Source organism: Salmo trutta, chromosome 32, assembly GCF_901001165.1.
Source record: "Salmo trutta chromosome 32, fSalTru1.1, whole genome shotgun sequence".
In the NCBI taxonomy this organism is placed as follows: Eukaryota; Metazoa; Chordata; class Actinopteri; order Salmoniformes; family Salmonidae; genus Salmo; species Salmo trutta.
In genome coordinates, this window is record NC_042988.1 from 19,032,025 (window position 1) to 19,173,398 (window position 141,374).

Genomic DNA, 141,374 nt, shown 5'->3' on the forward strand with positions numbered 1-141,374 from the left:
GTATAAAGGGATATGAAAAATCAAGTGTTCTTAGTTACCAAAGGTATACTGTAACTTGAGCTGATGTACAGACAGTAGTGATCACATTTGTTGTCAACAATTACTCTAAAACAGAATGAAATGACATTTTGAAAACAGGCATGGCTTTTTCATCATGACCACGCAGGGAAGTGATGGGTTGAAACATAAAGGGGTGCCATTAAAATGCACGGTGTGCCATGTGTAAAGAGACAAATGACCAGCTCCTAAACCACAGGAAACAGAGAATGGGAAGAAGGGCTGTGAACGGAGAAGAGAGACAGTAATTACCCCCATTCATCTTCATGGGACCCCAGCACCCTGTTATGGAGACGCGCCCCCAGCGGAGTCCATCCCCACGTTTGATAAATCTCTCCTTAAATTAGTAGCCACCGGTGGATAGGGCCTCCATCACTCCTTATGCTACCATTCATCATCTCATTAAGAGTTTGGGCCAGGGGTGGGTTGAGGACTCATCATTGTGGGAGACTTTGAGCTCTTCCAAAGACAAGCGGTATGGGGTAGGTTATGGTTGTTTATGGTAGGCCTACGTCCAGTCACATTGGATAATGATTTTTTTTAAATCACTAATTGGTTAAATGCGGTTGCCATCTTTTGGAGGAAAATATTTTGATCACAGGCCACTATCCCTTTACCATTTGAGAGATATGTTGCTGCGACTGTTGCTGTTAGGTCTACAATGTAACAGGATGCCAAATATTTTGTTGTTTGAAATTAAATCTATAATCTGTCTGTATTTATGTACCCATGTATGTATCTCTGTATTTGTTTACATATGCGTGAAGAGGATCCATTCGTGTGAGTTAATTTGGTTAAAATGCAACAGCGATTATGTGACGGCACACAGGAAATGCAGTGAGGCTCGGGGAGTCCCAACCTGACATTAAAACTGAACTCTTTGCTGCAAAGTGAACAGAAATAAAGGCTCCCTCTGGATTCCCCCCCCCCCCCCCCCTCCCCCCGCTCCCCTCCCCTCCCACGGCCCAGGTGGATTAATCTTTTTAAAAGCCACAAGCATCGCTCTCTTTTTCCACAGACACAGAGGAGCAGGGCACTGAGCCCACGAGTCCCGTAGCGCTCCAAACACATCACTAACCGGATCTCCATGTGGGACATCCATTACCGTAAAATACGCCGCCACTCCCCGCTGAACGCTCTACACTCACCCCCATCGCATTTTCGCCAGCCCCCCTCCCTCCATAAAACCGCTTACGCCAACAGTTCTGAATTGGGCTGTGTCCAAGTTTAACATTAGTGGGTGGGAGCTGTAAGAGTGATCACAGCCACAAGTTATGCTCCAGTGATAGAATCTGCACATGGATTATTCCATACTCTGCAGTCAGTAAACTCTCTACCATGAAGACGTTGGTTACACCATTGACTTACAATACAGTCTAAACCACAGTCAAATACCCCTCTCTTTCATTTGGATGTGATATCCCATTGTCCTTTGAACTTTACAGTGATCACTCAAGTGATTTATCAAGGTCAATTGACAAATGGAAACTCAAAGCTAAAGCAAGATCTGAATTTATATAACAAATGTGTCATAGTTCCTCCAAAAACGTTGCAGCACAGCCTTCTCATCCAATCAGTTGTTGTTGCTTTTTTTCTTTTACAGTATAAACAGTAGGACATCACTGCTGGTAAATGGTATATTTTTAGATTCACTGCGCTTATTATTTGGAATTCGTCTTCATAGCTCGTTTTAAAGAGGAGATGCTGACAAATCTGATTCTTGGTGCCAAATTCTGGATGAAGTACTTTTCATTGTTTATTTCAAACAGGGAGGCCTATATTTGGGCCCATATGATTGTTATTTCTTCTTGTCAACAAATATTAATGCCGACTGTGCAAATGTTATATCAAAGCCAAACATGGTGTGTGTGTGTGTCAGTGGAGGCTCCTCAGCGGAGGAAGGGGAGGACCCTCCTCAGTGAATTTCATAAAAATAAAATGGTATTTTTTTTTTAAATGTATCCTTTTTTGATAAAACATAGTAAATATAATCACATCACCAAATAATTTATTAAAACACACTATTTTGCAATGAAGGTCTGCAGTAGCCTCAACAGCACTCTGTAGGGTAGAACCATGATGTAGCCGGAGGACAGCTAGCTTCCGTCCTCCTCTGGGTACATTGACATAAATATAAAACCTAGGAGGCTCATAGTTCTCACCTCCTTCCATAGACTTACACAGTTATTATGACAACTTCCGGAGGATGTCCTCCAACCTATCAGAGCTCTTGCAGCATGAACTGACTGACATGTTGTCCACCCAATTAAAGTATTAGATAATTAATCTAGTACTGAAAGCATAAACTGCAGGTAGTTAGCACTGCAGTGCATAAAATGTGGTGAGTAGTTGACTCAAAGAGAGAGAATGACAATATTGGAACAGTTTTGAACAAATTAATTTATTCCAAAATGAAGGAGAAGCAAGGGAGAAGTAGAGAGAGAGATTGTCATTTTTTTCACTTTCCGTTTCACTTACTTGCAGCTAGCTAGTTTAGCCTACTCAAACACCCTGCTTACATAGAGGGATGCTATGTTAGCTAGCAGGCTGTGACTATCCAACACAACACTTGAACTCTTCCAAGTCTAGGTAAACTTTTGGTTTTACTCATTTAATGCCACCGGGGCCTGCCGGTGTAAGAACTGCGAGAAGGAATACAACGTGGCTGGTATGAAAGTGAACTGTGTTAACGCATGATCAGGGGTGTATTCATTCTGCCGATTTTGTTGAAAAACGTTTCTTAAACGGAAGCAAACGGAACAAAACAGGGATAAACATACTTGAATTTGTCCAATAAAAACTATCGTTTGCAAATAAAATCCATTATTATTTGTCACATACATGTGTTTAGCAGATGTTATTGTGGGTGTAGCGAAATGCTTGTGTTTCTAGCTCCAACAGTGCAGTAATATCTAACAAGTAATATCTAACATTTTCACAACAACAATACACACAATACACACAAATCTAAAGTAAAGGCATGGAATTAAGAATATAGAAATATTTGGGTGAGTAGTGTCAGAGTGGCATAGACTAAGATACAGTAGAATAGGATAGAATACAGCATATACATATGAGATGAGTAATACAAAATATGTAAACATTATTAAAGTCACTAGTGATTTCAAGTCTATGTATATAGGGCAACAGCCTCTAATGTGCTAGTGATGGCTATTTAACTGTCTGATGGCCTTGAGATAGAAGCAGTTTTTCAGTCTCTCTGTCCCAGCTTTGATGCACCTGTACTGACCTCGCCTTCTGGATGATAGTGAGGTGAACAGGCAGTGGCTCGGGTGGTTGTTGTCCTTGATGATCTTTTTGGCCTTCCTGTGACATTGGGTGCTGTAGGTGTCCTGGAGGGCAGGTAGTTTGCCCCCGGTGATACGTTGGGCAGACCGCACCACCCCCTGGAGAGCCCTGTGGTTGCAGGGGGTGCAGTTGCCGTACCAGGCGGTGATACAGCCCGACAGGATGCTTTCAATTGTGCATCTGTAAAAGTTTGTGAAGGTTTTAGGTGCCAAGCCAAATTTCTTCAGCCTCCTGAGGTTGAAGAGGCGCTGTTGCACCTTCTTCACCACACTCTCTATGTGAGTGGACCATTTCAGTTTGTCAGTGATGTGTACGCTAAGGAACTTGAAGATGTTCACCTTCTCCACTGCGGTCCCGTCGATGTGGATAAGGGGGTGCTCCCTCTGCTGTTTCCTGAAGTCCACGATCACCTCCTTTGTTTTGTTGACGTTGGGTGAGAGGTTATTTTCCTGGCACCACACTCCCAGGGCCCTTACCTCCTCCCTGTAGGCTGTCTTGTCATTGTTGGTAATCAGACCTACTACCGTTGTGTCATCTGCAAACTTGATGATTTAGTTGGAGGCGTGCGTGGCCACGCAGCCATGGGTGAACAGGGAGTACAGGAGGGGGCTGAGCATGCATCCTTGTGGGGCCCCAGTGTTGAAGATATGGAGGTGTTGTTTCCTACCTTCACCACCTGGGGGGGGGGGGTAATCAGGAAATCCAGGACCCAGTTGCACAGGGCGGGGTTCAGACCCAGGGCCTTGAGCTTAATGATGAGCTTGGAGGGTACTATGATGTTGAATGCTGAGCTATAGTCAATGAACAGCATTCTTACATAGGTATTCCTCTTGTCCAGATGGGATAGGGCAGTGTGCAGTGCAATTGCGATTGCATCGTCTGTGGATCTATTGGGGCGGTAAATAAATTGAAGTGGGTCTAGGATGTCAGGTAATGTAGAGGTGATATGATACTTGACTAGTCTCTCAAAGCACTTCATGAAGACAGAAGTGAGTGCTACAGGGCGATAGTCATTTACTTCAGTTACCTTTGGGAGAGGGAGAGATTGAATATGTCCGTATTCAGCCATATTCCCAGTCACCTCACCATGGTTAAATGCGATGGTTCGTGCTTTCAGTTTTGCGCAAATGCTGCCATCTATCCACTGTTTCTGGTTAGGGTAGGTTTTAATAGTCACAGTGGGTACAACATCTCCTATACACTTCCTGTCAACTCAGTCACCGTATCAGTGTATTCGTCAATGTTATTCTCGTAGGCTACTCAGGAACATATCCCAGTCTGCGTGATCAAAACAATCTTGAAACGTGGATTCTGATTGGTCAGACCAGCATTGAATAGTCCTTAGCATGGGTACTTCCTGTTTGAGTTTCTGCCTATAGGAAGGGAGGAGCAAAATGGAGTCGTAATCAGATTTACCAAAGGGAGGGCAGGGGAGGGGGCCTTGTAGGCATCCTGGCAGTTGGAGTAACAGTGGTCGAGTGTTTTAGCAGTGTGAGTACTACAGTCAATGTATTGATAGAAATTCAGGAGTGTTTTTCTCAAATTTGCTTTGTTAAAATCCCCAGATACAATAAATGCGGCCTCAGGATATGTGGTGCCCAGTTTGCATAAAGTCCAGTGAAGTTCTTTGAGGGCAGTTGTGTTATCGGCTTGAGGGGGAATATACACAGCTGTGACTATAACCGAAGAGAATTCTCTTGGAAGGTAATACGGTCGGCATTTGATTGTGAGGTATTCTAATTCGGGTGAACAAAAGGACTTGAGTTCCTGTATGTTATCACAATCACACCATAAGTAGTTAATCATAAAACATACCTCTTCTTCCCAGAGAGATATTTATTCCTGTCTGCGCGATGAACTGAGAACCCAACTGGCTGTACGGACTCAGATAGTATATCCCGAGAGAGCCATGTTTCCGTGAAACAGAGTATGTTACAATCCTTGATGTCTCTCTGGAAGGAAATCCTCGCCCTGAGCTCGTCAACTTTATTATCCAGAGACTGAACATTAGCGAGTAATATAGTCGGAAGCGGTGGGTGATGTGCGCGCCTCCTAAGTCGGACTATAAGTCCACTACCTCTCCCCCGCCAGTGGTGTTTTGGGTCAGCCTCTGGAATCAGTTCAATTGCCCTGGGGATTACGAACAAAGGATCCGATTTGGGAAAGTCATATTCCTGGTCGTAATGCTGGTAATGCTGGTGAGTTACCGCCACTCTGATATCCAAAAGTTCTTCCTGGCTGTATGTAATAACACACAAAAAAATTCTGGCCTAAAAATGTAAGAAATAACACATAAAAAAAACAAAATACTGCAAAGTTTCCTAAGAGCTAGAAGCACAGCAGCCCTATCCGTCAGCGTCATTTTGATGTTCTACTGTTGGAACTAATGATTACATCCTATATCAGCTAGATTGTGTGTGAGTGTGCAAGAGTGTGCAAGACGTCATTGAATGTGTCTCTGTCTGTCCATGTGTCACTGTCTGTCACCTAAAAAAAAAAATGTTGACCTGTGCGGACCTACGTTGTAAACTTTCATTCATAGGCTAGGTTGTAGCAACCACATGATGTTTAAAGGGAAAATTTGAGTATCATGTAGTAGCCTAAACCTATCACTCTTACATTGAACTGGGTGAATGGAATATAAATGACAATCATCCAATATGCTGTAATAGAAATAAGTTCATGCTCATGAAAAAAAAGTGTCCTCCTTCCTCTTAAATGGCACTGACTGCCACTGGACTTTGTGTGTGTGTGCGTGTGCGTGTGCGTGTGCGTGTGTGTGTGTGTGTGTGTGTGTGTGTGTGTGTGTGTGTGTGTGTGTGCGTGCGTGTGTGTTTGTGTGTGTGTGTGTGTGTGTGTGCGCACTAGTAGTGGAGGTAAACGTTTATCCTGGCATCCTGCTGAAGTGGCCAAACTTAATGTACATCTGTACACCATGTGAGAACTCACAAAACATAATTATGACATTAAATGAGTGCAATGTAGAAGGGGTCACAGGAATGAGGAAGGGTACAGTGACACTCATGCAATTTAAACATTCATTTTACATGTGTTTATGAAAGAGTGGAGACATTTTAATATTTAATCAAAAGGCAATATGGATGTCCTCTATAGCTGCACTCACTGGGGTTGGCAAACACTGAATCAATCCTCATGCATCCATCTCTACTCTCCATGGGAAGCCATGTTTGGTGCCAGGGCCTCCTGCTTCTCCCATCCTCTGCCAACACTCCCCAGTAGATACCATGTACATTATCCTCATCCACACCATCACTTACCTCGATGTCTTTACAGCCAGCAGGCAGGGGGTGCTTGTCCACTAATGTGGTTCAGTTATTTTCTCTCCTTTTCAACTCAACCCATCTTGTCCACACAGTAACTCTAGAAGTGAAGGTCCCTGCATAGAAAATGAGTTTGGGTTAATGTTAGTCAGTTCATATTTTGTTATCTATTTACAGATCCTCAGATCATTTTGATAGCTTTTTGTGATACTAGATTGGTTTATTTTATGATGTCCTACTTAATTTTGTTCAATCTTTATCTATATATCCCTCAGTCAGAAATAGACCAAGGCAATGTGCTTTCCCATGCCATCCCATATCTTCTAACTGCTAACAAGCCTATTTGCCAGTGACTGACGTTGATTTGATCCCTAAAGCCCTGAGCTTGGCACCGGATTGCTCCTAAGCCAAATTAAGCCTCTATCATACCCACCCCCACCTTCACCCCTCTCCTCCTCCTGCCATGGGAACCCTACATCTTTAATGACGATGGAGAGTTTTGCGCAGCTCCCGCAACACAAAAGCGGTGACATCTGTCTCAGTAAGTGCTGCACTCAAGATCCCCCCCATTTGTTCTATCTCCCCTTCTTGAAAATAAATCTAGAATAAAAGAGGAGTTGTGGGAGGGGCTGCTACAAGAGGAAGCGGGGAGAAGTTGAAACAAAGAACCTTTCTTTCAAAGTGTGTTTTCTGGATAATTCCCCATACAGCATTCCTAACGTTCAAAAAGGTGTTAAAGAGTCTATACTCCTCTCTGGCTCTGGTTTTGGCTCTGTTGCCCAGCTGCCCACTGCTGGTTCCAGGCCCCACTTGGATCTTGAAAGGACATTTTCCCCAGATTAATTTATACATTTGAAACTCAAACCCATTGAAAAAATTGTTTTCAAACTAAAAGTGGCTTGCAAGAGCGTATGATGGTGGACTCATGAGAGATGTTGATATGATCATCATAATTTAGGTCTGTGGCAGAATTTAACTTCATAAGACAACAAATAAGTCAGTTATTGAGCATAGCTCTATTTCATATGCTCATTTCACATGAGCTCTTAAAATAGTGTTACCTTTTCCAGCATGACTTCCACTGATAAGACTGATTGGATACAGTCCACATTATGTAGCATACGGTACTACTTTTCGAAATGAAGGCAATTTTGACCTAAACTTCATTATATGCTATGGATAATAATTTGGCAACACAGTAATATTTGTTTTAATTATAACACTGATTAGGCCTATAGCCTAAGAGAATTGGCAAGACTGTCTTTTGTCACAACCCCTTCGATACCTCTATGATCCTCTTGCTTATGACATGACAAGAATAACGGACAGGCGATGTTGTAGTCAGCTATGAGCAATCAAATGTGACGCAATGAGGGTCCTCCGAACTTTGCCACAAAAAATGGCGACCTCTATGCTATGCAGGAGGACAGCAATATTTAGCTGGGCTATTCAGAGGGTTTCACCCTTAAAATCGTATAATCTTGCCAGCTCACACTGCGGGCTTCTACATCAGATAGCAAATTATAACCCTAAACCACTGAAATTAAATTTGAAAGATCCATACATACCAGATAGGGAAAGCGAGAAAACTCCGGAATGGCAGAAGACAGCGAAGTATGACCGCAAGCTATTCGGGCGGTATGGCTCTTCGTCGGGAATCGACCCTGCAAAGCTGTGGCCCAGCCATGCCCAGCTCGAGGAGATGATAGCAGAGGAGAGGGAATGGAATCCTCCGCTCCAGGTGATGCTGAAGAACGTCGAGGCGAAAACGAAGGAAGACAATGCGAAACGTCTCGCGAGGTAAACATCCATGCTAATACTAGCTATCTTTTTAGGACCTGTCAAATTACATGTTTGTTTCTACGCAATGTGACATACTAGATAACATTGAGAATGGTAGTTACTGCATGACATTTGCCTATATGACTCAAGGCAACTAGTTACAAGGGCATGACATCTCTCAATGAGAGGCCTCGTATGTATGTATGTATGTATGTATGTATGTATGTATGTATGTATGTATGTATGTATGTATGTATGTATGTATGTATGTATGTATGTATAACATAAATAAATATGCTCAACAGTCTGATAGGCTTTGGTTCCAATTCATATTGTTCTTTGATGGTGTTGTGGAAGTACAGCATTTCCTTGACAGGTGGATAAAGCTCTGTCTAACCATACCTTTTTATAGTAGCTTTTATGATAACATGATACTTGGCTAACGCCCCCTCCAATCTTATTTTGCAGAGAGAAACTGGTTGCAGCCAATATGGCCAAGATGCCTAAGATGGTGGCTGACTGGAGGAAGGAAAAACAGGAGGCGAAACAGAAGTTGAAAGATGAGAAGGCCCGTCGTGAAAGGCTGCTAGCCGAGGCCAGAGAACGCTTTGGCTACGCTATGGACCCTCGAAGCCCCAAGTTCCTGGAGATGGTCAGTGAAATCGAGAAGGAGGAGAAGAAGAAAAGGAAGTTGATGAAACGTAGACTAAAAGAAGAACTGAGCCACGCCCCTCCTGCTGCTTCCTCGGCTGAATCCTCGTCATAAGGCACTGACTTTGTAAATATGATTATTTAGTAAATTTTGTAAATGTATTGTCGTTGTCAACTGTGTGTTTTGAGTTTGGCTGCTGTAATAAATAAAACGCACCAGAACTAGGTCTGTCTCATCATACTTTACTGACACTCAGGAGTCTTTTTTTACTAAGCTATAGACTAGTAGCTAGTATAGGAAGAATGATTTTTCACGTGATATAAACATGTTTATTATTGGAAAACAATTACACATATTAAAAACAGGCTAAATCCACATCACACCACATTTAGCCATTTGGCAAACTTTTCTTATCCAGAGACACAGCAGGAAAAACAGATTCACAAACTTGACTAAGTCTGTCCTCACACAGATTAAGGGAAGCTGTATGTCACATTTGGCATTTGATCAGCCGTCCTCTGTGGATCGTCTATAGATACAGGGGTGGCGGGCCACATTGTTCTGTGTGTACCAGTTGTAGAAGTATGCTGCATGGTTGGTCCACATCCACTAACCCTGGAGGTAGAATGCCCTGAGCCAGGAGTAAGGGGAGGGGGGGGTTGTGCCTTAACTGCTGCAAAAAGCTATACTCTGTGGTTCTGAGCAGAGGCCAGGATTCCTTGCAAGTTGTTGCAGTGAAACTGCATGGTGCCACTCCTTAGAGTTCACAACGAGGATACAGTTTCTGATGGCTGAATCAGCCATCCGGGCAGTTCACAGATGTGTTCTACGATTGTGAGACCGGTTGGACGTACTGCCAAATTCTGTAAAGCGATGTTGGAGGCAGCTTATGGTAGAGAAATTAACATTAAATTATCTGACAGCTCTGGTGGACGTTCCTGCAGTCAGCATGCCAATTGCACTCTCCCTCAAAACTTGAGACATAGTGGCATTGCATTGTGCACATTTTAGAGTGGCCTTTTATTGTCCCCCAGCACAAGGTGCACCTGTGTAATGATCATGCTGTTTAATCAGCTTCTTGATATGCCACACCTGTCAGATGGATGGATTATCTTGGCAAAGGAGAAAGGCTCGCTAACAGGTATGGAAAAGGTGTATCTTTGATTTTGGCTCATGAAACATGGGACCAACACTTTACATGATGCATTTATATTTTTTGTTCAGTGTATGAGATAGGATTAACATACAACAGTCAGATCCAAAGACACAGGGATTTAAATTGGTTCAAGTTAGGTTATGGTTACAGAGGGATGAGGCTAGGCATGGGGTTAGCAAACCACCATCCAGAACCATATGAAATCGGCAGGCTGTATATAGTATACACCAGAAATTGAGTCTTGATCTTGAGGGTTGGTCTGAGACTACTTGAGACCAAGTAAATACAGGCTTGGCCTGGTCATGGTCTCAAGACCCTCGGTCTGACTCAATATGTTAAAAATACCTGAATATCATTGCAACCCTAAGGTGTCGGTTTCCCGGACACAGATGAAGCCTAGTCCTGGACTAAGCATGTTCAATAGAGAATCTCCATTAGAAAATATATTTTTAGTCCAGGACTAGGCTTCATCTGTATCTGGGATACCGGCCCCAGAGTTTAGGTGAACACCCTACAATTAGATCATGTATGTATTATAGGTTTTGTGTATTTGTATGCTGACTTCACACAATAAATTTCCATGTAAATGGACAAAGTATGTAAAACATTTATCCCCTGGCCTTACATAGTGCACACTGTTGTGCAGACTGTGTATGTAACCTTTAACTAGGCAAGTCAGTTAAGAACAAATTCTTATTCACAATGAAGGCCTACCGGGGAACAGTGCCTTGTTCAGGGGCAGAACGACAGATTTTCACCTTGTCAGCTTGGGGTTTCAATCCAGCAACCTTTCAGTTACTGGCCCAATGCTCTAACCACTAGGCTACCTGCTGCCCCATGATTGACACTGGATGTGATGTCATGATCCACTGATTAAGTTCATCAAGGAAGTAGCAGGTAAGTTTATACACAGTATACAAAACATTAAGAACACCCTAATATTTGAGTTACACCTCCTCCTTTAGCCCTCAGAACAGCCTCAATTTGTCAGGGCATGGACTCTACAAGGTGTCGAACGCGTTCCATAGGGATGATGGCCCATGTTAACTCCAATGGTTCCCACAGTTGTCAATTTGGCTGGATGTCTTTTGTGTGGTGGACCATTCTTGATAAATGCAGGAAACTGTTAAATAGGAAAAATACAGCAGCGTTGCAGTTCTTGACAAACCAGTGTGCTTGGCCCCCAAAGACACTTAAATATTTTGTCTTGTCCATTCACCCTCTGAATGGTACACAAACCATGTCTCAATTGTCTCAAGGCTTAAAAATCCTTCAACCCGTCTCCTTCCCTTCATAAATAAGGGATCATAGCGCAGTCAGTCATCCAAAGAGTATGTGTTCATAATGTTTTGTACACTCCGTGTAGGTACCAGTCACACATCTTTATCTGTAAAGTCACAAAACGTCACCTCTTAATCAGTTTGTTATTTATAGGGCAATCTGGACAAGGATGGGTTACACTCTACTTTGAGATACGCTCCAGTAAAATATAACAATGAGTGCTTCTAGCAAATGGACACATTTAATCATGTTTTTCAAATTGTTTAACCACACCTTTCTTTGTACAAGGTCTTGATTGACATTCATTACTTCAAATAAAGTTTAGACTATCAGAGGTTAGTGAGGTTAAACTTATTTCAACTGACTACTTTCCTCTGTACATTGCAGCAGGGACAACATACATAAAACAAATGTAGCATGACCTATTGATTATTAAGGTCCTTCTACATAAATGTTAATACATTTGTTAAAATAACTCTGGGATCAAAGCAATATCATACGTTATGTAGTCGTATGTCTGTCTTATTCAGTTATCACCAAAGGGTGCTTTTGTCAAAATGCTTACAGTAATACTCAATCACTTTTGGAGAAGTTAAAAGCAAAACTATACCTCACATATCCAAACATTACTTACATTGTTAAGTTCATTTCAACATGTTTTTTTCCACAAAAAAGTGGATATACTGTATTCAAATTGTTTTGAGCAACTGCCTCACATCTACTGTTATGGGTAACCAGCACATACAAACACTGAAGATAGAATCTGAACCTAACCACATATGTAGGATCAGGGTGTTCACCACCCAGTAGGTGGATAAAATGCCTCTGATCTAGAACCAGCAGGTAGAGGCAACTTCTACCTACTCCCATTCAAAACTCAAGTGTTTTAATCAGGGAGAGACCACCATCCATGAAGGAAGGAGACTTTCACCACAAAGCAAGTAACATGTGGAGGCAGTGATCAAAGTGGCTGAGGATGTAAAATAGAGCAAGTCTTTCTGGAACACCTACACATGGCAGGGGAAGCAAGTCCAGTGCTTGCTCAGCACAATGACACCTGTTATACTACAGTGGTGTGATTTCATCTTGGTCACTAGTGTCAGCCTTGAGTTTGGAGAGAGCAGCATGGATCCTGAACTGGGTGCGTGACTCCATGGAGTACTCCTTGTAGTTAGTTCTGAGGGAACAGGACAAAGTAGATAGAAATCATGAGTAAAACATAGTAACATTTGTGTGTGTGTGTGTACACTAAAAGCTCCAAAAGCATTGGGACAGTGACATGTTGTTTTGGCTCAGTACTCCAGCACTTTGTACTTTAACCTGTATCATTTCAAATAGTCATTGTATAAATGTAAAATTCAAAGTGCTGGAGTACAGAGCCAAAACAAAAAGTCACTGTCCCAATATTTTTGGAGCTAACTATCCTGCAGCAGTCACCAATCCTGGTCCTGTAGAACAAAATAGTGTGCAGGATTTTGTTCCAGTCTAGCCTCAATACAACCAATTCAAAAACAATTTCATTTGTCACATGCGCCGAATACAACAGGTGTAGACCTTACCATGAAATGCTTACTTACAAGCCCTTAACCAACAATGAAGTTAACAAAAATAAGAGTTAAGTTTATTAAAAAAAATATTTAGTAAGTAAAAAAAGAGCAACAATAAAATAAGGAGGCTATATACATTTACATTTAAGTCATTTAGCAGACGCTCTTATCCTTATAAAGGGGGTACCGGTACCAAGTCAATGTGCGGGGGTACAAGTTAGTTGAGGTAATATGTACAGTTGAAATTGGAAGTTTACATAAACTGGTTTTAATGACTCCAACCTAAGTGTTTCAACCACTCCACAAATGTCTAGTTAACAAACTATAGTTTTGGCAAGTCGGTTAGGACATCTACTTTGTGCATGACAAGTAATTTTTCCAACAATTGTTTACAGACAGATTATTTCACTTATAATTCACTGTATCACAACTCCAGGGGGTCAGAAGTTTACATACACCAAGTTGACTGTGCCTTTAAACAGCTTGGAAAATTCCAGAAATTAGGTTATGGTTTTAGAAGCTTCTGATAGGCTAATTGACATCATTTGAGTCAATTGGAGGTGTACCTGTGGATGTATTTCAAGACCTACCTTCAAACTCAGTGCCTCTTTGCTTAACATCAAGGGAAAATCAAAAGATATCAGCCAAGACCTCAGAAAAACAATGGTAGACCTCCACAAGTCTGGTTCATCCTTGGGAGCAATTTCCAAAACGCCTGAAGGTACCAAGTTCATCTGTACAAACAATAGTACGCAAGTATAAACACCATGGGACCACGCAGCCATCATACCGCTCAGGAAGGAGACGCGTTCTGTCTCCTAGAGATGAACGTACTTTGGTGCGAAAAGTGCAAATCAATCCCAGAACAACAGCAAAAGGACTTTGTGGATGCTGGAGGAAACAGGTACAAAAGTATCTATATCCACAGTAAAACGAGTCCTATATCGACATACCTGAAAGGCCACTCAGCAAGGAAGAAGCCACTGCTCCAAAACCACCATAAAAAAAGCCAGATTACGGTTTGCAACTGCACATGGGGACCAAGATCGTACTTTTTGGAGAAATGTCCTCTGGTCTGACAAAACAAAAATAGAACTGTTTGGCCATAATGACCATCGTTATGTTAGGAGGAAAAAGGGGGATGCTTGCAAGCCGAAGAACACCATCCCAACCGTGAAGTACAGGGGTGGCAGCATTATGTTGTGGGGGTGCTTTGCTGCAGGAGGGACTGGTGCACTTCACAAAATAGATGGCATCATGAGGCAGGGAAAATTATGTAGATATATTGAAGCAACATCAAGACAGTCAGGAAGTTAAAGCTTGGTCGCAAATGGGTCTTCCAAATGGACAATGACCCCAAGCACACTTAAAGTTGTGGCAAAATGGCTTAAGGACAACAACGTCAAGGTATTGGAGTGACCATCACAAAGCCCTGATCTCAATCCTATAGAAATTGTGTAGGCGGAACTGAAAAAGCATCTGCAAGCAAGGAGGCCTACAAACCTGACTCATTTACACCAGCTCTGTTGGGAGGAATGGGCCAAAATCCACCCAAAGTTGTGGGAAGCTTGTGGAAGACTACCCGAAACGTTTGACCCAAGTTTAAATTGTTTAAGGCAATGTTACCAAATACTAATTGAGTGTATAAACTTCTGACCCACTGGGAATGTGACGAAAGAAATAAAAGCTTAAATAAATCACTGTACTATTATTCTGACATTTCACATTAAAATAAAGTGGTGATCCTAACTGACCTAAAACAGGGAATAGTCTAGAGGTCCTGAATGGCAGGAAGTTTGCCCCAGTGATGTATTGGGCCATACGCACTACCCTCTAGTCTAGTGCCTTGCGGTCGGAAGCAGAGCAGTTGCCATACCAGGCGGTGATGTAACCAGTCAGGATGCTCTCGATGGTGCAGCTGTAGAACTTTGACGATCTGAGGACACATGACAAATCTTTTCAGTCTCCTGAGGGGGAATAGGCGTGGTCGTGCCCTTGTCACAACTGTCTTGGTGTGTTTGGACCATGATAGTTTGTTGGGGATGTGGACACCAAGGCACTTGAAGCTCAACCTGCTCCACTACAGCCCCGTCAATGAGAATGGGGGTGTGCTCGGCCCTTTTCCTGTAGTCCACAATCATCTCCTTTGTCTTGATCACGTTGAGGTTTTCCTGGCACCACACTTCCAGGTCTCTGACCTCCTTCCTATAGGCTGTCACATCATTGTCGGTAATCAGGTCTACCACTGTTGTGTCATCAGCAAACTTAATGGTGTTGGAGTCGTGCTTGGCCACGCAGTCGTGGGTGAACAGGGAGTACAGGAGGGGACTGAGCACGCACCCCTGAGGGGCCCCTGTGTTGAGGATCAGCATGGCAGATGTTGTTGGCTACCCTTAAGACCTGAGGGAGGCCCACCAGGAAGTCCAGGATCCAGTTGCAGAGGGAGGCGTTTAGTCCCAGGGTCCTTAGCTTAGTGATGAGCTTTGAGGGCACTATGGTGTTGAACACTGAGCTGTAGTCAATGAACAGCATTCTCAAGTAGGTGTTCCTTTTGTCCAGGTGGGAAAGGGCAGTGTTTATTGCAATAAAGATTGCGTCATCTGTGGAGTCAGTCTAGGGTTTCTGGGATGAAAGTGTTGATGCAAGCCATGACCAGCCTTTCAAAGCTAGCGGGATTTATTTTAAGCGTCTGGGTTAGAGTCACGCTCCTTGAAAGCAGCAGCTCTACCCTTTAGCTCAGTGTGGATGTTGCCTGTAATCCATGGCTTCTGGTTGCGGTATGTACGTACGGTCACTGTGGAGACTAGAGGTCGACCAATTATGATTTTAACGCCGATACCGATTATTGGGGGGACCAAAAAAGGCGATACCGATTAAAATCGGCCAATTTGACAATTACAACAATACTGAATGAACACTTATTTTAACTTAATATAATACATTAATAAAATCTATTTAGCCTCAAATAAATAATGAAACATGTTCAATTTGGTTTAAATAATGCAAAAACAAAGTGTTGGAGAAAAGTAAAAGTGCAATATGTGCCATGTAGGAAAGCTAACGTTTAAGTTCCTTGCTCAGAACATGAGAACATATGAAAGCTGGTGGTTCCTTTTAACATGAGTCTTCAATATTCCCAGGTAAGAAGTTTTAGGTTGTAGGAATTATAGGACTATTTCTCTCTATACGATTTGTATTTCATATACCTTTGACTATTGGATGTTCTTATAGGCACTTTAGTATTGCCAGTGTAACAGTATAGCTTCCGTCCCTCGCTCCTACCTGGGCTCGAACCAGGAATACATCGACAACAGCCACCCTCGAAGCAGCGTTACCCATGCAGAGCAAGGGGAACAACTACTCCAAGTCTCAGAGCGAGTGACATTTGAAAGCGCGCACCCGCTAACTAGCTAGCCATTTCACATCGGTTACACCAGCCTAATCTTGGGAGTTGATAGGCTTGAAGTCATAAACAGCGCAATGCATTGCAAAGAGCTGCTGGCAAAACGCACGAAAGTGCTGTTTGAATGAATGCTTACGAGCCTGCTGCTGCCTACCACCGCTCAGTCAGACTACTCTATCAAATCATACTTAATTATAACATAAACACACAGAAATACGAGCCTTTGGTCATTAATATGGTCGAATCCGGAAACTATCATCACGAAAACAAAACATTTTTCCTTTCAGTGAAATACGGAACCGTTCCGTATTTTATTTAAACGGGTGGCATCCCTAAGACTAAATATTCCTGTTACATTGCACAACCTTCAATGTCATAATTACGTAAAAGTCTGGCAAATTAGTTCGCAACGAGCCAGGCGGCCCAAACTGTTGCATATACCCTGACTCTGCGTGCAATGAACGCAAAATGACAATTTCACCTGGTTAATATTGCCTGCTAACCTGGATTTCCTTTAGCTAAATATGCAGGTTTAAAAATATATACTTGTGTATTAATTTTAAGAAAGGCATTGATGTTTATGGTTAGGTACAGTCGTGCAACGATTGTGCTTTTTTCGTAAATGCGCTTTTGTTAAATCATCCCCCGTTTAGCGAAGTCGGCTGTCTTTGTTAGGAAGAAATAGTCTTCACAGTTTGCAACGAGCCAGGCTGCCCAAACTGCTGCATATACCCTGACTCTGTTTGCAAGAGAAGATACACATTTCCCTAGTTAAAAGAAATTCATGTTAGCAGGCAATATTAACTAAATATGTAGGTTTAAAAATATACACTTGTGTATTGATTTTAAGAAAGGCATTGATGTTTATGGTTGGAGCAACGTGTACCTAAGTGATTACCGTAATTTCCGGACTATTAAGCGCACCTGAATATAAGCCGCACCCACTGAATGTAATTTTTATTTTGAACATAAATAAACCGCACATGTCTATAAGCCGCGGGTGCCTACCGGTACATTGAAACAAATCAACTTTACACAGGCTTTAACGAAACACGGCTTGTAACAAAAAATAAAAAATTACCAGTAAGATTTAGTTGTCTTTTTGCACTGAGTCAATTCCTCACGCTGCTGTTTCCATCGTCTTATAATCGACTCATTAAGAACAAGCTCCCGTGCAGCAGCTCTATTTCCTTTTCCAACAGCCAGATCAATCGCCTTCAACTTGAAAGCTGCATCATATGCATTTCTCCGTGTCTTTGCCATGAGGGTGACAAAATGACTACCGTAATCAGAATGATGGGAAGTTTGAGAGCGCTCGATTTAATCTAAACAGTAAACAAAAAAGTTGTTTGACCTTAACCCGTTCGGCAATTTCATTGGTCTAATGAAAGCTTCATGCCGCCAAAAAACTGAGCACGTCACAGAATGTGTTTTTTGGAAGAAAACAAATTGAAAGCGGGAAAAATCCATATATTAGCTGCGTCATTGTTTAAGCCGCGAGGTTCAAAGCCTGGGAAAAAAGTTGCGGCTTATAGTCCGGAATTTACGGTATATGCAACGCAGGACAGGCTAGATAAACTAGTAATATCATCAACCATGTGTAGTTAACTAGTGATGATTGATTGATTGTTTTTTATAAGATACATTTAATGCTAGCTAGCAACTTACCTTGGCCTCTTACTGCATTCGCGTAACAGGAAGGCTCCTCGTGGAGTGCAATGTAAAGCAGGTGGTTAGAGTGTTGGACTAGTTAACCGTAAGGTTGCAAGATTGAATCCCCGAGCTGACAAGGTAAAAATCTGTCGTTCTGCCCCTGAACAAGGCAGTTAACTCACCGTTCCTAGGCCGTCATTGAAAATAAGAATGTGTTCTTAATTGACTTGCCTAGTTAAATAAAGGTCTAAAAAAAAAAAAATTTTTTAAAATTAAACGGCCAAATCGGCGTCCAAAAATACAGATTTCCGATTGTTATGAAAACTTGAAATCGGCCCTAATTAAATCGGCCATTCCAATTAATCGGTCAACCTCTAGTGGAGACGACTTCATCGATGCACTTATTGATGAAGCCAATGACTGATGTGGTGTACTCCATGCCATCGAAAGAATCCCAGAACATATTCCAGTCTGTGCTAGCGAAACAGTCCTGTAGTATAGCATCTGCGTCATCTGACCACTTCCGTATTGAGCGAGTCACTGGTACTTCCTGCTTTAGTTTTTGCTTGTAATCAGGAATCAGGATAGATTTATGGTCAGATTTTCCAAATTGAGGGCAAGGGAGAGCTTTGTACACATCTGTGTGTTGAGTACAGATGGCCTAGAGTATTTTTTTTTCTCGTGGCACATGTAACATGCTTGTAGAAATATTAGGTAAAGCGGATTTAAGTTTCCCTACATTAAAGTCCCCGGCCACTTGGAGCACCGCCTCTGGATGAGCATTTTCTTGTTTGCTTATGGCTTTATACAGCTCGTTGAGTGAGATTGTAGTACCAGCATCAGTTTGTGGTGGTAAATAGACAGCTACGAAAAATACAGAACTTTTGGTAAATGGTGTGGTCTACAGCTTATCATGATACTCTATCTCAGGCGAGCATTTTTATAGAGACTTCCTTTATTTGATTTTGTGCACCAGTGGTTATTGACAAATAGACACAGACTGGCACCCCTTGTCTTACCGGAGGCAGCTGTTCCGTCTTGCCGGTGCACAGAAAAACCAGCCAACTGTATATTATCCATGTCGCCGTTCAGCCACGACTCAGTGAAACACAAGATATTACAGCTTTTTTATGGCCCTTTGGTAGGATAGTCTTGAATGGAGCTCATCCAGTTTATTCTCCAATGATTGCACGTTGGCCAATAGGACGGATGGTAGAGGCGTCCCCTGTATCTGCATCTTCTCTTCACGCGAATGACAGGGATTTGGGCCTGGTTGGGTATCTGGAATACTCGTTAAAGAAAAAAATCTTTGTCCAGTTTGAGGTGAGTAATCGCTGTTCTGATATCCAGAAGCTCTTTTCGGGTCATAAGCGACGTGGGAGAAACATTATGTACAAAATAAGTTACAAATAATTGGTTAGGAGCCCGTAAAACGGCAGCCATCTCCTCAACTAACCAATCAAAAGAATTAGTTTAATAAGGTGTTTTCATGTCAAGCTGGAATGTAAGCCTGCTACAGCTTGCAGGCTGTACTGGAACAACCAGTAAGAGATGACTCACTTGGCTTTCACCAGTAGTTTGATGGCCTCTTCCTTGCGGCCCGTGTCCATGTAGACCACACTGAGCTCCAGCAGAGCGTTGGGCACCAGGTAATGGTCAAACCTGATCTTCTTCTCACTGGAGGTTAGAAAACAGACGGCCATATTATTAACCTCTTAGTCGTTTACAAAGAGCATGTTCAAATATCACTGACTTTTCTAAAAAAAAACATCTAGACATTATTCAGAGTGTATTTCACTGCTACGAGGTCCTACCCTCCTTCATAACACAGCATCGCTAAACTTGCTATGATAAAACATTGGTGTGGTTAATCAAAACAAAGAACACATTGTTTGATTAAATACCATGAAAATATTTCCTTTTGGCATGGATGAGCTTGTTAAAAAAGTGACACTGGACCTAAGGAAGAATAGCTGCTGTTTCAGCAATGGCTAATGGGGATCCGAATAGACCAATAAACTAATTTTATAACCTCTCAGCAAACATGATACGTATGCGTCGGCATGCATTTACCATTTTGTTATACAACACACAGATTCCAGGTGTGTATAAAAGATTCCCTACGTCACCTGTTGTACACCTTGTTGAAGCATTCCTCTGCAGCCTGAATGTGTCCCTGGTTCTTCAGACACAGCCCCTTCAGTAGGTGGATCACACAGCGGTCATCCATTGAATACCCATTCACTTCCAAAACAAAACACAGATTAGAAAACCATGCATTCAAAATTACTCAACACAGGCTCAAGCAGAATGTGTGTAGAATCAGTCTTTATCCATTCACTTTTGGTGATATTACAAGAGTATTTATTGCTTCATGACCCACTGAGGCAAGTAGGCTGGTTTGGCCCAGTTCAGTCTGACAGCCTGAAACTGGTTAGCCCTGACATGTTGCAGTACCGGGAGATTCCAGCAGGGTGCGCTCTGCCTCCACCAGTGTCTGCAGCATTCCCTCGGTGAGCTCTGGCCTCTTGCTGATCATGGAAAAGCCGTTCCACATGTACATCATCTCCTACAGCAGTGTAGCATGAGATAATACTGTCAGAACCACACAAATACAAGTGACCCCCACCATTTTAGCAACAGATTTGTACATGTCTTTATGCAGCTTTGCATATGTGTATTTGTGGGGTCTCACCAGCACAGGTACTGGTAGCCTCACTGGGCAGCTAGCTTTGTAACGTCTAGCCTTGCGAATGGCAAACTTCTCTGTGGGTGGAGACTTCCCTGCTATCTTTTGCTTGAAGGTGGACACCTGCCTAAGACAGCAGGCAAAGACAGAAAAAGAGAAGGGGCCAGGAAAGAGGGGTGGTCACAATGAAATGGGACTGGAGAATTTCAAGTTATGTTTTTGTTGTGATGAACATGTGTTTACCTGAAGAGCTCCACCTCATCTTCCCCAAAAGGCCTAGCCTCCCCCGGAGCAAGCATGCTCAGGTAAGCAGCCTTCATGTACACATACATGGCCTGAAGGAAAGATGAGCCTTATTCAGTCAGGACCCAGCCATACAGTAAGTAGAGTTTAATAATGTCAAGTCTGTTGTGGGGATAAAAATACTGCATTGGCTTTAAAAGCCATACAGTTAGTGGGCAGGTCAAAACCATTGACTGGGTTCAATTAAGAGTGTCTGCTCAAGTGGTTTTGTGCCATCTTAAATTGGGTCCTAGGCTATACTCAACACTACAGCACACTCTCTTGCCTTGGACCAGCGGCTCTCATTGCTCAGTAGGTCAGCGTAGAAGTAGGCCATCCTCCACACGCACTTGTAGGTGAAGCACCACATCAGCTCCCAGTAGCACATGTGGTGGAACTGCTTCCACTGTTGCTGAGCTTTGCAGCCATCCTCAAACAGCACCACCGCCTGGTGACATATCGTCATTACAGTACACCCCACCAGCAAACCACAGGCACACACTGATCTCATTCTAGGCCTATCAATACAAACGCCACTGCTAAATATGACTGGAAAAACAGACATAACAAAAATAGCATGACATAGACATGTAGTTTGAGGCTCACCTCATCAATGTTCCCCTTGATTGCCTCAGCTCTGCCTGCAAAGAAGAGAAATATGGCCCCCTGAAGGGAAGTGGAGAGAAATGTAAACATTCTCTGAAAACACCATATAATAATACTTTGGCGGTGGCTAGCACTTGTAAAATGACATACTTAAACAATGGTAGCTCAAGCATAAGCACCTCCTCTGACTAAATGGCCTATCGCATGGTCAGTGCATTACTTACCCACATTGTAAACCTATTACTTTAGATTGTATTTGCCCAGAAGTCTGCTGGTATCGGTACACATTGTGTTCCATACAGAGTTGAGTTTGCTTTGGGCTGGGTGAGAGCCTGGGGAGGAGTGTCACTCACCTGTGGGTAGCGGAGCCGGAAAGGCTTCAGCAGCTTCTCAGCATCAGCCACGTCCCCCTCACCGGTCCCTGTAGAGTGATAAACAACTGAATAAGATGCCGTGTATGGACAAAACCAGAAACTCACAGTCTACCCTGTCGTTCTTTATCTCTCGCTCTTTCACACACGTGTGTATGTTATATGTAATTGTGTCATTTCCAAACAGCCAAGTAATTTGTGATCTCCATTCACTTCCTGATTATGAAGAGTAGAGTACCGAGTATGAAGGTGAGGAAGGTGTAGTAACAGAGCAACAGCAAGGCACACAGCATGGAGCGCAGGTTGTTTGTAGTGGCACCATCATTCAGCTGGGACAGACCATACTCCTGCACACAATAACATACAATATATAGTGAGAGGGGGGAGACTGACAACCTGTAAAGCAGGGTTGCCCAACGCTGTTCCTTTAGAGCTACTGTCATGTAGAGCATCTAGCAAACCGCACTATAATAATGACCTGCTTGTTAAGGTGAATCATGTTAATTACTGTAATTTCCGGACTATAAGCCGCTACTTTTTTCCCACGCTTTGAATCTCGCGGCTTAAACAATGACGCGGCTAATATGGATTTTTTCCGCTTTCAAATAAATAAAAAAATAAAAAACACATTCTGTGACGTGCTCAGTTTTTTGGCAGCATGAAGCTTTCATTAGACCAATGAAATTGCGGAACGGGTTAAGGTCAAACAACTTTTTTGTTTACTGTTTAGATTAAATCGAGCGCGCTCAAACTTCCCATCATTCTGATTACAGTAGTCATTTTGTCACCCTCATCATGGCAAAGACACAGAAATGCATATGATGCATCTTTCAAGTTGAAGGCGATTGATCTGGCTGTTGGAAAAGGAAATATGGTCTGGAGCAATGACTTTCTTGGTAGACTACTGTTTACTGCTAATTTTTTATTTTTTGTTACAAGCCGTGTTTCGTTAAAGCCTATTTATTTTTGTTACAAGCCGTGTTTCGGTAAAGCCTGTGTAAAGTTAATTTGTTTCAATGTACCGGTAGGCACCTGTGGCTTATAGACATGTGCGGCTTATTTATGTTCAAAATAATATATTTTTTAAAATTCCGTGGGTGCGGCTTATATTCAGGTGCGCTCAATAGTCCGGAAATTACGGTAACTACAGCAAGCTAGCTCTCCAGAAACAGGGTTGGGCAGCCCTACTGTAAACCAATCACTTTCTAGACAAGTTAGAATGAGCAACTATACCTTGTCTCCAGAGAAGCCAGCAAACTCTAAAACTTTGAGTAACCGAGGTGGAAACATGGAAAGAGTCTGTGGAAGACAGTACAGAATCCTGTGATACAGCATAAGGTCTGACTGACATGTGTGCTAAAACACGCAATGATCTAGCAAATGGACCATTAATGGAATACGGGGATGCTTGTGGGACAAACCAAGTTGAATGCTCCGATCCCAAAAGACACCCCTCCCTCTAAGTGAATGTGGTTGGGTCCTTGGAGAGAGCTGTTTGACTGTATGAAGGTGTGCAGCTCCCTGTGTCATAAAAAGGCAATTATGTCATTCATAGTCTAACATGATTATACATAATGATATAGGCTGTAATAATGTCTGATTATTACACAATAAAAACACATCTAAATGACTGATAACGACACACTTACCAGAGAATTGCCATTATTGTTTTAACAACTGAGCACAGTCTTATTGTAATAGCAGTGCATAATTTGGGAAACAGAATTGACGCCACCTGTTGATTCACAATCACACTGTGAGCCTGTTTAATGTGAGAACCATTTCTGCCCTTTCTCCTGCAAACTTACTTGTAAATCAGATAACTGTTGCGTACTTTGATTCCTCCTTTGATAAAACTCACCATGTTCTCATCCTTAAGGAAGAGGGAAAACAAAACATTTTAACAAAAGGTGTCAACTGGTGCGACAGTAATGTACTGTATTCACAAATGAATGAAAGGACAGGGGAAACCTGTTCGATCACTCTTTAAAAACTATGCACACAGACTCAAAACACCAAGAAGCAGGAAGGCAAACAACTACAATGCGTTCCATCAACCGATATCTAATCAGTTGGATACAGTTATCATATATATAGGTAACGGTCAAAATAAAGGAAACACCAGCATAAAGTGTCTTAATTGGGCCACCAGAACAGCTTCATTGCATCTTGGCATAGATTCTACAAGTGTCTGGAGCTCTATTGGAGGGATGCGACACCATTCTTCCACAAGAAATCACGCAATTTGGTGTTTTGTTGATGGTGGTGGAAAACACTGTCTCAAGCGCCGCTCCAGAATCTCCAATAAGTGTTACATTGGGTTGAGATCTGATGACCGAGAGACAGACGCACACATGCACCCACTTTAAATCTGTTATGCTCCCGAAACCCCTCTTTCAAAGTAACTGATCTCTTCTTCTAATGGGCAACTAGGCCTTTTTATACATTATCCTAAGCATGATGGGATGTTAAATGCTTAATTGACTCAGAAAACCACACCTGTGTGGAAGCACCTGCTTTCAATATACTTTGTATCCCCCATTTACTCAAGTGTTTCCTTTATTTTAGCAGTTGCCTGTGCATTAATGCTAAACGAAACATCAGCAGTGTCATTAACCAGGATCAGTAAGATTTAGAGTTGAGGACAAGAGGACACGTCTTACCTGTAGGAAGGTGAGAGCAGCCCTTTGGAGCAAGCATTCAGCATAACACGCATCAGCATGGAGAGCTTGGAGCTGCTCTGCAGACCCCCCCACACACAGTCAGTGGCTATTTGAAATCTGCCATAATAATAGGCTGAGATGCCCAATTATAAAAGCGCTCTTACCTTCAGTTAGATGCTCTCCAGGTGATTTACTAATATTACTAGGGGACTTTCGTCGAAACCTAAGAAGAAATGAGACCAACTATGAGCGCAAGACTAAAAAAAGATGACATCTCATTGAGCAATGCATGTTTCTCATGTTAATCACATGGGCATTAATGTGGAACATTATAATAACACGACAGCCTTTCGACCACCTCCAGCAATCTCAAGTGTCCTTGCTTGCTGTAGGCCAGGGGTGTCATTCATTCCATGGAGGGCCTAGTGTCTGTAGGTTTTTGCTTTCAATTAAGCCCTAGACAACCAGGTGTGGGGAGTTCCTTACTAATTAGTGACCTTAATTCATCAATCAAGTACAAGTGAGGAGGAAAAGCCAGCAGCCACTCGGCTCTTAGTGGAATGAGTTTGACACCTGTGCTGTAGGCCCCTCAAACTCACCTCTGGACTTCGAAGCCAATTCCAGTGCTTGTTTTCATTGTTCCCATCTAAAATCAGGGACTGATTTATACCTGGCAATTAATTATCAGGTAGAACAGAAAACCAGCAGGCTTCTGACCTCGTAGGGTAAGAGTTGAATACCACTGCTGTAGGCCATCAATAGAGCTGCTCTGGCCATGCAAACACAGGCAAATTCCAGCCGGGGCGCAAAGAGACCTGGTTGCCATGTAAATGCTCTCATTTGCCTGCAGGTTATGGCTGATGGACAGGAGACTAATAGCACTAGTGGTATATTAGGCCTCACTGTTAGAGGCCAGACCAACTGTCAGAATATTCCAGGATTTCCCTCTATTTACCTTTTCTGGACATTGCTTGTGTCTAATATGAACTAATGTGTTAAAGAGGACATGAAACAGATGAGTGTCCATGTATAGTAGCATCCTCACCTCTGGCAGACCTCCTGGGCACTCTTCATGGTGTTGCCTGCATTGACGATGTCATCCTGCTGGAAGGTCATCATAGCCTGCATCTCCAGCACAGTGGCGTAGATCAGAGCATGGTACATGCTCTCCTTCGCCCTTCAACACAACACACAACATTATCATCCACACCTCACTGACAACAATCAGAAAACAGCAAGTATTTATCGTCCAGCGAACATTTTAATTTCCTTTCGAAAACAAATGTGGCTTTCTTCCAATATAGACTGGCTTTACCTATTGGTAATGAGGAAAGACAGAGTAGCCAACAACAGACACCTAATTATTTTCCTATTTCACTCCAGCAGTATGGTGTTTATTTTCCAGGGCCTCCGTTCTGCCCGTTGAGCCCTGGGCGTCAGCTTCAGTAAACACTCCATATCCTGGAGAAGTGACGAGGCCTGATGCCAAGGGTAGCAGGAAGTGTGACACTTCACTGTACTACACCACAATACCACTGTACAACATCACACCTCAACAGCGCTGATGCTGCACTAAGTTACACACCACTCAACGACAAATGGCTAAAGGCTGCACAAATATACCTCAAGACACCCTCTACACACTAATTGGCCAATGGAGAGTTTGAAGCCCACTTTAGTCCAGAGAGAGTGGCACTGTTACCGTGGCCGCAGTTTGTCCAGGCTCTCACTGAAGTGGTTGTTGAGGAAGAGGTCCAGGGCCTCCATACACTCCTCAAGGCACACCTGCAGGGTCATCTGTGAGGAGCTGCGCACACACACTACAATGGTTACATGACAGCAAGTATCAGCTTTAGTATTGTCTCTCTTCCTGAGAGAAAGAAAATAGGTAATGGAAGGGCTCTAAGGCCCATAGGTAAGGTAAGTTGCCTGCAACCGTGTCAATACACATGCACAAGCACCCACCTGTTCACAATAGTCTGCACACACTGCTCATAGTCTCTTACCTTCATTACAGCATTGTTGGGTTCAGAGCACACAAGAAAGGCATTTCCTTGTACTTGTGCACATAACATTAAAACCTGGCACGGATGGATCTGAAGCTCTCTGACTCACAGTAAAATCAAGAAAATGTAAGAAAATCCTTTCGGCCAAACTAGTCCTGTGAAGAATTCTCAAATGTACGCATTTATTTAGAGTCAGACCTCTTAGAAATCAGCTGCAAGATGATCTAAGAAAACCTGCCTTCTTGTATGACTTCAAGATAACAACACTACAGTGGATTTCCCCCTTCACAAAGAGCTCATCAACATAAAACATATATTCAACATAAAACATGTGATATTTGTGGAAACATGAAATAAACAAGCACTAAACTAAAACTACACTTCACTTGACAGGAATAAGTTAGAAAGGAAGAGAGTCATTCTAAAATAAATAACATATCTTCAACTATTCATGCATTGACTGGTCTTTTGTTGAATTATTTGATTAGTCATGAATCAGATGTACTCAATCCAAAATACATTTCTCAAATAAACCCTCACAAAATATTAATTGTTAAACTACCATCCTGACCCTGTCCATCTCACTGTCAACACAACACCAACGTAAAGAGAAAATAACTTTCGAATAAAGTAATGAAAATGAGTTACTTTGTCAGTAAGTACTTGTATTGACAATATATAAAACAAAGCTGCGTATTTACATTAATTAAATTGATGTTGAATTACTATATAAACCGAACAACCAAGATATATGAAAAAAGTTCAGTGCTGTCACGACGTTGAAACTTACTTCGCCGCCGCAGGTGCATCTTTCCCATTGGACATTTTTTCTTCCGGGCACTCTGCCCAAAACACCTGTCGAAAAGTAGCCTACTCAGAAGGGTTTGAGAAAAAACATTAACTAGCAAATTGTCTTAATAACAAGCTGGGTGGAGGGTTGAATGATTCCACTTTAAGAACAGAAGTTGCATTGAGCTGTGGAATCGTGTTGGGATTGTAATTTCAGAAGAAGAGAAGCGTCAAGTGCTCGAAAGCGGTGTGGGAAAAGAAACGAGAACTAAATCGACTCCTCCTTCAACATCCGCAGGCTCAATGAGTCATGTCTAGAAGGGATATTGCTTTTGTCAAATTGACGTCAAAAGTATATAAAAGTGTGTATAGATATTTTTTTCTTTGCATTTTAGCTAACCCTAAAGATTTTCGTAACCTTAACCTAATTATCCTAACCTGCTGCGAAAATGTTTTGACAAAAACCGGCTGAATTTATTTTACCAGGCAAGACAGTTAAGAACAAATTCTTATTTTCAATGATGGCCTGAACTGCCTTGTTCAGGGGCAGAACGACAGCTTTGTACTGTCAGCTCGGGGATTCGAACTTGCAACCTTTCGGTTACTAGTCTAACGCTGTAACCACCAGGCTACCCTGCCGCCCTCAATACCACGAACGCTTTGCAAACCTGCCATAACCTTTAATTAAAGAACATACATAATGGCTCAACGTCAGCATGGCTATTTCTTCGTTTATTAGTCATTGGTCTATAATATGGCCATGGCCCATTTTATGCATATCTTGGCAAAATAATAGGATAAGAAACTGCAGTTTTCTAACAGCCTACATTTTATATTAAGTAATTAATTCGGGAATATATTATTTGTGTGTTGTTTGACTCAGAAAATAAAGGAAAATGTCACATGCCAAGCCTCTCATATGTGACCCTTTACATATTAACACGGTTCTGTAAACTGTATAACTCACTGGAGATGGAAAACCCTAAAAATAAACACCAGTTCAAATTAATTCCATTCTCACTGAAGTTATATAGAGCCCCACAGTGGAGATGTCATAATACCATAAAACCACAAGGTGAATTTTATCAATATATTCGGCTCTATTTAAACTCAGATTCGAAAATACTAGTTAGCATCAAAGTAGACATCTTGCAAAACTACAAATGCCTGCACGCTCCTGCACGTCATCTGTAGCTGACACCTTTACTAACAGTTATTGTGTCAATTTAAAACTTGCACAACAGTTCACAGAATTGTCTATTCAAATAAATGTAGCCAATTTATGAATTACTACATTTAACTAACATTAGATAGTTAATCCAGAGATTCTTACCTTCTCGTCCAGATCATCATGGCATTTGTAGTTCTTTATGACAGCCACATTAGCAGCTTATTAGCATTTCATTTTTGGGAGGTAAATACATGCAAGGTTATTGATAAAAGTTACCTTGTCCTAGAGAGATTTACAGTTATCAAAAAGTCACGCCTGGGTAAGCCTTCACAAAATACAGCCCTTATTTGAAGTGTTTCTAAAATCCCCTATGGGAAAAATGAAATGTGGAAAAACAATTGTAACCATTTCCCCATTTTATGGGTATTATGACTCACACTGTGGTACTCTATAACCAGCTGAAGTAAACACCCCCATTTCTTTCCATTTGATCACTGAAAAATTATTGTACAATATGTGGACTGATCACCCTTTTAATTCAGTTAGGAATTAATCTAAAGCTCAACCGGCAAGGTTACAGTATTATTCAACTTTATGGTGAACACTAACTGTAATGTCTAACTCTGATGTTTGCCTGTTTAGTACATGTTGTTGGTCTCCTTCCAATAAAGATTGGTCAAGCATGAGGAAGCCAAAGTCATACACAAAATCCCCTGTGATGTGGACAGACAGTCCTGTAAACACAGGGATTTTAGATGTGGCCTTCAAGTGTCACTTTTTGAATAAGACATATTCTACACCTTATGAACAATAGTGGCAATAGATGTATTGATGGAAAAATAAATAAAACATAATCAAAGCAAAAAATAGATGTACATGAATCAGCTATTTTGTTTAAATAGAAGCAGCTATTACATATCAAGTCACCTTAAAAATGTCTTCTCTCTACACTTCACTAATTAATCATTTCACATGAGGGCGCTATTGTCAAAATTGTGAGCACTAAAATTAAACTGAGACGATTGCAGATTACACATTCTGTTAGAATTGAACATAACATCGGGCCAGCAGGTAGCCTAGCAGTTAAGAGCATTGGGCCAGTAACTGAAAGGTCACTGGTTTGAATCCCTGAGATGGCAAAGTGTAAAGATCTTCATTTTTTCCCCCTTGAGCAAGGCAGTTAACCCCCAACACTCTGCTTCCTGGGTGCCTATGACATCAATTAAGGCAGCCCCCCGCACCTCTCTGATTCAGAGGGGTTGAGTTAAATGAGGAAGACACATTTCGGTTGAATGAATTCAGTTGTACAACTGACTAGCTTTTCCCTTCCCAGTGAAAAAAAGTACATAGCTTTAAAAATAATATATTCAACTTTTAATATAACCAAAATAACAGATACGATTTCAACTAAGGAAAACACTAACTTTTATCATTTAGCAGAACTTTATTGTTGCCTGTGGGGATTGTTGATGTCTTCCAGGTGTGGACGGACCCTTTGGCTTCACCATGGATGCCTCATGAGCCCCAACTTCACAAACAAAACCATGGCAAGGATCATGGAGGATAACTGCAAAGAGGAGAGGACAGGAAAACAATGACTTGAAGCCAAGCAACATTATCTATTCAGCAACCAATTGCTATAGAATAGATAGTTATCAAACTAAGAATACTCTTTAGGTCCTAATGGTGAGTTACTGTAGAAAAAGCATTACTATGCTTTAAAAAGTGCAGTTCTTTTCAGCAATAGTCCTTGGGTCTGAGAGAGGTTAAAGTTCTCCAGAAGAACTTGAGGGAGCAGTGTAACTCATAGGGAGATTCTCAATTGGGCAAAAGTCCACTCCTCAACTCCTCTTCCTCCTTTCCTCCGTGACCCGGAAACCAATAAGTGGTTAATTAAGGACAGTTGAAATTCGTTAGTAAGCGAACAGAGTTTGCTCCCTTCCTCAATTACTTTGTTCGGCAAAGGATACTGAAGTGCATCCTCTGCAAAGTGTTTTGAAATCTGCCACTCCCCCTTTGAATCAGCTGTTTACTCAGAGGAGAAAAGCATGCACAGATTTTAAAATTATACAATACGTTACTAATCTTTATACACATGTATTTTGCGATTCCTTCTCTGTAAACGTCATCTGCCTGATGACGAGCTAGTGGAGAAAGAGTCACTTCATACAAGCACTTTTTTTTTACACGTTTCCTCTCCTCGACTTCTATCCTCGATTACTTTTGATTTTTTTTTAAAAGAGGTCAAATCAAAATCAAATCAATCTTTATTTGTCACATGCGCCGAATACAACAAGTGTAGACTTTACCGTGAAATGCTTACTTACAAGCCCTTAACCAACAGTGCAGTTCAAGAAGAGTTAAGAAAATATTTACCAAGTAGACTAAAATAAAAAGTCATAATAAAAAGTAACACAATAAGAATAACAATAACGAGGCTATATACAGGGGGCACCTGTATATAGGTCAATGTAAATTGTTCGGTGGCTATTTTATTAATTGTTCAGCAGTCTTATGGCTTGGGTGTAGAAGCTGTTGAGAAGCCTTTTGGTCCTAGACTTGGCGCTCCAGTACCGCTTGCCGTGCGGTAGCAGAGTAACTGGAGTCTCTGACAATTTTATGGGCTTTCCTCTGACACCGCCTATTATATAGGTCCTGGATGGCAGGAAGCTTGGCCCCAGTGATGTACTGGGCCATTTGCACTACCCTCTGTAGTGCCTTAAGGTCAGATGCCGAGCAGTTGCCATACCAGGCGGTGATGCAACCGGTCAGGATGCTCTCGATGGTGCAGCTGTAGAACCTTTTGAGGATCTGGGGACCCATGCCAAATCTTTTCAGTTTCGTGAGGGGGAAAAGGTTTAGCGTTAGGGTCATCTGTGGATCTGTTGGGGCGGTATGGGGTGGTATGTGAATTGGAGTGGGTCTAGGGTGTCCGGGAGGATGCTGTGACCAGCCAGCCTTTCAAAGCATTTCATGGCTACCGACATGAGTGCCACGGGGCCGTAATCATTTAGGCAGGTTACCTTTGCTTCCTTGGGCACAGGGACTATGGTGGTCTGCTCAAAACATGTAGGTATTACAGACTCAGTCAGGGAGAGGTTGAAAATGTCAGTGAAGACACTTGACAGTTGGTCTGCGCATGCTTTGAGTACATGTCCTGGTAATCCGTCTGGCCCAGCGGCTTTGTGAATGTTGACCTGTTCAAAGGTTTTGTTCCCATCGGCTACCGAGAGCGTTATCACAGTCATCCAGAACAGCTGGTGCTCTCGTGCATGCTTCAGTGTTGCTTGCCTCGAAGCGAACATAAAAGGCATTTAGCTCGTCTGCTAGGCTCGCGTCACAGGGCAACTCGCGTCTGGGTTTCCCTTTGTAGTCCGTAATAGTTTTCAAGCCCTGCCACAACCGACGAGCGTCAGAGCCGGTGTAGTAGGACTCAATCTTAATCCTATATTGACGCTTTGCTTGTTTGATGGTTCGTCTGAGGGCATAGCGTGATCTCTTATAAGTGTCTGGATTAGTCTCCTGCTCCTTGAAAGCGACAGCTCTAGCCTTTAGCTCAATGCAGATGTTGCCTGTAATCCATGGCTTCTGGTTGGGATATGTACGTACAGTCACTGTGGGGACAACGTCGTCAATGCACTTATTGATGAAGCCATTGACTGAGGTGGTGTCATGACTGGCCTGCTCGGGTCAAGTTACCGTGGACCACAATCCTACAGAGAGATCTCTCACACCCACCAGAGGGGAAGAGATCGAGAGGTATGGAGATGGGGGGGGGTTTATGACACCTCACGCCCATTGTAAATCTTAAGGCAGTAGACAAAATTCCTTTATCCTGTCACTATGAAGAACCAGCCTCAGAACATGCAATAAATGGACTTTGGGACAATTAGGTTTCGTCAGCCACAATGGTGGTAATGACGATAGATGGAATATGAAAATAATCTTGTTTTTGTTATGTTATTAAAAGTTAAAGGACGATGGTATAACGAAAACATTGTAACTTTAAGAGTTTTCCTAATACTGTTTGCATATTGTACGTTGTGTGGAAAATGTCCAGATCAAAGAGAATGTTTTTGTAAAGATGAAATGTGAAGTTGGTTGTCTAAATTGGATCTTAGTAAAATTCAGACCTTGCCTCATAACTTGGTACGCCCAGAGAATTGCCCTAAAGACGGAAACGCCCATTTCTGACCCCAGGGTATAAAACATGAGTTAAGAATTAACATAGCTGCAGCCAAGGTCTGAGTGGTCAGCAAACCCAAAACAAGGTTGAAGAAGACAAAGGAACCTTTTAATAACCTATGTTACGGACGAGTAGCTGTATCTAAACGGGGTAAATTCAAGCAGGACCACCCGGTCACCCTGTCTACACTGTTTTCCTTCCCATGCTGGAACCATCCACACGGCTGATTAGCCCTCCTCCGAAAACCCCTTTTCAGAGCAAGGGTGAGGAAACAGATCACTAAGAGAAAGGACACTGACATCGTGAGAAGAAACAGAGAGTTACACCCGGTAACCGAAGACGGACCGTCATCAGAGAAGTCGGAATCCGGTCCACGCAGACACCCATCTGAGACCTTCAACACGTAATTACATCATTATATTCTGACCCATAAGAGCGGCAGTTCGAGGCAAGGTTAGGGTTAAAATAAGCATAGCTGACAAATGCACCCAAGTGTGTTTTTCTCTCGTGCACTCTCTCTCTCTTTTGAAATCCCCATTTTGTGTAACACGTGTCATATTGTGTTGGCCCGCTAGGGACCTGTTTTATCGTACTAAGTTCTAATCAATAGCCTAGACTGTGTGTTTGTGTATGTGTATCTTATATTATCATTTTAGCTTGTTAGCAAATAAATAATCAACTCAATTGGTGTGGTACGGACTTATTTGGTGAGACTCGGATTGTGCAGATTCCCGGATTATGCGACGTTCAGAATGAGACTGTAGAGGAAATTGATTGATTAGTGACTGTTGTAAAATCGATATTCTGATATTTTTTGAGTTAATTTAAAAAATATAACCAAACTTTAACATGGTGCGCCAGGTTAACGAGCTAATAACTGCCCGATTCATTTAATCACGTAATTATAAACTTTTAATCATTCGACGAGCAGCAGTTGTCACATTAATCAATACAACATCATGACAGTGGTGTACTCCTCAATGCCATTGGATGAATCCCGGAACATATTCCAGTCTGCGCTAGCAAAACAGTCCTGTAGTGTCGCATCCGTGTCATCTGACCACTTCCGTATTGAGCGAGTCACTGGTACTTCCTGCTTTAGTTTTTGCTTGTAAGCAGGAATCAGGAGGACAGAATTATGGTCAGATTTGTCAATTGAAGGGCGAGGGAGAGCTTTGTATGCATCTCTGTGTGTGGAATAAAGGTGGTCTTGGATATTTTTTTTCTGGTTGCACATGTGACATGCTGGTAAAAATTTGGTAAAACTGATTTAAGTTTGCCTGCATTAAAGTCCCCAGCCACTAGGAGCGCTGCTTCTGGGCAAGCATTTTCTTCTTTGCTTATGGCCTTATAGAGTTGGTTGAGAGTGGTCTTAGTGCCAGCTTCGTTCTGTGGTGGTAAATAGACAGCTACGAATAATATAGATGAGAACTTTCTTGGTAGATAGTGTAGTCTACAGCTTATCATAAATAAGGTAAGGTGCTCTTCCTCAGGCGAGCAATACCTCGAGACTTCTTTAATATTAGACATTGCGCACCAGCTGTTATTGACAGACACACACCCCCACCCCTTCTCTTACCAGAGGTAGCGTCTCTGTTCTGCTGGTGCATGGAAAATCCCGCTAGCTCTATATTGTCCGTATCGTCATTCAGCCACGTCTTGATAAGATGTTACAGTTTTTAATGTCCCGATGGTGGGATAATCTTAATTGTAGGTCATCAATTTTATTTTCCAATGATTGCACGTTAGCAAGAACGGATGGCAGTGGGAGTTTACTCGCTCGCCTACGGATTCTCAGAAGGATGCCCGATCTGCGGCCCCTTTTCCTTCGTCTTTTCTTCACACAAAAGGCAGGGATCTGGGCCTGTTCCAGTGAAAGCAGGATATCCTTCTTGTTGGACTCGTTAAAGGAAAAAGTTACTTCCAGTCCGCGATGAGTAATCGCTGTTCTGATGTCCAGAAGTTATTTTCGGTCATAAGAGACGGTAGCAGCAACATTATGTACACAATAAGTAAAAAATAAGTTACACAAAACAACTAACAAAATAGCACAATTGGTTGGGAGAATGTAAAACGTCAGTCATGTTCTTCGGCGCCATCTTTTCATCAGGTGAGGAGAGGACGGAGGAGACGACGCGAGGAGTCAAGCAAAACCGATTGAGATTCTCCCATACCATACCTCCATCATACATATGCAGCCAGCTGCTGATCCCAGGATGACACTCTGCTCTCTGATCACTGTGATGACCTTACCAAAGCAGCTCTGGGGGAAACACACAGGGGGCATTTGGCTTAAGGCTTTACAGCATTAGAGCACAGACTGATACAACATAGTGTAGTGAGGCACTGGGTTAGGTTACCTGTGGTTGGATCAGACTTGGAGTGATGGTGATACCGTCACAATCTGCAAGGGTCTTGTTCACGCAGCAAGTCTTAGGGTAGTTCAAACCCGTGGTTGTACTGAACACAGAGCCCTTGAAATCTATAGTCGAGTTCTCAAAACCACAGCATTTGAACTAAGAGATGAAAAACCAATAAAGACATCAAAGACATTAGCTGTAATAACTACTGTCTGGGATGCTCTGGTGGTCAAAGGAACCAAATACTAAAGCCAAGCCTATTTGGACCTTTCCCCATTAGAGCTTCTCACCTTAACCATGACTGTGTTCCATGCTGTTGAGATTGGGTCTGTTGCCGCTGGGCCCATATAGGCAGTCATCAGGGAATTCTTGCTTGCATCACGTACCACTAAGCTAACCTGTCACATACAGACATCACAGCTTATTGAAAGGCATAGCCTGGCTAGGCTATATCATACAAATAATTCAAAAATTTACAGGGCTCTAAATTATGATATAGGTTCACCTACTTGATGATACAGATGCCAGCATGTTCATTTATTCTTACCAGATTCCGGTACGTCAAGACAAAAATAGTCCCAATGATTTCAGCAACAAATAGCATTGTCACGATGAAGAAAAACTGTTCAGGGTACAAAAAATGCAGAGATAGTGAAAATGCTGCCTCTTATTGAAGCTTGCAGGGGGAAAAGAGTGGGACATTTACAACTCTGCAGTAGTATAACACAGTAAGACAATTATTGCATGGTGCCTTGAAATTGACTGCACGACTGTTGTCTCTCACCAGTATGATAAAGAAGCGGTTCTCTTTCCAAGCCCCACAGCAGCCGATAAGACCAGTGAAAGACAGCACTGAGCCCATACCAATACAGATGTAGCTGATGTAGATGAGCTGAGACGAGTAGGGGCCCAGGACATCAACAAACGTAGCTGCTCCATATCTAATCCATGCGCCAAGCCCCAGCAGCACAACGCCACTTATCTGGAGGGAAGGGGAGAGAAGGATGGTGGTGTTCTTTCATTTTTTTTAATCATCTGCTAATAAATTGCATTTGAGTTGTTATGGACCTGTTTTCTTTTCTTCTATGTTTTGCCAGATGGATTTCTCAGGCTAGGTAATATTACAATGACAACAACAGCAGTTGCTGTCTTCTTCTGTGTGTTCAACTTTTGCAATGCATTCACAAACCTCGGATTTATGAGAGGGCGACTATATTTCTATAGCTAGCCAAGAACAGTTTACATTATCGATTATAGAAGAATGTTCATTATTTGCATTTCAAACACAGACACAGTTCAACTGGGCTTTGTTTGCTAGCTAGGCAACATTTAGCTACTTACAACAAGTATCACACAAAGCAGCAACATCAAATACCGCATCCATGTGTACAGTTTGTCATGTCTTGCCATTTTGCAAGTTCGACCTTCTATAATGAAAGGAGAAAATATATGACAAAATTATACAGAACAGGACAGGCTTATAATAATACTAGCTAATGAGACACATGTTTGGTAAACAGCTGAGCGATGGGACTGAAGAAATGTAACTACTCTCAAATTCAAAGATGGAGCTATGGATGCCAAGACTGACCAGCTATTAGATCCAAATGTTAACCATGTTTTGAAGCTATACAGAGTTTGTTTAAATGTACATTGTTTACAAACAATAGAATATAAATGCTTATACAATTTTGGGTTTCAATGTGGTAAAGAAGTTTAACTAATGTTAAGCTCATGATAAATGTATGAGTTATATTATTCAAGAGTAAATAGCTATCTAATAGTATCACTAATTAAAAATATGGATACAAAAATGGATGTACCAATCCCAAATTCTCCCTTTAATAACTAACATTAACGATCAGTTCGAACTGGCTAGTGTTAGCTAACTAACGTGGCTAGCTAACTATTAGCCTAGCTAGAGTGACCTGACCATGGATCGCTTGCTACTGGTAGTTAGCTAACTTAGCTAGTCAACCCTCTATGTTTAGACGTTATAGTTAAATTAGCTATCTAGCTAGCGCCATTTTAGCTAGCGAGCTAACGTTAGCGTCTGTCCTTACTTTTAATAGGTCCAGACGATTTAGGCCTACTGCTATTAAGGCCTACTTGCTGCCAACTGTCTGTGTCTGCCTGGCCAACAGGTGTCATATTCTCGGTCCAGTCACTACACACTGCGGTCAAAACCAGTACAGTATGAAGAAAGGCTAAAACTGCTTCTCCAATAGAAATCCCCGATCACACTCGTAGGCGATGTCATGGCGACTTTGCTAGCTAAACTCATGCGTAGAAAACGCCATCGAGTCTAACGGTCGTCTCGCACCGAAATGCGCATGTGCAGGCAATCAAAATCAAATGCACTCCTTAAAACTAGTTTTTTGACGAAAATGAAAACGTGTCAGTTTGTCACTTTCACGAGGTTGGAGTAATAACATGTTCAACTACTTAAGACATTGCTTCGAATCTACATTGTGTCTTTAGATTTCACTTCTCTCATTGACTTTTTAAACCACAAACCCCTGCCTGGTCGATTGTCTGTTTCGCAAGCGTTCCCGGAAGTCTCGCGATGTTGCGCCTCTTGGTTTAGCAACTCTATGCTGTGTTTTTTTTCTTCATTTTTCATTAATTAGGGGAGTTGCATTCTCGCTGTCACACACACACACTTACAAGAACCAATCATGTTCAGAGTTTTATGAGATATTGTAATAGCCCTGGGTATATTGTACATTCAATACACTTTTTTGTTTCCAAAAATAATAATAATAATAAATGTATGTTAGCTACATTTCAAGGAAGTTGGTATAGAAGGGCATGCAAACACTTCAGAGTGAGTTAAGTTTTAAATAGGAAAACTATTAAACAGTCTGTAGATCTTCAACACAGACTTTTGGCAGACCTCTAGAGCTTCTGCATTTCTCATAGAGAGCACAGCCCTTTCCTTAAGCTCTCCACTGCGGGTCATTTGACCACTTTTCTTTTCTTCGTAGTCTTCTCTACACCTGTAACTATGGCTTCCTCTTCTTCTGTTGCTCTCTTCTTAGCCTGGTCTTTTATCATCTCCATAGTGTCCCACGCCTCATCCACTTCACCTCCCTCTTCTTTCACTTCCTCCACATCTCCGGTTACTGCTGAACTGCTCAGCTCTACATCTTTGCTGGACAGAAACACATAGTTGAATCGTGACTTCAGATACACCTTCTGCTGTAGGGAGCGGTCCTCCAGGCTGTGTACTCTCAGAAAGCGATCCAAACCACAGAAAGCCACCAGAGGGAGAGGGGTGGCACTGCAGCTCCCGCACTCCTCCTGCCAGCCCCTTCAAACACCCACGCACCAGACCTTTCCGCAAATCTAAGATGGCGAGCTCTCCATGTGTGTTGCCCACTACAACACTGTCTTGGTTGGCAGGGAGGGAGAGGGCTGTGAGGGGGTACTCCCCAAAATGAGCCTCTAGAACCAGACGCCTCTGGGGAGAGGCTGGATCATGCACTCGCACCTGGTGGTGACTTGTTCAGGTGACGATCTTGTCGAAGTCTGGGATGAAGGCCATGTCTCTAACCCACTCTGGCATTCGCAAGTCCAGCCAGTTATTATGTACATTCTTGGAGGTGAAAATGGGTGTTTCAGGACTCTCCAGATCCCAGACCTTTAGGCCATTCTCCTTCCCTCCTGTGGCCACTTGGTTGCGCTGCGAGGGATTCTGTCGCATCTGACAAACATTCGTCCCAGCATTTATCTCAACTGTGTCTGTGCTGCCCTCCTTCCAGATCCTCAGCAGTCCTGTCTCCACACGTGATCAGAGCACTGTCTGTGACGGCAAGTCCTGTGAACCTGCCCTGGGTGCTCTCCCTACACTGTCTGGTCTCAGCGAAGATGCCCTTCTCTGTGCTAAATGTCTTCACTGTGCCATTCACAGACCCCACCAGTACCTCAGTCTCATGTTGATCTCCCCAGCCTAGGAAACACACTTCCTGGTCCAGGCTCAGGCAGCTCATCTCACAGAAGTTGAAAGCCTGTTTTTTGGATAGGCTCACTCCTTTTAATATCCCTGTTTCCGATCCCACCCACACTGAGCACACTTGACTTTTTTCTGCCATGAAAAAGAACGAAAAGATTGCCAAGAAAACAAAAATTCTAACACGTTATTCTCTGTGCTGTGGTGAATCTCTGTTTTGCATCGTTTCTGAACAGACAAGACACTAAAGAAAGAAATTCAAACAGCAGATGGACACCACACAGATTTAACTATTTTAGAAAGAACTTGGACTAGGAAAGATGTGTGCCTTTGATACCAAAACGTGAGTTAAACAAACTTACTTTAAAAACATTGCCGTTACACAATAGTTACAATGCAATAAATCAGTTAAACTTATTTTCAGAGCGATGCAAGTTGCAACCTTTTTATTCATTCTCCAGAGCATGTAGCATCTGAAGAAAATCAATTACTAAAATTATAAAAAGTGGCACATATGTCCTGAGAGTGAATTGATAATGTTATTATAATAAATCTTGATAGTGTGCAGAGTGGAATGGAGTTAGGACGCAATGTATTGCTTCAATCTAAATGTAAGACAGCATCATTTTCAGGTGAAATATGTATACAATACAATAAAAGATTTCAATACAAATAGACATTTTCCCATATCCAATAATCTTGTACAGGATTTAATTTAAACTGGCTCAGTGGTGGGGCGCCTCTCCTTATCACAAAGCTTCCTTAGATTTCTCTTCAGCCTTGGTGATTTCAGAGATTGTTATGCATCTATCCTGGTAGTTGTCCTAAGGAGTGTCCAGAGATGCCATCCAGGCAGATGACTATGGCCCTCCCTCCTCCACTGGTTTTCAGTCACTCTTTGAGCCTATTATGCAGTACAAAGTCATAGAGACAACCATCGCCAATATCTAGAGAAACAGGAACAGTAAATAAATGCTTTGGTTATGCTAAACTTTTAAACAAAGCCCGCTGTATGAAATTGAACACATCACATTATTTTTGTTGAATTTGCATCTACATTTACATTTGTGGTATTTCAAAACAATGAGATTGTGACCTTGAACTAGACAGAGGGAAGGAGTCAACAGTACCTCAAGGGCAGCGATTCCCAATGCCACTGCCACAATGACAATAGTGTTTTCATCAATCAGTTGCTTAAACTTTGGGAAGCAGCCAGTGATTGTCTGTGGGGACACACAAATGTAATACAGTTATTTAGACAGGTTAGGCAACTGGGTGTTCAACTGTAAAGTGTGTTACATTCTCAAATGGGCCTTCCATTGATGAGTTTGAGTATGGATGTAGTGTGATTAACTTGAGGTGATGAGTTCAGAACTCGTACCAAGTTTGGACCCGCACTGACTAGTGTTAACTCAAAATGACACAACGACTACAGTGAGGGAAAAAAGTATTTGATCCCCTGCTGATTTTGTACGTTTGCCCACTGACAAAGAAATGATCAGTCTATCATTTTAATGGTAGGTTTATTTGAACAGTGAGAGACAGAATAACAACAAAAAAAATCCAGAAAAACGTATGTCAAAAATGTTAATTATTTGCATTTTAATGAGGGAAATAAGTATTTGACCCCTCTGCAAAACATGACTTAGTACTTGGTGGCAAAACCCTTGTTGGCAATCAGAGGTCAGACGTTTCTTGTAGTTGGCCACCAGGTTTGCACACATCTCAGGAGGGATTTTGTCCCACTCCTCTTTGCAGATCTTCTCCAAGTCATTAAGGTTTCGAGGCAGACATTTGGCAACGCAAACCTTCAGCTCCCTCCACAGATTTTCTATGGGATTAAGGTCTGGAGACTGGCTAGGCCACTCCAGGACCTTAATGTGCTTCTTCTTGAGCCACTCCTTTGTTGCCTTGGCCGTGTGTTTTGGGTCATTGTCATGCTGGAATACCCATCCACGACCATTTTCAATGCCCTGGCTGAGGGAAGGAAGGAGGTTCTCACCCAAGATTTGACGGTACATGGCTCCGTCCATCGTCCCTTTGATGCGGTGAAGTTGTCCTGTCCCCTTAGCAGAAAAACACCCCCAAAGCATAATGTTTACACCTCCATGTTTGACAGTGGGGATGGTGTTCTTGGGGTCATAGGCAGCATTCCTCCTCCTCCAAACACGGCGAGTTGAGTTGATGCCAAAGAGCTCCATTTTGGTCTCATCTGACCACAACACTTTCACCCAGTTGTCCTCTGAATCATTCAGATGTTCATTGGCAAACTTCAGATGGGCATGTATATGTGTCTTCATGAGCAGGGTGACCTTGCGGGCACTGCAGGATTTCAGTCCTTCATGGCGTAGTGTGTTACCAATTGTTTTCTTGGTGACTATTGTCCCAGCTGCCTTGAGATCATTGACAAGATCCTCCCGTGTAGTTCTGGGCTGATTCCTCACCATTCTCGTGATCATTGCAACTCCACGAGATGAGATCTTGCATGGAGCCCCAGGCAGAGGGAGATTGACAGTTCTTTTGTGTTTCTTCCATTTGCGAATAATCACACCAACTGTTGTCACCTTCTCACCAAGCTGCTTGGCGATGGTCTTGTAGCCCATTCCAGCCTTGTGTAGGTCTACAATCTTGTCCCTGACATCCTTGGAGAGCTCTTTGGTCTTGGCCATGGTGGAGAGTTTGGAATCTGATTGATTGATTGCTTCAGTGGACAGGTGTCCTTTATACAGGTAACAAGCTGAGATTAGGAGCACTCCCTTTAAGAGTGTGTTCCTAATCTCAGCTCGTTACCTGAATAAAAGACACCTGGGAGCCAGAAATCTTTCTGATTGAGAGGGGGGTCAAATACTTATTTCCCTCATTAAAATGCAAATCAATTTATAACTTTGACATGCGTTTTTCTGGATTTTTGTTGTTATTCTGTCTCTCACTGTTCAAATAAACCTACCATTAAAATGATAGACTGATCATTTCTTTGTCAGTGGGCAAACGTACAAAATCAGCAGGGGATCAAATACTTTTCCCCCCTCACTGTAGGTTCCAGTTTAACAACATTTACTTCACCGTACATCGTCACCCTTATACTCAGGCCAGTTCCATCAACAGTGAGACCACTGTGCAGGCGTACTAATAACAGAGTGATATCACCGTAATAACAGAAATATAGGGATACTTAAAACATGAACTTAACATACAGCACTTGTATCATTACAAGAGCTGAAAACAGCACCGTGGCAGCACTGTTGAGGATAGAGATTGGTGCGCATTTGAAATGGAGAGCCAGTGAAGTCTGTATAGTTGTAGAATCCACAGCACTTTAGCTAGAGTGGACACGGAGAAAGTTCATATTAGAACAATTCTGTTGACAAAACTGAATAAGATTTCTAATACACAAGCACATAAAAATGACATAATATAACTTGAGACATTTTGTAGGCCTAATATGTTATTTCCAAGGTATTAAAACAGGCCGGCAGGGTATTGTAAAGTACCGTATCCATAGTAGCATTCCAGAGAGCGGTGACGTCTGAATTTTGTCCATAGTCCTTCTTAATGTTCTGAACCACTTTGGTGCCCAGTTTCTCAATCAACTCACCTGCCTGAAAGACAACACAAATCACACACTCTTAGAAAAAAGGGTTCCAAAAGGGTTCTTCGGCTGTCCCCATAGGAGAACTCTTTTTGGTTCCAGGTAGCATTTCAGGTAGAACCCTTTTGGGTTCTATGTCGCACCCTCTGTGGAAAGGGTTCTTATGGAACCCAAAAGAGTTCTACCTGGAACCATTACATTTAACATTTAAGTCATTTAGCAGACGCTCTTATCCAGAGCGACTTACAAATTGGTAACCAAAAGGGGTTCTTCAAAGGGTTCTCCTATGGGGACAGCCGAAGAATCCTTTGATTCTAGATAGCACCTTTTCTTCTAAGAGTGTAGTCTTTTCATCAAATTCTCCACAGACAGTCTTTAACCCCCTTTAGCAATATGAGGAGAGTGAATGGGCTCTATGTACGCTTACCAAGGGTTTAAACACCAGGATAACCACTGCTCCAGCCACCTCTGCAATGAACACCACCAACACAATCACAAAGAACTAGAAAAAGGAGACCATAAGAGAGATTGAGTGGTTGGACTGAGAAAACTGTTTACAGTGCATTTACACACATTTCATATATACTGAACAAAAATATAAACACAACATGTAAAGTGTTGGTCCTATGTTTCATGAGCTGAAATAAAAATATCCCAGAAATGTTCCATGTGCACAAAGCTTATTGCTCTCACATTTTGTGCAAAAATTCATTTACATCCCTGTTAGTAAGCATTTCTCCTTTGCCAAGATAATCCTTCCACCTGACAGATGTGGCATATCAAGAAGTTGATTAAACAGCATGATCATTACACAGGTGCACCTTGTGCTGTGGACAATAAAAAGCCACTGTAAAATTTGCAGCTGTCACACAACACAATGCCACAGATGTCTCAAGTTGAGGGAACGTGCAATTGGCATGCTAACTGCAGGAATGTCCACCAGAGCTGTTGCCAGAGAATGTAATGTTAATTTCTCTACCATAAGCCGCCTCCAACGTTTTAGAGGATTTGGCAGTACGTCCAAACGGCCTCACAACCGCAGACCACGTGTAACCACGCCAGCCCAGGACCTCCACATCTGGCTTCTTCACCTGCGGGATTGTCTAAGACCAGCCACCCGGACAGCTGATGAAGCTGTGGGTTTGCACAACCAAAGAATTTCTGCACAAACTGTCTCAGGGAATCACATCTGCATGCTCGTTGTCCTCACCAGGGTCTTGACATGACTGCAGCTTGGCGTCATAACCAACTTCAGTGGGCAAATGCTCCTCTTTAATGGCCACTGGCATGCTGGAGAAGTATGCTCTTCACAGGTGAATCCCAGTTTCAACTGTACCGGGCAGACGGCGTCATGTGGACGAGCAGTGGCGGTGGGGTTATGGTATGGGCGGGCATAAGCTACAGACAACAAACACAATTGCATTTTATCGCTGGAAATTTGAATGCATAAAGATACCATGATGAGATTCTGAGGCCCATTGTTGTGCCATTCATCTGCCGCCATCACCTAATGTTTAGCGTGATAATGCACGGCCCCATGTTGCAAGGATCTGTACAAAATTCCTGGAAGCTGAAAATGTCCCAGTTCTTCCATGGCCTGCATACTCACCAGACATGTCACCCATTAAGCATGTTTGGGATGCTCTGGATTGACATGTACGACAGCTTGTTCCAGTTCCCGCCAATATACAGCAACTTCGCACAGCCATTTAAAAGGAGTGGGACATCATTCCACAGGCCACATTCAACAGCCTGATTAACTCTATGCGAAGGAAGGGCCTCTCGAGTGGTGCAGCAGTCTAAGGCACTGCATCGCAGTGCTAGAGGCATCACTACAGATCCGGGTTCGATCCCTGGCTGTGTTGCAGCCGGCCACGACTGGAAGACCCATGAAGTGGCGCACAATTGGCCCAGTGTCGTCCGGATGAGGGGAGGGTTTGGCCGGCTAGGATGTCCTTGTCCCATCTCGCTCTAGCAACTCCTTGTGGCGGCCGGGTGCATGCATGCTGACTTCAGTCGCCAGCTGTACGGTGTTTCCTCCGACACATTGGTTCGGCTGGCCTCCGGGTTAAGTGAGCAGTGTGTCGAGACGGGTCGTGTTTCGGAGGACTCATGACTCTCGACCTTTGCCTCTCCCCGAGTCCGTACGGGAGTTGCAGCGATGGGACAAGACTAACTTCAAATTGGGGAGAAAAATGGGGTAAAAAAAAAATAGCATAATAATAAATAAAAATAAAATAATAATATGCAAAGTAGTTGTTGCCCTGCATGAGGAAAATGGTGGTCACACCAGATACTAACTGATTTTCTGAAACACACCTTTTTTTAAGGTATCTGTGACCAACAGATGCATATCTGTATTTCCAGTCATGTGAAATCCATAGATTAGGGCCTAATGAATTTATTTCAATTGACTGATTTCCTTACATGAACTGTAAATCAGTCATATCTTTGAAATTGCTGCATTTATCCGTGTAGCTACCTACTCTGCTTTAGAAAATTCTGAAAGGAGAGATGAGGAGCTTGACAATCAAGCTTGTTGACTGAGTCAGTGTCAATCACATTGGTGACAACATAGCACATATACTGAATAGCTCATGTTTGAGGTGACCTACCAGGAGCAGCATACACCTGCTCTCCTTCATGGCGCCACAGCAGCCCAGGAAACCTATTATCAGCAGCACTGCCCCCACAGCAATCAACAGGTAGCCCACGTTTAGGATCTGGTTCATCTCCGCCGGAGCGTCTTTTATCCCCTTGAGGAACCCCAGGATCGAGCCGCTGTCCACCTTCACCCAGATCCCCACGCCCAGGATGGCAGCGCCCGACAACTGGGGGAAGAGAGCATAGGATTGTTGGGTGGTTTCCATCAATTCAATGAAGACCACGTCAACTGCTGCCCTTTGTGTCTTACCTAACATGTACATACAGTGCTTTCTGAAAGTATTCCTCCCCCTTGACTTATTCCGCATTTGGTTTTGTTACAGCCTGAATTCAAAATTGATTAAGGGGTGGCAGGTAGCCTAGTGGTTAGAGCGTTGGACTAGTAACCGAAAGGTTGCAAGATTGAATCCCCGAGCTGACAAGGTACAAATCTGTCATTCTGCCACTGCATTCAGGCCAAATAATTATATTTTTGTCTCATCAGACCACATAATCTTTTGCCTTATGATCTGTCTTTCACTCCAGGCATGCTGTCATGTGTCTTTTTCTCAGGAGCGCCTTCTGTTTTGCCACTCTCCCATAAAGCCCAGATTGGTGAAGTGCTGTGGAGACTTGTCCTTCTGGCAGGTTCTCAGCCAAGGAACCCTGTAGTTCTGTCAGAGTGGTCATTGGGTTCATGGTCACCTCCCTGACCAAGGTCCTTTCCCGGTTGTTCATTTTGGTTGGACGGCCAGCTCTAGGCAGAGTCTGAGTAGTTCCATATTTATGGAGACCACTGTGCTCTTGAAAAATTTCAAGACTCATGAAATTGTTTTATACCCTTCCCCAAATATATGCCTCATCCCAAGTCTATCTCGGAGAGTAACTTGGACTTCATGGTAAGGTTTCTGCTTTGACATACGCTGTTAACTGTGGGACCTTATATAGACAGGTGTGTTTCTTCCTACATTGTGTCCAAACAATTGAATTGGCCACAGGTGGACTCCAATCAAATTGTAGCGACCTCTCAAGGGTGATCAAGGGAAATTGGATGCACCTTGGCTCAATTTGGAGTCTCATAGCAAAGGGGTGTGAATACCTACACTACCGTTCAAAAGTTTGGGGTCACTTAGAAATGTCCTTGTTTTGAAAGAACAGCACATTTTGTCCATTAAAATAACATCAAATTGATCAGAAATACAGTGTAGACATTGTTAATGTTGTAAATGACTATTGTAGCTGGAAACGGCTGACTTTAAATGGCATATCTACATAGGCGTACAGAGGTCCATTATCAGCAACCATCCCTCCTGTGTTCCAATGGCACGTTGTGTTAGCTAAGTCAAGTTTATCATTTTTAAAGGCTAACACGGAACCCAAATCTGTCATGACTTCCGCCGAAGTCGGTCCCTCTCCTTGTTCGGGCGGCGTTCGGCGTCACCGGCCTTCTAGCCATCGCCGATCCACATTTCATTTTCCATTTGTTTTGTCTTACACACCTGGTTTCACTTCCCCAATTACTTGTTCATTATTTAACCCTCTGTTCCCCCATGGATTTTTGTGAGTGATTATGTTAATCGGTCCGTTATGTGGGCTTGCTTTATTGTATTTGCCCATTTTGAGTAAATTACGTTTATTTACTCATATCTGCTGTCCTGCGCCTGACTCCTCTACACAAGCTACACACAGACTTCATTACAGAATCACTCACCAAAAAGAATGGAGTCAGTAGGAGCAGACGCCTTCCCTGTGGCGGTAGAAGAGCACGTCCAGCAGCACGCGACCATATTGCACCGTCTGGGCACCACTATGGATCGCGTGCTGCAGATGATGGATCGTTGGGAGAGAGGAGGAGGATTTCCAGCACCTCCACCAGCCCCACTACCGTCGACCCCACTATCCATTCCTCCTTCACCCAGTCCCTGCGGGATTGGTCGAGCGGCGGGTGAACGACTGTTCCACCTGAGGCAGGAGACGAGGAGCGCGCAGGATTTTGTATTGGACTTCCGGACCCTGGCCACCAGCGCGGGATGGAACGACAGGGCCCTGATCGAGCACTACCGGTGCGGTCTGCGCGAGGACGTCCGTCGGGAGTTGGCCTGCCGAGACACCACCCTGACGTTGGACCAGCTGGTTGACCTGGACAACCTGCTGACTGCCCGCGGACGTCCAGATCGGGGCCTGTCAGTTCCATCCCCCAGAACCTCCGATCCGATGCCCATGGAGCTGGGAGGTGCTGCACCTAGGGCGACCGGAGGAGGGGCCATTCCCTGCACCGTCTGTGGCCGCAGAGGGCACACTGCTGGTTGGTGCTGGGGGGGTTCCTCTGGAAGTCGAGGCAGCAGGCAGGGCACTATCGTGTCACCCCAGGTGAGTCGGCACCAGGCTCACCCAGAGCCCCCTGTTGCTCACATGTATGTGTTTATCACATTTCCTAAGTTTTCCCCGCATGCCCAGCATAAGGCGCTTGTAGATTTAGGCACAGCTGGGAATTTTATTGACCGTTCTTTTGCCCATAGTTTAGGGATTCCCCTTGTTCCTGTGGATATGCCCTTCCCTGTGCACGCCCTAGATAGTCGACCATTAGGGTCAGGGCTGATTAGGGTGACCACCGCTCCACTAGACATGGTTACGCAGGAGGGTCACAAGGAGAGAATCAGTCTCTTCCTTATTGATTCTCCTCTGTTTCCCGTGGTGCTGGGCCTACCCTGGTTGGCCTGTCACAACCCCACTATTTCATGGCAACAGAGGGCTCTCAAGGGGTGGTCTCCTCCCTTTGCCTGGTCTCCCTACAGACTGCGGAGGCCCTGTTCACGCATGTCTTCTGGCACTACGGGATGCAGTGAAGAGGCGACTCCGGGATGCTGGCCTTCTAGGCAGAGTTGCAAAGAAAAAGCCATCTCAGACTGGCCAATAAAAAGAAAAAATTAAGATGGGCAAAAGAACACAGACACTGGACAGAGGAACTCTGCCTAGAAGGCCAGCATCCCGGAGTCGCCTCTTCACTGTTGACGTTGAGACTGGTGTTTTGCAGGTACTATTTAATGAAGGTGCCAGTTGAGGACTTGTGAGGCATCTGTTTCTCAAACTAGACACTCTAATTTACTTGTCCTCTTGCTCAGTTGTGCACCGGGGCCTCCTACTCCTCTTTCTATTCTGGTTAGAGCCAGTTTGACCTGTTCTGTGAAGGGAGTAGTACACAGCGTTGTACGAGATCTTTACTTTCTTGGCAATTTCTCGCATGGAATAGCCTTTATTTCTCAGAACAAGAATAAACTGAAAAGCTTAAGAAGAAAGTGCTTTGTTTCTGGCCATTTTGAGCCTGTAATCGGACCCACAAATGCTGCTGCTCCAGATACTCAACTAGTCTAATGAAGGCCAGTTGTATTGCTTCTTTAATCAGAACAACAGTTTTCAGCTGTGCTAACAATTGAATCCTACAGACGAAGAACCATATATGTGACAATTTTTCCATTTTAAGATCAGTTATTTTTCTATTATTCATTGTGTGTACCACATTAGGTGTTTTATGGTTGACAAATAATTCACCATACTCATATCTTCCAACAACAATTGAGATTTTTTTGTTATTTCATTGCCGTTTTAATTTTTAGAATGTGGAAGAACAGTATATCTCCAGTGATGATTTCAGTTTGTGGAAGAACAGTATATGTGACATTTTGCATGACACTTGTAAGATGTCCTTTTTTAATACCTGATATGTTTTAAGTACTTTCAAGTACAGATGCCCTTCATGTAAATAACTTAAATGCAATATGTAGTTAATTCATTTAATGGAGGTTCATTTAAAGGTGGTCTATCAACTTTAGCACCGATGACTTTTCTTAAAAGTTGAGTCATGAAATCTTAGTCTCATTTAAAATGAAGCCTTCAATGTGAACATACCATAGAATAACTACAAAAATAGAATACAATTAAATTAATTCAATCAAAAGAAGTACAACTTGTACATATCAAATATGGATCAATGAGATGTGCCAATATGCATGTCCATTATGCAGGTCCCTAAGGTCAATATTACAAAACGTTCAGAAAACCATTCTCTTTGCGTTTAACACTATGATCAGCAATTAAGTTTTGAATTGCGTTAAACCCATGCTAACGGCAAGAAATGTCCTTCTGTACTGAGGTGACAGCAGTAAATAAGTATTAACTGCTTAGAGTTGATGCTAAATGTGGTGACAGATGTATATTGTAATGAATAAAAAAAGGGAATCATTAGGATATTTTATTGTTAGAACAACATGTTGCATGTTGATGGGATGTTAGTAAACTATTCTCTGTGCAATACCTGTGACTTTTAACCACCTCACTGAAGTGATCTGTAGTCCAGCTTGTCGCTTGAGGACAGAATCTGGGAAGTCTTCACATTGCATCCTCATCACCTTGAATGGTTTTGCTGGTTGTGCTTGTTGTTTCTCGTATGGGACAGTGTAGAAACTGTTGAACAGATGCGCTCATCAGTCAACTTTCCACAATCCTTTCTGCACGTCGTGGAACACGCTCTTCCCTGCAGGATACAGTGTAACGTTACATATAACTAGCTAGCTACTGTAGCCATGTCGAATCATCCGGTGGATGGACAAAAAGTAGCTAGCTATGTTTCTTCTATAATCTAGCAATTACATTTGTAACGATAATGTATAAGTTAGTAGCCAACGAACTTTAAATAATATATTTTCTCTATAGTTACAAATTAGACAACCCAGAACATACATGTTAGTTACTGTACTCTATAGCTAGCTAGCTTGATTGTTTGATATACGGTTCTTCCACATACCTCTTTTGGACAGCTTTTCCCAGTTTTATCTTGACCCTTACGATTTGTATAGGGTTTTCCCGCATCCCGTAAGATCTTCCTTTGCCTGTCTTTCCATTCTTTTAGTTTTGTTTTACGTTTCTTTCCCACATTTCGGCGATTTTCATCAGCAACAGAAAAGTTGTGCGCTTGTCCGTCCATTCTGAGTGGTGCACATAAACGGTTATTCCACGAGAGCCTATCTTTAAATTTTAAATGATTGTTAATTAGCGCGTGGAAAGCTTGTGAAACCGGTTCACTATAGAAAACGTGTCCAATGATTTTTCATGTATATCTCGTTTTTTTGAAAAATGTCACATATACGGTTCTTCGTCTGTAGGATTCAATTGTAAAAGGGTTTTCTAATGATCAATTACAGGCTGACTACATGTGCGCGAGCGTTGCAAAATACATTTAGAAATATATATATTATTAAATTGCACCAACACTGCTCGCACGCGCCAACGAGCGTCTGCATTGCCAAGCGCTAAAATAAAAGTCACTTCTACTTGTGACGCAAATCGCGCTGCAAGTCCTGCCTCTCCCATCTCCTCACTGGTTTATAGAAGCAAAAATTCTAAAAACATGTTTTCAGTTTGTTATTATGGGGTATTGTATGTAGATGGGTGAGATTTTTTATTGATTTAATCCATTTTGAATTTGGGCTGTAACAACAAAATGTGGAAAAAGTCAAGAGGTATGAATACGTTCTACTTTTCTCTTTTCATCTTTATGCCTACATTAGGTATTTTCCAGTAAAATTAAATACATTTGCATTTATTTATTTAATAGCTCCTTCGCATTCATGCTGTATTTGGCTTGCAGCACACCACACTATTCTACTCTGTGCCTAATCTTATTTATCTGGTCCAAAATTACATGTCTGTGTCATAAAAAGTAGTAAAACCATAACAAATGTCTGTCCTTTTATTTCAAGTTCTCATAACGTTCTCACGTTGCAATGTAGATACTGTTTTTCTGGGACACTGAATAAGGATAAGAAGTGGTAAGTGATAAGGAGCGATAAGGAGTGTTCTGATTGCCTGCAGATTCATTATTGTGAAGCATAACTGAACTCTTCTATTATCATCAATAATTTACTAAAAAAGATGAAAACATCTCCAACTTACAAAGATGATGCCATTAAAAGCAAACATCATGACTTTGAGAAATCCAAAGCAACCCATTCTTGATGAATTCTTCTGCCTGGAAGAAAAGAAGAGGAAAAGGTAAGAAAGGAAACATTGTTATGAATAATCATCTATGGTAATGATGAAAATGGTTAGAGATTCTATGAGACTTCTGAATCATTAAGATGAGATCAGAGGTCAAACGTCTGAACCAAATCTGAGCCAAAAATGTCTGTAGCCTACTGTCTATAGGCCTGTTTAGAGGAGGAAGCATAATGACCAAAGGTTCTCTTTAATTCAATGGGGAAGTACCATCTTAACAAAACAGCTAAATTATGTACTTCTAAAGATGTTATATATCAATGACATTTTGGAAATTGTATGTTGAGGGTTTTGGTCACAATCTTAGCTTGCAAATTTACACCAGGAACCCTTCTACACCTCCTGAATAAACATTTGACTCATATTGAATGATATTGTAAGGTGATAGTTATGGTTTTGTGGACACAATCAGTCACTAAGGAAGCAAATATATATTCTGTCAAACAGAGACAAAGCGTTTCTCTACTGCTCTAGCACAGAGTTGTTCCGTGTCATTTGCAATGAGTTGTTATGTCTGGCTAATTAGGTGACAGATTAACAGTTCTACACACTCCTTGATGCTGTTTGCCGTCTCTGACTTGTTACTAGGAAACCAGCCCTTTGTCATCTACAGTAAGACGCAGGAAGGAAGGAGTGGGGAAAAACACCAGCCACTTAATTTATCCTCCCTATCACCGTATCGTCCTTGAACAGTCAAGAGCACCCTTGCTTTTTTTTGTACTAACGTCATTTACTGTACAATACAGTCCGCTTTCCCAACACCAACGAGAGTTAAGTGAGCCTTTGCTTTAGAATTAAGTCCAAAGGCAATGACAAGGCAGCATGTCCCACCGTATTTTCATTTAAAATGGGCCCCTAAACAAATAACTTGACCCCTAAACAAATAACTTGACCCCTAAACAGATTAAAATTATACAAGAGGCAGACCAGTTCCATAGCCTAATTATCAGAAAGAGTATTCACAGTAATTCACTTGATGTCTGAAAACCACTCCACCTGGGGCCACAAAATGTTCAATGTAAAAGACATCTAATTACAAGAAAGCTATCAAAATGTTCAACATGGTCTGCTATTCAGATGAGAACAGTGTCCATCACCTGTCCAGACTGTACAAGGAAATTGTAAAGAACTTTATCTTCCTCGCCCTCAGTGTCAATCAGAGGCCTATTAAAACACAGGAGCCCATTACACACACACACACTGCAGGTTTATGTCCTGTCCCGTTTTGCTAGTTAAACCATCTATGGATCATCTCATCCTGCTCTGTTCTATGACCCCTTTACCACTGTGTGTTTAGGACTGTCTGTTCTGCATATGACCCCATAGGATGGGAACAGTGATTAAGTGACTAAACGACAGCTGGTTTGTACTGTACTCTTAATAACAGCAATAACAAACCAATAGCACTCTGTGGCAGTAGCACCAGTAGTGTGACAGTGAACTCTGTCAAGGAGTTTCTGATTGACATGCGTGTCATTTTCTTTCTGATTTTATGATTAAAGTATCCATAAGTGTGTTTATCTTATACGGTCCCAGATAGAGTACTTAGAAAGTAAAATGGCATCGGCATACAGTACAAGTACTGAGAGATGGATGTTAAACTTCAGGATGTTTATCACTGTGTCAATGTTTAGCCATGAGCATCAGGTTAATCATATGAAGGGGCCAGAGGGTGCATAGCAACAAATCCTGAATTGGTTTTCCCCTTTTCATTCCCAGACTTTTTGCTGCAAGTGGCCACTCATCTTCTGCCTTCACAAAGCCATAGGGAATAGCGGTGGCCATAGTTAGTCTGGTGATGTATTAACAACCACAGTCGCATGCAAATGACTAAGAAAACATCCCAGCCAGGAGCCATCAAGACACAGTACAAAGACAAAGGTGAGTATAATATACAGTAGTTACGGCCCTTAGGACTTTACATGCTTTGAAAATTAAAATACAATAAACACAAAGCAGCTAAATAAGAACATAATTTAGACAAGAGTAATGTAAAAACAAGATCAATAGCTACAATGATCAGGTGAATTTCAGGAAAGTATTCTTTAAGCTGCTGAATAATATGACACAGTGAGTGGCATAGCTTTGTTGATATCATGGTAGGAGTAATGTGGTATTCAGTCATGAAGACTAGGATAATGAATTCATCCACAAGGAAGCCGGTGGGGACACACCTGGTGACAAACATTTCCCGGAATGATGATCAAGATAACAAATGTCTGTTGACGAACATGCCAATTAACGACTAGAGGAAAGAAAATATAGACATCATATTTATCAAAGCTTCATCTCCGTCAGCTGTCATCCCATGTAACAGTTTACCTAATCTGGTTCAATGACAATTTCTAACATTTAGTCTACTCCAAAATGGGAAAGTTTTAAATGTATGAAGGATTAGGGTAGTGCTTTGAGTTATGGGGTTTTGGCTTAATGGTAATACATGAAAATATTCCATAAGGGAAAATCTAAATAATTGTCAGAAGAGTATACACAGTAATTCACTCAGACAACCCTGTCAGACTCTGTCTGAGCTGAGCGTGCTAAAACTCTAAATACTGGACAAATCTAAAAGGATGTCATGAGCTATGTTCTGTCCAATTGGCGACAGATTTTCATTCAAATATTCTAAAATGTATATATAAACTATGCGCATTTTCCCAGCAGAGATGTGTTTCCATCAAATTGGTTTGCTGCAGATAAAAGGCTATGCGTGCAACGTAGTGCACATAAACATATATTTTGCAGTTAAATGGGTTTCCATCCCATTCTCAACTCTACTGATGGTTTTTTCACAAAAACAGTACCACAGCATGAAACAAGTGTTTCTAAAAATCCCCTACGGGGGAAAAATGAATGTGGAAAAACAATTGGAACCATCTTCCTGTTTGACCGCCAGCTTTTATGGTTATTTTATGGGTATTATGACGCCTCCATTGTGGGGCTCTATAGTAAGTGTCCACTGGTATTGGCACGTGCTAAAGCGTACGTATGAGATTATCATGGACAAAAGAGCGAATTAAAAAAAAATATATATATATTAAACGGCAGCAAAGCATCGATTATCATGTCACCATAATAAGACCCTCGATATGTATTGGGAAGGCGCATCAAGCTCAGCACCTTTCACTATCACCACCGTGTTAAATTCATCATGATTTATTTTATCTGTAACCTAATACAGTTCATGCTTTCCCGACAAATCGTAGTGGGGACTACAAGTCATCGCGTGAATCCCAAATTTACTTCGACATGATGGTTATTATATCAATATTTGCGCTATAAAAGCGTTTACACCGACACAAAAAGGTCTCATCTTGTCTAGCGTATTTTATTTTGTCGACGTTTTGAAAGTTTACCGAAAAATGTTCTGTTGCCATTAGGCCTGGGACATGTTTTATCCGACATCTACTTTACTCCCCTAAAACGGTTGGATGGAAAACTGGTTGTAGAGAGGAATAATTACAGGCTTGAGTCAAGGTCTCAGGAGAGGAACAAATAATGAATTGTTGGAATCCATGTTGTTACTGCACCTGACTACAGGAGAATATAAAACAACATGAAATTACTGCTCTATGGAGCATTTTCAACAACCAGATGAGTCAACCCTTGTTATTCTCACTTACAATTGTCTACCCTACAATGGAGTGGTACAACAGGTTTCGTTGAGACTCAGAGAGAAAGGAGAGGGAGTCTGGGCCTTACCTTCACTGGGGTGATGGAGGCTGTTGCTGGGCGTGCGAATGTGGGCGTCAGTAAACTGGCTGATTTACCTGTGTTCTCGGAGAGTGACCTGTACTGCGTTTTTCTCTCCTAAACACAAACTCTCTCGTTCTCTTTCTGTGCTTCTCGGTGGCTGCAGGTTGGTTATAAACAGTGAGGGAGGGGGCGTGCTGAGGCAAACAGGTGGGAGTGATTCAGGTTTCAGAGGCAAGGAGCTAACTTCCCTGTGGAGTAGAAGCCCCACCTGAGGGAGTGTCACAGCAATGTTACAGCTACATACACACAGGCATAAGCACATTCTATCACCATTTTTACCTGTGGCATCACTGTATATCAAAGTGGGCTTTTGGAAACATGAATGGTATGGAAACAGAGAAAGAATATATCTATGGATTTTTAAGAAAATTGTATATTTAATTAACATACTATAAGACCTGACTATGTGAGTTCCATTGAAAGCATTGTTTTGTAGACATAGGATAATTCATCAGTCGGAATGTTTCTCTTGCTTAGAAATTTGCTCAGACTTTGACCTAAGTCTTCCCATGACAGCCTATAATGAAAAGTAGACTTTCACAATCACGCAGGAACCTGAGTTGAGCTTTAAAAATACCCAGTGACAGTGATGGAGGAATTTGGAGGAGATATATTTTAATAAATGTATAATAACCAGATTAACATTTATTTTTTAATTCACCACCTTCGATGATAAGCAATCAGACAGTATCCTACCAGTTGAAACAGTGCCTGTTGAAACAGAACCTTATGGAGTCGCAAGCTTCTGTGAGTTGACCATTTCACTGCCTATCTATTTTTCAACATTAACCTTAAAGTAACTGTCCATTGAAAATCTAACTTGTAAAAGTTAATATTCTGTTAACTCATACCCAAAAAACATTGTTGACTCATCCTATACTCGTGTGACCAACGCATAAATTGGAGGGCGAAAAACACTTAAATAAAACCCACCTCAAACTTGTATCTCAAACGGACCGTTTCAAAAATGCTTGTATTTCCTCAGAGGATGATGTCATTCAAACACAGAAATGCTGCTTTTTAACATACTTAAAATAAATTGGAAGTAAAACTATTTCACTTATATTGTAATTAATTACCCTATAGGTCATATTTAATAGAAATATGGAAACATTGGACAGTTACTTTAATCCAGTATTGTGGTGAGTATATGATTGTAGCTCAAGTCTAATGACCATTTATCAGGTTAGAGCATTAGCATTCAAGTACCTTGACTTACTCAACATCAATGAAACTATTTAGAACATTTGTCATACCAGCCATTGGTGACATACATGATGTGACTTACATTCATCCCACCATGCACTGAAAATATGTGTTTGCCAGTTCCTTGTGTGTGTCAGTGTGACAACGCTCACATTATGCCTTTCCTTGCCACATCAGACAATCCCAAACTCCAATACAGTACTCCTTTTATTTTATTTTACATTTGTCTCAAAACAAATGTCTCTTCCAGAAATATGTACAGAATCTATTTTGGTCATATTTACATATTTTACATTGATAATTCAGTGATACAGAAAACAGGAAAAGAACATAACTATAAGTTAGCGATTCTGCTTTAGATCTTTAGAAAAAAAGGTTTTCAAAAACTACATTTGCCATTTTAGAACCACAAGACAACATCACTCTGTTCATAGACACACAGCACAACAGACAGACCTGAAAGATGACGCAAGACTTTCACACAAAAAGACTACTCCTTGGTCAGGTCAATGACAACAATTACCAATTCTCTATTTCAATGTAGGCAGCCCACTTGTGACAACACAACTCTTCTTTCTGAATCCATTGACATGTCCTTTACATCCATGCACATTGTTACAATTACTACTCAAGATGTAATTATCATTTCCCCATGAATATGTAAGTTATGTTAGTTTTGGCATTTTACCAGCAGGCATCAGTTCATGTACATGTACTGACGTGAGACCACAAGCATTAACAAAAATAACATACTTTTTTCCAACAAGTACATTACAACTGTGGATGACAAGTGTATAAAAATGAATACAAAAGAGAGAATCTATGGATATGTTAATAATATGGTATAGACAGTATGGTTTAGAGGCATACAGCACATTATGTAAACAACTACGCTGAAATGTACTATATCAACAGCTAGGCTCCCTCTGTGAGCTCTAAAAAGGCTGTGTCCAGCACAGCTTTGAGAGCAGGGTCTAAAGTCCATTATAGTGAGCGAGACTAAGCAATGTCCTTAGAGTGTTCATTCAAAAGAGCTGCTCTTTCCCCAAAAGGGCATACCCGTCTCTACGGGCATTCTTCTTTTGTTCTTTGTCGACAGATTCAGTCCCTTTCTGGTCTGGCCCTGACCAGTTGATATTTAGTGCACATTCCAGCAGCACTGCGCCTTATGTTGCCTGTTTGTCTGGGTGGCTTTTTAACTTGTGGAACTTAACACTGTCAAGCTTTTCAAACCTCTTGCCACAGTGTTCGCAGGTGAAGTTGTAGTGGGCCTCGGGGGTGTGTTTCTTCATGTGCCAGTTGAGAGATGCTCGCTGGCGACACTGGTACCCACAGATCTCACACCTGCAGAAGAGGTAGAGGAGTGGAGGGAGACAGGAGATGAAGGAGAAAAATGTAAGATGATTCTAATCTGCAGAAAGTGGTTTTAGGAGTACAATGTAGTCATTTTTGTTTGTGAGACAAAATTGCATATATTGTACAAAACCAAAATATAAAATGTGTAGAGAAAATGAAATAAACCGTCCGGGAGTAAAAACTTGAGTGATCAAAGTGTTTCACTCACTGAAGGGGCGTCTCTCCTGTGTGCGTGCGCCGGTGAACCTCTAAGTGATTCTTCCTTTTGAACGATTTCCCACATGTTTCACAGATGAAGTCTCGGACTCCTACACAAAGTTTGATGAAAAATGAATATAAAATTTTATTTGTCACATGAGCAGAATACAACAGGTGTAGACATTACCGTGAAATACTTACAAGCCCTTAACCAACAATGCAGTTAAAGAAATTGAGTTAAGAAAATATTTACTAAATAAACAATAACAATAACGAGACTATATAAAGGTGGTACCGGTACCGAGTCAATGTGCGGGGGTACGGCATCTGCGACAAACTTAGTTTAAAAATGAGGGGACAAAGTTAGTTGGGGTTGGGCACGGTCTGGAGGCGCAGAATTCAGATGCTTGTAATGTTGAGTCGCCAGGACAGCTCACAACTCATATAGCCTCTCTGCTGATTGGGGCTCTCGACAATTAGATTTTATTTGGAAGTGATTCAGAATCCCCATTAGACAATATTGCTGAAACCAGTCCGTGTATTTAACAGCCATTGTATTTGGTAATTCTACATGGCCATTCTACAGACCAGTGTAAAGTTGGGTGATTTTACAACCAGGTCAGCAATCATTTCATAGGCAGCACGGTTAGATACGAGGCGATTGTGAAGCATCACTCAGTAAAGTTCCATGTGGTCAAAACCATTCGCTTTAGAGACAGGTTGACATTCAAAGCTGCATTATACAGTAGACGTCATAGCAGGATACATATGAATACATTACTACTAGCTCATGCGCCAATGTACAGTATATCAGTATAGCCCAGATTTAGAATTGTTTGTGCCCACCTGAGTGGATGATCATGTGGCGATGCAAGTGGTTTGACAGATAGAACTTCTTGCCACAGCCGGGGTGGGGGCACACCTTGGTCCTCCCCTTCCTGTGAACCAGATTCACATGGTTCTGCAGGGAACATAAAGAACATATTATGGATCACAGCAACATGTGTGCATTTCTATTTTCTTTATTCGTAACTTGATGGCACTACAAGGTCAAGGTGTTCCAAATCAAGGCAAAAGCTGAAGTGGAGAGTGCCTAAAAGGGCCTATTTACCTGAAAGCTGCTGATGGCTACATAGACTTGACTACAGCCTTCATACGGACAGTGGAACATCTTGAGCATTCCGTCTGCCTCGATGACAGGACCTCGTCTGCTCCTCCTACATCTGAAATAGAAAAGGGAGTGATGCCCGTGGTTCATCTACAGAAGTGCTCTGAGGAAGTCAAGATGGGAATGAAAATGGCATGTCCATATAAGTTTGTCTCTACAGATGTGATACCCATAATTCTCCATGCTGGCCACTCACCTGCTTAGGCCCCTCTGTAGCTCCCTCTCACAAGTGGGCTCCAAGCAATGAGACTCAATACTGGGCTGGAGCAGCTCCTTGTCACTCAGGCCTGAGAGAAAAATATCTCAAACCATTGGAATAGCAAGCTACTCATCATTGATTTTTGTCAATGTCAGTATCCTTTAAATCAGCATATACAACAATTACAGCATATTCTAATGTATATTCTGTCGGTGTAAGCAAAGGCTAAAATACTGTGCCAGCAGTACCTGTGATGGAGTCTTCCTCTGTCGTCCTAAAGTCTGCCACTGACTGGCACATTTGGTTGTAAGCCACGCCCTCTATGACAGTGCAGGTGACCTCCTCCACGTCTCCGCCCCCCATGTTGAGCTGGATGCCCTCGGATGCTAAAGCCTCGTAGCTGGGGCCAGTAATGATGATCAGCTACGAATGACAGGCAGAGGGAGATAGGATAGGCTACATGTTAATATTACTATATAAAGGAAGTGCTTTCAGGAACGACAGCTACTTGATTGTGATAAAATTCCAAGACAAATTACTAGTCTTTTTTTTTAACCTGAGAACCGTCCAGAGTTCCTCGCTGGTCTGGTATCTCACAGGTGGTCCCCACAGTCTGTAGTGTCTGAGAATCAAATAGCTCCCCTTGCCCAGGCACCTGCATAGAGGCTGGGACTGGATGGAGGTTGGTCTGAGTGTCTACACCAACTGTGTCACCCATTGTCTGTGTGGTGTCCTCCTCATCGGCTTTGTCCAGTCTGTCAGTTAAGGATGCAGTCACTACAACACACTCGTAACCATCTTGTGATGTACCCACTCCTTCATCTCCTCTGTCTCTTCTCATGTCCTCCGCCTCCTCCTCTGGGTTGATGTCCTCCCCTAGAGCATTGTAACCTTTCTCCTCGTCGTCAAACTCCTGGGCTTGCTGTCTGCCTGCCTCCATCACCACCTCCATCTCCCAGACAGACTGATTCTCAGAGAGATGCTCCATTAGTGGAGTGTCCCTGGATGGGGCCTCCATCCCTGGGAGCTGGCTGAGAGCCGTGGCCTGCTCCACCTGATCCATAGTCACCGGGGCTCCGGCCACTTCCAAATCCCCTCCTGCATCTAGGAAAGACAAGGGTACAGAATAAAGATGCATTTAAATACAGGTTACCTGGATTGTCAAATCAGTGGTTCCCATACAATTACATGCGACCCAGAACAATTAAAAGCCAAATTAGTATGTGAATGTACTGTATCTCTTACCAGTGAGCTGTCTGTGGGCATCTGTCTCTCTCCTCCTCCTCCTGGTCATGATTCCTCCAGTTTCCTCTGTCCTTGTGTCCCTGTCAACTTCCTCCTCCGTCTCTGTCTCCATCTCACTGGCCCCTCTTGGTGGCGAGGAGAGGTGCTGCACAAATGAATGGTCAGCATCACACTGCCAGATAGCAGAGGTGGAGAATCCAGGTTGGGGTTCCAAAGCTCTGAGCTGCGGTTCATGTGGGCAGGTCTGGGAGTGATCCTTGTACCAGGTCACCATGCTACAAAGGCTAGACACTCTCTTATTTTTCCCTGTAAGAAAATAAGTATCACCAGTGACATAAATGTATCAATCAATCAATCCCTGATGTTGGGCTACTTTTCTTTAAGGGTAAATGGATAAAATGTGGTGTTCTTTCTTACCTATTTTCAGATTTGCACATACTTCTGGGGTTGTCTTCCTAGCGGCCAGGAATATAAATATGACAGTGACGTTATTGCATGAGGATACTGTGTTAACGTTAAGCACTATTGAGTTGATAGCCCGAGCTAGCTAACCCAATTGATTGAAGGAGGTGGCCTGGGGAAAGGACTCACATTTAACAGATGACAAGAGAGGGGATAAACTAACTAAACAATATTAGTTACTAGCTAGTTTGATATTCTGATTTTATGTATTATTCGTAAATTTACCCTCCGTATTTTTTCTGGTATCTCTCCCCGTACGTGGAGTTGAGCAGGATTAGGTACTCCGCAAGTCCAGCGTCACTCAAACTCGTTCGCCGGCGAAGCTCACTCCAAACCTTGTGAGATTCTCCAAGATAAACTCGCCTAACATCATACTTCTTGCGGGAGTCGAGGCGTCGTTGTGCTCGATCAGAATCAGTGAGCCTGGGACGGCCTCTACAACGCCTCGAAATTGATTTTATTTGATCCCCGGCTTCTTCAGCGTCCAGGAGACCCTCCTCTCCTCCATAGCCATCCGCCATCTTGACAACAGCTGTCTGTTGTTGTCATTCCTAGCGGAAGTTGTCTTACAGGAAGTGACACCACTTGGCGGGAAACGAAAATGTTCTTTGCACGTCATGCATTGAGCAGAAATTTTATCAACGATAAACCAAGTTCATACATGTAGATATATAGCTAAAGAAAGATATGACCGATATTTTGACGCTTGTCTTTAGGACATTTAACCAACACAATGGAAAACCGAAGGATTTCAAAAACATCGCACCATCAAAATGCAGTACCTTGGTGGTCGGAGACTGTAGCGTCAACCGTTCGTTGCTGATACTTGCGGCGGTGACGGCTGCCTCTGAATTGGGGCTCAAAGTCTCATTTTTCACTCAGGTTAAAATTCAGAGCCTTCCAGGATCATTACAAGAATCCATGTCCAACCTGAGCCCCGACAATTTGAAGGTAATTAGCTATTCACATACTACTAGGCCTTAATAAAAACGACCTATCTAGCTTGGTTCAGCAGCTGTGTTATTTGGCACTACCTTGATAAACATAACATAACACAGCACCACACTCCTTATTGAAATCATTAACTAACAATGTCTTTTGACATCTAGCACTTTTATTTTGTGTCATGTACAATTGGAAGATGTAGCAAGTAGAGGTTTTTCAACGCTGATACCGATTACTGGAGGACCAAAAAAAGCCGATACTGATTAATCGGCCTATTTCTTTTGGTTGACATTTTTTTTACATTTATTTGTAATAATGACAATTACAACAATACTGAATAAACACTTATTTTAACTTAATATAATAAATCAAGTAAAATCAATTTAGCCTCAAATAAATAATGAAACATGTTCAATTTGGTTTAAATAATGCAAAAACAAAGTGTTGGAGAAGAAAGTAAAAGTGCAATATCTGCCATGTAAGAAAGCTAACGTTTAAGTTCCTTGCTCAGAACATGAGAACATATGAAAGCTGGTGGTTCCTTTTAACATGAGTCTTCAATATTCCCAGGTAAGAAGTTTTAGGTTGTAGTTATTATAGGACTATTTCTCTCTATACGATTTGTATTTCATATACCTTTGACTATTGGATGTTCTTATAGGCACTTTAGTATTGCCAGTGTAACAGTATAGTTTCCGTCCCTCTCCTCGCTCCTACCTGGGCTCGAACCAGGAACACATCGACAACAGCCACCCTCGAAGCAGCGTTACCCATGCAGAGCAAGGGGAACAACTACTCCAAGTCTCAGAGCGAGTGACGTTCGAAACGCTATTAGCGCGCACCCCGTTAACTAGCTAGCCATTTCACATTGGTTACACCAGCCTAATCTCGGGAGTTGATAGGCTTGAAGTCATAAACAGCACAATGCTTGAAGCATTGCGAAGAGCTGCTGGCAAACGCACGAAAGTGCTGTTTGAATGAATGCTTACGAGCCTGCTGGTGCCTACCATCGCTCAGTCAGACTGCTGTATCAAATTTAATTATAACATAATAACACACAGAAATACGAGACTTTGGTCATTAAAATGGTCAAATCCGGTAACTATCATTTCGAAAACAAAACCTTTATTCTTTCAGTGAAATACGGAACCGTTCCGTATTTTATCTAACGGATGGCATCCCTAAGTCTAAATATTGCTGTTACATTGTACAACATTCAATGTTATGTCATAATTAATTACGGCCTTTATTAGGAATAAATGGACTTCACACAGTTCGCAATGAGCCAGGCGGCCCAAACTGCTGCATATACCCTGACTGCTTGCACGGAACGCAAGAGAAGTGACAATTTCCCTAGTTATAAGAAATTCATGTTAGCAGGCAATATTAACTAAATATGCTGGTTTAAAAATATATACTTGTGTATTGATTTTAAAGAAAGGCATTAATGTTTATGGTTAGGTACATTGGTGCAACGACAGTGTTTTTTTTCGCAAATGCGCTTGTTAAATCATCACTCGTTTGTCGAAGTAGGCTGTGATTCAATGAGAAATTAACAGGCACCGCATCGATTATATGCAACGCAGGACACGCTAGAAAAACTAGTAATATCATCAACCATGTGTAGTTAACTAGTGATTATGTTAAGATTGTTTTTATAAGATAAGTTTAATGCTAGCTAGCAACTTACCTTGGCTTCTTGCTGCCCTCGCGTAACAGGTAGTCAGCCTGCCACGCAGGCTCCTCGTGGAGTGCAATGTAAGGCAGGTGGTTAGAGCGTTGGACTAGTAACCGGAAGGTTGCAAAAACGAATCCCCGAGCTGACAAGGTAAAAATCTGTCGTTCTTTCCCTGAACAAGGCAGTTAACCCACCGTTTCTAGGCCGTCATTGAAAATAAGAATATGTTCTTAACTGACTTGTCTAGTTAAATAAAGGTGCAAAAAATATATATTTTATATCGGCAAATCGGTGTCCAAAAATACCGATTACCAATTGTTATGAAAACTTGAAATTGGCCCTAATTAATCTGCCATTCCGATTAATCGGTCGACCTCTAGTAGCAAGTTAATTATACATTTGTATGTCCTTTAGTTACGAGGTACGCCTAATGATGGATACTTATCTCTTCTCACTATCCTGCCTCCTAAGCAGATAAGAGAGTTCACTCTAGGTACCCCTAATCTGTCACAGAGATGTGCATCACTTATCAGCACAAAACATGCCTGATTGGCCAACTGCCAAGTTCTCCCTAAAAATGAGGGAGAAAATGTTTTCCTGAAAAGTCCTAAGCAAACCGTTCTGATTATTGGCATGACTTTATTGCAGAAAATCAAGTTTTCATACCCCAGGTCCTTGGAAGATTTGCTTCAGGACGTGGCCTCTTTGCATGAATCAGCCTCTGGATCTGCTGCCCCTCCGTCGCTGATCATCGTGGATGGGCTGGAGGGCTACCTGCGCGGGCCTGGGGTGAGTGGTGGCCTTCAGCAGGCGGAGCAGTCCTCTGCTGCACACATCTCTGCTCTGCTGTATGACACGGCTGCATTTCTCACACAGACCTTGGAAGAGAGAGCCGCTAGTCTGGCCCCCTGTCGGGTCATAGCCTCGTTCCAGTCCGAGTGGGAAGGGCATGCTGGTGGGGACTCCTCAGACCCTGTCCTCTCAGTGTTAGACCGCTACTTTCAGGTTAGGTGTACCTTGGACCAGGACTGGAACTCTGCCCCTGCTGTAGCAGGACCACAGGACACGTGGCATGTTTACCTCTCTGGTGCTGGGATCACAGAAGACCCTATTGCTAAGGATGAGGAGGTCTCAAGTCTGGCACGAGAATGGCGACTGGTCATTTGCCCCAATCGCTCAATGGAGTTTACAATGGTTTGAAATCTATTAAATTACTTGCCAGTGGATGAGGAAGAAATAAAAGACATGCAAAAAACGTATATACTTATATCAAACAATTGCATTCCCAAAGATTGAGATGCAAGGGGAACAGTTTTTTTCCAATGCACAAAATGATTTTCACTAGTGTTTACAAAAAGTTTTCAGCAAAGTTTTTGTGTGAATTAAACCACTCCTCCGACTGAATCGTACGGTTCCTGACTGCTCTGTCACAATATAATTTTAGTATGTTCTCCTCCCTTGCCCTTTTGTCTTCTCTCCTACACAATGCGACTTCACATTCAACCATTCAACTCCCATTTACTTTTCTGTCTAACCGTTGTGCCTGTGGTGCTTTCTAAGATCATTTGTAGAGGGAAGATTAGGCTGATGCTATAGACGGGATAGCAGAGAACGTCACGAAAACGATGCGCACACTTCAATGGGGCAGAAGGCCATGTGTTGTAATTCTGGATGGCCAGATAGCTAGCAACATGTGGGGAATCTTAAGTTGCTCATTTCAGCTAGTTTTATCTTACCATTTCTTGTTTTGACTGATGTCACGTCTATTCTAATATGGCAAAAACTTGCTAGCTAGCTAGCTAGCTAACCACCAACTGTAACTATGTATTTGAGACAACAAGTGCTCATTGTACAACTTTATTTATGTTTTCAATAAACATTGGAGACAAAATATAGTGTACATGTTGTCAACAATCTAAGCCAACCCTGTCGATTTTGCCACATAGTTGTGTACCCGTTGGTTTTATTGCTAAACAACCAACCCATCTATAGATATTAGCTGTCGGGGACAATTAGAATGTCTCCCCACGTTTTTCTCAACTAAAGGACAACAAGAACATCAAATGGTGCACAGTTTACAAGCATTTCGCTACACCCGCAATAACATCTGCTAAATATGTGTATGTGACCAGTAACATTTCATTTGCTTTAATGCCATACATTTTTAAATCATATTAGTACAAAAAAAATACATTGTGAAGATATCAAATATGGAAGCGCATCAGAAATGATTAACATTTATGTTATATTTCAGGCATTATATTGACATTTTTGTTGACCATAAAGAGATACTGAGTGACAGAAATGATAGATTGTCAGAAGTTCCGTATAGGTAATCATCACAGTATTATCATAACATGTAATGAAAAAGTCAGGAAACATTCACCAGTTTGTTTAGAAATGAACACTGAAAATAACTGAAAAGCAAAGGGTTTAAAGATAGACAAATTAGGAACTAATTAATATTCTAAATGTTAGTAAACTAAAAAGAAACGAAACATGTTTGATTGGAGCCTTTATTCTAAACAAATTTTCACGTTGGTTGTTTTTAAAAGATTTTCCCATATTTACTAGGCTATGTTCTATACCTGTGTTCTGTGAGGGGATTGTGCTCCTTATCTTCTCTGAACAGATCAGCACCTCATCTCATTATGCTAAGATCTAGGTCAGTCATATAAGGAAAGTTGTGAACTTCACTTGTTATGATATCAAATACCCTTTTCCCCAATGCCTAGGCTACTCTACTGTCCACATTCTAAGTAACGGGACGATATCACTATCTTGGCAAAGAAACAAAACATGAAACAGATTTAACTTCTTTAGGAAAACCGCCCTAATGTTGGAAACAAATAATTTTGTTGTCATCCAGAGTCACATTTATTTATTTTCCATGCTATAGCGCATAATATTTTACATACAGCAGGCTTTTTAAAGGACCAAATAGTTTAATCTGCTTTGTTTTCATTTTTGCCATGGAAAAAATATTGCGATACTCTACCACCCTCACACTAAACTCTGGACCTCGAAGCCAGTTCAACTGCATGTTTTCATCGTTCCCCTCTAGTCAGGGACTGATTCAGACCTGTGACTCCAGGTGTGTGCAATTAATTATCAGGTAGAACAGAAAACCAGCCGGCTCCAGACCTTGTAGGGTTAGAGTTGAGTATGCTTGCCCTACAACATTGAATTGCCATATTCACATGTGCCTATGTATACAACTGTATTTTTTTTACCAATGTGACAACGTTTTTTCAATCTACCCATACATTTAGCCAAATCACAATTTTTGTTTGTTGGGTGGGAGGAATTACCTACATTTTCAACAAACTGGTGTTTATTTAAACCAACAAAATAACATTTGAATTATTTACAGTTTCAACAATTATGGCCTCAAAATATATGATAATATGTAAGATTCAATGAGGTGACAATTAGACAGACAGACAGACAGATATACAAACATTCATACACTGGAACCATCATGACTTTTACAACCTTTGTTGATCAAAGCATTGCAAGCAAGAGGTGTACAATAGCATCATACTGAAATGTGACACATTGCCTAAACACATTCCTGCACATCCTCTTCATTCTCGCAGGAGCTTCATGTTAAGACCATGGTTACATCTTAGTGATACTCTTGTACAATAGACAAACACAATATTTACAATTTAAGTGTCAACTTTATCTAGTTATTCTAATAAAAATATAGAAAATAACCTTAAATTGACCTACAAGATCCAGTGATCTAAGAATATACACATTACATGTGTTTTATATTATCAGCTTTAGAGTGTTTCAGTTGTTCATGTATTTCTCAAACAGCTACCTTTCGATTGACGGGATATTGTGAGAATGAGCTTGTGACATCCAAAGAATTATGAAATCCTTATCAGGGATACTTTTGACTTTTCCTCACCAAAACCATTGAGCTTAAATTTTGGTTTGTCTGTTATCGCATAGTTATGAGAGTAGCCTACATCCTGGCTTTTTACATTCCACTGACAAGAAGATGGAGTCAATGTAGAAGCCTTGGACAAACATCCCAACTGTTTTTCAGCTTCATTGGACCTTTAAGCCTCAGTTCATAGCCTGTAACATAGCTTAGCCTTAATTCAGAATGCAAAGTGGATGGGCGTACCTATGGGTCTTCTGTGTGCAGGGATCTCGTTCGTGTACTCATTGGTATAGATAACTCCCTTCCCAATGTCATCGATCTTACTCGAGCTCATCGGACTGTAATCCATGGAGACGCCTGAGTTGGCCACTGCCATGTAGGTGTACCCGGGGCCCTTGGGCGGCCAGGTGTGGTTTGGGTACTCAAAACTGGAATGGGACGAGAGGCGGCCCGATCCTGAGCTCTGTTGGAGGGAGCCCAAATCTGATCGAGATTCAGAGGATGTCCTTCCAGAGGCAAAGAGAACGTGCAGGGGCAAAGTTTCCTCCAATATGTCATCCAGAGGCTCCTCCCCACTGTGGTTCTGAGCATTGAGGGTGACGTAGGCATCATGGGACTCCAGTAGAGAAGACTGGGTCCGGGGTGCAGGGTGCTGATGAATAGCCTGGAGCTGGTCCATCAGCCAGTGCTCCTGGGGGGTTTCTCTCCACCCCTCCATCAATGCAGAATCCACCTTCTTTAGCTTATTGTCTTCATCCTCCTCCTCACCAAGTGCCTCTGAGGCCTTGGGCGGCAAAGCGGAGCTGGGTAAGGCGGGAGCAAGGCTAACCTCTGAGAGCACCTCTAGTGGCGCAGGGAATTCCTCGGAGTAGAAGTAGGCTGGCCTCAACCATAAGCCTCCAGTGCTGTGGCCCAACCACTCCTAATGACAAACCAAATGAGAGAGGTTCAGGAGTCTGCACTAATATTGAGTCAAGATGAACAGACTACGATACACACAAAGGATATAGATAAACACTGCACAAGGTACTTCATACCGAGTTTCATATTCCAAGGATACTAATACTGGATTTATTTGTCTCACCTGAAAGTCACCGCCATAAACCTTAAAGAGGCCTTGGAACTTGCTTTCAGGGGTGGGAATGATTGGCCAGATCTTCAACAGGAACCTGAGGACAATATTGTACAGCCTTATTCCATAAATATACCACTGAGGATGTCTCTACAAAGGAGATCACTAAAGAGTGTAGTTACAGTGGTAGACTAAGAACATTGGAAAGTTGTTGTTTATGGTAACTGACCTGCGATGAGACATGAGCACAATGAGAGACAGCAGGGTGAGGACGAGAGAGATGATGAGACTCAGGGACATAATGAGAGGGTCCAAGTCTGCAAATAAGATAGCACAGCAACAAGGTTACACCAGGGATGAAATCCAAGGGAGGGATCCCTCACAAATAGAACAAAGATGTTTAGCTCACGAGACAAGCACATTATTTTGGTGACCGTGTGAATGTTGCTGCAGGAGAAAGAAGCTTACCACCAGGCATTGTTTCCATCAGTACCGGGTCAGTCCAGGCGCTCCAGAAGCCGCTGTAGCTGATGCCGTCCAGTTTGACACGAATGCGCGCCTTGTACGTAGTGCCTGACTGCAGACCACGCAAGATGAGCTCAGAGCTGGCTTGCACCTCCTCCACCTGAAGACGAGATGATAATGCATTGTCATTGACACATCTCCTCCACCTGAAGACGAGATGATAATGCATTGTCATTGACACATCTCCTCCACCTGAAGACGAGATGATAATGCATTGTCATTGACACATCTCTGCCGAAGGCCAAGAAAGGAACTGCATTATTATTCACAAGGACTTCAAACGTTTCTCTTGTCCGGTAACAAACTTCTACCTCTGATATGCGTGTGTGTTGTTCATACCTTTCCAATGTGGCTCCCTGCCATGGCGTAGCTGACCTCGTACATCATGCTGTCACCCATGTACTTGAGAGAGGGAGGCAGCCAGCTGGCCTTCAGCTGCCCCTGCGTCCCTGTACTCGTCAATGTCAGATTGGCAGGCGGGTCTAACAGGACTGACACACAGACGTGAGAAGAAAATGTAATTCCTAAATCCTGAGAAAAAACGAATGGAATAGTTCCCAAAAGTCACCCACAACCAGAACTCTAACTCACAGACAACTTCAATTAAGAGACTGCGGTTGTGGATCAGCAGGTCGTCCCGAAACACCCGGATGTCAAGGGGCACAAATAATTGAGTCTGGGACAACCTGCAAAAATACAGCCTCTTGCCGCCTGCTGCTGGTAGGGCAGTTACGGCACACTCACTGCTGTTCTCATTCCTGCAGAGGAGGAGAGACATTTGGATTGTTTACACTTTGTATCAAGTTTCTAGGCTAAATGCAAAATTGAGGTGATCATTCTTCAAAACACATTCATAGCAGGTAGCTACCCTCTACCAAGACAGGGTGAGAGGATATGGTACAACGTAGCAGCAATTATTAACTGAGCGCTTTGCCTGATCATGACTTACTGGTATGTGTATATGAATGAGTATTGTTCAGCAGAGCCAGCCCTTTCCTCATCCTCCTCCCAGAAGCAGGTGAGGTCCGACATCCCTTCAGCAAAGCACTTTGGATTCTCTGACTCAGCGTGGCGCAGCAGAGCCACTGTGTGGACAAGGGAGGGAAGTCTTAGTCCACAAGGAAAATGTGTGTTGGGGCATTATTGGTTTTGACAATTTAGTAAACACAGGTGAAGACTTAAAGTAAGTCTCCAAACAGCTCCAGAGGAATGACTATTGATGATTAGTGATTATTATAACTATTTTTAACAGCTATTAAATTCACCAAATTGTGCAAGGAAACACAAACTTTTGACAATTGATAACCTGTCTCTATCTTAACCCAAATCTAAAACATCAAACATATTATGTTGAAATACAATAACACGATTGAAAATAAGCATTGTAATTGTAAACACTTGTTACAGAACGTGAAGAAAACAAGTAGGCTATTTGGGAAAATGTGTCCTACCTTTAGTTTCCAAAGCTTGTGCACCGTGCACGATGGATGTTTTCTGAGTGCAAAATAATACACAAAAAACCAACAGCTTATTCAGGTTATCGTTTGTCATCTTTTTGTCTCCTCTGAGAACAAAGCGGACAACGCGTTGTGTTGTACAGTTGTGCGTGCATCACAGGAGATAAGGTGGGAGCGAGTGTCCAAGCCAAGCTGTTTACTTTTTACTCAAACCCAACTGTAGAGGTGGAGCATATAAAGTATTTTCACTCATGTCTGTGGGCGGGACTAGAGTAAGGTTACAACATGCTTCCAACAGGACAATATGTCCCACCAAACCACAGGGACCCTTGGAGAAAGCTGAGGGCCTCAACACAACTCTAAGTGACAACTGCATTTAGTTGTAGTGGGCTATTTTTTCGACATGCATAATTGAGGTTCCTTATTGTGAGGAACAAAGGAGGCACGTGGCAGACATACACAGGTAATAGGGTAGGCCTAATATCTGAAAACCCACATGGAGCCAGTGAACTCACAACTCAGCGTAAACGGTCTTATCTCTGACCTACACCCATGTTTTTGAGCTCGACCTGCGTTATCTGTATTGCAAGGGGTAGCGTCCCGTGATAAGCATGGGGGCGTTTAGGCTCATCCCAACCCTACATAATTTGAATGTAATTTAGCCTGGCCTTACATCACTTGACTTTAGTGGGCTCAGGCTGAGGATTTCTCATTTGGCACTAAGGAAGATCACTGATAGGCACCAGTATATGATGTAAGACTACATACACTATGATGTAAAAATATAAAAAGGTTAACTGGGTAACTGATAGGTGACAGAAAATGGCACCAGGAAACCTCTTATTGTTGAGGACCACGGCAGTGTGGTTTTCTGTCGTTAGATTAAAAAAACACCACAACCCCCCTTATCCAAATGGGAAGGGAGGTAGGACGTAAGGCCATAAATTATAGATGAAGACTAACCTAACCACATAGAACATGGGTCTCAAGCCTTTGTCCGCTTGAATGCATAGATGTTGTGCTTTCACAAGTTCTAATCATCAGGATTGCACAATAAAACAACAACTCAGCATTTATATTTTGTAATGAAGACTTTATTTTCATAAACACATTCAATGTATATGCCTTTTCTAATAAGATTTTCCATTAAACAGAGAGTCTTAAATAGGAACAAAACAAATATACATTAAGACACAACAGTATAGTTCCCCCTTAATAGTATAACAAACCTCCATTATAACCTATGGAATGCCAGACTACACAAAAACTAACCAATTCCACAGAAAAAAAAATAAAAGGATAAAATGACTTTCACTTACAACTTCAGATGAACATAATTATCAAAAATGTTATGGGTTCTTTTAATCAACTGACATTTATGTATTTAGATAAACTGGGTATCAGTGCATTTAGAGAAGTCCTCCTCAGGACTTTCAGTAAAACCTCACCACTTTCAATCCAGTTACCTTCAGCAGCAGAAAGAAAAACACTTTAAATACACTGACAAACACCACCCAGGAGAGAGCTTTACAACTTGGGCATAATGCAGATGTAATGTGGGTATAGTGTTTTTACACAGCTATAAAAGGTTAACGGTTAAGTCTCCAGTAAAATGTTTCACACCACAACAAGACCACTTGGTCGTGGTAGGAGATGAACAGGGGAGATCACTTGATACAAATCAGCCAGCTAATATCAAACAGCGAGTCAGCATCAGCTGTGCATCCAGGTGGATAGGTGTCTTTGTGATAAGCAATGGGAGAGAGTAGGTGCTCATGAATACTTTTGGCGGGCTTTGACCCAACCCCTCAGCTTTAGCAGTGCTTTGGCGTGAAAACATAAGGCTGCTATCATGCAGAGACAGTGCCTGTCCCTAACTGATGGCCAGTGAACAGTGTGGGGCTTGTGATAGGGAAATGGCAGTGTCTGAGTAACAGAGGGCCGGAGAACAGGGGGAGATGCATATTTTTTCTACTGAAGCCATCCAAGCAGTACAATGGAATGCACTGTACATGCTTTAGGTGCACCATTTGTCTTTCTGTTTAAGCATATGATTTGGAAAATTAATTAGCATGGGTGTCATGCTTGGCCAATCACCACGCTTTAATTAGGCTACTTCATAGACAGTAACTTAGTTGTAAGAACAGTACAGAACATCATGCAAGTAATGCAGGCAGTTTACACTGGCACATCCAAATTACAGGACACTGTTGAAGCCTTGTGCAATCGGGTTGGAAAGTGTAAGAACAATTAGTAGGAAGGGAGGCACAGAGGGGTGAGCAGGGACATGCCAGAGCAGGTCACGTGATGAGCATCAGTGTCACTAGTGTTATACGACTTCCTCCCAGACAAACATGCTAGAGCACAACATTGCTCTAACATTGTTTGGAACAGAATCTCATACTTTTCACCTTCTCTTTCCCATAAGCCGTAGTGGTTAAGAAAGTCTCAAGAATAGTAGTGCACAGTTATTCTGAGGACATGGAAAAATGGCATCTTCAGTGTCGAGGAAAGCATGGAAGTCAGGTAAATAAGGAAGCAAAAGGCCAAAGCAGCAGAATAACTCCGTTTTGTGATTGTCTGGATGATGTCATCTGATTTCATTAATAACAGTTCCAACAGTTTTGAATTCTGAGAAGTTAAGTCCAATGAATACATTCAAAGCAGAGCACCTAGCCAGGGGGCATCCAAAACAAAAGCACCTTCTGCTCTGAGTCTAAAACTATTATATTTTCATGAATTAAACTCTGAACAACAATGACCTAAAATAATGACTACTGGAAACTAATTTCATTATGACAAATCTTCTTCGCATTGGCATTTCTTTAAGCTGATTTGAACTAGCTTTGCTTTAAAAAGGTTTCTCACAATAAATACAGTACTTACATTTTTTTGCCAGAAGGGCAGAGGGGATGCCATGTGGTAGAAGCCGTTGGCTCCACCACATGGGGGGGTGAAGGCCACAGTACACAAGAGAGATGGGGCCTTTTCAGGGAATACAGAAACTAGAGCAGGAGATATGTGGGATAACGCTGGATGGACCGAGGGGAGGGGATCAATGGTTATCTCAGCTGGCTGCTTTATGGTTTTCACTGTAGTGGCTGTGTTAGGGAGTGTGAGATTGAGGTGTAGTTTGAGAGGTGTGCTCTCTATACTTCAGGCACAGTGACGGGGTTTGTTGTGGGGCTGTGAGGAGAAGTGAGGCTGGATTTAGCAGCCACAGCCCCCATGGTTCTCTGGAGGCGAGTCCTGTAGACTGGTGCTCCTGTGATTGGACAACAGGTTGGCATCTCCGCCCATGCTCTCGTTCATCTTCTCACAGATGACGTCTACCAGCCGCTCAAACACCTGCTTCACGTTGATGTTGTCCTTGGCGCTGGCCTCGAAGAACTGGAACCCTGTCAGACAGAGACGTGGAGAGATTTCAAGAAAAGCAGATGAGATATTTAGGCTTAAGTGTTCGGTGTCCCCTGCTTTATCTGTGTGTTCTCATGAGGTCAGTATGCTGTGGTAGTGTGACCTCTTTGTGTATAGTCTTTGCGAAGACTGTATGCTGTCGTGGATAGTACTCACCAAGATCTTCGGCCAGTCTCTGGCCATCCTCTGTGGGGACTAGCCTGTCATCCTCCAGTTCACACTTGTTTCCCACCAGGATCACCTGTGCGTTGTCCCAAGAGTATGTCTTAATCTGAGTTGCCCTGTATGACCGAGGTGAGAGTAGACGAATGCACAGTCTGAGAACGCAGCAGGGTCAATATGGAAATGGAAACTTCCACCTTTCACTCACCAGTCCTGAACTGCGTTGAAGGAGTCCTGGTTGGTGATGTCATACATGAGCAGGAAGCCCATGGCTCCTCTGTAGTAGGCTGTGGTGATGGTACGGTAGCGTTCCTGTCCTGCTGTGTCCTGTGGGGAACATGATGGATGGTCATTCTTTACAGGTTGGGGAACATGTTAAATTGTGTGGTATTTTGTGAGACCAGAAAGGGGCAATATTGACTAAGGCCTACAGACTTGAGATGCTAGAGGTGAATGTGTGTGTATATGCTTGTAAATATTCAGCAGGTCTAGGAAAGACTACAATTATTCTTTTTTTTTTTAAACATACAAAATGGATATTTGACATAAATAAACATACTTCTGTGATAGGACAATTTAAAGTACAAGGCACTATCAGCCTAAACCTTCCCACCCAAAGCCACTGTCAACTTCAGACTATTTCAAATTAAAGTGTCAGATACATGATTAAACAAAGAGTAACATCTACATTTGTCATGTCCATCAACATAACTTATTGTCAAACAACAAACCCTGGCCCACTATGAAAAACCCAGTAAGAACAAAAAGAACATGGAGAGCGTCAGACGTCGATAACAGCTCTCTGGTGCCGCAGAGCTGTAGAGACCTGTTTATCAGAAACATCTTTCAATTAAGTAGAGGTTGAGTGTGATGTCAGAGCTGTAGAGACCTGTTTATCAGAAACATCTTTCAATTAAGTAGAGGTTGAGTGTGATGTCAGAGCTGTAGAGACCTGTTTATCAGAAACATCTTTCAATTAAGTAGAGGTTGAGTGTGATGTCAGAGCTGTAGAGACCTGTTTACTTAATTGAAAGATGTTTCTGATAAACAGGTCTCTATAGCTCTGACATCACACTCAACCTCTACTTAATTGAAAGATGTTTCTGATAAACAGGTCTCTACAGCTCTGACATCACACTCAACCTCTACTTAATTGAAAGATGTTTCTGATAGAGGTTGAGTGTGATGTCAGGGCTGTAGAGACCTGTTTATCAGAAACATATTTCAATTAAGTACAGGTTGAGTGTGATGTCAGAGTTGCTTCCCTAGAAAAGGTTAACATGAAAAAAATTGTCAAGCAGGTGAGGGGATTAAATTGGCATGGCAACGATCTTTGGCCATCGCTTGGTAACCTGGCCTGGGTCCCTCATTTGCATTGGAGGACTTTACATCACTGAATAGTGGGGTGGGTGTTTTATGAATGTTTCATTAGGGCTAATAGTGTGCAGGGTAGTCAGCCCGAACAAACTGCCACCGATTTAGAGATTGCAAGAAATAGAGCTGTTCTTAACTTGGAGCAGTTGCCGGGCTAGAGAGACAAGTACTCTGTAAGTGTGTGAGGCGGTGTATCCGCAGCGGTGTACTTCTGTTAAATGACCTTACCCAGAAGGAGAGTCTGCGTCATCTCAAGGTCATTTTTGTTTCATTTATGAATGAAAGATACCAGATGCATATCTTACCTGATCTGTGCAGACATGATCAAATATTTAGCAGGGTAATGGAACTTACAGTAGCACTAACTAAATACACTGTCCCCATGGCTCACACTGTCTCCACAACTATCTATACACCAAGTAAAGAAAATACTGTCCAAAAGCATATGCATGTTGACAATGAGTGTAAAATGGTTGGGGGTCAGAGCCATTGATGTCACTAGGACCCTTCTCAGCATGCGTCACCTGGTCCTGCCGCCCACACAAAGCGGGGCACACTCTAAGCCCTGGGCTTTGTGGTTCTGACACCAGGTGTGTCATTGTGCAGTTAACATATTGCCATGTGGTGTATCCTCCTAGAATAAACAGTATGGCTCAGGTTGAGAAGGTAGAACCATAATGATACTATAGAAGGCTTTAAATTAAACTCATTTTTAAAACCATGATAAAAACATTATTTCAAGCCTTTCATGCCACACACAAGGAGGAAAGCTTGCAGCAGAGTGGACAGGGCACCACCTGTACACTCTTCATAGAGTGGCGAGGCTCAGAGGGTTTGAGTGAAAACAGGACACTGCGGATTAAACGCCCCTGGCCATTCCACATAGGGTTGTTCATTAACTGTACACTTGCTCTCGAAGCCAGGGCTCATTTATTGGACATGGTTGCTACTTCCACACCTCCAGTGTATGAGGCAAACTGAGGAGGGTTTTATTCTTCTCTGATTTGAAACTCACTGGATGCTCATCGGATGGCATTCAGTGATCCCAGCCACCACTGACGACATTAAGCCAGATCACGTGTCCTCGGTGGAAACCAGCTTGGTTTTGGTGTGTACATTGGTGTGGACATGGTTGCTGCTGATTCATCTTGATTCAATACAATATAGGATGTTTGTCTTGCTTAATCATATGTTTAAACAGCATTCACTGTATGTGGAAATAGTTTGCTTTGAAACACTTTCAGACGTCAGGGGACTAGGCTACATAGAAATAAATTGTAAAAATCTGGTAGCCCTGTAATTCAAGTATTTCCACAGAAAGCTGATATTTTTCCCCCCACTAATTGGTCTTTTGACCAATCAGTTCAGCTCTGAAAAAGATCTGATGTGAAGATCTGATGTGGTTGGTCAAAAGACCAATAAGTGGAAAATGGATCAGAATTGGTCTGCCTGTCCAAACACAGCCTTGGTCTCTAGAGCATGTGGTGCAAGCAGCAGCAACACATTGCAGTAGCTTGAGATGAGAAACCAAGTTTTCAGCAAAACATACGAGAGACAGAGGGTAAAATCATTGGTGGAAAAAATACTCAATTGTCATACTTGAGTAAAAGCAAAGATACCTTAATAGAAAATGACTGAAGTGAAAGTCACCCAGTAAAATACTACTTAAGTCTTAAAGCGTCTGGTTTTAAATGTACTTAATTACAGTGGTGGAAAAATTACTAAATTGTCATACTTAAGTAAAGGTAAAAAATGACATGCTATAAATCTAATTCCTTATATTAAGCAAACCCGATGGCATGATTTACGGAAAGCCAGGGGCACACTCCAACACTCAGACATCTTTTAAAAATGCAGTATTTGTGTTTAGTGAGTCCACCAGAGTCCACTATATTGATAGGTGTGTGAATTGGACCATATTGTTGTCCTGACTGAGCATTCAAAATGTAATGTATACTTTTGGGTGTCAAGGAAAGTGTATGGGAGTAAAAAGTACATGTTTTCTTTAGGAATAAAATGGAGTAAAATGTGTCTAATATTAATTGTAAAGTACCCCCAAACAACGACTTAAGTAGTACTTCAAAGTATTTTTACACCACTGTGTAAAATGCAAGGGCCTTGCAGATGAACGTTGGTGATTGACCCACTATAGAATTATCAGCCATCTGTCAGAAAAACTAAATTCAATAGCAAAGGATTTGGCCTATGGATTTATATTCTGGTTTAATACAGAAGACAACTGTCCTCTTTTGATGATGTGTATGAGAGTCTACTATGATGGCACAAAGGTGGCAATCATGTTGTAGAGACCATAGCCTTATGCATTTTGTCCCACATGCCAGCTAACTCACCCATATCTGTAGCTTTATCCTTTTCTCATTGCGGAAGACGGTCTTGACCTTGAAGTCTATGCCCACAGTGGAGACAAAGGCTGAGCTGAAGGAGTCATCAGCATAGCGGAACAGGAAGCTGGTCTTCCCCACACTGCTGTTGCCAATGATCAGCAGCTTGAACATGTAGTCAAAGTTCTGGTCAGCCGCATCCTTCTGGGCAGGCTGCTGCTGAAGGCGAGAGTCATTCACTGACGCCATCTAGAAGGGAAGGCAGAGGTGAGAGGTGATACTACAGCTCAGGGTGAATTAAACACCAAATCATCAGGTTAGAGGCTCGTAAGTAAGCATTTCACTGTAAGGTCTGTAAGGTCTACACCTGTTGTGACATAACATTTGATATGAGTCTTTGAATTTCATACCAACAGTTGGTAGGTAAAATCAACAGGCCAGGCCCAGTCCCCTAAATTGTTATGATCCAGTAATGAAAGGTTGCGGGGAGTTTTCAAAACCCGCTCGTCATAGCTATTATGACTCAGTCACTTGCAGGCTGCAGCATCTGCCACTGGGTATCACGTTGCACACGATAAAGACCTTTTAGTGTCTGTCACTCGTTCCTAAAAGTGGGTGTAATGACTGCAAGGAATGGGTGTGAAAGGAGAGTCCATGGTCTCCCCCTCGTCCTCAGCTGATCAATCAGGGCTGCACACCACAGCTTCCCTCTGATGAGGACTGTCTCCTTGGAGACCAGTCCAGAACATAACCGCCAGGCCCATTAATGGGCCAGGCCAGCTAGCTCAGCATGGCCATCTTAAGAAGTAGTGATATTTAACAACAAAGGGGAACGTAGAGGATGGTCCACAGACACTGTTGTGGGGCAAAGAAAATCTGTTGTTGAAGCTGTATCGCTATGATTCCATGTTTGTGCCTACAGAGATTATAGGGGTGTGAGAGTGGGTCACTGCCCCTTACTTTTAACATGGGGGATGAGCTGTGCGGTAAATGTGTTAAATAAGGCAAATGCATGATGTACAGGCCAAAAGGATTTTGTAAAGATTCTGTGCAAAAGGCAGGTCTGTACTATAATCAATCCCCTATCACATGGCACCAATCAAACTTTCATCTGACCATTGCTTTGTGGGTCTGAAGTCATTGGATCATAGGTCCCACACTGTGTGTACAAAGAATATGTGGGAAACGCATTGGATCAAATGTTGTTTTCCTCTCAGAACAAAAGCCTGCTAAATTCTGGTCACATCATGCACATTTACACTGGCTCAAGAAGTCTTAAGGCAAAATAATATTTGGGGAAACAGTTTTTCTACCCTAAATCTGTGACAACTGTTGTGCTGCTGAGGCAATGAGTAGCCTACAATATCCAATATCACTCAATTCAATATCCAATAATAACATTATATAATCCATCCCAATGCTGCAGTCATACTGTCCAAATGATTCTAAGATATTAGAGACCAAAGTTACTGAATGATGAAGTGTTGAGAAACACATGGCCAAAACTCTTTGTGGACAAGTAGCATTAGATGACTTTGACCAGTGGGTGATGAATTTAATACTGGCATGCCACACCATCTGCCACAATAATCGGGTACATCTCTGACGGGACAGATTTTACATCACAGAACAGGCCTCCACTTAGTAGAGTTGAAATGGGAGTTGTTTTTTATGCACTGGAGAAGCATTAGTTCTGTAAAACAAAGAGAGGCCATTATGGTGAATAGGCCTAGTATGGTCTCTCAGCTGGCACTGTTTGGAAATTAACTCTTGGTTGGCAGCTGTATGTTCCCTATAAAAGAATGGTCGTAAACACAGTGAAGAAAGTAGGTTAGTAAAATGTAGTGGTTTCAGTATACCTGGACAAGCTCAAATTAATAGCACAATAAGTAGGCCTATACTTTTGTGTCAACTCACTCACTCTACCCATAATATTGAAAGTTGTCAAGTGTCTATTCTCCATCTCTATAAGCCCTTGATCATGACTCTGTTTCATTACATTACACATACGTTATTGGACAAAGGCATCTTCTGTATGGGGGAGTTTTGTTAAGAGCCCTGATGCTCAATCTGAACATTAACAAGCTCTGTTTTGGAAGCATAAGGGCCTTATCTTTCATATCAGTGAGAAATCATTTAAAAAGGTTGAATTGATACACCTTGATAGGGTTAGTGTCAGTGGAGGACGACTCATAATAATGGCTGGGAAAGGAGTGAATGGCATCAAACACATGGAATCTATGTGTTTGTATTTTAACCATTCCACTCCAGCCATTAGCACGAGCCTGTCCTCCCCAATTAAGGTACCACCAACCTCCTGTGGTTCGTGTTCCCACAAGGCCATATCTCCATGTTACAGAGCTTGTTTACTGAAGATAAGAGGCGACCACCTGTGCTAATTAGCTATGGAGCGTGTTCTGAACACCTGTGTGTAAGCGTAACTCGGGAGGTATAGTTTTGTTAGATGGAGGCACCCATAGCTGTATAGATCTGTGCATTTTTTTGTTGTTGAATGATTCTTTCTCGTTCATGCAAAGGCCACATAGCAAGCGATGACTTGACGTTTCAAAACGTTGAAACACAGCGTCGGGATTTTAGTTCACATGAGGTAGTCGTGGATGAAGCTAACGGCTGAAATCTGCAGGGAGAAGGCAAATGCCGCCTAGTGTGACAGCCATATCACTATATGATATAGAACTGACAAAGTAGACCCTATACAGAGAATGGGGGTGAAGAAAATCCATCGGTACTTCAAATCGCACCAGGTGCTCGAGCCTCGAGGATTAATTGGCGATGGCTCGAAAACCTGTTGTTACATTATAGAACCATGTAAAACTAAGTCCAGTGTACATTACATTGAGTTAAGTAAACGAGAATACAATGCCCTGCAAAGTATTTTCATTTGGACATGAAGGAAGCTGGACAAAGGCGCAGAAATATTGACCAAACTTTTTCCAACCACTTACCTAATCTATGGAAACGGAATTTCTTTGACTTTAACCTTCAATGTTATTTCCTTTCAAGTGTAGAGTGAAAGTTCCCTAGGGTCTTCAACAACCTGAATTCTCTTTCCGCCCACCGCTTTCTGCCTCACCGTTTTCCTCTGAGCGTTTGCGGAATAGAACAGGCAGCTCCCGGATCTCGTTTGTGTACAAAGGAGCACCCTTCGAGAGCGCAGCAGTCAGTGAGTGGCCACCTCACACGCCAGTATTCACACAGCTATAATCTCTCACACACTTCCAGAGAGCAAATTTCCTGTACTTTATGATCCCTCACTCAGCTCTAGCCTGTTTCGAAATAAGAGCTTTCACAAATCAAGGCAGCATATACAGTATGTTTGTGTTTGACTGATGTTAATGTGTATTAAATTGTTGAATAAAATAGGGAATATTCTCAGCTGGGTTAGTCTTCTGATCTGAACTTCGGAGATGCTCTGCAGTCTGCCAACCTCATCATTTATTAAGTATAACTCAACAGTTGATAATGCAGAGTTGCAGATCATTAGAAATACACTAATGAGATCACTGGGTTTAGATTCTAAAATGTTGTGTAAGTTAATATTTTCGTGCAGATACGGTAGGTCAACTTTGGAAAAGCATCCACCAGTTAATAAATCAGAATTATTTCCATGAGTGAATAAGTGCACATCCTTGACACTCCCTGGTGTTTTAGACCAGGGTTTCCCAAACTTGGTCCTAGGGCCCCTTTAGGTGCACGTTTTGGTTTTTGCCCAAGCACTACACGGCAGATTCAAATAATCAAAGCCACCAACCTCCTGTGGTTAGTGCTAGGGCAAAAAATAAAACGTGCACTGAGTTTTGGAAATCTTGTTTTAGACACTTGCTCATAGGCACTACTTAGGAATTCCAGAAATCAGCAGTGTGTGAAATGTTTTTTTTACTACTGCACATGGAGTACTTTGTTTTCTAGTTCACACGGCTTACTTCCAGCAGCACCATATCCACCATACCAACACCACCAGTTTGTGGCTCATTGACCTGCTGTGGTATCTGGGTAATGTAACATGGGGAGTGAATGAGTTTGGTTGTGGTGTACCTGTATATCTGTAGATAATTGTCTCTTTTCCTTTTTTTGAAAAGTAAACAGTGTTAGTTCACTCCAAGAGAAACTCCAGAATTGGTGGCCTGCTTTACCTCTAATTACATAGGGAGAGATTTCTCTTGAAATCTCACCTAGTCAGAGAGTAGGTGAATTTGTGCTGCTGGAGTTCATAGAATGCCATTTCCTGGTGCCATTTTAAGCCTGTCTGACAAGGCTCCAGAGGAAGTCTTTCCTTCTGATCCAAGAGGAGTGGCCCAGACTGCTGAGAGACATACAGTATAGGCATGATAAGAAATCTAAACAATATTTCCTATGACACTGTCACTCTCCCTGTACTTTCCATACCAAACGGTTTCATCATGATGATCTACCACTGTAAACTAACTATTCAAAATCTCAACATTGTAGTTTGACATTAACACTAATAAAGATACATACATGCATACAGCTAAAACAACCAGACTAATACATCACAATATGTAGGATGTAGAAGCCTTTTCACTCACTCTGAAACACCATTACAGTTTTGGGTTCTGTCCAGTTATCCATTAGTGATATTTTAACTTTATTAAGACATCCTCCCTCTCCTCCCAGGCTTGCCAGCAAAGCACTGGTCGGTCCATTTATTCAAAGCTGTTTTTTTTTTTTTTACATGATGTCCATCACAATAATGAAGTTAGAACCAGCCTGTTCAAGAGGTGGGCACCAACTGTGTGGTCTGGTCTCAATATGTTGCATGTTATTTACCCTGTATTGCACCTGATTTTCTAAAGAAAATGCTCAAACTGTTGGAGAGTGCATTTCCTGATTCCATCAAGGGTAACAACACAACTTTATTTTTTCTTGTTTCAACATCAAAGATGACTTAACATTATTGGTGCTATTGAATTCATTATTTGTAGGAATTTACATAACCCTGAGCTAAATGTTATATTGTTAAAAAATATCTGCCTAATGATTGTAAAAAAAAAAATGTTTTGCAGACAGTACCCTCTAGTGGAAGTCACAAGCAATACAATGTCCCATCATTTCATAACAGTCCAGAATCTTGTGCTTTTCAAAAAATATATAAAAATGTATCTACAAGTTCTGTGTAAGTGTTAAACCTCCGTTTTTAAACGTTATCAGGATCACTGCACATTCTACTTCAGCTCCACCCTTAAGTACATCAATGTAAAATGAACAATAACTGTAGGGAAATCAAAAAGAGGATCACTAACATTAACATTTGTATTATTATTTTTTTAATTATGTACTTCTGAAAAATATAAATCGATCTTTATTACATTCATCCTTTCCCGGTTTGACAAGGGAAAGACCAAAAATACTTTGAAATCCTTTGACATTGTGTGCTATGTTTTCTATTGACAGGTGTAACAATTAGATTAAAAAGGCACATTTAAAAAATATGGTTAAGCGTCATGTTTGGGGGCCGTATGCATCAAGTGTCTCATTAGAAGTGCTGAACTAAGATCAGGCCCATATGTAATATGCCTAAAGCTGCATTTACACAGGCAGCCAATTCTGATATTTTTTTCCACTAATTGGTCATTTGACCAATCACATCAGATCTTTTCAGATTTTTTCCAGAGCTGATCTGATTGTTCAGATCAGCAACCTATGTAATATTATTTATTGTGATTCAAAAATCTTACATCAACACTCCTACTCTGAGACACTTGATACATACATCCCCTCACTGAAAGACAATATGAAAACCTGTCACCAAACACCACATATACACAATCTCTAAATGGTGTGTAAATTGAGAGCTGTGTACACTATGTTGGTGGTTGTGCAGATAAACCCAATCAGGTTGCATAGGTTGGACAGGCCATGATAGTGGCCAAAGGTACTCTTGTAGGCCTTGTACTTGGGGTCCTGCTCCCTGAGTTTGGTGTAGGCTTCCCTCTGGCTCCCTATCCCTATTTGGTTCCCCAGGCCATGCTCCTGCTCCACCTCCCGCAGCTTGAACATGACCTCTGTGGCAGACGGGCCAAACCACTGTGCGTTTAGACCTGCCATGATGACTGCCAAAAAGTACAGGGCCATCTATAGGGGAAGAACAATTTTTATTCAGAATTGTCGATGACATAGGTGACATCTATAATGTAGATACAACCATTATCTAAATCGGAAATAATCTTTACATTTTGATTGCGCAATCTGTAACACTTCACCAGTACAGATTGAATCCTGCCCTAAATTACAAAATAGAATGTGATATGACCTGCAGGCTTTCATGCCAATCCAGCAGCTCTCTGGGGTGGTAGACTGCATACACAGCAAGGCTGACAAAGTTGCTGCCCAGTAGGCAATAGAAATAGACAGGGAACAGCTTGCTTTGCACCAGCCCAAAGGTGTGCAGTGTTACCTGCTTCACCAGTGCAAAACCTGTGCATGGGAAAAGGGATAATATAAGTGAGAGAAATGGGGAGAGACATACTGTGCCTCAAATTCTTAATCTTGGCTTCTTTTGATATGCCACTTCGAGTGTTAGCAAAACCCTACAATCTAACAGATTTCCTCTGCTCATCCCCTATCGATCCCAATATCATCACCTGCTATAAAGGAGACCCACAACTGCATTCCCCATGTGAAGGACAGCACCAGCAGGTGCAGCACTTTCACCAAATCTGTAGGCTCCCCTTCTGTGACCATGGTATTAATCTGGGGGACAAAAATAGAAAAAGTCCCAGATAAATGTTAGCAAGCAAACCAGATAAATGAATACGTTTCATTACAGCATTGGGGACATACAACCAAAAAACCCATCCGACCCAATACCACTCTAATTCAACAAAGACCTTTTGAAACCCCTTAAAACAGCATAATTTGATGACTGGAAAGTGGTCCGTCTACACGCGCAAGCTTGATTAGCATGCAAGTGATAGTGGCTTCGAAAGATAAGAGTTCTGACCTGTTTACTAAGACTAATACTTCAAAGTTGGATAGCTAGCTATCTAGCTAACAAATTCTAAAAAGTATACTGTTGAGGAATAAATACTTAATTCAAAATCACATTTTGGGAATTGGAAACCATGAGTGGAATGGCATTTGTCAGATAAACTACAAATCTCGCTAGCACAACTCAACTGACGTTAGCCAGCTAACGTTATAGTAACTCGCTAGTTAGGTGAGTTACATAACTGCGCGCATGTAGTGTTGCAGTGCATTCCAAAGAGAGGAAAGTGGCTTCTTACTTGTTGTCTTCTTTTTTCCTTAATAACTACCTGGATGTTGTATGTTGACTGAAGGGAAACACTCTTTTCGCAACTCCCGTTGATCGAACACTAGAACAACACTTCCTCTCTCAAATGTCAATTTCCATTAACCACGCCCCCCAAGCAATATCTACAAATCACATTATTACAGAATGAATATTACGTTAAATTATAACCCACAAACCAATCATCAATGAGATGGAACGTATCCCCGCCTTGTCATTGTGACACAGTTTTTATCCACCCACTTACAATTTACTTAGCTCAGGTCAGTTGACATGGACGACAAAAGGGCCTTGGTGAGTTGAAAACACATTTGGCACTCACTGTCATACAGTACCAAAATAGTTTGTTAGAATGATTTTTAATACAATGTCGATTGTTGTTTCAGTGTGAACCACCGCCCCTTCCTGCTGAAGGTGTGTAAGTGTTATTGTGTCAATGTGATCATCAGAAACTAACATAACTTGACAATGCCTGGTGTAATACTGCATGGTCATTGTTCACTTACTTTCTTGAGTTGTCTTCTAGTAGCAGTAGGTGAATCTCATGAGTCTCTCCGAGATGTGGAAAGAATTAGGTCAGAGGTTGAAACACAAGCCAAGGTGACTAACTGCTTCCTGTAGAATGTAGTATTTTTCCCATATTCACGATTATCTACTGTTTTCTTTGATGGCTTGTATTGGTTACTGTTTTATTCAGGGAATATTGTTTCAATTAATATTTGTCGTTTTGTAGACTATTGAGTCCCTGTGCAAAACTCTGTTCATGCATGAGGCAGAGAGAACCCAGAATATCAATACCATGGCAGTCCTTCAATGTAAGGGAGGACACAACACAATCACGCCTGAAACACACCTGACTCTTGATTCCCTGATTATTATTCTTTTTTGAATGCATGGGTTACTCTTTACTTGAGTTGAACCCTCTGTCATAAGGGATAAATAACACTGTCATAACAATGACTTAAAGATGACAAACTGTCCTCCTGTCCTTATTCCTCCAGCCGAGGTGCACCATTTGGCTGCACATGTTGCCGCCCAGCACCTTGAGGAGCGTTTTGAGGGCCTACGCTGTGAGGTCTCCACTGAGCTCCACTACCTGCGCAGTCTCTCCCACTCTCCCTGCTCCTGTCCTACTCTCCAAGCCTCCTGCTCCAGCACTCACCCCTCAGACATCCAGAGGCAGGCTGCCATCAACCACATCTCTCAGGAACTCTACCACAGGTAGATCTGGATAAGGCAGTCTGGAGTGTGGTGTGGTGGGGATAGTTTGGTGAACTAGACTTGCATGATGATAAGTAGAATTTAGCTCAGTGGGATAATGCAGTAATAACATGTAATTCCCTCTCCATATTTTTCTGTGTATGTTGTCTGTTTCTTCAGTCGAAGAGTCCTGTGGGAGCAGATTGCTGAGCTAAGGGAGGAAGTCCACAACATTCATGGCCTGCTTAGCAAGTTTGATTTTATGTTTTTCAGAACAAGACCCTCTTCCATGATGTTGTTGTAATGGAGGCTTTTTATAAACCTTACTCAAGTTTTCCTTTCCTTTTTAGAAAAACTAAGAGATGAAACTATGCACAGATTGACAGAGAAATACTGCAAAGATATGGTATTTCAGAGCTCACATTTCTCTCCCCCAAATCACTTTGACCTGAATGATTTCACTCATCAAACAAATGATACAAACTTTACACTTGAAACAATCTTCTGAACTGTACTTGGGCTATAATGATTTGGACTGCTGAAGCTTATCTCATGTTATGTGACATGTTCTGGAATATGTGTCTATCTGTCTCCATTTTCAGTGCTGGGGAGGATGATTGACAGCTATCAGATGAAGGACGACACTCTCAAACTGCAGAGGCCTCAGGACATGCTCAGGTCAAATGCAAGGTGAAAGCTCTGGGGTGAGGTTAGAGTAGACGAGCATGGCAAGCAATCTGACAGACTGCTATTACTAAAGGAATTATGATGATGCATCCTTATAACAAGTGTTCTCCCCTAGGTCAGATGTTTCTGAGTTACAGAATAAGTTTCAGACTATAACAATATCGAAAGGCAAGGCTCCCAATAAAACGGGTAAGATATCTGGTAATTAACTATCTGTTGATCTACAAAAGATGCAGCATTTGCATTGAAATACAAAGTGTATTTTTCTGTTTGCTGAGATCAGTTTTTATTGATAGATCAGTTTTTATTGCTGTGTGCATGGTCTCTTGCATCGCATACTAGGCCGAACGGAACGAATAGGACAGAGGGTTATGCCAGCCAATTCAGGTTCAGATGAAAGGCAAAGGGGAACATGTGCCAAAGGAATGACACCAAAGATCAAAGAGGAAATCAATGTGTCTGCCAGGTAAATGAAAGCACATAAATAACATTCTTTGCTGTTTCTCATCTATTATTCATGTTATCATCTAATTAATAAGCACACTTAAATTGATGTATATATTATAAGGGTAACCACATTAGAAGTGAATTCTTCATTTTGCCTCTGTTGCAGAAGGAAATAAAGTTCATGGCTGGAATCCTCTATCTACCTTTTGCCCTACCTTGTCTCACACTGTCTTCTTTATGACAGCAAAATAAAATACAATTTGGTCTACACTGACAATTGTTTTCTGTTTGAGCTTTGTGCATTCAACACATTTCTTTATCAATAATTCAGGTTGTTTTTTTAATCAATAATTATGTACTGTAGACTATTAAACACAGGAGGTTGGTGGCACCTTCATTGGGGAGGACAGGCTCATAGTAATGCTCATAGTAATGGCTGGAACAGAATAAATGAAATGGTAAACTCATTAATACATTATTTCCATGTGTTTGATACCTTTCAATTTATTCCATTCCAGCCATTATAATGAGCCGTCCTCCCCTCAGCAGCCTCCTGTGGTAGACTACATAATCAATGTATATATTTTAATTATTTTGGGATTGTATCAAAGAGGTTTATAAATTCTGAGAGGCGGGTTGATAATTTGTTTGACCAATGACAACCCTAAAAAGCGCCTTAATCTTCCAATCGGATGAAAGAGTTCAGAATAATTTCCGGATACAATTTCTATTTGTTAGCGTCATTACTTGGGTCATTTATCTGGTAAGAAAATGCTTAATCCAGCGTGCTTTATTATATGGCTAACATGCAAACAACTAAATTATACATCCAGCACGATTTTAAATTACATGTGTGATTCTCCTATTTTTTTAAAAATTGTGCATAGCTAGCATATTACAAATCCAGCGTTAGTTAGCTAACACAAGCTAACTTTGTTTTCCTCGCGCTCTAACGTTACTAGCTAATACTCTAGCTGCCTCTTCAGAAATCATCCCAAAATAAACGGTTCATGCAATTAACAATATTGTTGGAAATGGACTTGTAGAATTTGCAGGACATTTTGTATAAAATGCAGTATTGTTGAGCTCCTATTTTATAGCTGCAAGCTAATAATAAAAAAGTCTGTGCGCGATGGCGGGGAACTAGCTACTACACGCTTGTGTAGTGTGAACATGGCTCCAACAAGAGAATAGTAACGTTAATCATCGACATCTGACTTTTTTAAATGATCGAAAATAAAATATAATTTGAATTTATGTGGAAAATACGGTTAAACATGTGTTTGTTTACACACGCGTGATGTATTAGCTCGCACATGCGTACTAGCAGATGGTCTATAGCGGCAGAATATTGATGCATTTATAACATCTCGTAAATTTGCAAATAGGGGCATAGGACTGGGGAAAATAAATTTCAACGCACCTCCAACTCGTAATTACTAATGGGAAACTTGTCTTTCATCCCTTTGCTCCAATTTGCTGGACTGCCCATATGATGAACTCTTGTCTCTGACATCAACTACTAAGGCCAATACCTCGATAACAGCAATTTCAGCAGTTAAATTCAACAACAAAACATGATTTATAAAAGTGTTATTTTAACACTAATATGTCTATGAGCATGAAAGCTGTGCTTTTTCGTTCATGGTTGACAGCTTATTTGCCATTAACTAGCAATCGACATTCTCAACGAGTTCAAAGCACATGAACCCACACATCTCGTTGTTCCCAGTTTACAAGTAGTATTTTCCGAAATTACGAGATGAACGCAGCATATGACTCCTTGCCCAAAATCAAATGAATATCAGCACCATACACAAGATATAATATATGCTAGCTAACACGATTGACCTAATTATTGAATTTGACAGTCAACAGAACTTGTTTTGTAAACTCAGAAAAATGTAGCTATTGTATTTTACAGATTATACATCGAGAATGGGACGCCGAAAGTCAAAGAGGAAGCCACCTCCCAAAAAGAAACTGACGGGTAACTTGGACACCCAATTCACCTGTCCCTTTTGTAACCACGAGAAGTCCTGTGATGTCAAAATGTAAGTTCACTTGGTTGTGTTGAACAGTATATGGTCTGGCTGTAAAATATTATCACTGATTACATGTTGATACATATCCTAACACCCTATCCAAATGCACATTTTCTTTTCTATTTTCAGGGAACGCACTCGAAACACAGGAATAATATCGTGCACCGTCTGCTTGGAAGAATTCCAGACTCCCATTACATGTATCCTTTCAATTCTTTGATTGGATCACTGTATTCACTTATTTACACACCATATAGCTCACAGATTGGCTTGTGCATTTGTAAAAAAAAAAGAAAAAAAAGCTATTTCTTTACAACTGTACCTCCCAAATGAACTTTTCCTTGACATTTGTCTCCAGATCTTTCAGAACCAGTGGATGTTTACAGTGATTGGATAGATGCTTGCGAAGCAGCCAATCAGTAGCAGTGGTCCCCCTGACTATTCCTGTCTGACCTCACTCCTCATTCCCTATGATGGGTCACATATCTCTGGCTGGGCCAGGGCTTTGTCAAGTAGTGAATGTGGAGAACAAACAAAGACATAACACATCTGTGAATTCTTCAGTGTCTACACACTAATGGATTTGATATGAAGAAAGATACACTTCCTGTCCTCCCTCTCTGTGGCAGGGTGGGATGGGGTAGGGCAATGAAATGTCCCAATGGTCCTGATCTTTGAGAATCCCACTAAGTTTCAAACCAACTCATAATTTGTTATGTTTTATAGACAAGCCTGTTGGTGGATATGTCTTTAGACTTTCCCAAGCTGCCATGTCCCCCTTTACTGGAGCAAGTAGATTTCATTTGTAAAAATTTAAGAAGGGTGATTCTGTAGTTTTTATTTTGTTTGATGTCATGATTTTTATTTCAATTACATTTTTTTTGTACGGGAATGACTTGATCAATAAACACCAATGTAATTCGCACCTAACTGCATCTGTCACATACCGCTGAAATGGTTAAAATATGTAGAACAAATATGAATGACAAATAATCTGATATGGCCTGGTGGCAAGTTTTGCACTCACAACCCAAATTAAATAATTGTAATTTTGATGTGATTTATTGTATTGCAGCTAATTTCATTGTAAGTGAAAGCCAAATAAATCCAAGATTATCGGAATACTGAACAATTGATAGTCTGAACAACATTGACACACATTTTAGACCAGAGGGTAATATTGCCAATTGTATTTTGGCTAGGCACTGTTGGCTCTCATTCTAAACTAAAAATATTTTCTTAATGCACAACTGACTTCGTATATAGCTATTGGACATGTGACGATACAGAATAAGTTAGGTGCTTTGATAAAAGACACCTCTTGTGGTGCATATGACTTTTACCTTAAATCTGTGGAATGTAGTTTTTCTCCCCAAATGTTAAAGGGATTTCAAAACACTAGATGGCACACTAATGTAGGGGAAAAAAATGCAACATGGCCTTCAGATTATTATGAGCTCAGCATCAAACGACATTCCTTTTAAAGTATTAAGCCATCAAAGGTTTGGCAAATCATCACTATAAATTCCAGAGGTCAGAACCTCAGGAGGGACTCTATTTTATGTAGCTTTATCTCCAATACCTCCTATTTAAAAACATATCACAATACCACCCAGTAACCGATATCAAGACCTTTCAAATTTAGCTTATAGGGATAGTTCACCCAAATTAAAAAATAACATTATTTTCCTTCCTGTAAGAAGTCTATGGACAAGGTATAACCAGTCCATGCTTTGTACATGAGCATGCAAGGCATAGAGATGTGTTCTGTGGAACGTTCCAGGTGCAACACAGGAAGTGTCTGATCTTGAACAAACCTCTTAGCAAGCAAACAAGCCAGCTTTTCAAAGGTTTGGTCAAGAATGCACAGTTTAATGTTTAAACCATTAGCAGCTGTGTTAGGCTACATTATCCCGAGCATAAATATGTTGCAGACTTAAGTTATTCATTTGCGATTGCTGGTACAAGGTGATTACTTAATGAATCCACAGAATGACTGTCACATCTTGCAGTGCTCAAAATCACATTACATTCAAGATCTGCGGTGGGTACCCCATATCATGTAGTAGTTTGTGATACAGGGTCTGATGTATTGAGCTATGACTAAGGGGATGTTAATTAGACCGTTATCTCGTGTATATGTTATGGCTCTCAATGACCTGGCTTGTCCGCATTTCTTCTAGTCAAAGTATTCTATCCATGTGCATATTCAACAAGGTGATGCAAAGTGCAAATAGCGCAGCAATATATTAAAGCTGTGTGCCATGGAGACTATAGGGGGATTATAACTTGTCTCATGCAAACTGGCCTATATGACATCCACATTAACATAGCTGACACAATGGCTAAAATTTAATCTGCATTGTTTACCACTAATGAAGTATGCGAGACGTGTTGAATACTGCTTATAATACTAAAAATATTCAAATCTATTGGCTTTTCACGATGCCTTTAGGGGCTCACATTAATTCAAGTATCAGGTTTGAGAACCCTACTACTGATCTTCTAATGATTTAAAGAATACTAGAAAAAACATTCCATCTGTGGTATAGAATGGCTGGTTGGCAGTCCTGTGACCTAGAGCAGGGATGTCAGCGCAGTGCAGAGGTGCATACACAGGCAAAGTCATAAGGAATACATCTGATCAACGTTTCTAGTCCATGTCCCTGTGTCCTGGAAGACTCATTCTGATTCTGTGGGCTCCGAGTCATCCAGAGGGATTGAATCCCAGAGCGGACTCCTGTTCCTCAGGGGTTAAGACTAACAGCAACATGTCTTTCCATTCAAGGAACTTTTCCCTGTATTCTCAATGTTTAAGCTTGATGGGTATCTACAACTGAAAATCTAAATTTTTATAAACTATAAAAGATCTATAAATAAAAAATGACATAACATTAAGATTGATTAAGGAATGGGTCTCTTGACATTATTATTATTTTTAGTATTTATTTTCACCGTATTTGAATAGAAAAATCTCCATTGCAAAGGGAGAGAGGGGTGTGGGCCACAACATTAAATTGATTTAAAATAACAAGGTCAAAGAGATTGAACCAGGCATAAATCCCCTCAAAGGACAATTTTTTTTTGAATGGTTGATCACAAAAAAAAACAGCAAGGGATGAGGATAATGAAAACAGTAACAGTTTGGATGGTCTTGCTGGTGGAGAGGGGTTCTTGAGAGGAGGGGACTGGGGGTTATACTGTTCTCTTTAGTCATAGTACATAGTACCGTCAAACTCAGCCCTCTCCCCATTGTTGACGAATTCATCAGGGTTGGAGCAGTACTTGTTGTCGTAGACCTGCCGAGGGAGGCCATATGTGGTCATGCCTTGTTGGGACGCCATCTTGTTGGTGCCCATCTGCAGTGAGACGGTGGAGGTGTCGCATTCCTCCAAGCCCAGACTCTTGTCATAGATGTGTCTCCTGGTGCCAGGGGCCGTCATGCCAGACTGAGAGAGGAAGAAAAGCAGGGGAGGATTAGATATAGGCTACAAAGTGTAATATTTTATATCATATTAATTGCTTTCATGATAGGCAGAGAGAGGGAAAACTCCCAAGATGTGCAGAATGTTAGTCAATTCTATCTCTACCAGAGAATATCTATTTGTGAAATCAAATGGCGCCCCACCTGGTTGGCACCCTTATTGGTGCCCATCTGGAGGCTGATGGTGGACTGGTCCAGAGGGTTCTCCATTCCCCCCCTCGGGTCGTACAGGTGACGCCGCGTGCCATAAGATGTCATGCCCTTCTGGCTGGCAAGTTTGTTGGTACCCATCTGGACAGACAGGCAAAAGTAGTGCACTGGTTATGCCAGAATTATAATACCATTAAGCCAATCCTTTCGGCCAAACTAAAAACAAATGAAGGTATGTTATAACATGCTGCTACTACTACTTATATTACACCTGTAATAACAGTGATATCTTAGTGTATAAGGTGTATATGATACAAAGACTGTTCTGACCTGCAGGCCGATGACATTGCGCCCTTCCTTCAGCATGTCTGGGGCGAAACGGCGCTGGTGTGCTGTTGCATACTTCACTCCCATGTCATGCTTGGAGTGGAAACCTTTGGACTGGGCCTGGTGAAAGAGGGGAAGGTTAGAAAAAGTTATGGATCCTCACGTGAAGTAGAAGTAGGTTTCTTACAATCCACTGACAATACTTTCTACATACAGTACAGTACAATGTACTGAGATTCCTCTATGGGTTTCCACTCACAATTCCAGCCAGCGTGATGAGCGTGCTCTGGACCTGGGTGTAGTTGGTATTCTCAAACAGGTCGTTGGCCTCAAACAGATCGTATGGCTTCATACCATAAACTGTGATGGCTCGGACAAAATTGCCAATGTTTTCCAGCTGGGCAATGAAAAGGAAGAAGAATTAGCCAAGAGCAAATGGTCCACTGATGTAAAAGCAAGAATACAAACAAAGAGGACACCAGTTACTGAGTTATTTGTTATTTTTATATTGTCATATCTTTAAATAATCATTCTATTTGAGACTCAGGACTTCAGAATGATCAGCTGTGTGGGGTTTTCTTCAAAGCCCTACTCACCAGTTGGATAATCTTTTTCTCTTTTATTCCTGACAAAGGGACCACCACATGTGAGTGCATTGATTCTTAGTAACATTGTATGTCATGGATGATTCTTTGGAAGTGCCTCAACAAACACTTAAAAGTGCTGTTTTCTTTTTGAATATCATATAAAGAGATCTGAAGACGCACGCTGAGATATGCCTCATTAAACAACGTAGCTGCAGCTTGGAATGTAAATAAATAAACACTATGCCAAGCAAAAGACTACCTATCTGGTTACATATTTTAGCGAGTTCAGTGGATGAAAGGTATGGAGTGGAAAAAACGACTGACTCTTGGCATGCTTATGCTGCTCAATACTAAGCAAAGTATCTATAATAACTATAGCCTACTGCACGTCATGATGGGCAGGATGTTATATAATAATACAAAAACAATCATTCTGTCTCAGAACAAGCTTACCTGATGCCAGTTTTGCGGGGAAGTGTTAATCTTTCTCACAGATCCTGGCTGAAGTGTGTTGATAAGTCTACACACAAGGAAAGAGAAAGCCCAGAACAACAGTCAAAATACTGTTCTGACTTTGAGTGGCCCAGTCATCATTAACAGTGGGGAAATGAATGAGACTGAACGATATTGGAAGCAACAGAAAGTAATATGGTGATATGACACACAATATGCTCTGCCATTCTGCATGACATTCTGCACGGCCACAGTACTGAGGAGAGTATCGCTCACTCACTCGCACAAGATGACCCCATCCTTTAGGTTCTCCATGAAAGGATCAGCGATCTTCTTGCCTGTTACATCCTGGATCCACAGCCTCAGCTCCTCCTCCTTCTGGGGGTCATACTTCTGGGCCAACTGAAGAGGCATTCGGAAAGTTTTCAGACCCCTTCACTTTTTCCACATTTTGTTACATTTCAGCCTTATTCTAAAAATGATTAAGTTATTATTTTTCCTCTACACACAATACCCCATAATGACAAAGCGAAAACAACGCATTGAAGGGGTCTGAATACTTTCCGGATGCACTATAAATGTGTTGGATTTGACTTCATCCTAACATCTGCAAACACTCAGGTTAATGTCTTGTAACTGTCAGTTCTGCGTGATGAATGATCTTGTGACAGGTGCTTGGCTACCTGAAAAATACAAATGATCTTACAACAAACTGTAACTATAGTTAAAGAGTCATAGAACTATGATATTCATCAGAGCTATTATCCCTCCTTCCCCTTTTTCCTTTCTCATCTTGTAACAGAGGGATAACATTCCTCTCCACTTTCCTTTGAAAGCCTACCCATTGTAATAAAACCTAAAGATGAAGATTAGAGTTAAAAAAAACAACAGGAAGAAAATGAAAAATGGCCAAGGGACATTCCTGCATGGAGAAACACTGATTCTCCGCTTCCTTGTATTTCCCTATTGGCACAAACGCATCCCCCTAATACCAGAACTTCTATGGTGGGTCTGTAGCCCCCCTCTCGCTCTGCGCTCTCTCCTTTTCTGAATGTTCTGCTCACTCACAGACTGGGAGAGGGCTTGTGAGACCAGGAGCCAACACAAACAGGTATTTCAAAGCAGCAGGGTTTGCGTAGCTTCCAGTCCATCACACCAAACTTGGGAGAAACAGCTCTCCCTATTACTCCTCCCTGTGCTCCCTCTCTCCCTCTGGGTTTTCCGGAATCTGTCCTTTTACAGTGAGGCGCTCTACTCAGGCAAACCACATCTGATAATGAGATGCCAAGACCTGCAGACAGCACTTGCATCCAGCCAAGGTATTTTGGTCAGAGTTTCATTTAACTGTGTCAGGAGGTCAGGAATGTAATCAGAACTGGTTCATTTATTTAAAAATGTATAAGTCTTTGATGCCAAAATTGGCACCTATCCATTGATTCTATCAGTGTTTTTCATGTATGAAATCAGTGGAGAGAATATACATTAAATCAGTGTAGGTCATGGCATAAGGAATAAAATGGTTTAAGTTGATACAAACGGGTTAAAGTAAGACGGAACGGTCCAGTATGGAGTACTGGCAAAATAAAGAGTGGGTTTACGTCACACCGGTAAAACATAAACCTATCACAATAATTAAAACAGATTTCAAGAAAACTGTAGGCTATCACACTATTTATCATACCGCATGTCATTCGCATGAAAAATGAGCGAATAGACTTAAAAACTTGTGGAATACGCTCCAAAACGCAGTGGTTCAACAACAACACTGACATTTTGCGGCAGAGATGAGAGGCCAAGACCGAGATGCGCGCGGACAGCAGTGTACACATCAATTCAGGTTACAAGACCTAATGGCCTAATGAAGGACAATCACCGAATGTCATTCAGAACACTTTTTGGTGTTTTGTAAATGATGTATCTTTTCATTTATCAAAAGGCACTGCTATCTGGATGCCGGAATTATTTTAGCATGTTGTAGCATTATAGTTGGAATAGTAACTGAAGTCTGGACACTGACTGTAGGCCTCACATGTCGCCTATTATAATGTTAACTCCTGCAGAATGAAGTGTTCCTCACAGTAAAATTATAGACCAAATGCTAATTTTGTCTCGGGAACAGGAGTGAAGAAATACGATTTATTTATTTCAGCATCTTGAGAGAATGAGATTGAGGCTTTTAGGGACCTGTTGTGTAGCCTTAAAGTGCACTTTTCTTCAGCTACATAAAACTGACAGTACTTCATTTTCAGCCACATTAAATATGCATCCAAGACTAACTGAAATACTATCAGAAACATGTTGGATCGTTTTCACAGCTTTTCATTTCCTTTAAACCGGTCAAACAGATGTCATTTGGAAATCTCCCTGGTCCCTAAACGTCCTCGCTCCGTGAGAGAAGCAGAAATTAAAGAGAAACTTTAACTATGTCACCTATACGGAACAAAGACTTAAACGCAACATGCAACAATATCAAAGATTTTACTGAGTTACAGTTCATAGAAAGAAATCAGTCAATTGAAATAAATTCATTCACATGACTAGGTAGGGGCGCCGGGGTTGGCATAGGCCCACCAACTCGGGAGCCAGGTCCACCCACTGGTGAGTCAGGCCCAGCCAATCAGAATGAGTTCTTCCCCACAAAAGGGCTTTATTACAGACAGGAATACTCCTCAGCACCCCCACTCCCCCTCCTCAGACGATCATGCAGGTGAAGAAGGTGGATGTGGAGGTCCTGGGCTGGCATGGTTACATGTGGTCTGCGGTTGTGAGGCCAGTTGGACATACTGCCAAATTCTCTAAAACAACGTTGTAGGCGGCTTATAGTCAAGAAATGAACATTAAAATTGTCTGGCAACTGCTCTGTTAGACATTCCTGCAGTCGGCATGCCAACTGCATGCTCCCTCAAGACATCTAAGACATCTGCAACATTGTGTTATATGACAAAACTGCTAGTGGCATTTTATTGTCCCCAGCACAAGGTGCACCTGTGTAATGATCATGTGGTTTAATCAGCTTCTTGATATGCCACACCTGGCAAAGGGGAAATGCTCACTAACAGGGATGCAAACACATTTGTGCACAACATTTTAGAGAAATAAGCTTTTAGTGCACATGGAACATTTCGGGGATCTTTTATTTCAACTCATGGAAAATGGGACCAACACTTTACATGTCACGTCTATATTTTTGTTCAGTATAGATTGTAGATGATGCACTGATCATTCTATTGATTTATTCCATCATTAGCAAGTCTTCTAGTATTCTAGATGAGCATCAAGTCAAGTAATGAAAGAAGAGGAGCTGTAAGGATCTAATTACAGACAAGTTGACTAACAAATGTAACAAAATATAAAGCAGAAATATATCTAAATATAGCTTAAAAACTATTCCCGCACCCCGGTTGTTCAGACGTCCCTGAGTAACTTGCGCAGGTAGCCTACATTAGCCTTTTGAAATAATTGATTGACACTCAGATGAAAACACATGACAGGTCATGTTTATGCCACATTAAAAGGTAGGCTAGTACATTTTAAAAGTTAAAGGACAAATCTTTACTATTAGGCCTGTAGAGATCCTATTAAATTAATAGGGATTCTATATGTAATTCTATGATTAGGCCCATATAGACTTTCTTTAAGTGTGTACACACATAGGAGGTCCCTGTACCGGGAATACATTACATTTACTTTCACCCCTGGATACAAACAATCATGTTGAAGGTTGACATTCCAGTGAATCCATAAGGCTTTGTTCTGTCTGCCTCAACAGTGTTTTGTCATTCCCCACTGGAGTGTAAATTGTTTACAGAGACACTTGCTCAGGTTGTAAGACAGAGCTCAGGGACACCTTAAAAGGAGGTTTAGGTCTCTGGAGCCTATCCACTGTCATCGGATGTCATGCCATATATATATATATATATATATATATACTGACTGATACACTATTGAATATGACCTATTTCTATACTACAGCACTAATGACCATGGTGGCCAAGTATAAGGAAATGTTTGTTTGAAGAGTGCCCCTATGAAAGTATGGACAGGAAACCACTATGTATGCAGGAACCAGGGCTCTTCCAACACGATAACGTTGATGATAGGATAGCAAATTCAGTTGCAATGGCCGACATGGAGTTGGGAGTTTGGAATATCCTGGGATAGTTATTTGATCCCATTGGCAGAGTCATGCTGTGTCCAAGCTGAACATGGGTTGTCAGCAGTTATGACACACGCACACACATATTGTGCATCCCTGTCATTGCACTGTCACTGAAAATACAATCTCTCCCAAACATCAGTGGATGTTGATTGCACAGTCGCCTACATGGTAGGCCTACAGTAGCTGGTCCATAGACTCTTGATGACTCATTTAATTCTCGCCTAGACTTTAATCTGAAGTTCAAACAATAACAAAGCGGACAAACGCCACTGATTTGGTAAAATAGCTTAGGGATGGGTCTGTAGAAATGTAACCACTGATGGGTTCTGATGATGGGGTAAGAACAACGAACTAAGCTAATGAAGGATTTATAAGTCATATTCTTCAAGAATCAATGGGTATCACGAATTTAAAAGTCCAAAATGAATATAGCGATCACAGATTGACCCTTTAAAAATATATATACATACTGGTAGCCTTCTAGAGACACCTTGAAATCAGGCCTTGTGGGCTCATCTGGGAGTAATTATGTCATTGTGCTCTGTGACAGACAGGTGAGGTGATATCACCTGTAATCTAAACGACCCAGTTCGAAGTTATGAATCAGAGACAATTGGTTTGGATGCCCTGACATATTAAACGATAAAGTAAACTGTCAGAATGGTAGGCTGCCATTTATCAGTATAGACCTAGGCCCTAGACCTAATGATTAATCCATGATCACCATTGACAGTCCAATTTGACGGTCCAAAAAGCCTATTCGACAAAATCTCTTAACAGAAAGCAAAAATATTTTATTGGCCCTCGATATATCATTGGTTTCCCTACAACTAATAAATCTGAGAAGATGCACGTAGTGACAACAAGATATGCGAGCGTCAAGTGCGCACCTTCCTGAGCGCGAGCATTCTCTTGGCCCACTGATGTCAATTACGCAAAGACCCCATTATTTTCATTTCAATTAAAAGGAAAGCTACATGACATGCGAGATACATACCTTACTTTTGACCTCAGCAGAAAGTCCGAAGGATGGTCCACCTTTGAAATTCTTTGACATAGTTATCTTTGATTATTCACAGAGGAGATTTAAAAATGGTGAAATACACCCCTCTATCCTGGCACGAGAAAACCCACAGCAAAGTCCTCTTTCTCCCTGGACTCCAATGGATATGACAGACCCGCGGATTCAGATTCTGTAACGTTCTTGCTCGCTCTGGTGAGGCTGTGGACCACTTTGCAACACTTTTCTCAATCTTTTTTAAACTCTTCCCATCTGTGGATTTCTGGAGTGCGGCGCGATTGGCTAGGGCCACCATCCAATCCCGACGTTGCCTCTTCCTCTGGGTGATGTCACCAGTATGGCATTAGACTGGCTCAGTGTCACTTTTTCCACCTTAAGGGGAATTGGATGTTGGATGGATGATCCTTTTCAATTGCCTAATTTTACTGCATCCAATTTCACTTTCATTACCAAATGAAATAAATATCAAGCACATCACAAATTCATAGACCTATAGCTATTATTAAATAGTTGAGGGTCTAGCTCACAATCACAGGTCAAGGCAGACCTTTAGAGTTTTGAATTACACATTTAACTTTATATTTATACAAAGTATTATAAAGTAATATTTATACATGCTGCAAGGTGTTTCATTACTGTAGATGTAGATCCTATATGACAGAATTATTTGTCAGGCCTGAAAGTATTCACCCATCCATCATAAACCTGAAGAAGCTTGGTTTACATTGTTGGGCAAAGAGGTTCAAGACCAGCGTAACCCTAATTGTGGTCATGGTCAAGGATGGTTAAGAAAGCAGATATGGAAAAGCTAGGCTAAATGGGTACTTTCTCACTTGAGAATATTTAATTGGTCACTTTCTTATGTAAAATGATTTCAGTATGAATAGCAATATGATTCATCCTGATAATAATACATTAAATGTATCCCAAATGTATTTACGTAGTGATTCACATTTTATATATATTCTTCCTTTACCATTTTCAACCCTGATGCTCTACAATTCCTGTCTTAGTTTTTCCATAACAAACTTTGAACTAAATACCACAATCTACTTTAAAAAAAAAATATCTTTGGAAAGAAGCCAAGAAAAAGTGCTAAACACCCTTGTTGGCAAGTGTTTTTCTACCATCTTGTCAATACCTCTACAACACCTCCATACACCCCCTATACCCACACATATAGTATAGTGTGTTCCATAGAGTTTCATTTGAGGTCGTTGGTCTGATCTATATGGCTTGGGGGCCTGACGTCACTTGGAACAATGAGCTGGTTTTCCTCTTATACCCCAGTGTTTCACTCCGCTGCTCTGCTCGTCCACAGGCAGATGACAAGGGAATGGAATGCAAAGCCAGCGGGCTGTGGAGTGTCAAAGGGGAACAGGCAGCACTGCTCCCCAGAGAGCAGCATGATGATTCACCCTACTGCTGTTTGTCCTGTCCCACTTTCACTCTCCCACACATATGGTGGTAATGCGTTACCAGACAGGGCATGAAGAGAAGGTTCTGGAAAGAGCACTATGAGGGGATGGAGGATGGGGAAAAGGGTTATGGTGGAGGGCTGTGGGAATGCTGGAATAGTGGAGTTCAAACACCCTGACCCAGTAACAATACAGGCAGGATTACTGTAAACCAATCAAGTTGATGATAACATGACAAGAGTAGTATGGTAGAGCAGCAGTGACACTGTCTGCAAAGCTCACATGATTCCAAGTGGTTTTTATATGGAGGTTCCTAGACAATGATGGACAATTAATGACCAATTCCAGTTACAGTGTAATAACACGTTGGAGCAGATCGTTGGGACACCAATGTGGTTTTTTTGCAGGGCTTCTCAAATGAAGAAGAGTGGAAGTCAGGTGGACTTTCTCTGCCTGCAACAAAGACAAATTAACTATTTCCATCAGTACACCAGTGGAGAAATACCTGTTTTATAATGGTTTCTAGAAGATCACAGACCTGCCAACATTATAAAAGTAAATGATTTGGGTTGAGAAGAGTCGTAATGCCTCAGCTCAGATGATTGCAATTGCACTGCATTTGTGTGGAAAAGGTCACACAGTTTTTGACGGTAAATGAGTTTCAGCCTGATAGGCTAGCTGTCGTGATAGTAGAAGTTTGAGTTTGGCAGACATCTTTACACACAGTAGTCGATAGTGTATAAACCAAGAGTTTATGAAGCATAGAGTCTTACTGAGCTCCTGATCTAACTACTGAGCACCATTAACAATGTTAACAACTATGTTATAACCCAATAGTTGACATTTAATAACAGGACATCTGAGAGTGCACACTTTAACAAACAATGACCAGAAAAAGATAAACTAAGCAAAGCTTAAATAGAGCTTGTTTGTGAAGATAGGACTCATAAACCATAAAGGGCCAATCAGCAGTTAAAACAATAACCACTGTTTTGGTAAAAAGCTGAGGGATGGAGCTGGAGAAATGTAATCACTCATATTCATAGACCTATGGATGCAAGGACTGACCATCCATGATATCAACATTATAGTTTTAACCATGTTTTGAGGCTATACAGAGTTTGTTTACATTGAATTTGTTTACAAACATTGGAGTAAAACAGGCTTATATTTTGGGTTCTGAAGTGGTAAGACATTAAAACTAAGCTCATGAGGCATTTATAAGTTACATTCTTCAAGAATCAATGGAAACATTAATTTATGTCTAAAAATGGATGTAACAACTGCCGATTGCCCCTTTAAAGCTCACCTTAAAGTCTTACTTTAGGTATGAGGCTGCGACTGTGATGACAAACTAAAATTATAGTGGAGCCTTATGTAACATGGCCATAAACAGACTGTCAGTGAAATACAGAAGCGCACAAGCACAGAGAGAGAGTAGCTGAGTGTGGGACCAAGCAAGGGTCTTATAAAGATCTCAAGGAGAGAAGAGGCACACAGGAGGAATTTGGACACTTTATTTGGGCATGATGGGAGAAGGAAGGGCCATAACTGGCTGGAGCAGCCCAGATGTAATGTGATGTGAAAGTGGAATCCCTCAAACTGATAATGAACTACAGTTACATGTTTGCTGTGCTGTGGGTCTGTTGTGGTTCATATACAGCGAGAGGAAGCATAGGGAACATACCACACCTCCAGATTGGAAACCTCTAATGATGGTCTGTTCATTTGAACGCTAACATACTGGAAATACTGTGTTGCATGGAGTCTTTAAGAACGACAAGGTTTGGATAACATTACAACTTTAAACTCAAACTGAATTAGAAACACAGGAGTAATTAAAGAGCCATTAGAGAGGTTACACCTTGGTAGGAAGGACACCTAGGCTACAAACAGAGCTCAGGCAAAGGGAGATGAGAAGACTGAGGCTTTGGGAAAACTACGAGATCCAAGAGAGGCAGACAAATTGTGCAAGTCATAATATTTGACAAAGCAAAGAAATAATGTGCACGTGTGTAGCTGGAACCGTTGAGAAAGATGGAGAAGCAGCGAGAGACAGAACACTGCTGTTCTGGATGGTGGAGGGGCATTTCCAAAGTTCCAGCTCCCCCCTCATCCACTGTCTGGCTATTTATGGTAGAAGGCCTCCTCAACCTAGGCTGAGAAGAATTCAGAAGGCTGGGTTCTTAACATCATCATTTGGGCTGTCTATGCACAGTAGGTCAGAAAGTTGAAACAAATTCTGGGCTTTGACTGATACATTTTTTGGTGAATTAATACCCAAGTGTCTGGGTGAATTTATAAAGTGTTTGTGTATAGTAGCTGATAGCAAACTGCTATTTGATAAACTGGTTAAAAGTCATGTTAAATCCCCACTGAATTGTCCAGGGTTTCAAGTACCGTGTAAAAAATCTATTCTTTTAATAGCCTCTCAGAAGTCTGGAATGTTGATTTCAGAGTAGTTTTTTTTAAGTCTGAGAAAGCTTACTGTACAAATACCTCCTCAAACATCCCAATACTGCATTTGTTACTTTGTAACAATATGCTGCTCAATAGTGCTGGCTAAAGACATGGGGAGCTTGAATGCTGAATGGAACTGCTGAAAGCTGCTATGTAAAAATGGAAAAGGAGATTTCACTAATACTTATAGACCTAAATGATCAAATCCGTGTTTTCAAATACACTATCCACTTAGAGTAGACAGACATGTGTGATCCAAGGAGCACCAACAGATTTGCAGATTCAGTCAGACTACAAAAACATTACAAGCACTGAAGGCAGTGCATTTATGTTGTGTACTAGTGTAGGTGACATCGTGTGTGTGTGTGTTTGAGTGTGTAGCAGAAGAGATTTTCATTGAGTCGCATGTGACCATGTTTGGTAACGCTCTCCAGGCCCAGTCTGTGACCCAGCCCCTTGACCGGCGCACACGGTAGAGCTGGATTCAATCAGAGCCAAACAGTGGTTCAGATGCTTGTTTCTCTCTAACTCCTGTAGAATGGGCAGAAGAGGAGCGGTAGCTGGCACCCTCTCACACAGGTAACTATTATCTATCCTGTTGCCTAGTCACTATCCCTTTTCATTTTTTTAATTTAACCTTTATTTAACTAGGCAAGTCAGTTAAGAACAAATTCTTATTTACAATGACAGCCAAACCCGTACAACGCTGGGCCAATTATGCACCGCCCTATGGGACTCCCAATCACAGCCTGTTGTGATACAGCCTGGATTCGAACCAGGGTGTCTGTAGTGACGTCTCTAGTACTGAGATGCAGTGCCTTAGACCGCTGCGCCACTCAGGTGCCCTACCTATATGTACATATCTAGTTAAATTTCCTCAGACCCCTGCACAGACTGTACTGCTACCCCCTGTATACAGCCAAACTATCATTGCTCATTGTGTATTTATTTCTCGTGTTACTTTTATTCTGCATTGTTGGGAAGGGCCGTAAGTAAGCATTTCACTGTTAGTCTACATCTGTTGTTTACAAAGCATGTGACAATTAAAATGTGATGGACTAGATAGACTGGACTGAGCCAGACAAACCTTAGAACCATCCAACACTACTGTACGCATTCTGACTACGATGCATCCAACATGCAGTATTTTCATAAAATTGTCTCAGTTTCTGTGCACCAGTGTAAACAAAATGCATGAAAGTCAATGGTGTTTGAATTGTTACTCTGAAGCCAAAAAGCAATGATTGAGACAAATCTTTTTTCTGTCTTCAAATTTATTGAAGAGCAAAACTTTCAAGTAAGTCTCAACTTTCAGTGCTACAACGACATCATTAGTAGTGGTCATTGTAGACAATCTAAATCACATGGTGTTGAGACAGGGACCCTAAGGCCCGTGTATTGTTCTTTTCACATTAAAATATTCAGAAAATAATAATGAAACAAATGTCATTGCATTAAAATAAGAAAAAGAAAAACCAAAAACCCACTGGCAACATTTGATCTATGCTTTTTTCCCTCATTAGTTCATGTTCACTCGTTTCATCACCATCATTTATATTAGTTATTTTATTGACTTAATTTGTTCTATCTCCGCACCTCCTGGTGACTTAAAGGATGTGACTGCTGCGGTCTACAGATATGCTCCACGGGTGAAGGAGGACTATCCGAGAGAGTCCACAAAAAGCTGGGGCAAGAATTCATTGATTCAGTCAAAGGTTATTTACTGGCTAATCCATGACATTTAGTATCAAAATGGCTAAAAGTCTTGTGGCTAAGTTCAACCTTACAAAAGAGATAAAATGCATGCAATGCAGCTGAAATAAATGCAACAGTTCTACCAGTTCTTCCAGGAGCTACAATATGTCCTCATTTCTCACCAGGGCCCGAGACCATTTGTACCTTCTCTTAATAAACAATATTAGCCTTTCAAAGGGATAAAAGGCCACACAGTTATTTCTTGCAGATACAAGTGCACTCGGGCATGATGTTACAGAAACCGCCGTGTCACTTCCTCATTTCCAAAACCAAAACTTGAAGTATTTTTAAAATCACCCAGAGGTTTACATTGCAATTCAACACACCACAGACACACTGAAGTCAGTGACAAACACTACACATCCAATTAATAGTTTGTACAAACATTGGACATTGTGCAGAAGTACAACCTCTCTCACAGCCATCCGAAGAAGACTTAAAATGCACACCACAGCCTACTGGTGAACCAGAAATCTCATCATCAGGCTACACATGTACTCAGTTGAAAATATTGTTTTCTTGACTGATGAATGACAAACATGTTGCTCTATTCACAGCTTGAAGTATTGGAGGACTGGGTGAGAAGAGTGAGCTGAATCTCACTAGCTTCTCAACTGAGCTGATGTAGCTGAATAACTACATGACAATAATTACATTTCCAATCTCATCTTCATTCTGGTCATAACCAGCAGCCTCTTTAAGCCCCTTCCCACTCCTCCTAATATCACTTGAACCACCACAACATTCATATCGAGGCCCGCTCCCGTATTCAGAAGAAAACCAAGCAGGCCCTACCGAGGGGTCAACTTTGGAGAATACTTGTCTGGATTCATTATTGTGCAGTGTACAAAAATATATACATAACAGTATCCATAGAGAGAAGAGATTACAATAGCGAGAAAAAAGGAAAACAAACAGCAGTTTTACATTAAAATGTCATGCTAATCTCTACCGGACTGCATTAGATTTCCTGTTTGCGTAAAGGCACGACAATACAACCCTCCTCGGTGGTACATGGAGGGGCTCAACAGGTCATTTCTCCATCATGGGGAGTGTGCTTTCATTCCACAGTGAAAAGTCTAACATTTCAGACCCCCCCCGTCCCAAACCACGTCAACGCTTTAGGGACAGGAGGAGGACAGAGAACAAAACACTTAACATGCACTCAATACAGCTGGGTGAAAAACATCAAATGCACTGATTAAAATGAAGTGCAGAGGAACCCATAGATTAATGCAATTCATATTTATCCTGTTTAGTGATCCAAACTAGAGTATAAATCATCATAATACGTTTTCTTAACAAGCTCTCAGTGATTTGAATCAATCAAATCAACTTGATTTGAAAGGAAGATTTCCAACTGAGTAATACAGTAGAACTTTACACGGCTACACATATAGTACAACATTGCCAGCGTATGGCTGTTCTTGTCAGATAGGTAATTCAGAATTGATCTTACATGAATATCAAAAGAAAGGATTTTGAACATCACATTTCCAGCATTCCTCTGGCTGACACTGTAGGCGGAACAACACCTAAGACAGGAGAATGCTTCCCCCCAAAAGGGAACCGCTCTTGTTCCAAATTCAGTTCTCACAATAACACAGAAAATAGAGAAAAATGGAAGTTAAAATCTCCAGAGGTACCTTAGATAAACACAACATTTGTTCTAGTGTCTAACAGTAGACTGAGAGAAAACGTCCTTTCCAGTCCACTGAACTAGAGATAATGGATGAGATCTTTTCAAAGGCTAAAACATCTTTACAGAAGGAGAGAAAAACTCATTGTGATTATTCTCATATGGAGGGAATGACAAGTCTTTATAAGGCAGGGGAGAGGTAGAACAGAAGCATCAAACTGGATGGATTTAACCACTCCGCTGTGACAGAGGGTTATGAGAGTGTAGTGAAGTTAAGACGCGTTGATGTCAATTCCTGGTTTTGAGGTTGAGTAACAGGAGGAACAAATGGGATAACTGAGACCCAGAAGACCCAAACAGAGCACAGCCAGACCCTGGATGAGATGCGGCAAAAGCGTCCAATGAAAAACAATGATTCCGGAGAGTTGGCGGCAGCGATAGGATCCAATCCCCACATCCCTGTCTCCATTTCCCCTGGATGTGCATCCTGGCTGTGGATAGGAAATCCAGTGGTGATTCAATCTGAACTGTTGCTGTGAGCGGGGGACCGGTTTGGTGGTAATGTAGGTGGTGTTCATAAAAAGGAGGCCACAGCAAATGCAGTAAGAGGCATTGTGGTGTCTCGGTCTGTCAAACTAGCACACTAAGAGGTCCTTATTCTGAGGGCAAAGTAGGAGGCTCTCCTCTGGTTGGACGGGTCAGGGAACTGAAAATCGTAAAGGATGATGGCCGAGGGAGTTTCTGACAGAGCCAGAGTACGGTTTCTTCTTTTATTGCTTTTACCTGTCCATCACAGGCACTTCAGATGACTGAGCTTGGGTTGAAGTTGAAGGTGAACAAGAATGAGTGTACTTAACAGCTACTCTCATCTCCAACCAAACCCAGCCAGAGTACCACCATACCGTCGATGAAACACTGAGGTACAGAAGCTAGTGTGGGACCAGTCTCATTCTGTGAGGCTGAATCGGATGAGGACCTGACCCCATTCGGCTGCATGATTTCCGGGCATGGAGATAATAGCAAGGCTGGAGCTAGCAGGGGCTATAAGAGCCCTTGAAGTCCTTCCTGTCTCCCTTCCACAGAGTCTGTCTATGTCCCCCCCTCCGGCCAGTATCTCTTAGTCTGTGTGGTTATTCACATGATTCTGCTTGAGCGGGGAGACCTCTTTGGCCTTCCTGCCGCTGGCGCCCATCATGACCTTGTAGCAGCCGCGGGCGATCTTGTACATCCAGATGGTGTTGAGGATGTCCAGGGCGATACAGGATGTGATCCAGGCCACCTGAGCACCGATGCCCAAGCGCTCGAAGGCCTCCGTACCGAAGGTGGCAAACACCCGGGCCCAGTAGGGCGGCATGACGAAGATGCGCACCATGAAGAAGACCACTGCCATGGCCATGCCGTTGGCCACAACCAAGCGGTCCGAGCGAGGGTACTTCAGAACTTCGTAGAACCACCTATACGTGGAGGAGAACGGAATAATGTCAACACTGACAGAGGTAGGGGCTGATAAACAGGAGTATTCATTCATATATAGTAAAAGTGGAGCTAGCTTACCTTTGGTTCACAAAAGGTGTGGATAACTCTGAAATGAGACGGAAGTTGGCGAAATAGGGAAGCACGCCACGAGACTGCAGAGAGCGTAAAGACATATTACCACAAATAAACATGGGCAGAAATAAACTAAAAACAGACTAAATGTGCAACATCTCTAGAAAGAAGACTTGAGTATTTCAATACCAAAACCCAAAGAACCACCTAATATTAGCCACTGTGCTCATGGTTTCCCCCCAGACTCACCAAGACATATCCATAAGCATAGAGCGCCGCCAAGTGGTGGCAGACAAAAAAGCTGTCCCCCATTGTGCTCCAGTTAGTGGCCAGAAGCACAAGGTCTACACAGAACAACAAGAGGGTAGTTAGCACACAGTTTGTTATTTCCATCTACTGTCCACAGAGAAATGTGGATGGCTTATTGTTATACAAGAGGATAAACATGAGGAGAGAGACTCACCATAGAGCAAATAACCACACGTTATGGCCACATTCAGTTTCACTAGTCCAGGCTCCCCCCTGTACAGCAAAAACAAAACAAAGTGTTCTTTCAGAATAACAGTTGCCACATTACAGATGAATGCTAAAACTACTGTAAAACAGAAACAAAAGCTACTTACGATTTCATAGAAATCTAGTGAAGTCCACAAAACATTCTACATACTGTATTAGTGCAGTCTACTGCAGGGGTCTCCAACCTTTTCCAGCATGAGAGCTAATTTAAAAAAAGAAAATTCTAACTACAATTTTTTTCCTAGCATTCAAACAGGCACATTCTTCTCATGGCCATGTCATGAGTCATAGTCTTGCTACTACTGAGATACCCGTGTCCAGGGAAGGTCCAGTTTAAACAGCACTGTGTTGACAAATGTATTGTGCTCACATACAGAGGGTGTGTTTCTGTTTGCCTGCTGTATCCTTGTGTGCTCATGGACAAATACGTATCAGGGTGTGTGTACATGTGAGCAGTAGCCTGCATATAGTACATACTGTAAGAATGAGTACCACTGTTCTCTTGACTGTAGGAGTGGATTGTACGACTCAGTTGCTCGAACAAGGTTTTAGCAACATTATGGTTATCAGATCACTGTATCACATGGGCCACATTTACTGTCTAGGCCTGTGAGTGGACTGGAGTTCAAGAGGCTCTTGACAAGAGCATCTGCTAAGTGACTGTGGTCATAATAATGTGTCTCAGTAGTGACACTGGATCTGATTTTGGCCTCTCTCCATCACAGGTATCCTGTTGCTGAGGGCGGGGTCATGGCTCTCTGTGACAGCACACCACGACGTGCTCTCTGGATCAGAGGGGGGCTCCACGCAAAACCGCCCTTCCTCACCTCTACCAACCTTCACCCCAACGTACCCGTTCAGGGTATGTCTGAGTGCAACATCCTCTCTGAACCCCACTCATGTAGACACGATCAATGTCATATGCAGCCAATGGTTTCTCCACTTCCTCATGTTCACTGTACATCCTGGAGCCCACCCATAAGCCTAATAATCTATTCACCCATATAGAGAGTCGAAGCCATTCGTAGATAAACTTGTGAATCTGTTAAAGCTAAGAGATGAACTTCAGATAGATCAACAGGAGGGGTCAGGATGAGATCGGTCCAAAGGTTCTCAAATTCCATCACTGATCCAGGTATGGCTGGGCAGCAGGTAGCCTAGCGGTTAGAGGCGAGCCAGCAACCGGACGGTTGCCAGTTTGAATCCCGGGTCTGCCGGGAAAACTCTATCGGGAAGTGAGCTGGCAACCAGAGGGTTGCTGGTATGAAATCCCAGATTCGATTGCCTGCCGTTGTGTCCTTGAGCGAGGCACTTAACCCCCCCAGCAACAGCTCCCCGGGCGCCCAGAGTGGTAGTCCCCTGCACCTCTCCAAACCTCTATATTTATGTGTATGTATGAGTCTTTTGCAGGTGTTGGGTTAAAAAGCGGAAGTCACAGTTCAGTTGGACCTTGTGTGTATTTGACCAATAAAGGGATCTTAATGTTACAGTAAGCCACACCTGGGGTTACATCATTGAACTCTGATCAACCAACTGAGCACTATTGTTTTACACCAATTGAGTCTATTCTGCTCACACTGGTTACATCGCACTTTTAAAGCTCAGATAAACCAATCAGGCAATGTGAGGTAGGCGGATTTGGAAAACGATTTGGATTGATTGGATTAAGATGACAAAACCCAGGCAGAAGCGCCATAGTGACGTTGTGAGAAGCTGAATCTGTCACAATGCAGGTTTTGTGGGCGGTTAGTTCTGTGAAGCCCAGCACAATGCCAGTCTGTGGCATGTCTAAATGATGCTGTAATACAATCAGATTGTCTGAGGATTAATGCTTACGCCGTATAGTGTTGCAATAAGAGGAACTAGCTACTGCGCTAGCAAAATAACATGGCTACCAGTCTAAATAGAGGAAAAGTAAGAAACTAAAAGAGATGGGCAGGAAAGCAAATACATCAGAGACAACAGGTTAGTGCCAATACTACACAGACAAAGACCAAAACAAAGGAAAAAAACAAGACAACATGACTTGGGCTGGGAGGGTACAACAATTACACCCCTATTAAACAAACCCTATGAGAGTAAAGGAACAACAAAGAAAGAAGGAAAAAGAGAGTAGTCTAAATGTGAGACATTTGGACACAGAGCAGATGAAGGGGGGTGGCAGGACTCCTCCCTATTGGCCCTTCACTTCCCCTTTTCTCCGCTCCATCAGCGACAGACAGACAATGAGAGCGAGGGAAGTGCTGTATTGATCAGACAGCCAGAGACGCAGGGTGCTGCTGGGGGTCAGAGGGACTCAGGGGAGAGGGTCACCAGAAGGGGAGGGAAGAGGAAGAGGGGGGGGCTGAAGACTGGGCTGCTGTTTGCTATGAAAAGGAGCCTTGTTGGCAGGACTCTGGCCTGTCTGATCAGAACAAGAGAGGAAGAGAAACAGAAGGAGAGAAACACGAGAGTAGAAGACAGAGAAAGAGGAGAGAGAAGAGAGAGTAGAAGACAGAAACAGAAGGGAGAGGGAGAGATAGGGGAAATTACCATTCCTCTCTTTCAGGATACAATGATGTAATCACAGTCAGCAGTAGGAGAGAGAACATAGAAAAGACAGTGAAAGGACAAATCCACTGAATCTACACCTCTCTGGAGACTCCACTGAGATTTCTCTCTGACAGTGGGGAATGGCAGCATCATCCCTCCCTCCCTCCCTCCCGGGGTAGGCTAGTAGCTACGGCTGCTAGAGTGACAGACAGCAGACAGTAATGCAGTTCATCTTACCAGACGGGGTCTGCGTTGACAGCATCATCAAACCACAGGATGTAGAGACAGAAGAGGCCCACGATCAGAGCATGGACAGTGGACACCAATCTGGGCAAGCACACAGAAACAGGGATAGTTAGCGCAATGGCAGAGAATGCTGCAAGACTAGCACCACCGCAGCAGTAATACTAATAAACAGTTCAAGTAACATAACAATAACATCCTTTACAGCACGGAGAACACAATGAAGAAACCTCATTTGGGCCGTGTGGAACCTTGGCAATGGAACTAATTTGAAGGAGAATCGTGTGTGTGTAAAACTACTCAGATTTTGTTGACCTCTGGGACTCTTTATCTGGGCTAGTGAAGAGAACTCCAGTGCTACCACGCCTCTCATCTCCCCTCACACACAGTCCCCAGACCCTGGGCACACGAGCTGTCCCACAGGCCTAGCAATGCTGGCTCCACAGACCAGCCACTGTACAATGAACATTGTTATTTTTAGTGTCACCATTATAACATGACTATCTGAGAGCGTATAACTGCCATGATCAAGGAGGAGAGTGGAATTTGAGGCAGTCTCTTACGAAGCAGAAGGGGCAAGTGCATTTGCTCTCCCTCTAGCCCATTTGAACTGAACATCTAGCTAGTGACGCGTTCCTTAGCCTACGCCTCAGGCTTACATCTCTGCTGTGCATCTTTCTGTAGATATTCTCTGTGTCCCTTTACAAGTAAAGCTTGAATAAATAATAACACTGACACACTGGGAGCCGTTATGCAATGAAGGGGAACTTTGAATCAAACTTCAATAACTATCAGTGTGTCACCTTTGGCTTGTTATGCATTGGTACACACATCCTGTAGCAGTGTTCAGTGTGCATGACTACTGTATGAACTGAGGCCCAGGACTGCCCGCGCAGCTCCCCCCAGGACTGCCCGCGCAGCTCCCCCCAGGACTGCCCGCGCAGCTCCCCCCAGGACTGCCCGCGCAGCTCCCCCCAGGACTGCCCGCGCAGCTCCCCCCAGGACTGCCCGCGCGGAAGATATATCAGCCCACAGGGGGAAGCACGAGATTGAACTTCTCTCAACTTTCTAGAGCAGTGGTCACCAACAGGTGAATTGCGATCCACTGGTCGATCTCCAAGGCATTCCTAGTCGATCGACAAACCTTTCTGTAAAAAACAAAAACAACGATAAAGCCTTGTGTTCCTATTTTATTTGTCTCGGGCTGTTGGTGGAAGGTGCACCCGATTCAGCTGCCTGTGTGCCAAGTAGGTGAACTGTTGCCATTTTGAACCATTTCATGTGTCTGAAGGTACAAACTGCCTTCCCGGCGGGGCCGGAGAGCAAATCAAGTGCACTGTAGGCCTTCCGCTGGCCATTCGGATGGCCATTCGGATGGCTCAGATTACTGTGTTGGCAGTAACATAGCAGGCATAAAAGAAAGCTACAGCAAAGTTGATACTGTGAGATTTCAAAATGTTTAAAACCATGACTAGAGAGACTATCAACAAATACAGCAAAGAGCTGCTGTTTTATGAGTGAGATCACGTTAAAGTTCTTACTCAGCACTGTCAACACTTTGTATTCAACACTTTTATAAGCCATAAAACGCATGTTCTTCCCATTTCCACTCAGCGCTACAACACGCACTGCAGCAGTAATGAATGAGTAGGAAAGTGCATCTATAGGCTTGCATTGTTGTTATTATTAGCGGCTTGAGTCTTTTTAATATTTCACTTTCTCTGTTCATAGGAGTAACAACATGAATTTGTGCATGAGGCAGAAATAACGGTGCGACTCGAGTTGCCATCAGCTGGAAGACGGTGTCCCTTTTTGGTCTGTGTCAGTGGAGGAAAGGGAGAGCGGAGGGATGTTGAGAGGTGGACCCTCAGTCTGCTGTTCTCTCACTCCGCTGAGACTGACCATTAGATGTGGGCACCACTAGCTAAGTCAAATTAAATTAAAAGACAAATTACTCTCTCCATCCTCTTCCATCCTATCATCTATCATCTCTTCCCTCTGCTCAAACCTTCTCCAACCTATCTCCTGATTCTGCCTCCTCAACCCTCCTCTCCTCCCTTTCTGCATCCTTTGATTTTCTTTGTCCCCTATCCTCCAGGCCGGCTCGGTCCTCCCCTCCTGCTCCGTGGCTCAACGACTCACTGCGAGCTCACAGAACAGGGCTCCGGGCAGCCGAGCGGAAATGGAGGAAAACTCGCCTCCCTGCGGACCTGGCATCCTTTCACTCCCTCCTCTCTACATTCTCCTCTTCTGTCTCTGCTGCTAAAGCCACTTTCTACCACTCTAAATTCCAAGCATCTGCCTCTAACCCTAGGAAGCTCTTTGCTACCTTCTCCTCCCTCCTGAATCCTCCTCCCCCTCCTCCCTCTCTGCGGATGACTTCGTCAACCATTTTGAAAAGAAGGTTGACGATATCCGATCCTCTTTTGCTAAGTCAAACGACACCGCTGGTTCTGCTCACATTGCCCTACCCTGTGCTTTGACCTCTTTCTCCCCTCTCTCTCCAGATGAAATCTCGCGTCTTGTGACGGCCGGCCGCCCAACAACCTGCCCACTTGACCCTATCCCCTCCTCTCTTCTCCAGACCATTTCCGGAGACCTTCTCCCCTACCTCACCTCGCTCATCAACTCATCCTTGACCGCTGGCTACGTCCCTTCCGTCTTCAAGAGAGCGAGAGTTGCACCCCTTCTGAAAAAACCTACACTCGATCTCTCCGATGTCAACAACTACAGACCAGTATCCCTTCTTTCTTTTCTCTCCAAAACTCTTGAACGTGCCGTCCTTGGCCAGCTCTCCTGCTATCTCTCTCAGAATGACCTTCTTGATCCTAATCAGTCAGGTTTCAAGACTGGGCATTCAACTGAGACTGCTCTTCTCTGTGTCACGGAGGCTCTCCGCACTGCTAAAGCTAACTCTCTCTCCTCTGCTCTCATCCTTCTAGACCTATCTGCTGCCTTTGATACTGTGAACCATCAGATCCTCCTCTCCACCCTCTCCGAGTTGGGCATCTCCGGCGCGGCCCATGCTTGGATTGCGTCCTACCTGACAGGTCGCTCCTACCAGGTGGCGTGGCGAGAATCTGTCTCCGCACCACGTGCTCTCACCACTGGTGTCCCCCAGGGCTCTGTTCTAGGCCCTCTCCTATTCTCGCTATACACCAAGTCACTTGGCTCTGTCATATCCTCACATGGTCTCTCCTATCATTGCTATGCAGACGACACACAATTAATCTTCTCCTTTCCCCCTTCTGATAACCAGGTGGCAAATCGCATCTCTGCATGTCTGGCAGACATATCAGTGTGGATGACGGATCACCACCTCAAGCTGAACCTCGGCAAGACGGAGCTGCTCTTCCTCCCGGGGAAGGACTGCCCGTTCCATGATCTCGCCATCACGGTTGACAACTCCCTTGTGTCCTCCTCCCAGAGTGCTAAGAACCTTGGCGTGATCCTGGACAACACCCTGTCGTTCTCCACTAACATCAAGGCGGTGACCCGATCCTGTAGGTTCATGCTCTACAACATTCGCAGAGTACGACCCTGCCTCACACAGGAAGCGGCGCAGGTCTCGTCTGGATTACTGCAACTCGCTGTTGGCTGGGCTCCCTGCCTGTGCCATTAAACCCCTACAACTCATCCAGAACGCCGCAGCCCGTCTGGTGTTCAACCTTCCCAAGTTCTCTCACGTCACCCCGCTCCTCTGCTCTCTCCACTGGCTTCCAGTTGAAGCTCGCATCCGCTACAAGACCATGGTGCTTGCCTACGGAGCTGTGAGGGGAACGGCACCTCCGTACCTTCAGGCTCTGATCAGGCCCTACACCCAAACAAGGGCACTGCGTTCATCCACCTCTGGCCTGCTCGCCTCCCTACCTCTGAGGAAGCACAGTTCCCACTCAGCCCAGTCAAAACTGTTCGCTGCTCTGGCACCCCAATGGTGGAACAAGCTCCCTCACGACACCAGGACAGCGGAGTCAATCACCACCTTCCGGAGACACCTGAAACCCCACCTCTTTAAGGAATACCTGGGATAGGATAAAGTAATCCTTCTAACCCCCCCCTTAAAAGATTTAGATGCACTATTGTAAAGTGGTTGTTCCACTGGATATCATAAGGTGAATGCACCAATTTGTAAGTCGCTCTGGATAAGAGCGTCTGCTAAATGACTTAAATGAAAATGTAAATGTAAATGTATGCTCACTCAGCTGTGCCTCACAAGTAATGCAACAATGGATCTATTACCGGTGTGATCATATAGCCTTCCTCAAATTTTGAAATATATATTTTTTTTAATGGCCCAAACAACAACGCATTGGGCAATTCAAGAAAAGACAATATGAGGTGATAATGTATTGTGCCTATAGCTTACTGCAAAAACCTCATTGCTACAGTACTGTTTTTAATTGGTCATTGTTGCATAGGCCGCACGTTTTTTTGTAATGTTAAAAAAAACAAATGGAGCGGTAATTCTCGGCTTGCATTTTGACTCAGAAAGTGATCTTGACTCACAAAATGTTGGTGACCACTGTTCTAGTTTTCCCTGTTAACATGATCAAAGTTTCCCTTTACTGTGCAATTGTGATCAAATCAACACAGCATTAGCCACTGACAATGCAACATACCAAAACAAAACAAACTATGCAAGAGATTTTGTTGTAGGCAGAACACATCGGTGTAGGATTTTATTACATTGACACGCACTACTCAGCCCGTACTCTACAAATACCGGTGCGGCATAAACAATCAGCGCTGGAGTAGGCCTATATGCAAATAGACCATTGCCATGTATTTACTTTGAACTGGACTGTGTTTACAGCATGAGCGTTCGTGAGTAGACGCGCTTGTTTTGAGATCAAAGCGAGAGCTGCATGTAGCCACGTGTGCACATTTTGTTCATATCCTTTGCTAGTTAATTAGTTATTAGACCAGTTATAGATAATTTGTAGTCAGTAATGGGGGAGTGATTGCTTCCTACAAGAGCACAAAACGTATACATTTCTAGACATCTTTGAAAAGCGAGTCAGGTAAAGAGCTATTTTTTGTCTTAAAGGGACAGTGTTGTATTTTGAGACAGGTTTGAATAAGTTAATTAGCCAATAGACAGAGGGTAGCATAATTTGTCAGATTTTCTGTCATAATGATATGGGGGAAAAAACATTTTATTTTGTAAAATGGTTTCTTGCATCAACAACATTTTCAGTAATCTCCTTGTCCAAAGACAAAGTGGATAAACAGGTTAATGTCAAGCCCTGCAAGTTTTTTTCCCCAAAGTCTCATGGAATATAGGCCTATATTGAACACCACACAATGGCTGCTAATGTAGGCTGAATGATAGACCAGCCATTTCCATGTTAAAATGTTATGGGATGCATTTTCTCCGTTGTTTTGATGGTGGACACTCTGGTAGCTCTACATTACAATCAAATAACCAGAGTAGACTACTTGGCCATTGTTAAAACTGTAACTTAAAGTGGGTACAGCCTCAGTGTTCACAGAAACGTGCTGGAGGTTGCACAGAATTTTCACAATGTTCAAGTTACCACTCAGCAGACCTGAAATTTGCTCAGTGTCAATTTTCTTTTGAGGGAACAGTGGTAATTAGAGGTCGACTGATTAATCGGAATGGCCGAATAATTAGGGCCGATTTCAAGATTTCATAACCATCGGTAATCGGTATTTTTGGACACCGATTTGCCGATTTTTTATACACCTTTATTTAACTAGGCAAGTCAGTTAAGAACACATTCTTATTTTCAATGACGGCCTAGAAACGGAGGGTTAACTGCCTTGTTCAGGGGCAGAACGACAGATTTTTACCTTGTCAGCTCGGGGATTCGTTTTTGCAACCTTCAGGTTACTAGTCCAACGCTCTAACCACCTGCCTTACATTGCACTCCACGAGGAGCCTGCGTGGCAGGCTGACTACCTGTTACGCGAGGGCAGCAAGAAGCCAAGGTAAGTTGCTAGGTAGCATTAAACTTATCTTATAAAAAACAATCTTAACATAATCACTAGTTAACTACACATGGTTGATGATATTACTAGTATATCTAGCGTGTCCTGCGTTGCATATAATCGATGCGGTGCCTGTTCATTTCTCATTGAATCACAGTCTACTTTGACAAACGGGTGACGATTTAACAAGCGCATTTGCGAAAAAAGCACTGTCGTTGCACCAATGTACCTAACCATAAACATCAATGCCTTTCTTTAAAATCAATACACAAGTATATATTTTTAAACCTGCATATTTAGTTAATATTGCCTGCTAACATGAATTTCTTATAACTAGGGAAATTGTGTCACTTCTCTTGCGTTCCGTGCAAGCAGTCAGGGTATATGCAGCAGTTTGGGCCGCCTGGCTCATTGCGAACTGTGTGAAGTCCATTTATTCCTAATAAAGGCCGTAATTAATTATGACATAACATTGAAGGTTGTACAATGTAACAGCAATATTTAGACTTAGGGACGCCATCCGTTAGATAAAATATGGAACGGTTCCGTATTTCACTGAAAGAATAAAGGTTTTGTTTTCGAAATGATAGTTTCTGGATTTGACCATTTTAATGACCAAAGGCTCGTATTTCTGTGTGTTATTATGTTATAATTAAGTCTATGATTTGATAGAGCAGTCTGACTGAGCGATGGTAGGCACCAGCAGGCTCGTAAGCATTCATTCAAACAGCACTTTTGTGCGTTTGCCAGCAACTCTTCGCAATGCTTCAAGCATTGCACTGTTTATGACTTCAAGCCTATCAACCCCCGAGATTAGGCTGGTGTAACCAATGTGAAATGGCTAGCTAGTTAGCAGGGTGCGCGCTAATAGCGTTTCAAACGTCACTCGCTCTGAGACTCGGAGTAGTTGTTCCCCTTGCTCTGCATGGGTAAAGCTGCTTTGAGGGTGGCTGTTGTCGATGTGTTCCTGGTTCGAGCCCATGTAGGAGCGAGGAGAGGGACAGAAGCTATACTGTTACACTGGCAATACTAAAGTGCCTATAAGAACATCCAATTGTCAAAGGTATATGAAATACAAATCATATAGAGAGAAATAGTCCTATAATTACTATAATAACTACAACCTAAAACTTCTTACCTGGGAATATTGAAGACTCATGTTAAAAGGAACCACCAGCTTTCATATGTTCTTATGTTCTGAGCAAGGCACTTAAACGTTAGCTTTCTTACATGGCACATATTGCACTTTTACTTTCTTCTCCAAAACTTTGTTTTTGCATTATTTAAACCAAATTGAACATGTTTCATTATTTATTTGAGGCTAAATTGATTTTATTTATGTATTATATTAAGTTAAAATAAGTGTTCATTCAGTATTGTTGTAATTGTCGTTATTACAAATAAAAAAAATATATAGTTTTTTTATTTTATTTTTTAAATCGACCAATTAATCGGTATCGGCTTTTCTTGGTCCTCCAATAATCGGTATCGGTGTTGAAAAATCATAATCGGTCGACCTCTAGTGGTAATAGTGGGTACAGCCCACCAGCTCAAGACAAACTGATACCAGAGAAGAGATACCATTCAATACATGGAGTAACTCATTCCAAAACGCCAATTGGCAACTTTTGAACTTAACCCCAAAATAATTACAAATTTCTGGTCTTTGAATTCAAAGCCCAGCCCTGACGTGTACTATGGAAAGTTGAGAAGATGACCCATGGCAACCTAAATGACGATATTGTAAATAGATAAAGATTTGTCTGATTAGAGCTGAAGTATCAGCACAATAAAACTATTTGAATGCCAAGCCAGTCCAAGAGCAATGTAGAGAATAAATATCTACATAATCATTAACTTGTTAGCCTACCTTTCGACTAGTTATCATTTCTGACCTCAGATCAGTGTGCCTTGGATAATGTCTGATAGAGGTGTGTTACAGCAGAGTCGGTACAGTACTAGTCTATAACGTGAAACCTGTTAAGAGGCCTGTTGGAAGGGTATTGTACCTGGAGTTCCACTCAGTGAGCTTGGTGGAGGGCAGGCGGCCGTAGCCAGGGGTGAAGGTTGAGGAGAACAGCGGGCTGGCCACAGAGAAGAGCAGCTGAAACCCCACGAAGCTGCCAGCCACCACGGTCAACTCTCTCGTCTCCATCACTCACCTACAGTATACCACACCAGGAGAGAGACGGGGTGAGAGGCATGTACTGTTACTGTACAGAAGACACTACCCCTAGACTGGCAGGGGGAATGTAGAGGGGGGCCGGAAGGAATAAGAGAAGAAGTGAAGGATGGAAGGGAGGAAAACAGGGTGGCAAAGGAGGGCAAGGGAGAGAGCCATTGAAAAGGAGATGGTGGTAAAACAGCAGAAACGAGAGAAAATAAATCATTCATTATTGGACAAATATTTTGTACAGGGATTAAATGTGCAATTGTGGCTAAGAATTGAAAGAAAAGAGGATTGTAAAGATGGAGCTAGAGGTTCCTGTTGGTGAATGCACGCTATCGAGAGGAGGAAGAACATTTGTGATGAGAGATGCAAAAACACAAGTAGAAAGACTGACTAAGTCTAGAAACTAGCAGTGTATGTGCCTCTGTGTGTAGGGGTCATCGCCCTGCAGTGTCCAGCGGTGGAGACTATAGTTGAGTAGCCTGAGGACAGGCATGGATCAACTGCAGCACTATTACATCGCATCAACAGAGCTTGGGGTCCATGCTCCCTGTTTACACTGCACTAAGAAACAGCCACTCACTCCCTTGACCTTGTTTTCCCAGAAGAGGGATTATGTTTCATGAAGAATTGGATTTTCAGTAAACTCAAAAGGTCCTCAGAGCTACTGGCTCTTTGACTGAGGTCCATGACTAGTCATGTGTCCTCACCTCAACCCTCAGAGTACTCAAGGAACTACAATACTAACATTCCAAAAAACCTGCATCTGGGACCATTAAATCCACAAGAATCTGAAATCCAGAGAAAATGGCTACTTGGATGAAGCAACAACAAGGTTCTCTAAGGTTCTAACTGCTTTTCCAAGTACAAACAATGTGCTGCCGATTACAATTGGGTAAGGCAACTGATTAGATGACTGGTCACCAACAGGGAGATTCTAGTGATACTGGAGAAAGTCTATCCTTTCTCCAATATCATTAGACCTAAACCCAATAGGCTTTAACCTCTGCCCCAACTGGCACTTTAAACTTGTAGAGTAGGTTCTAATACTCAAAAAATGAAATGTTATAAAACCATGTCATGACTACAAACTGTTCTCTCCCCCCATAGGCTTTACATCCCTCAAACTCAACTCTGGACCTCAAAGACAGTTCCACCGCATGTTTTCATTGTTCCCCTCTAGTCAGGGACTAATTTAGACCGTTTACACCAGGTGTGTACAATTCATTATCAGGTAGCACAGAAAACCAGCAGGCTCCGGACCTCATAGGGTAAGTTAGTACCCCTGGCCTAAATTACCAGAAAATAGGACTGGACCCACAGAGCGACAGTCGGACAATAGGGAACACCCCATGTTCACTCAGGGTCTACAGTGTCAAAATCAACACACGTTTCCAGTATAAAGGAGCATTGGTACAGTACAGCCTATTGCCACTTCAGTCTGATACGAACACATGTACTGTTTAACATAGGCTACTACAAACCACAGTTCCATGTGCTCTGAGCAAAATCATTTTTCAATCTCCAGATCTATGGATGTGAGGACATTGTGTCAAGCTGATCAACACCATCACAGGAAACCCGTAGTTTAGCTACTGCGGTGGCCCATACAATAACCCCAGCTCTCCCTGGAATAGGCCTAACTCTGTAAGCAATCAGGAACTTGTTGTATTATCCAGATAGCATTTGGACCAATAAAATAGCAGTGTTTGAGAGAAGCCTTATTGTTCCAGAGCATGCTGATCATATGCTGCATCTGCTTCAATTATTCATTAGCATTCTTCACCTGGCAAGCTGGGGGGGCAAAGGCGCACATACCCGACAACCACCATACACTTTTGACCTTGTTCTCCTGCACTATATGCTGTTGTCAGCAAACTATGACCCTTCGGAATATCGACCAACACAAATAGCGGTTCAATTTCCCATGTTCCAGTGGAAATATAAAACGTCCACTCTCTCATGCAATGCATATGCCATTGAGGTTTTTAGAAGACAGAATGTGCAAAAATACAATGAATGTAATATTTTTTTTTGTCTAAATGCAGCTCACATGACGCTAAAATTACGACTGGCATTCTAGGTCAACTGACAAGTGATGAGATTTCCTTTCACTTTAATAACGCAAATCTTGGGATGCAGACAATCCCCCCCAACGCTTGTGCTAATGAGTACAATTACTTGCCCTGGCCTAGAGTTAAAAATAATGAGGATATTAAAACATAACTGGTAAATGGCCAGCTTCTCCCGTCTGGTCTAGTGCTCTTCTTGCGGAGGCAAATAGCTACATAATTATGCATAACTTGTCAGCACAGTCCCTTGTTCTCTGCAGCGCGTGACACAGCAAACGTGTGCACGACAAGAAATGTGCACAATCCCTCGATTTTCGGCAACATTGTCGCCAGTAGGACACTTTCCAGTTTAGCCACAAGTAGACTAACTACACGAATTATGAGAGCACAGCTACTGACTAGAAAGCAGTGCTATATTGCCACAACCAGGGTCGTATTGCGGTCACTAGCTAGATGTTTAATATATACCAATTGCAGTGCATTGGCTCAATGTATCGCTGTGTTGTGAACAAAATAATAAGTGAAAGGCTAGCTAGATAAATAACTACCTGATATCAGTCGCATAGGTCTTCGTCTTCTCTCACTTTCTTAGGTAGCTAACTTAGCAAGTCAGCTAGCTAGCAGTAGCCCACTAGCTAGCTCTCTAGTGTAAGTCCTCGTGAAAAAGGCTATATGACGAAAGCAGCGGCATTCATGCATAACTATTACAGTAGCTAGATAATTGCGGATTCCAGGCTAATTTCCCTGCCACCATGCGTTCCAAGTTTTGCTTAAAATCTAAAGTTGTAGACGTTTTGTTTTGCAATTGACAGCTAGCACTAACCTGTGACGCGAACACGCAGATACCACCCACCCTCTAGCTCACACCCCTCGGTTTGGCGACACCCACAATAAACAAAGGCCACATTGATTACAGCGTTATATTCTTCAACGACAAAGACACGGAACAGCTGATACCACTACCAATAACATGCAAAGGCTTAGTTAGCATCGTTGCTATAACGAAATCTGCATTTGTTTGATGTCCACAACTAAAACACGAAGAACTGCAGGCAGCTTGACAAGCTATTGAATAACACACCACATATAGTTAGGTCATATTTTTACACTTGCTACATTTTCATATGTGTATTTTACTTATTATAATTGGAAACTGAAAGGGTTTTACATACAGAGATATTATGAATCCAATGTATTTTGAAAGGAGTGGTTATTTCTGTTGTTGTATGGCTCTGTGCTGTCACCTACTGAGTCATCCTCCCAAGTCAAGGTTGTCTGTCTGGTTTCCCCAGCACAGGAGGCTGCTAAGGGGAGGACAGCTCATAATAATGCCAGGAATGGCGCAAATGGAATGGCATCACACACCTGGAAACCATGTGATTGATGTATTTGATATCATTCCAATCATTACTCTCCAGCCATTACCATGAGCGTGTCCTCCCCAATTAAGGTGCCACCAACATCCTGTGTTCCTAGGCACTTCCCATGTTGACACTTAGGTATTTGGCATTGATTGTAGGCTAGATCCGAGCCTTCTTGTAAATAGAAGGCCCTGTTCTAGAGATCCAGTGACAAAGAGAGTGAAGTGCTGAAAGAGTGGATGGAGACAGATGACACCGGTGAAAGTAATCCTATCGCTAACAATCAAGGGCTTCAAAGATTAACCAAACATGAACTGCTAATCAGAGCAGATTAAACACTACTCATTCTTCCAAACAATCACATCTTTGGGAGACATAATGCAATGGAAATATGAAATGAAAACTACTTCAGGATTGTAAAAACAGTTATATAATTTTTACAAATGCTATTTTTGTTATCTAACACTTTACTGATCGTGAAATATTGCACACAGTAGCACGTGTTTTATTGACGTTCAGTTTAAATTTAAGGGAAATACTGTTTCCCTTCCTGAGGTTTCATGGTCATGAGCGCAGGCAACATTCAAAACTTGCCCTACAAAAACTGTGTGAGGGCAGTGCTTCGCCATGCCCACTGTTATTGGTATGCCTAGATAAAGATAAATGAAATCCTTATGGCAGGACTCTAACATGTAGCCACTTATTCCATAAAGGCTGCTTTTAGCTTAATGAGAAAAACAGGATGCTATACAGTCCATTATGGTACAGTAGAGTGGTAAAGTACATTGCTTATTCCATAACATCTGCTTTCTGCTAAACTATGTGAATTCCTCATATTGCCGCATTGACCTTTGGTCATACCACAGATGTCTCTACTGGGGATGTGTTTTATAATTATATATAAAATGCAGAATGCCTGCTCTGTGCACATAGCCTGTAGAATAACTGGCAGATAATTGACACCAAAGTGCTGCCTGGTTGTCTTACCATGTTTCTATCAGCACTAAGCAGTGGTATTAACAGGTCAATTCTTATCAGTTGTGACTAGATAGGCTACAGTTATGGATGTACGTGACTTTTCGTAACAGGTTAGGAGAGTATTTTAGCTAACCCTTTTCATAACCTTCATCTAATTATCCTAACCTTCTAAGTTAATTATCTTAACCTGCAGCTTAAATTCTACTAACCTGCTACAAAAAAGTCACTTTCATCCGTAGCTGTATATCATCTAGTCAAAACCATTCTCATCATTTTCTTCTGGTGCATGATGGGAGGTTGCTGTGTCTACCACAATCAAGGCTGTCAAACAGATGTAATTTCTGACAAAATCATACTCAAATTGCCAGTAACACATTCTTTACACACATTGTCACTCTTATTTTAGCAACATACATTTCTTTAACGTAATTAAATCCATTAGATCATGATAATGATATGTGTATGAGAGTAGCTATTTTAAGGAAGCTATTCTAGGCTCATGCTAGCAAAATTCTCCAGTGAATGTGTCACCTTACTGCTGTGCAATTGTGGGTGTCCTCCTCAGTAATGATAAGCAACGAATCTTAAGCACTACTAGCTGGAGGGCAGAGTAGATTTCAAGATACTATCTGAATCTTTGGGCGTGTGCCAACAGGAACAGTGAACCACTGTCAAGTTCAGGGGAAGAATAGGGAATAGAGAGTGGATTGTGTGATGTCACTGGCAAAGAGGAGGTCCTGGATAGTTGTCATCCAGCCCAGGAGAAGGTCGTCGATCGGCAGGCTGAGGAGAACATTTTTCTGAGGAAAAAGAAGAAAGGAGATGAGAGTCAAAACTATGACAGAAACACAGACATACATAGCCTTGGCCGTGGCCTGAGGAAACAGCTGTTTGGGACTTGATTGGATTTCAGGAAGATCATCTAGAGGAGGAGGTCAGCAGCTGAGAAAGAAAAGGCCCCTCCCAGCTAAAGTACTTTATATCATTAAATTATAGTGCAACGAGCATCACATGTACTATAGAGACTAAGAGACAGGTTATTTTGTTCAGTAGGGACAGAATTGATGATCCATGAGATCCCTCTGCAATAGACACAATCTTGCGAGAAGACGGTACTCAATTATGTCAGAGAAAGTAAGTGGGTATTCAATGTGGCTGAATGAAAGGAGATGGGATGAAAGGAGTAAAATAAGTCGGTATAGTGGCTGATGGAAAATAACCAAATAATGTCAGTGGTCACTTAATGGGCACAATTAGGTAACATGAGGGAATTTTGAAAAGCTTTGTTAGTGCATAATGATGCCTTTGGAAGGCAACTGTGTCAATTGTGTCTGGATGTGTGACAATAAATGCAGGTTATGCAGGTGTGAAGGAAGCGGGAGAGTTCAAACACACGCATGCACACATTATTACATGCCCATTTCCAACAAACTCGGATAACAATACATATAAATAATAATAGCTCTGAAATTATTGTCTCGATATATCACAAACGGGAAAAACGGACTTACGAAACAACCGAGACAAAATAAGAGAATGATGGGTAAACACTGCTTTCTCTTATGGCCATTTTTGTCAAGAAGCTGATTTGTGTGTGGTTCAGAAAAGACAATGGAAGTGTCACTTGTGAGCAATGCAACACCAAACTCCATGTTCAATTGCGTTAGCCTACTGTCTGAAAAAAAAAGGTTCTGTTAGTAGCTTATGTATGTTTAATTAGCTCATCAGGGTACTAATCAGTAGTCTTAGTTTATTGCAAGTACCAATTAACTTGTAAAAGAAAAATGGAAACAATTATAGAATTTTAATGAGGACAAACTAACCTGGAACATGCTGACTTCATCCATAATGACATTAGATTAGCAGTTTTAGTAAAGTGGCCCAGTTGTTTGGACCTGGGGCTTAGTGCTGACAAGCCCAAGATTGTGTGTAAAATGTCCACAAAACCTGTATATAAGGAACATGTATGCTAATTGTATGCTAAATTACCATATTATTATTGTAATTTATATTAAAAAAGAAAGGTCAAAGGCCAAAACGAGACAAAGCTTTCAAAATATGTGAAGGCCTTGTCGTACCGGCGAGGAACACAAGATGGCATCATTGTTATCTTATAGTAACAGGCAGCAGCTCTGAAGGGAGTCGAGGTGTTTATTGTCGTCAATGACTCCAGTGGTTGTGAAATTCGGCATTGGGTGCACCAATATTTCATGATGTAAGAAGTGAATATAGCAAAGAAACAAATTATAAACCATATTTACCAAACTCCTTTGCTCTCTTTGCCCTCATCCCAAAGGAATACATTCTGTGTGTATATTCAGTTTATGCAACATTATGTAATATTCTGCTATTAATGTAAAACAGTTGGAATGAGATGTGTAGCAGTACAGATTTTGCCAGGTCTCTGTGTGTGGGGGCGTGTGTGGAGGCGTCTGAAAGGGAGGGCAGTAGAAGGTGCCATAAATTGTACTGTGCCATGCACAATCTATTCCATGCAACACCCACACACACACACACACACACACACACACACACACACACACACACACACACACACACACACACACACACACACACACACACACACACACACACACACACACACACACACACACACACACAACTAACTAACAGAAACATGCACATACACACAAACAAGCAGAGCACACATTCATATAAAGCTTAAAGCACAAATATTGCACACAGGTCACATAGACAGACACACACACAATGACCACAAACAACATCTCAGCCCATACATTTGCCCTGATGAAGGTCAAGCAGAACTTAACCCTGTTTACCGTCTATCACAAGGCCTGCCATGCCCAGTTTAAGGGCAGCCATCAGACGAGGCGCAATGTGTTCTCTAAACAGCTGGGCTCTGGTCTGTTATGACTCTCACCGACACATCTGTGGAGCAGCACATCTGGCCTGAGATGGCTGCTCTCCATCCTGAAGATACCTACACACCTGTCAACCTGGCTTACCTGGAGCCCAACTCCCAGAGGCTACTTTACATCCCTGGGGCTCTAGCTTCATCTACTAGTCTAAACACTGGTGCAAAACACCTGCAGATACTACAGTCCAGACACTGTGTTGCATGTGGGTCAGGTGTAGAATTCAAAAGCACTGCCAGTGTTTGGTTTACATTCTAAATGAGAATCGTGAACAGACATTGTGTACTGTTTATGCACTTTAATTTGATTTATCTGTATCTGGTGAATGTGCAGGTTTGACTTGACTGACACACTGCTGTGCTATATTCTGCCCATCTTGGTTGAATAACCAGTGAACAAATAGGAAACTCGATCCAGGAATAAAGAACATATTCATGAGGGTTCCTGATCAACAAGCAAATACTGTATACATGTATAGTAATGTTCACCTCTTTATCAAATGACTCATTCCCCTGGTCTGTCTCCCCCTGCTCTCGTTCTCTCTCTCTCTCTCTCTCTCTCTCTCTCTCTCTCTCTCTCTCTCTCTCTCTCTCTCTCTCTCTCTCTCTCTCTCTCTCTCTCTCTCTCTCTCTCTCTCTCTCTGTGTCTGTGTCTGTGTCTGTGTGTCTGTCTGTGGGTCCAACTGTCAGTAACTCTAGATCTATCTCTCTCTCACTGCACTCAGCCACTGAAAAATCTCAATGCTAATTAACGGAGATTACACAGCAATTAGCAGACCATTAATCACTCACTTATTAGTTTAGCCATGCAGACAGAGGAAAGAGGGGAGAGATAAAGAGAAAGAGAGATAGAGTGAAGAACAAGGATAGAGATAGAGAGATGGAGAGGGAAGAGAGAGGCCCTCCTCTTGGCAGAGCAGCTCACATAATGATTTCACACTGCCTTCTGTTTCACATAGCTTCATGAGCAAAACAATGCCTTGCTGATGAATACAGGTGTGCTGAGTATGAGTGTGTGTGTTTTTTGCATGTGTGAGAGATTGTGTTGAGTAGATACTGTACGTGTTTGTGTGTCTGTAGGTGGGGGTGTGATAGAGTGACTGAGAGAGTGTGAGTTTGGGCTTGTGTGAGTGTGAGTGTGTGTGTGTGTTAGTATCTGTGGTAGTGTAGTGTGCTTGTGCTAGAGGGGAGAGGTTGAGAAGGAGGAGTGTGAAAGAAGAGGTTTCAGAAGATGAATATCTACATTTTTATTTGGCCTACTCTTTCCACCCCCCCTCTCTCTCGCTCTCTCTCAGCTCCCTTCTGCCCCCCACCTCTCCTCATCAGCAGGAGGGGTCAAATGTTATTCCCTCCTCGTTGGCATGGTTGCCAATCACCTCACATTCGGTAGCAACTGTTGCCACGGCAACCAAGAGATCCGGTTGCCAGGCACCAAGAGCAATGCATGTGATTGCATCTTATTTATTTAATTCTATCTTTATCTATTTGTTCATTCTAAATGCATCCAATCACTCTCACACACATACATGAAAGGATGCAAACTCTTTTCTCTCTTCCACTCTTTCTCTCATACACACACACACACACACACACACACACACACACACACACACACACACGGTTGGTTTACATTTACCACAGGTGCAAACGTGCACGTCGTTGAATGACAAATGGTGATGATCATTGCAATAACGGTCATCATCTCCATGGCTCTCTCCTGGCCTTCTGTTCCCTCCTCTAATCTGTCACATCTCATAAGAGCTCCTCCATGATAAAGACAGGGTCCTAATGAGAGGGCTCTTATTGCACAGTGATTTCCTCCCTGCGGCCGGCTGCTCCCGCACACAGCCTTTTGTTTGTCTAGATAAATATTACAGGGTAATTGTAATGGAGTGACCCATCCAGGGGAAATTACAGCTATCCCCGCCCAGCAAATCCAAGACCTCCTTATTTATTCCCAGTCTTTTGTCTCTGTTCTGTTTGCTCACTGGGATGGTTATCAGTAGAAGTGAACAGAGAGACAGGCTGCAGTGAGACTTGTCCTGTGTTGTTTTAGTTTCTCATTGTGAACAATATACAGTAGCATACCAGCTTCATCACAGATGTAGACACGGTAGATCTCATTAGTGATATGCTAGTGTCAAGAGCATGCAAGATGCACAGAAATGTAACATGGTCAGTTGATAAAGCCAAAATAGAAAAAATTGTAAATATGACAGTAATGTAACATTGTTGAGTGCAAGACCATGGGAGTGGAGGGAATAACAGAGTGAGCAATCTCTTTAGCATTTATTGATAACCTGAATACATACAGTACTGTATGTAATTAAGTAAACAAACCCAAATCTTGGGCATCTTACCCGCCAAGTCTCTAGTTTACTTTCTAGCTTTCCATTACATGGGGTCAACATGGAATTTGGTTTATTAGGGACAAATTAAGTTATTAAAATGAATAATGAGCGGGGACTTAGAGATCAAGTTCTATCATTAATTAAAGCACGGAGGAAGAGACTGGAATAAAGAGTCTGGAGGCTTGTGCTAACCTTAGGCCAGCTGTCTATCACACGTGCATGCGAACCCACCCACACACACACACACACACACACACACACACACACACACACACACACACACACACACACACACACACACACACACACACACACACCTCCCTGAGAGAGAGGAGCTCATGTCAGTGCTGTCTCTAGGGGCTGCTGTGGAGAATCCTCTTGTCTGAGTGTCTCCAGTGTTTAGTACAGAGACGCTGTCAAAGACCCTTTACATGGATGAGACCCAGACTCCTCCCACTGTGAAATCAAGGGATTTACATAATCTTATTACACCCGATTAACAAAACACTAAAATGAAAATCACCACGGTGGGAAGTTATTAATTTGACCACCCTACACAACCCCACTAGTTATTTTCTGCTTGTCCACGTACAGGTGCAGTTAAAACAAGTGGAAGTATTAATAAAAAATGGAACAGAAAATGAATGTAGATGTACAGTGCCTTGCAAAAGTATTCAAACCCCTTTGATTTCTTTACATTTTATTGTGTTACAAAGTGGGATTAAAATTGATTTAATTGTCTTTTTTTTGTCAACAATCTACACAAAATACTCTGTCAAAGTGGAAGATTGAAAAAATATATAAAAATGTAAGATTAATATAAATGTTATAAATGAAATATAGCCGTTACATAAGTATTCAGCTCCCTGAGTCCATACATGTTAGAAACACCTTTGGCAGCAATAACAGCTGTGAGTCTTCTTGTGTAAGTCTCTAAGAGTTTTCTACACCTGGATTGTACAATATTTGCCTGTTATTCTATTTAAAATTATTCAAGCTTTGTCGAGATGTTGGGGATCATAGCTTGACAACAATGTTCAAATCTTGCAATAGTATTTCAAGCAGATTTAAATAAGCAGTTGAATAAGTGCTTGAAATTCAATACTTGACTGAGGGACCTTACAGATGTTGTATGTACAGTATGGGGGACAGAGGAAAGGTCAGTCATTTAAAAATCATGTCAACCCCTATTATTTCATACAGTGAGTCCATGTAACTTTTTATGTGATTTAACTAAGCCTTTCCTAAACAAATGGGCTGAAAACTTATGCAACGACTACACTTTAGTTATAATTTCTTGTATGAAAAAATACATGTTCTTCCACTTTGACATTACAGAATACTTTGTGTAGATTGTTGATAAAAAAATACATTTTAGTCCATTTTAATCCCACTTTATAACACAAAAATCTAATACTTTTGCAAGGCAATGATACTGTTTTGTCAAATGTCTACATTTGGATGTGCGTTACAAAAAGGTAGTTTAACCAAGATCACTGTATCACAAATACACCAGTTCACACACACATCTTTGGTTGGAATGGTTGTTAAATCTCCCACACCATTCAGCCTAGACTGTCCTTCCCTGTTGCCCTGCCTCAACCTGCCCGTCGGACTGTCCCTGTACCACCTCCAGCCAGCCTGGAAAACAGCATCCAGGCTGAGATTTATCTTTGTGCTGTAATGCATTCAGTCCATGCTCCTACCTGCCCGTCTGGATATTGGATTTGCTCTTTGGCTGTGACCTTATTCGCCACGAGCCACAGGAGCTGCTGCTGGACCTCTGATGTGTGGTGTGGTGTCGCCCAGGCCCACTTCCTCACAAACTCTTATTGGATTCCCCATTCACCACGCACGGCCTCTGATAAGGGCATCTGTCAAGCGGAGGAATAATCAAAGCAAAAAAGGAATGTGATATATGGCTGGGAGGCGCTTACCTTCTGAAGAGGATGTCTGGTTGGGGCTCAAGGTACCGGTCACAACACAGCTCCGAGAGAGAGAGTGTTGGGCAGCATTGAGCCTGCTTGGATCAACCCTAAGAGTCCATATAATGTAGAACATTTAAAACAAATGATAGTACAAAAGTGAAGATTGATCTTTGGAGGAGGGTGTTGCTCCTGTATGTCTATATAACTCCAGAAGGAAAGGTTGGTTGAGGAAAATGGCTTCCACTCAGCTACGCGTATTCTCAAGCAATAACATCGACATCTGTATTATCAACCCAAGAATACCCGTGGTCGAGACGGGAGCAAACGTTCCGGCCACTTCCTCCCCTCCATCTTCTCTCCTCTCTTTCCTCTCCGCATCCATGCTTCATTACAGTGGAAGAGAGATGGAGGGGTGGGCGGGGGTTCATTTACCGCTAACATCGTCCAGGTCCTAGAGAAAAAAAGAAAAACAACTTGCAAAGGAAGAATCGTCTTTCAGTTTGGAGTAGTAATATGGAATTAACAGTCAATGAATGAATAAGTCCCCTGTATCTATGTCTTCTATATGTCTATATCACCTGTATCTATGTCTTCTATATGTCTATATCACCTGTATCTATGTCTTCTATATGTCTATATCTCCTGTATCTATGTCTTCTATATGTCTATATCTCCTGTATCTATGCCTGTAATAGTATTAAAATACAGTAAGTCTCCCATATCTGACATCTAGTCCATATCTGACATCTAGTCCATATCTGACATCTAGTCCATATCTGACATCTAGTCCATATCCCACAGTGTGGGTTGACTGAAAGGCCAGCTGAACGTGATGTAACTGCAAGCTCACGTGTGCTGTCACCTTGTCACACCACACCAGTGTACAATAAAGTTGGCAGTTTTTGAATTCCCGGCCCCTGACTGAGTGTAAGCTGTGAGGCTTGCCATCCCTGTCCCTGCGTTTATCAGTGAGAGCCACAGTCACACACACATCTGAAGGAGTGTGCTGCCCCCGCAGCGCTGGGAGCCCAGGCCCCCACGCTGAACACATGAGAGAAACGAAGAGAGAGAGAGAAAAAGAGAGAGAGCGTAAAGGAGGGAGCAGGGAGTGAGTGAGAGATATGTTTATTGGGACAGGCAGACTGTAAACTTAAAGGGCCTGCTATCGCCTGGCTTTGGACTGGCGTTATGAGCTGTGATTGGCTGTCAGTGGAGATAAGGAGACTTCACATCCTTATGCCCTTGCTTCCTCAAGGGGTTGGAATCAAACCCAGAAAACACTGCTCTGCACGTCTCTGCTAAAAGGCGAGCACATGAAAGGAATGAATCCAGCTCTATTATTCTAAACACCTCTGCATGTGACATACCACACGTTTGGAAGAGGAGTGAAAGAAGGAAGACAGAAAGCCTTGAAAGGGTTTAAATGGGAGGATTGTGGTAGGAGTCTGATAGCATCCTTGTGGTTCCAAGGCCTGAAATCCAAAGCTGTCTTTTTAGCTCCACACCCTCTTTAAAACTGCCTTAGGCTCTCACACAGGAGAGTGAATTAAAGGGAAGGATGGAGAGGGGCATTCTCCCATATCCCAAACCCCAATGAGATGTAGCTAGTACTGTAGCCCTGAACCAAAGATGTCATCTATAAAATGTACATGATCATGGAACATACTGTATGAGGTATACAGATGGGCCTTTATGACATATACTCTAGGCTACTGTTTATATGATTTCTATTTATGCCTATATGTCTATACTGTATAGAGGTATATACACAATATAATGTCTATACTGTGAACATGACAGGGCTGTCTAGCTGGTCAGAACTGTCTAACAGGACTACATCCTGGGTATGGACATCTAAAGTAGAAGAGGAGATACAGACCTACAGCTATACACCTATCTAGCACTGACAGTCTGTGGGATTCCAGGAGCATCAGTGCCACTCCAAACCAGCTCCCCACTACGCATCACATCAATTATTCACCATATTTATCTATGCAATTTAACGGCCGCTCCCCTCTAAAGCTCCTAACAAATTGCGGAAGCTGCTAATATGGCTTCTGGGTCTCTGTCTCAAATCACCACACAACATACAGAATGCTCAGAGGCTATGGTGGAAAGGTTGTAACAAGCTAGCTTTGGCAGTATGATAGTATTCAATACCCACTGGGCACAGATGTCAATTTAACATCTATTCCACGCTGGTTCAACATAATTACATTGAAATGATGTGGAAACAACATTGATTCAACCAGTGTGTGCCCAGTGGGTAGTCTCTTATATGACTACCAACAGTGATTTTTTTATTTGTAAAGAAGTAGAATAACTGTTGACCAATGTGACCAATGTGACCAATGAATAGTATAGTGCTGTATGTATGCAAATATGAAGCCTGTGGAGCCTTTACAACACAAAAATTATTTGTCAACCTAGCGCCCCTTCCCCCATCAGTTTAAACGCACAATAACACACCTTTGTTTTCCTCTCCACCAAACCGGCATTTAGCATGACCCAAGTCGAGGAGCCAGGGAAGCCAATTATCAAACAGATGTCAATGTATGTTTTACAATACTAAGGGGAGCCCAAATACCACACAGATGTTTTATTTTCACATGACAAGGTGGTGTCGACAGATACGGTAGCCCTGTTTCTAGCTCCTAGACAACTTTGCAATATTTTTTCCTTACATTATTTGCTCAGAACGTTTATTTTATTATTACCTACAGCCGGAAATAACTTTTGGATATTAGATCGGCAGTCACTCACCAGAAATTTGAGCAGAAACCTGGATCCTTTGTTTGAACTTCCTGAGACAGGCGCAATTCATCCTGGAGGCTGCACCAAAATGTTGACGCCAAAGAAGAATGGGCCCCTAGTCAGGAGTGGGGCCCTAGTCGGACTCAGACGGCGTGCATTCCATCCACTGCTTCCGAGTATATTACTTGTTGGACAATAAACTGGACAATAAAAGATAGACAAGCTCAGGGCGAGGATCTCCTTCCAGAGAGACATCAGGGATTCGTTCTCCCGATCTGGAATACCTAACCATCAAATGCCGACCGCATTACCTCCCGAAATAACTGTCGTGTATACCCCCCCTCCGAGACGGCTCTCAACAAACAACACTGGACTGTGCAAACCATATATCATGAGGGCGCATTTAGATTAGCTGGGGACTTTAATAAAGGAAATCCTGTGCTTCACGCGCAACACAGACCCTGGATCATTGTTACTATCCCTTTCAGGATGGCGGCAAGGCCCTTCCCTCGCCCTCACTTCGGCAAATCAGATCACGCCTCCATTCTGCTCCTCCCCACCTATAGGCAGAAACTTAAACAGGAAGCTCCTGTGGTAAGGACTGTTCAACGTTGGTCAGACCAATCAGATTCTATGCTGTTTTTATCACGCGGACTGGGAAATGTTCCGGGTCGCCTCTGAGAATAGTATCGACGTGTACACTGACTCGCTGATGGGGTTCTTCAGGATGTGCATAGAGGATGTTATTCCCACTGACGATTAGAACTTTTCCAGAACAAAAACCGTGGATAGATGGCAGCATTCCCGCAAAACTGAAAGTGCAAACCACTGCATTTAACCATGGCAAGGTGACTGGGAACACGAATTTGTACCAACAGACCAGCTACGACCTCCGTAAGGCAATCAAAGAGGCAAAATGACAGTACAGGGACAATGTGGAGTCTCCAATTCAATGGCTCGTGACACGAGACATATGTGGCAGGGACTCCAGACAATCACAGATTATAAAGGGAAACCCAGCCACATCGCAGACACCTTCTTTGCTCGCTTCAAGGAAAACAAAATAGAGTCGCCGACACGGGCCCCTGGCGCTTGCGAGGACTGTGTGCTCTCGTTCTCAGTTGACAACGTAAGTAATTTAAGCATGTCAACTATCGCAAGGCTGCCAGCCCAGACGACATCCCAAGTCGCATCCTCAGAGCATGTGCAGACCAGCTGGCTGAAGTGTTTACGGACATTCAATCTCTCCATATCCTAGTCTGTTGTCCCCACTTTCTTCAAGATGTCCACCATTGTTTCTGTACCTTTGAAAGTGAAGGTAACTGAATTAAATGACTATCACCCTGTAGCACTCAGTTCTGTCATCATGAAGTGCTTTGAGAGGCTAGTTAAGGTAAGAACCATATCACCTCTACCTTACCTGACACCCTAGACCCACTTCAATTAGCATATCGCTCCAACAGATCCAACTGCCATTGCACTGCACACTGCCCTATCCCAACTGGACAAGAGAAATACCTATGCAAGAAGGCTGTTCATTGACTACAGCTCAGCCTTCAACACCATAGTGCCCTCCAAGCTCATCACTAAGCTTGGAGGGCACTGGGTCCTGGACTTCCTAACGGGGCTACGCGAAGTGGTAAAGGTAGGCAGCAACACCTCCACCACGCTGACCCTCAACACAGGGTTGCGTGCTCAGCTCCATCCTATGCTCCCTGTTCAACCATGACTGCGTGGCCAAAAAAGATGAGACAGCCTACAGGGAGAAGGTGAAAGCCCTGGCAGAGTGGTGCCAGGAAATAATCTCTCCTTCAACTTCAACAAAACGAAGGAGCTGATCATGGACATCCACATCGAAAGGGCCACAGTGGAGAGGGTTAAAAGCTTCAAGTTCATCTGTGTGCACGTCACTGACAACCTGAATTGTTCCCTTCACACAGACAGCGTGGTGAAGAAGGCGCAACAGCGCCTCTTGAACCTCAGGAGGCTGAAGAAATTCAGCCCCTAAGACCCTCACAAACTTCTACAGATGCACCATTGAGAGGATCCTGTCAGGCTGTATCACTGCCTGGTACGGCAATTGCACCGTCCATAACCACAGGCTCTCCAGAGGGTGGGGCGGTCAGCGCAACGCATCACCGGGGGCACACTGCCTGCCCTCCAGGACATCTACAGCACCCGGTGTCACAGTAAGGCCAAGAAGATCATCAAGGACCTCAGCCATCCGAGCCACAGCTTGTTTACCCAGCGACTATCTGGAAGACTGAGACAGTACAGCTGCATCAAAGCTGGGACCAAGACAGCCTCCCAAGTGGCACAGCGGTCTAAGGCAATGCATCGCAGTGCTAGAGGCATCACTACAGATCCGGGTTTGATCCCGGGCTGTGTCCCAGCCGGCCACGACTGTGAGACCCATGAGGCGGCGCACAATTGGCCCAGTGTCGTCCGGGTTAGGAGAGGGTTTGGCTGGCCGGGATGTCCTTGTCCCATCGCGCTCTAGCCGGGTGCATGCATGCTGACACGGTCACCAGTTTGACGGTGTTTCCTCCGGCACGTTGGTGCGGCTGGCCTCCGGGTTAAGTGAGCAGTGTGTCAAGAAGCAGTGCGGCGTGGCTCTCGACCTTCGCCTCTCCAGAGTCCGTACGGGAGTTGCAGCTATGGGATGAAACTGAAACTACCAATTGGGGAGAAAAAGGGGTAAAAAGTACCAAAGAAAAATACTAAATTAAGCTGTGACCGAGAGACAGAAAAACAGTCTCTATCTCCAGGCCATCAGACTGTTAGTAAATAGTCACCACTAACCTTAGTCACTGTTCTACCTTGCACCTTAGAGACTACTGCCCTATGTTCGTAGTCATTGAACACTGGTCACTTTAAAATATATATATATATATATATATATATATATATATATATATATATATACATATATATTTCACCTTTATTTAACCAGGTAGTCCAGTTGAGAAGTTCTCATTTACAACTGCGACAAGGCCAAGATAAAGCAAAGCAGTGTGACAAAAAACAACAATACAGAGTTACACATGGGATAAACAAAAGTACAGTCAATAACACAATAGAAAAATCGATATAGTGTGTGCAAATGGAGTAAGGAGGTAAGGCAATAAATAGGCCATAGTAGCGAAGTAATTACAATTTGGCAAATTAACACTGGAGTGATAGATGTGCAGATGATGATGTGCAAGTAGAAATACTGGTGTGCAAAAGAGCAAAAAAGATGGGCTATGTACAGCTGCAGCGATCGGTAAGGTGCTCAGATAGCTGATGCTTAAAGTTAGTGAGGTAGATATAAGTCTCCAACTTAAGCAATTTTTGCAATTCGTTCCAGTCATTTGCAGCAAATAACTGGAAGGAAAGGCGGCCAAAGGAGGTGTTGGCTTTGGGGATGACCAGTGAGATATACCTGCTGGAGCGCGTGCTACGGGTGGGTGTTGTTATGGTGACCAGTGAGCTGAGATAAGGTGAAGCTTTACCTAGCAAAGACTTATAGATGACCTGGAGCCAGTGGGTCTGGCAACGAATATGTAGCGAGGACCAGCCGACGAGAGCATACAGGTCGCAGTGGAGGGTGGTATATGGGGCTTTGGTGACAAAACGGATGGCACTGTGATAGACTGCATCCAGTTTGCTGAGTAGAGTGTTGGAGGCTATTTTGTAAATGACATCGCCGAAGTCGAGGATCGGTAGGATAGTCAGTTTTACGAAGGTATGTTTGGCAGCGTGAGTGAAGGAGGCTTTGTTGTGAAATTGGAAGCTGGTTTTAGATTTAATTTTGGATTGGAGATACTTAATATGAGTCTGGAAGGAGAGTTTACAGTCTAGCCAGACACCTAGGTATTTGCAGTTGTCCACATATTCTAAGTCAGAACCGTCCAGAGTAGTGATGCTAGTCGAGCGGGCGGGTGCGGGCAGCGATCGGTTGAAAAGCATGCATTTGGTTTTACTAGCGTTTAAGAGCAGTTGGAGGCCACGGAAGGAGTGTTGTATGGCATTGAAGCTCGTTTGGAGGTTTGTTAATACAGTGTCCAAAGAAGGGCCAGATGTATACAGAATGGTGTTGTCTGCGTAGAGGTGGATGAAGGAATCACCCGCAGCAAGAGCGACATCGTTGATATATTCAGAGAAAAGAGTCGGCCCGAGAATTGAACCCTGTGGTACCCCCATAGAGACTGCCAGAGGTCCGGACAACAGGCCCTCCGATTTGACACACTGAACTCTATCAGAGAAGTAGTTGGTGAACCAGGCGAGGCAGTCATTTGAGAAGCCAAGGCTGTTGAGTCTGCAGATAAGAATACGGTGATTGACAGTGTCGAAAGCCTTGGCCAGGTCGATGAAGACGGCTGCACAGTACTGTCTTTTATCGATGGCGGTTATGATATCGTTTAGTACCTTGAGCGTGGCTGAGGTGCACCCGTGACCAGCTCGGAAACCTGATTGCACAGCGGAGAAGGTACGGTGGGATTCGAAATGGTCAGTGATCTGTTTGTTAACTTGGCTTTCGAAGACTTTAGAAAGGCAGGGCAGGATGGATATAGGTCTATAACAGTTTGGGTCTAGAGTGTCACCCCCTTTGAAGAGGGGGATGACCGCGGCAGCTTTCCAATCTTTAGGGATCTTGGACAATACGAAAGAGAGGTTGAACAGACTAGTAATAGGGGTTGCAACAATGGCGCCGGATAATTTTTGAAAGAGAGGGTCCAGATTGTCTAGCCCAGCTGATTTGTACGGGTCCATGTTTTGCAGCTCTTTCAGAACATCTGCTATCTGGATTTGGGTGAAGGAGAAGCTGGAGAGGCTTGGGCAAGTAGCTGCGGGGGGTGCAGAGCTGTTGGCCTGGGATGGGGTAGCCAGGTGGAAAGCATGGCCATCCGTAGAGAAATGCTTATTGAAGTTCTCGATTAACGTGGATTTATCGGTGGTGACAGTGTTTCCTAGCCTCAGTGCAGTGGGCAGCTGGGAGGAGGTGCTCTTATTCTCCATGGACTTTACAGAGTCCCAGAACTTTTTGGAGTTAGAGCTACAAGATGCAAATTTCTGTTTGAAAAAGCTAGCCTTTGCTTTCCTAACTGACTGTGTGTATTGGTTCCTGACTTCCCTGAAAAGTTGCATATCGCAGGGACTATTCGATGCTAGTGATATCTGTAGTGACTTTAATAATGTTTACTGCAGGAATGTCCAACAGAGCTGTTGCCAGAGAATGTAATGTTAATTTCTCTACCCTAAACCGCTTCCAATGTCCTTTTTGAGAATTTAGCAGTACATCCAACCGGCCTCAAAACCGCAGACCACATGTAACCATGCCAGCCCAGAACCTCCACATCCGGCTTCTTCCCCTGTGGGATCATCTGAGACCAGCCACCCGGACAGGTGATGAAACTGAGGAGTATTTCTGTCTGTAATAAAGCCCTTTTGTGGGGAAAACCCCATTCTGATTGGCTGGGCCTGACTCCCCTGTGGGTGGGCCTAACTCCCAAGTGGGTGAGACTATGCCCTCCCAGGCCCACCCATGGCTGCACCCCTGCCCAGTCATGTGAAATCCATAGATTAGGGCCTAATGAATGTATTTTAATTGACTGATTTCCTTATATGAACTCTAACTCAGTAAAACCTTTGAAATTGTTTTATGTTGCGTTCAATTTTTGTTCAGTTATATATATATATATATATATATATATATATATATATATATATATATATATATATATACGCACGCACGCACACACACACACACACACACACACAATATGTATATATTCCTGTCTCTGACATTGCTTGTTCTGATATTTCTTAATTTCTTAATAATTTTTTCAGGATTATTGTTTTTATTTATTTATTACTAGGTATTACTGCATTGTTGGAGCTAGAAACACAAGCATTTCGCTGCACCTGCAATAACATCTGCAAATCTGTGTATGCAACCAATAAAATTTGATTTGATCCTCCCCTCTCTCGCCTTTTCCCAACATGGTATGTTCAGGGCCCTCTGAGGATATCCCTAGCCCCCCCGTCCACCCCACACACACACTGCTTGCCAAATGGAGAGGCTGAGATTGTCAATTAGCAGGGTGGGAGAGGGGGAGGGGGAATGGGAGATGTTGGAGGGAGGTTGGGGAAGGTGGAAGTGATGGAAGAGGGTTGGAGCACAGATCAGAACCAAGGACAGCTCCCAGTGGAGAGATCTGTGCTGGTTTACTAAATGGATGTCCCGCTTGTTTGGCTTTTAGAGAAACACACACACTTGTCAATTTCCCTCTCCTTTTCTATTTTCCTTTGGTTTCTTTTATTCCTCTCTGTTCTCATCTCCTTCCTTAGAGGAGGTACACTCACAGCTTCAAGCTCAGTCCAAAAACAGATGTGATGGAGCTCTATGTCTCTCTCTACTCCTTGATCAATATAAATTTAATGGACAAGGGTTGAGTTCAGGGAGTTCATGCTGGCCGGTGTTCCTATGGGCAATCTGACTGCACACTGAGACACACACACTCACGCTCACTCACGCTCACACACTCCACACGCATATGCATATACACACATGCGCAAACACGCACACTTTCACGCTCACACACACACTCACAATGTTCCCTGCAAATGCTACTAATTCAATCCAATTCAGTCTATAGGCAGTATGTGTCCCAAGCTCATATGACTGACATTCGAGTAGTAATTCACACATTATTGAATTATGTATCTCACTAGCGGGTAAACCTATAGGATAAACCTTGGACGTTTTATTGATGGGCTAAAATTGATTGATTGACTGAAACAAAATACCTTGCCTGCCTCAAAGATGTTCATTTAAATATACAACATAGAGACTGAAATGCAAAATACTTACAAATAGCGATCAAGAGATATAGACAATTCACAACCCAAAACATTTATGCAGGACAAATGCAAATAGTTACAGTGTTTATAAAGATTATCATTCAACTCTAAATTAGATTGTGGAAGAATATGACTGACACATCAATCCCTTTCTTTTTAAAGAAA

The 141,374-nt window shown here is 42.4% G+C and overlaps 12 protein-coding genes, 1 long non-coding RNA gene and 1 pseudogene across 20 annotated transcripts; 3 read left to right on the top strand and 11 right to left on the bottom strand.

The window, feature by feature from the left end:
• Positions 1-8,021: 8,021 nt before the first annotated feature.
• Positions 8,022-9,319, top strand: LOC115170568 (growth arrest and DNA damage-inducible proteins-interacting protein 1). The gene is made up of 2 exons (XM_029726833.1): positions 8,022-8,447; positions 8,898-9,319. Exons 1-2 carry the CDS (start codon positions 8,047-8,049, stop codon positions 9,193-9,195), a joined length of 699 nt encoding a protein of 232 aa, XP_029582693.1. The 5' UTR covers positions 8,022-8,046; the 3' UTR covers positions 9,196-9,319.
• A 2,333-nt stretch (positions 9,320-11,652) lies between these two features.
• zgc:158403 (tetratricopeptide repeat protein 39A) lies at positions 11,653-27,859 on the bottom strand. 3 transcript variants are annotated; one of them, XM_029726788.1, is made up of 18 exons: positions 27,529-27,859; positions 26,435-26,552; positions 25,778-25,909; positions 24,897-24,955; positions 24,733-24,809; positions 23,878-23,942; positions 23,491-23,590; positions 23,303-23,368; positions 22,308-22,416; positions 22,052-22,119; positions 21,699-21,758; positions 21,379-21,540; positions 21,054-21,145; positions 20,817-20,937; positions 20,579-20,690; positions 20,251-20,365; positions 19,682-19,798; positions 11,653-12,695 (listed from the first exon to the last, which is right to left on the bottom strand). In XM_029726788.1, the coding sequence occupies exons 1-18, from the start codon at positions 27,554-27,556 to the stop codon at positions 12,584-12,586; spliced, it is 1,713 nt and encodes a 570-aa protein (XP_029582648.1). In that variant the 5' UTR covers positions 27,557-27,859; the 3' UTR covers positions 11,653-12,583. The 3 variants fall into 3 exon arrangements, with proteins under 3 accessions (XP_029582648.1, XP_029582649.1, XP_029582650.1); XM_029726789.1 differs by having other exon boundaries at positions 26,435-26,539; positions 27,529-27,855; XM_029726790.1 differs by having other exon boundaries at positions 25,778-25,854; positions 27,529-27,850.
• A 2,194-nt stretch (positions 27,860-30,053) lies between these two features.
• Positions 30,054-37,606, bottom strand: LOC115170564 (tetraspanin-16). The gene is made up of 8 exons (XM_029726824.1): positions 37,308-37,606; positions 36,586-36,671; positions 36,029-36,226; positions 35,792-35,866; positions 35,535-35,642; positions 35,245-35,400; positions 35,064-35,147; positions 30,054-30,265 (listed from the first exon to the last, which is right to left on the bottom strand). Exons 1-8 carry the CDS (start codon positions 37,393-37,395, stop codon positions 30,200-30,202), a joined length of 861 nt encoding a protein of 286 aa, XP_029582684.1. The 5' UTR covers positions 37,396-37,606; the 3' UTR covers positions 30,054-30,199.
• A 564-nt stretch (positions 37,607-38,170) lies between these two features.
• LOC115170557 (WD repeat-containing protein 74 pseudogene) lies at positions 38,171-39,531 on the bottom strand (annotated as a pseudogene).
• A 96-nt stretch (positions 39,532-39,627) lies between these two features.
• LOC115170567 (tetraspanin-1) lies at positions 39,628-55,350 on the bottom strand. The gene is made up of 8 exons (XM_029726832.1): positions 55,182-55,350; positions 51,378-51,453; positions 45,401-45,616; positions 43,213-43,287; positions 42,688-42,795; positions 42,391-42,516; positions 40,327-40,419; positions 39,628-40,143 (listed from the first exon to the last, which is right to left on the bottom strand). The coding sequence occupies exons 2-8, from the start codon at positions 51,432-51,434 to the stop codon at positions 40,084-40,086; spliced, it is 735 nt and encodes a 244-aa protein (XP_029582692.1). The 5' UTR covers positions 51,435-51,453; positions 55,182-55,350; the 3' UTR covers positions 39,628-40,083.
• A 1,280-nt stretch (positions 55,351-56,630) lies between these two features.
• Positions 56,631-61,696, bottom strand: LOC115170539 (zinc finger protein 653-like). The gene is made up of 10 exons (XM_029726771.1): positions 61,295-61,696; positions 61,025-61,062; positions 60,608-60,913; positions 59,919-60,466; positions 59,611-59,785; positions 59,360-59,450; positions 59,107-59,218; positions 58,842-58,956; positions 58,006-58,105; positions 56,631-57,785 (listed from the first exon to the last, which is right to left on the bottom strand). The coding sequence occupies exons 1-10, from the start codon at positions 61,588-61,590 to the stop codon at positions 57,608-57,610; spliced, it is 1,959 nt and encodes a 652-aa protein (XP_029582631.1). The 5' UTR covers positions 61,591-61,696; the 3' UTR covers positions 56,631-57,607.
• On the top strand, positions 61,663-87,841 carry swsap1 (SWIM-type zinc finger 7 associated protein 1). Of its 5 annotated transcripts, XM_029726827.1 has the most exons (10): positions 85,442-85,524; positions 85,617-85,644; positions 85,757-85,830; positions 85,964-86,045; positions 86,232-86,451; positions 86,611-86,678; positions 86,781-87,120; positions 87,233-87,306; positions 87,460-87,583; positions 87,731-87,841. In XM_029726827.1, the coding sequence occupies exons 1-7, from the start codon at positions 85,504-85,506 to the stop codon at positions 86,936-86,938; spliced, it is 651 nt and encodes a 216-aa protein (XP_029582687.1). In that variant the 5' UTR covers positions 85,442-85,503; the 3' UTR covers positions 86,939-87,120; positions 87,233-87,306; positions 87,460-87,583; positions 87,731-87,841. The 5 variants fall into 5 exon arrangements, 4 of the variants coding, with proteins under 4 accessions (XP_029582686.1, XP_029582685.1, XP_029582687.1 ...); XM_029726828.1 differs by having other exon boundaries at positions 85,442-85,830; positions 86,781-86,836; positions 87,033-87,583; XM_029726826.1 differs by lacking the exons at positions 85,442-85,524; positions 85,617-85,644; positions 85,757-85,830; ... (3 more) ...; positions 87,460-87,583; positions 87,731-87,841 and adding exons at positions 61,663-62,020; positions 64,341-64,481.
• LOC115170545 (erythropoietin receptor-like) lies at positions 67,009-70,853 on the bottom strand. Its single transcript, XM_029726793.1, has 8 exons — positions 70,639-70,853; positions 70,137-70,272; positions 69,779-69,945; positions 69,527-69,678; positions 69,131-69,287; positions 68,892-68,979; positions 68,675-68,759; positions 67,009-68,512 (listed from the first exon to the last, which is right to left on the bottom strand). The coding sequence occupies exons 1-8, from the start codon at positions 70,736-70,738 to the stop codon at positions 67,808-67,810; spliced, it is 1,590 nt and encodes a 529-aa protein (XP_029582653.1). The 5' UTR covers positions 70,739-70,853; the 3' UTR covers positions 67,009-67,807.
• LOC115170569 (ras-related protein Rab-3D) lies at positions 71,717-81,045 on the bottom strand. The gene is made up of 5 exons (XM_029726834.1): positions 80,906-81,045; positions 77,949-78,188; positions 74,432-74,550; positions 74,218-74,342; positions 71,717-74,042 (listed from the first exon to the last, which is right to left on the bottom strand). The coding sequence occupies exons 2-5, from the start codon at positions 78,186-78,188 to the stop codon at positions 73,855-73,857; spliced, it is 672 nt and encodes a 223-aa protein (XP_029582694.1). The 5' UTR covers positions 80,906-81,045; the 3' UTR covers positions 71,717-73,854.
• Positions 74,734-75,234, bottom strand: LOC115170579 (uncharacterized). Its single transcript, XR_003871058.1, has 2 exons — positions 75,113-75,234; positions 74,734-75,049 (listed from the first exon to the last, which is right to left on the bottom strand). It is a non-coding gene; the product is annotated as an uncharacterized LOC115170579 (long non-coding RNA).
• On the bottom strand, positions 83,223-85,312 carry tmem205 (transmembrane protein 205). The gene is made up of 4 exons (XM_029726839.1): positions 85,205-85,312; positions 84,563-84,671; positions 84,232-84,395; positions 83,223-84,053 (listed from the first exon to the last, which is right to left on the bottom strand). The coding sequence occupies exons 2-4, from the start codon at positions 84,660-84,662 to the stop codon at positions 83,751-83,753; spliced, it is 567 nt and encodes a 188-aa protein (XP_029582699.1). The 5' UTR covers positions 84,663-84,671; positions 85,205-85,312; the 3' UTR covers positions 83,223-83,750.
• Positions 87,842-88,234: 393 nt separating the features above from the next.
• Positions 88,235-90,534, top strand: elof1 (elongation factor 1). The gene is made up of 4 exons (XM_029726846.1): positions 88,235-88,327; positions 89,489-89,618; positions 89,739-89,809; positions 89,968-90,534. The coding sequence occupies exons 2-4, from the start codon at positions 89,503-89,505 to the stop codon at positions 90,030-90,032; spliced, it is 252 nt and encodes an 83-aa protein (XP_029582706.1). The 5' UTR covers positions 88,235-88,327; positions 89,489-89,502; the 3' UTR covers positions 90,033-90,534.
• A 121-nt stretch (positions 90,535-90,655) lies between these two features.
• LOC115170563 (calponin-1) lies at positions 90,656-100,015 on the bottom strand. The gene is made up of 7 exons (XM_029726823.1): positions 99,767-100,015; positions 94,891-95,012; positions 94,611-94,677; positions 93,830-93,967; positions 93,574-93,690; positions 93,238-93,384; positions 90,656-93,058 (listed from the first exon to the last, which is right to left on the bottom strand). Exons 1-7 carry the CDS (start codon positions 99,824-99,826, stop codon positions 92,819-92,821), a joined length of 891 nt encoding a protein of 296 aa, XP_029582683.1. The 5' UTR covers positions 99,827-100,015; the 3' UTR covers positions 90,656-92,818.
• A 4,909-nt stretch (positions 100,016-104,924) lies between these two features.
• tlcd4b (TLC domain containing 4b) lies at positions 104,925-123,122 on the bottom strand. 2 transcript variants are annotated; one of them, XM_029726830.1, is made up of 7 exons: positions 122,644-123,122; positions 119,863-120,015; positions 111,896-111,985; positions 109,074-109,132; positions 108,860-108,954; positions 108,617-108,690; positions 104,925-108,516 (listed from the first exon to the last, which is right to left on the bottom strand). In XM_029726830.1, the coding sequence occupies exons 2-7, from the start codon at positions 120,006-120,008 to the stop codon at positions 108,180-108,182; spliced, it is 801 nt and encodes a 266-aa protein (XP_029582690.1). In that variant the 5' UTR covers positions 120,009-120,015; positions 122,644-123,122; the 3' UTR covers positions 104,925-108,179. The 2 variants fall into 2 exon arrangements, with proteins under 2 accessions (XP_029582690.1, XP_029582691.1); XM_029726831.1 differs by having other exon boundaries at positions 122,919-122,942.
• Between the last annotated feature and the right edge of the window lie 18,252 nt (positions 123,123-141,374).

Bases quoted from the DNA above. Each gene is read 5' to 3' on its own strand.
- LOC115170539 (XM_029726771.1), bottom strand. From the start codon at position 61,590: ATGGCGGATGGCTATGGAGGAGAGGAGGGTCTCCTGGACGCTGAAGAA. The intron at 59,219-59,359 runs GTGAGTGGCCAG...TTTCTATTTCAG, and splicing joins CTACAGAGGGGCCTAAGCAG to ATGTAGGAGGAGCAGACGAG. The intron at 58,106-58,841 runs GTGGGCACAAAC...AACTTTGTGTAG, and splicing joins CCACATGATCATCCACTCAG to GAGTCCGAGACTTCATCTGT.
- swsap1 (XM_029726825.1), top strand. From the start codon at position 61,757: ATGACCGATATTTTGACGCTTGTCTTTAGGACATTTAACCAACACAAT. The intron at 62,021-64,340 runs GTAATTAGCTAT...ACTTTATTGCAG, and splicing joins TGAGCCCCGACAATTTGAAG to AAAATCAAGTTTTCATACCC.
- elof1 (XM_029726846.1), top strand. From the start codon at position 89,503: ATGGGACGCCGAAAGTCAAAGAGGAAGCCACCTCCCAAAAAGAAACTG. The intron at 89,619-89,738 runs GTAAGTTCACTT...TTCTATTTTCAG, and splicing joins AAGTCCTGTGATGTCAAAAT to GGAACGCACTCGAAACACAG. The intron at 89,810-89,967 runs GTATCCTTTCAA...ATTTGTCTCCAG, and splicing joins ATTCCAGACTCCCATTACAT to ATCTTTCAGAACCAGTGGAT.
- tlcd4b (XM_029726830.1), bottom strand. From the start codon at position 120,008: ATGGAGACGAGAGAGTTGACCGTGGTGGCTGGCAGCTTCGTGGGGTTT. The intron at 108,691-108,859 runs GTGAGTCTGGGG...CGCTCTCTGCAG, and splicing joins ATGCTTATGGATATGTCTTG to TCTCGTGGCGTGCTTCCCTA. The intron at 108,517-108,616 runs GTAAGCTAGCTC...CTCCACGTATAG, and splicing joins ACACCTTTTGTGAACCAAAG to GTGGTTCTACGAAGTTCTGA.
- tmem205 (XM_029726839.1), bottom strand. From the start codon at position 84,662: ATGGTCACAGAAGGGGAGCCTACAGATTTGGTGAAAGTGCTGCACCTG. The intron at 84,396-84,562 runs GTGATGATATTG...TCCCATGCACAG, and splicing joins GTGGGTCTCCTTTATAGCAG to GTTTTGCACTGGTGAAGCAG. The intron at 84,054-84,231 runs GTCATATCACAT...CTTCCCCTATAG, and splicing joins ATTGGCATGAAAGCCTGCAG to ATGGCCCTGTACTTTTTGGC.
- LOC115170563 (XM_029726823.1), bottom strand. From the start codon at position 99,826: ATGTCAAAGAATTTCAAAGGTGGACCATCCTTCGGACTTTCTGCTGAG. The intron at 94,678-94,890 runs GTGAGTGAGCGA...CCTTGTGTGTAG, and splicing joins GATGGGGTCATCTTGTGCGA to ACTTATCAACACACTTCAGC. The intron at 93,691-93,829 runs GTGAGTGGAAAC...CTCTTTCACCAG, and splicing joins TCATCACGCTGGCTGGAATT to GCCCAGTCCAAAGGTTTCCA.
- zgc:158403 (XM_029726788.1), bottom strand. From the start codon at position 27,556: ATGGGAAAGATGCACCTGCGGCGGCGAA. The intron at 22,120-22,307 runs GTACTCTACTCT...ATCACTCTACAG, and splicing joins CTTCCTCACCTTCATACTCG to GGACCGGTGAGGGGGACGTG. The intron at 20,938-21,053 runs GTAAACACATGT...CTGCTGTCTTAG, and splicing joins GATGAGGTGGAGCTCTTCAG to GCAGGTGTCCACCTTCAAGC.
- LOC115170567 (XM_029726832.1), bottom strand. From the start codon at position 51,434: ATGGGTTGCTTTGGATTTCTCAAAGTCATGATGTTTGCTTTTAATGGC. The intron at 45,617-51,377 runs GTAAGTTGGAGA...CTCTTCCCCCAG, and splicing joins CTTTTAATGGCATCATCTTT to TTGTCGGGCGCTGCCATCCT. The intron at 42,517-42,687 runs GTACTTTACAAT...TGTCCACTCTAG, and splicing joins GGAATGCTACTATGGATACG to CTAAAGTGCTGTGGATTCTA.
- LOC115170569 (XM_029726834.1), bottom strand. From the start codon at position 78,188: ATGGCGTCAGTGAATGACTCTCGCCTTCAGCAGCAGCCTGCCCAGAAG. The intron at 74,551-77,948 runs GTGAGTTAGCTG...TGTTCCCCACAG, and splicing joins GGATAAAGCTACAGATATGG to GACACAGCAGGACAGGAACG. The intron at 74,343-74,431 runs GTGAGTGAAAGG...TCGGTCATACAG, and splicing joins TTCAACGCAGTTCAGGACTG to GGCAACTCAGATTAAGACAT.
- LOC115170545 (XM_029726793.1), bottom strand. From the start codon at position 70,738: ATGACAAACGATAACCTGAATAAGCTGTTGGTTTTTTGTGTATTATTT. The intron at 70,273-70,638 runs GTAGGACACATT...TTGTCCACACAG, and splicing joins ACAAGCTTTGGAAACTAAAG to TGGCTCTGCTGCGCCACGCT. The intron at 68,760-68,891 runs GTCAGTTACCAT...TATTGTCCTCAG, and splicing joins GTGCTCATGTCTCATCGCAG to GTTCCTGTTGAAGATCTGGC.
- LOC115170568 (XM_029726833.1), top strand. From the start codon at position 8,047: ATGGCGACCTCTATGCTATGCAGGAGGACAGCAATATTTAGCTGGGCT. The intron at 8,448-8,897 runs GTAAACATCCAT...CTTATTTTGCAG, and splicing joins AATGCGAAACGTCTCGCGAG to AGAGAAACTGGTTGCAGCCA.
- LOC115170564 (XM_029726824.1), bottom strand. From the start codon at position 37,395: ATGACACCTGTTGGCCAGGCAGACACAGACAGTTGGCAGCAAGTAGGC. The intron at 36,227-36,585 runs GTAAGTAGCTAA...CCTTCCCTCCAG, and splicing joins TGCTTTGTGTGATACTTGTT to ATAAGTGGCGTTGTGCTGCT. The intron at 35,148-35,244 runs GTAACCTAACCC...TGTTTCCCCCAG, and splicing joins CAAGTCTGATCCAACCACAG to AGCTGCTTTGGTAAGGTCAT.